The sequence below is a fragment of the Pimephales promelas genome, chromosome 10 (genome assembly GCF_988280905.1).
Source record: "Pimephales promelas chromosome 10, fPimPro1.hap1.1, whole genome shotgun sequence".
Taxonomy (NCBI): Eukaryota; Metazoa; Chordata; class Actinopteri; order Cypriniformes; family Leuciscidae; genus Pimephales; species Pimephales promelas.
Window position 1 is genome coordinate 13,414,363 of NC_142778.1, and position 144,179 is coordinate 13,558,541.

The 144,179-nt window shown below is 42.1% G+C and overlaps 1 protein-coding gene across 3 annotated transcripts; it reads right to left on the reverse strand.

Moving 5' to 3' along the window:
• Positions 1–1,847: 1,847 nt before the first annotated feature.
• mvda (mevalonate (diphospho) decarboxylase a) lies at positions 1,848–68,893 on the reverse strand. Of its 3 annotated transcripts, XM_089135405.1 has the most exons (10): positions 68,693–68,892; positions 67,495–67,565; positions 67,253–67,367; positions 67,016–67,162; positions 66,741–66,940; positions 58,082–58,156; positions 16,057–16,275; positions 2,499–2,614; positions 2,264–2,372; positions 1,848–2,075 (listed from the first exon to the last, which is right to left on the reverse strand). In XM_089135405.1, the coding sequence occupies exons 1-10, from the start codon at positions 68,766–68,768 to the stop codon at positions 1,986–1,988; spliced, it is 1,218 nt and encodes a 405-aa protein (XP_088991531.1). In that variant the 5' UTR covers positions 68,769–68,892; the 3' UTR covers positions 1,848–1,985. The 3 variants fall into 3 exon arrangements, with proteins under 3 accessions (XP_088991531.1, XP_088991529.1, XP_088991530.1); XM_089135403.1 differs by lacking the exon at positions 58,082–58,156 and having other exon boundaries at positions 68,693–68,893; XM_089135404.1 differs by lacking the exon at positions 16,057–16,275 and having other exon boundaries at positions 68,693–68,893.
• Between the last annotated feature and the right edge of the window lie 75,286 nt (positions 68,894–144,179).

Below are 144,179 nucleotides of genomic sequence, written 5' to 3' on the forward strand. Positions count from 1 at the left end.
GACCTCAATTTTCCAGTATTTTATTTATCAGGCAAAGCCCTAAGTAACTGTAAAAAAACCAAATATCTGGGGCACTTTCTCACAGATCAATTGTCTGATGATGATGACATGTATAGGCAGTGTCGTATGCTTTATGCTCAAGCTAACATGTTAGCAAGAAAATTCCATGTGTTCTGACTCTGTTAAGATAAGGCCTTTTCAAGCCTACTGTACTCCACTCTACACAGCCTCACTGTGGGTCAAGTTTAAAAAGGCCACCGAACATAAGCTTCAGGTGGCCTATAATGATTGTATGCGGATATTGCTTAAAAAACCCAGGTGGTGTAGTGCAAGTGACTTGTTCTGTAAGGCAAGAGTCGACACGTTCCAGGCTATAAAGCCAGGGAAACCTTTTGTAACGAGAAACCTGATGTACAAATTTATTGGTTGACTGGATAGCTCTCAGAATGGCATTATTAAGCTACTGACTAATCCTAGTATAAGTGTTGTGCGTTACCAGTTACCTCTGTGGAAGAACTGGTATAACTGTCTTTTATAATTCTGTTTTCTTTTTTTTTGTTGTTATTTTAATTTTAAGGTGTTTGGGTGTTTGTAGTGTGTGGTGTTCTAATGGACCTTGAGTCTGACAATAAAGATGAAATGAAATGAATTTTATAAGCTATGCTATTTTCTTGGCTGGACATTGTTGACTGGGAACACCACAGGTGTGACTTTGTACCATTTTGTACAAGATTGTACAAGCATTTAAAAAAACAAGCTTCCTAAACAACAAAGCACACTAGTGTGATACATTTTAAAATTTTATTCAATATTGCCAAATTACCCACAAATAATGTTTTTGTTTTAGTCAAAAATGTAGGTGCATAGGCTCAGATAAAGGACGCCTTTATGCTGATTCTTTTTCGAGATCTGAGTGTGTGCAAAGAATTGTGATGACTTGGCAGCTGAGATATGCAGCCTTACTAGGGCTACGTCCACATTAATCCGGATACATTTGAAAACGGGGTTTTCGTTTAAAAACGCTCTCCGTCCACACTAGCGTTTTCAGGTGTTTTCCGACGTTTCAGTGTGGATGAGAAACTTCTAAATTCACTTTACTGCGCATGCGTGAAACTTCACAAAAGCTCACCGAGATGATACAGATGGGAAAATAAATAATAATGTCATCGCACAATAACAGGATAATTTTATTTAGCAAAATATCTCACCATCACGGATGCGTCCAGGTCGCATTCAGTCACCATATGTTTGGTCTAAAACGCAACTGCTTTGCCGCAGGACAGCAAATGTGAGTAGACTACATAATCAGTTATCTTTGCAGTACTGTGCTATGAAGAATAGCACATATTAAGTAACATGGAAAGTAACATATTTTAGCAATAGTGTAAAAATAAATAATAGGCACAATACCGATAAACATAAATATATCTTTTGGTACTACATGGATCACATGACTAAACTTATGTCATCGTTTTGAAATACCTCCGGTTTCACTGTCCACACTACAACGCGAAAACGGCGTTTTCAAGTTTATCCACTTTGGAGAGCGTTTTCCAAACCATACGTTTTTGTTGACTTAAAACGGCGTCTCAGTGTGGACGGAAGGCCAAAACGGAGAGAAAAATATACGTTTTCAAACGAAAACGTATTAGTGTGGACATGGCCTAGGAAGCAGCCTTCCGATTGAAAAACACACTCATCAGCAATAAATGAAAGTTTACTTTTTTCCCCCCTTTTGTCGCATATATCCAAGTGAAACCATAGACATACATGTATTTATGGATGCTTCTAAATAGAAACAAAGACAAAAATCCCCTTTTGTAGACCATACAAAAAGACAAATCATGTCATCATTAAAAATCATTATTTTATTTAGAGCAAATGTTCTCTTTAGACAACAATTAATATTAAAACATATTTACAAAGTTTAGTATATATTTATGCAACATCTTTTTTTTTTTTTAGTTCTAAAAGGATCTTTAAGGTTAATCTGAAACTGCATTCTTGGGCAGCCCATCAACACCCAACAAATGATGGTTTGGATCATCCTCCACCACACATGGTCCAGGACCAGCCTTAAAACAGGTTATGCAGCAATTATGATAAATCAGGTCATGCATGCAACACCATTAAGGACTGACATAGAATTCAATAAGGGTTACATAAATATAGTGAGACAAACAAGGTATTTTATTTATTTTTAAAGAACTATTAGATTATAGATGAATGTGCCTTACAGTTAATGCAGTTTCCAGACACTTACCTTAGTGCTGATTATGTAGTGTATGCCCTTTGGAGTTGGCTCCATATTAAGGTCCCTCTTCAGCTCCTCCGAGAGGTCAGCTGAACATACAGGAAGACCTCTGACAAAGCTGCAAATTACTGCAAGTTACTGCGTTGAGTTATAACTTGATGTGCTTTGTTTTGTGAAGAGCTACAGTGTATGTTTTAATGTCAAAGTATAAATATTTACAGCATGCATGATTTTAGCAACTTACTCTGATCCATTGGTTTCTGAGGGAAAGAAATGACGAACCACCTGTACAAACTCTGATACATGCTCTTGCAAGGTGTAAATAACAGCATTAGGACCAGCATCAAAGGTATATGCCACCTGAAACAAGACAAAAAGTGCAAGTACATCAATCCACTTACATCAAAACAAAGGAGTATGCTGGGATTTAGAGAAAGAGACGTAGATTAGACATAGGGCCAGATTTACTAAACAGGGCAAATTAGTGTTACCTGACGACGTGCAAATGAAAAAAGACGGATCATATGAAGGTATTTTTAGTGCAAAACAACTGAATGCCTGTGACAGTGGAATTTGTAGTTGTAGAGAATAACCTCAAGTAAATATGAAGTCACAGAGAGAAATGTTTTAAGAGTTGCAAACTTGTAGACTTTTTTTTCTCTTCCACAAACACAACACAACAGTTACACCTTCTCAAATTCCTCATTGCAGGTGCACAAATCCTATTCTACAAATCACAAATTATGAATCTCGTATGCTCACATTTTTGCTACAGTTGCTGCTCATCCGCAAATCAGTATGTGAATTCATCCAATGAGAGTTGCACACTTGTAGAATATTTTCTCACAAACGTCTAGTACATTTTTCTAGCACAAACACTAGTACATAACTCCAGCTGCGGCAAAAGTGAGTTGTGCATCTGTAGAGGCAGTGGGCAGAGCATATTAATATTCATGAGTTTCCCGGGCATGCGCATGGAAGTGCTCATTTTAGTTCGTTTCTCAGCAGGTTTAATGGATTATTTCAAAAAAGGTAAATATAGTTTTAAGCGCAAACTTAAACTACCATTGTGTATCGTTTCATTAAAGGGTTAGTTCACCCAAAAATGAAAATTAAGTCATTAATTACTCACCCCCATGCTGTTCCAACCCCGTAAGACCTTCGTTCATCTTCGAAACACAAATAAAGATATTTTTGATTGAATCTGAGAGCTAGATCAGTCCTAGATAGACTGCCTAAGGGACTGGCTCTTGACGGCCCATAAAGTCATTAAAGAAAAGGTTTAAATATTCCATGTGCCTACAGCGGCTCAATTATAAGTTTATCAAGCGACGAGACTACTTTTTGTGCGAAAAAAACATAAATAACGACTTTATTCCACTATTCCATTACTTCCTTATGGGCGCATGCGCGAGAACTGAGACGAGGACGTTCTCATTCGTCTACTTCTTGTTACCGGCTGCTCACCGCTTAGGAGTTTTACCGCCACCTACCGTTTAAGATGATGTGCTGATATAGCTGGAAGCGCAAAACTTTCTGTTTACAAGCAGAGGAAGATGCGCGCTGTGCACTTAAAAGCCTTTAATCTTCTCAAAAAACGACAGTGTTCCTTATAATCCGGAGCGCCTTATATATGGATCATCATTTTATACGGTAGGTGGCGGTAAAACTCCTAAGCGGTGAGCAGCCGGTAACAAAAAGTAGACGAATGAGAACGTCCTCGTCTCAGTTCTCGCGCATGCGCCCATAAGGAAGTAATGGAATAGTGGAATAAAGTCGTTATTTATGTTTTTTTCGCACAAAAAGTAGTCTCGTCGCTTGATAAACTTATAATTGAGCTGCTGTAGGCACATGGAATATTTAAACATTTTCTTTAATGACTTTATGGGTCGTCAAGAGCCAGTCCCTTAGGCAGTCTATCTAGGACTGATCCAGCTCTCAGATTCAATCAAAAATATCTTTATTCGTGTTCCGAAGATGAACGAAGGTCTTACGGGGTTGGTACAGCATGGGGGTGAGTAATTAATGACTTAATTTTCATTTTTGGGTGAACTAACCCTTTAAGTTAATAATGTTTTTATTAATTCGTCACTGACTGAATGATTGCTGGCATTCACTTCGTGTTAGGGCTGAGCGATAACACGATAACGATATGTATCGCGATAAGACACGTGATCGACATCAATAAAAAATGTGTTCTATAAAACGTCAGATTTTTTTTTCTTCGTTGGAAGAAACCACAGGTTGCGAAGCAAGTTTGGTTGCATTAACAAAGGCACTCACTCTCTGGTAACCTAGCGTCGTAGGGAGTGACACGCTAACAGGCAATCATGTAACACCGTGTCCTAACTACACGCGACGCGATAAAATTCCAGCGACAGCAAGTGGGTCTGTCCACACTAGACGCGACGCGACTGTGAGATGCCACACATTCAGAACAGCGTGTGAGTGGAGTCTCTCTGTGAAAGCGCACTGTTGGCCCGCACTCGCATTGAATATGGGTAAGGACATAATCAAATCAAGAAATAACATTATTAAAAATCAAAACATTAACAAAATATACTCATTGACTAATTTTGTTATGAAGTACAGTCGTATTTGCATAGAATTCATTTTGAACGCTATATTACATGCTTTCAAAATCTGAGGTAAATTATCCGTTATCGCTTGTGGCACAGTGACCTATTTTTAACTAAAAATAAATAATGTGTATTCATAACCAGTGTAATTTCTTCATTCTGTCAGCCGCGTCGTCGCAGAAATAGGAACCGTTTCTAAATTAGAAACTTCGCGTGTCGCCGTCGTGTCTGGTTAGGACAAAAACTCTGATTAACATGGAAAAGATACCTTTTATCGCGTGTCGCGGCGCGTGTAGTTAGGACACGGTGTTAGTTAACGTGCAGTTTGGTTGCGCCATATCGTTGTCGTAGTGATGGGAAGTCCGGTTCTTTTCCGTGAACCGGTTCTTTCGGACAGTTCGTTTTAATGAACCGGTTCACCAGTTCTTTTACGTCATCACGTAATGACGTCAATTCTATCATCCCGGCGGATAAAAATACTTCAAATTAAAGGCATTTGTAATCATAACTTCAGTTAAATAATAGTACACATCGTCATAATCATCTTGGATAAGTTTCTTACATTTACATTTTGAAAACGAACCCTGCAGCAGCCTAGGCGATGTGCTAACGCGGATGTTTTACATGTTTTAAATATATAAAATGCATAAATGGTTCAAAGTTCTGTCAAAGCCAGTCTACGGAAAGCCTGTTCACTCCCTATTAAGCCCCATTGTAACGAATTTTTGGTTGTAGTTCCACCAAAATTCCACTGGGGGCAATAGTCGGAGTGCAAAATGAATGGGAGTCTATGGGGCTAAACAGCTAAATTTGTCTCTTTCACCCGATTGTCATTGAAAAATCTAAAATTTGAATGTAGGTTTTGCAAGTCCAACATGGGTTATAGGTCGAAAGTTGAATGAACGAGTACTTCTGTCATTTTGATTTCTTACAGGTTGAGTTGTTGTTGCCCATAACACGCTAGCATTCTGCTAATGGACGCTGATTGGTCAGTGAAGGACTGATTACGACCAGAGACACCGCTTGATGGCATCGTGGCATAGCGGGACCAATGTTAAGGCAGACTGAACTCTCACACATGTATTTACCTTACAGTCTATAGGATTTACCTGTCAGCGGTGTTGTCGATGCCTTGAGAGATAAGAAAGTGCAAAATGCAAAAGCATAGACATTGTAAATACATATTGGCCGCTTTTGAGCGTTGCTGCGATAGTTTTCTTGTTGTAGAGAAAGCATTTTCTGTGGTTGACCCGATTGATTTCAGCAATAACAAAGATAACTGATAGATCCTTTATCTATGGTAATATGATATGGTACAACTACAGTACAGTGCAAACAGTAAATATATGATACATTGAAAAGTAATAGTAAATAGTTTAGTCAATATATTAAACAAAACAGTATACAGCAAATAAAATAGTAATGAAAAGGCTATATAAAATATAGGGTAGGTATACAATAAATGACACAACCCTGTCTATTTTTATGTTTTATTGATTAGTAAGAGACATAACAGTATAAGTAGCCTAAAAGGTATAAGAAGAGTTATACAAGACAAGAAATAAAGTAAACGGTTCAGACACAGCAGGATACAACATTAAAATAGCCACAATATAAAGTTATGAAACTTCACTTTGCCGTCAGCCAAAACGATTTTCCAAGGAAAAAATGATCAATTAATGAGACCAAAGATCGCCCGTTAGATATACACAAGACGAATTACATGTCATGTTTAACCACAAGACGAGACTTCAGAGCCAGCAGCAAACGTCAAAAGCACTAACCGAGGTAAGGCTGATCCAGGCGGGGTGCAAAACGCTGAGACGCCGGTAAAGCCTTGGATGTCACACTCCGAAAACGTCAGATCAAATTTTTAAATAGGCGCTATTTTTATAAATAAACCACAGATTTGAGCTTTAAACAACTACATTGCCGACTGAAAAACTATGAAAACCACATTTCGTCACACAACAACAGTAGTATTTTTAAGTTTCGCGGCTTCTCTCATCTGTCAATGCGCGGAAGCACCAGTGACTGGAGGATTGCCGTAAAGCAAGCCTCTGGTCGTACGATGTGTATGACGTCATTGACATTTTTAAAAGACTTTTTAAAGCAAATAAGTGACTCTAAAAAATCTAACACCTAGTAATGTGTAATTTATTTGCATCTTCTTTCTAAAACAACATTCGAATTACTAGACAAAAAATTATATCATGAGAAAAGTGGATTTTTAGGGGTATTGCTCCATAGACCTCCATTCATTCTGCACTCCGCCTATGAGCGCCCTCATATGGAACCAGAGTGGAACTGCAACAGTTCAGAACCCGGAAGTTTAATGTGAGTGGGAGTTCTCGTCATATTAGACTTTCTCTGGTTCTGTTCAGAGACGGTGCTGTGCTATCACGTATGCACAGTATCTCCAGCTCATCGGTTCTCCGTATCGAACGTGTCCGAAATGTTTTATTTTATTACACTTACTGATGTTCAACTAAAGCCATGGGAACGTACATTTCGTCCCTCAGAAAAATAAATGCACGCATGCTCAGCTCATCAACTCAGTCAGCTCTCAGTATGTCGAACTTGTCTGAAAGAAACAGTTCTCGGTTCTGTACTGTTTATCCGACCGCTGTATCTGGACGTTCGGTAGTACACACATGCGCAATATCAGCTGCTCGTGCTCATCACTTCTCTCAGCACCAATATCTCCGTTCACTGAACTTTTTGAGGTACTGGAATAAAATGTACTTCTGGATATTGTCGATTCGGAGGGACTGTCAGGCATGTCTGAAAGTGAGTAACCTTAGTAACTTGTGGTTTAGCGCTGACGCAAGACGCGAACTGTTTCGAACGATTCAGTCCGATTTAGTGTACTGGTTCGACCGGTTCACTAAAAAGAACCGGTTCAAAAGAACGATTCGTTCACGAACCGGCCATCACTATTGTCTCGTGCTGCTGGATTCCTCTTCAGTAACCGGCGATTGAGAAGCAGAAAATGAGTGCCCTTCTCCAGTATGCCATGCAAGCTAGAATTGAAAAACATTATTGGATAGCATAATGAACAGGCTGCAATATCAAGATTGAAATGCTGGAGTGTGTGTGTGAAACGCACGAGAGAGAACTGTGTATGTGTGTGTGTAAAAGAGACAGAGAAGCCGCCTTTCCACTGCACACGACCGACGTCGGACCGGAAGTCATTCATTTCTAATGGAGAGTCGTACGGGAGCTGCGGGGAGTTCCGATCATATGCGTGTGCGGAAAATTCGGATCCGATTTGAGCTTTGGAAGTGATGTATTCTAATAAAAACTATGAGTGCGAGGCTAGAATTACAAATATTTTAACTAGAAAGAGTGTTTACAGAAAAACATTAAAGATGTTTTTCTGTAAACACTCTTTCTGTAAAATATTGGATATAATTAACTATAGCAGAAAAATATTTTATAATTATTAAATCAATATATTAATTAGCTCTATAAAATGTACTATGTTTTTATTTGAGATGTATTGAGGGTCATTTGTTTTGTGTAGATATTTATGCATGCATTACATTCATCATTTAAAAACACATTAAAATCATTAATTTTACCATTGTGAATATCCGAGGGTAACGGTTGCTTCACGACCAATTTCAAAGTTCCGTGCAACTGACACCAAGGGGCGAAATACGACAATCGTATGCGAATGTCGTGTGCAGTGGAAAGGCGGCTAGAGAGAGAGAGAGAGAGACACACGCGAGCGCGATTGAACAGTGGAGACATAAAAACTGTCATTTCATAAAGTTCATAGTACAGGAAATCTTTCAGTCTGCCAAGTGTTTACTTTGTGTAGGCCTATGCTCGCAATAAAACACAAGCATTGTGCTTTTGTCACACTGTATTTCTTGTCAAACTGTAACCTACAACTGTCACACACACACACACACACACACCGCAAAACATTTATCCAACCCCTTTTTAAAACAGTGTTTCATCTTTTGGTCATCATATCGCATTGGTTTTCATTTCTTGTCCTCAAAACAGAGCGCTAATCTGTTTGTTTTTAAGTTACACATTGATTAAAAAAAGAAAATGAAATGTGTTGGTAGAGTTATTTTATACGGAAATCAATTATTTATAATTCCGATGAGAATAAAGTTAGGGTTAATTCAAATTAAGGAAAACAAATATATTGATCTGAAATATAGCTAATTAATCCCGTCCCGCTGCACCGTGCCACTGTCACGTTTTTTACTCTGAGGAGTTTGCAGGTCTGATTGTGATTTTAGACTTATATTATGTTTACATTTTAAATATTTGAGTTTTCCATGGTTGTGTTCACATTTCTTGGGATGATATCAGAGGAAGGTTAAAGGTTCTCAAAGCGATCCTGGGTGTTGACGTTAGAATATTTTCAAACAAATCGGAGCTAGACCCTCCCTCCTCCGCATCTCATCTCCTCCCCCTCCCCTCCGTGCTTCCTGAAATAATTGTGAACGTGCATAGTTCTAGCTAATTATATCCTTGTGTGGGTTTGGCGAACATAAGCGTCAATTTAGAAGAAAAAAAAAACAATTTAACGTTACCCACCTGTCCAGCAAAAACAGAGCAACCTGAATGTCGGACTGGAAGCCCTTCTGCCGCCGGAGTTCTCGCCATCGTTCAAAAGCTTTCCCAGACAGCAAACTGACATTGAATCAACGTGGAAACGACGTCTCTCATGACATTGAAACAACGTTGATTTTGCTCATCGAATTAACGTTGAACCAACGTCAGACGCGGCATTCTTCAAAGCTAAATGAAAATCGAAAATTGGTTTGCTTTCATAACGTTGAAACAACGCGTTGATTTCAAGTTGATTTTCCGTTAGTTTTGAAAGAATGACGCGTCTGACGTTGGTTCAACGTTAATTCGATGAGCAAAACTATGTCAGATCAACGTTGTTTCAATGTCATATTTCCACGTTGATTCAATGTCAGTTTGCTATCTGGGTTGCTACCGATGTAAATTCGGAACTTCGCACGTTCTTTATCCGACTCCTTCTTCTTTTTAATTTGTTCCTCAGAACGACGTCTCTTTGGTCGTGTGTCGGTAATTTTTCAAACTTCCCTCTGATGCTTCGCTGCTCTCCTTCACACACACACACCCTTCATGTGCACGCGCACTAACCCCCCAGACCCACCCTCAAATACTTCTTGCCAGTGATTGGCTGGAACACTGTTTGTTAAGTTTCGTGGTCCGGGTAAGACATGATTGTTTTTGTTGCCGTTTGTGGAGCCTGTGGTGTCTACAGAGACCGTGTTTTTTTACAGTGTGTTTAGGGGACAGGCAGCTAGCCGATAGTGAGGAGATGTTTGATGTATGTGACAAAAAATGTTTTGGCCCAGCATCGCTTAGAGAACCTTTAAGTTTAAAATAAAAATGTTTAAAATGTAATATATTTTTATCCTGGTCCTTATTTTAAATGGGTCATAAAAAAAAATCACTAATTATCAATAGACCGATATGAAAAACTGATATCGTGATACAGTTTTCAGCCATATCGCCCAGCCCTACTTCGTGTAGGCCTATAAAAAGTACAGCAAACTTCAACTCGTAGTATAAATTGCACCTCTACGGTGGCCGAGAGGTGCAAAACAAATCACAATTATGAAAACAAAAAAACAAGTCAGAAAACACAACGACAATTCAGAAAACAAAATAACAATTCAGAAAACACAACAACAAATCTGAAAACAAATTAACAAATCACAAAAACAAATCTGAAAACAAATTAACAAGTCAGAAAACACAACGACAAATCTGATAACAAATTAACAAGTCAGAAAACACAACGACAAGTCAGACAAAACGGAAAAGGTAGGTATATGTGGCGAATGGAATACTGATCGCTGATTGGACGAGACATCTGTCAATCAAGACATACAGAAAGTAGCTACAGCAGACTGCGCCTGCGGCAGAAGAAAGATTGATTCGCATGTGTATGTGTAAATATTAGCTGTCTATTTAGCCGGCTAATTTAGTGATATTATGGAGAACAAAACTTTTCAAATTAAAATTTTCCTACCACTATTAGTAAACGCAACTCCTTTAAGCTTGCGTTCGGTTATCCACTGGACCGCGCTGCCTAGTTCAAAGTAAACTAGTGAAACAACTGAACCCAGCGCTATTTTGTTCTCTATTTGTTCTTACTGACCGAGAAACCGCTTCAGATGATTCAGTGACAGAACGGTCCGAACGAATCCGAATCGTTTCCTACTGTTATGCACGCGCGTTTGGCCAATTCGTGAAAAGGAGATAGGAATCGAACCAACGAATGATTAATATCGCTGGTTCAGTCGACAGAAATACGGGACACACATATTAACTGCTGAAATATTCGGACTGAAAACGTTTTTCTCAGGTCAGTCGGAGCGCTCGTGGTACACACACAGTGCGTATACAGCTGCACGCGCCACTGCGGCCACGCGCATATCAAACCAAATTTAGCCGCACCACCAGAAAATAGGAGGGGGAGGTTGGAGTGCTCTCGGGCCGCATGGAGATGATTGGCGGGCCGCACTTGGCCCGCGGGCCGCCAATTGAATAGCCCTAGCCTAGACGATACAGCTAATATTTACACATGCACACGCGAATCAATCTTTCTTCTGCCTGTATGTCTTGATTGACAGATGTCTCGTCCAATCAGCGATCAGTATTCCATTCGCCACATATACCTACCTTTTCCGTTTTGTCTGACTTGTCGTTGTGTTTTCTGACTTGTTAATTTGTTTTCAGATTTGTCGTTGTGTTTTCTGACTTGTTAATTTGTTTTCAGATTTTTTTTTGGTTTTCTGATTTGTTAATTTGTTTTCAGATTTGTTGTTGTGTTTTCTGAATTGTTATTTTGTTTTCTGAATTGTCGTTGTGTTTTCTGACTTGTTTTTTTGTTTTTATAATTGTGATTTGTTTTGCACCTCTCGGCCACCATACTTTTATAATTGTGATTTGTTTTGCACCTCTCGGCCACCGTACACCTCGCTAAGCTACTAACTGTTATCATTTGTTGATTGCAATAAATTAAAAAAACCCTCATAAATCTATCTGTGGGCTAACACTTTTTAAAATTATATATATATATATATACAGTATATATATATATGCACATTCTAGTTCACGCTTTTGTTTCTCAGGAGGTTTAATGGATTAATGGAAAAAAAAGGTAAATATAGTTTCAGCGCAAACTTAAAATATAATTGTGTATCCTTTCATAAAGTTCATAGTATGTTTTTATTAGTTTGCACATTATGTGCATTCATTAATGACTGAATGATTGCTGGCATTCACTTGTGTAGGCCTATCCACCTTTTTCTACTCTAAACAATGCGCGCTGCCATGACGACGACTCCGGTTGTCAACTTCCGGTTTGAGTCTGGTCTATGCTTTTTGGCCATTTGTTTTAGATTGTGTCATACCCACATTGCTAAACTAAATTGAAAAAAAAAAAAAAAATCAAATGTGATCTGATCACGTTATTTTTTATTACATCACAGATAAAAACAAAATTAACATTTTTCTTTGCTTCATAACTTCCAAAGGATAGCTGATGCATGACTGCACGATCTCCCTAATCCAGCAAACATCCGACCGTTTCTATCACTCCGACTGCTGCAGAATAACAGTACTATAAGTTTAGGCTGGTTAGCCCTTTGACTCCTGTCTACCTCTGCTTTCAAAGATGCATAGTCTATATATTTCTCAGGCCTGTGAGGTTAGGCATACGCCGAGTTTCATTCATGAGACCAAAGTCCAGTTTGCGCGCTGTCGCCTCCGTCATGATCATCTATTGTTTACCATATACTTCTTATTTATTAAAACCAGGGAATTGCTTGATGAAACATTGATTGAAATTAAGATACAATTAGTTAAAAACGAAATTCACTTTAAAGAAAGGTTTCTTTGTGGTCTTTCTTTAAGATCTCTGTAAAAGTTTTAAAGTCACTTTCAGAATGGTCATGTACGTGAATATAAAACTCATGTGTAGTCTACATTTTTGATATTTTTCTAATGTCTGGACCACTGATCTATATAATTTATCATTCTAGATGAGTGGTCTGGACTAGAGTGCTAGCATTCTATGTAAACAAATACTTCAACAGGAAGTAGAAAACCATCCAGTCAGTTGAACCCGCTATGAATCATGGAAGCGGGCGCAGAATCATTAGAACGGGCGCAAACTTGCTTGCTTTTATATCCAAAATTTACTGTTAGTCTTGCCAGTTTTTCTGTGTATGTGTGTGTGTTTGTGTGCGTGTGTGTGTGTGTGTGTGTGGGGTCTTATTTGCACTCTTGATATTTTAGAGCGTCACCCCTTCATTGCTGTACACTTTTTTTCTGCACAGTTGCTGATCTGTAGCTTGTACCACCAAAAGTTTCTCTGAGTTTTCCTGTTTTTTTGTATTTCCCATTCATTTCCTATGTCGGTCATTTTTGACCGGGAGGAAGCTAAGTGTGACTTTTTTACGACCCTTTAACAAATCAGAATCATCTCCTTTTTTTGTGTGTTCATATAGGTAATACAACAAAAGTCACCAAGTTTCAGCCCCATCCGATGTAGCAAAAAAATTAAACATTTCAAAACGTAACAGTTTTCTACGGAAGCCCTGAAGCGCAACCTAAAAAAAAGAAGAAGCTGCGCGTATGTGCTTTCCATTGTCTCACATTGCCGCACACACAGGCATTCATAATGGCCAATAGCAAGTTTCACACTGTGTGTGTCTGTGTGTATGTGTGTTTTGTTTCATCAAAGGAAATTCAACAGGTGCCAATCTACCAGCAGGCTACCATTATAGGACGTTATAAAATATACTGCGCCGGAATAGACTTTAGCCTATAGGAAAACCAACACGGAAAACACTTTTCAGTCTGGATGGAGAAATCCAGCTTTATGAATGAATGAATGAATGAATGAATGAATAGGGCATTTATATAGCGCTTTCATATATGCCTACACTCAAAGTGCTTTACAATCATATCAGAGAATCTCTCCTCAACCATAAGGGGTTATTAAATCTTAGGAAATCACAGGATCCGGCCAAATGATTGGATACAGAATGATGCACTTAAAATGCATCCAGAGCGTACGGTGAAGAGGGAGACCGAACAGTTACTGTTGTGTTCTCGACCCAGGTAGTGTTGACTAGACGAGCACGAAAACACCTCAGAAACACTGCCACTAGCACGTGTGACGTGTGTAGAATTTTGTTGAAAGCCCAGATAAAAGTAAAAAGCTACTATTTTGTGTTTATCCATGGCAGTTCGACTTCACACACACGCGCGCGCGCTCTCTGAGCCAGTGGACGCGCACTGTTATGAATGCACAATGTTTCGACTTTAATCTCGAAACATTTCGACTTTAATCTCGAAACATTCCGATTTTAATCTCGAAACATTCCGACTTTAATCTCGAAGCATTTCGACTTTAATCTCGAAACATTTCGACTTTAATCTCGAAACATTTCGACTTTAATCTCGAAACATTTCGACTTTAATCTCGAAATGCTAGATTTTTTTTTTTTTTACTGACTTTTTTTTTTTTAGGTCGCGGTTCAGGGCTTCCGTAGTTTTCGGTCATTTTTGAACGAAGAAGCCCAGAGGGTTTAGATATCATCATGAAAATCACTGAGTTGATTACTTACATCAAGAAAAACAAAAATGTATTACAAGATTTTTGAAATTGTTTGTTAACTTGGACAAACGGTGCATAATATAATTACGTATTAGCTAATTTGCATAATTACCCAAACAGATCTAAACATTGAGCATAGCAGGTAAAAATGTTTTTTTGAATCTTGTTGACATATAACATTAAAAGACTTGATGTTAAGGTCTGAATTGAATCCATTTAGGCTACCTATGAATATTAATACAGAAAGAAGTACTTTAGAAACCAGCCTTTATTAATTATTATTGCAGAGATGGGGTTTGGGCATTGAGTGCATTGTGTACGTAATTAGATTTTCTGATCCAGACACTTTTTATTTCACCTACCTTTTGTCTTCTGCACTTTCCTTACCCATGTCTCCTGTTCTTCCCTCAGACTCATCCCCCAGAAACAGTCCCACTGACCCAGCCCCAAACCCCATTTCTGCCATAATAATTAATAAAGGCTGGTTTCTAAAGTACTTCTTCCTGCATTAATGTTCATGGGTAGCCTAAATGGGTTCCATTCAGACTTTAATATTAAATAGTTTACTGTTATATGTTAACAAAATTCTACAAGACATTTTCACCCGCTATATACCCAATGATTTATATTCCAAACTGACTTGTATGCATTTAACGTCAAATAAAGTGTAGAAACTTAAACGTAGGCACTTCAAGGTTTCTATTTATATATATATACAAAAGTACAACGTTTTACTGTTATTTTGAAGGTTCACAAATGAAAGTAGACCCTTACCATTTTAAATGTCTTACTTTTATCAAACTATTTTAAGTTGTTTCCACTGATATACGGAATCCAAGTGATCGCGCTGGCATCTCACGCACACACAACAATATTAGTTCTTCTCACATTGCTAACTTGACGTTGCAGCCTCTTATATTAATGAACTAAACAAATCACTTTTTTACAACAAAATGTAACCATCACTGAACTTACTTAAGCTGGACTATGACGCTATTTTCTTCTAGAAACAAACTTTGTTGCATTATTTTCCTTTTATCACTGTAAAGCTGCTTATAAAGAATCTGTATTTGGATAGTTTGGATACTGTATATATAACTGGATTTAGGTATCAGACAAAAACATATCTTTTAATGAGATTTGGTAAAGAAACGGGATCCATTGACAGCATGATGACAGCATCTAACACTATACTATGACCTCCTCCTTACAATCAGTTTTAGACTAGATGAACTAGATGAACATCAGCTGTGTTTGGTCATTTGATGTCTTTACTAGAGGTTGCAAGACTCCTTAAGTAGACTCAACCTCAGATGTCATGTCCACAGTCCATTCACTGACCTTCTGATGCATATTGCAAACAGAAATACTTTCTAGTGAGCGTTGATCTGTTTGGCTCAACTTTCAAAAGTAAAGGGAATAGTGGTTTCATAATATGCCTGGAGTCAAAAGTTGTTTTTACATAGTACTAGGTTGACATCATGGGCTCTTTCAAGAATGAAATAATCACTGGATTTATCCAAGTTTGCAAGTTTGGCAAGATTAAGATTAAATATCTGAATATTGAGTTGTAATGTGCTTACCCTGGTCTCTCCATAGAACTGGTTGTAGCGGTGCACAAGGCTGATGATTCGGTGGGATACGTTGTTCAGGTAGAATATTGGTGGGTAGCTATCCAGGCAGGTGGCATGAAACTGATTACTGTCTTTCATGGTCAGCTCACCAAATGCTGGGAAGTCTCGTTGGCGAATAACCCTGATCATCTCCACCATACGACAGGGGACCACAACATCTGCTCGGTACTGTGGAAGAGTATAGTAGGTGAACTTATATACCTAACCTATTCAAATAAAACAAACCTAAATTACCTTAACTTGTAAATTAAAACAGATGTAAATATAGATTACAAACTAATTTAAAGGAGCTGTATGTAAGATTGTGGCCAAAACTGATACTGTAATCCAGTGGCGGGCCGTGCATTTCACACCTAGGCCTTCTGTGGTGTGTAACCCCCCCCCCCCCCATCTCCCCGCCCGAATTAATCCACCTCTTGATACCATCATTATGACGCCACGACTATAAACCATTAATATTCTACATAAACGCAGCACATCAGGCTGTTGTATTACAGACAGGTATCTCATGCAGTGAGAATGAGTGCCATTACTAAAGCAAGAAACCCTATAGAAGCCGTTCACATACCACGTCTAAACGCGCTGCTTTCTTAAAAAAGCACTTGCGCTCCCATATGTCGTTGCATCCATGAACCGCGCTTTCCATACAAAAATTTAACACGTCTCCTTTCACTGCTCCACAGCAGCGCCACATACATCATCAGAGGATCCGCTCTGTTTTCATTTTTTTTTTCTATTAAATTAAATTACATTTGAAATTAAAGCAAATTGTGTGTTTTTGTGCAAATTCTACAGGAAAGAAAACGCAAAAGCCTGAATGGTTCTTAAAAAAGTTTACCAAATGTTTTGAACAATCAAAATAGCTGCATTTCTTTCAGGTGATATGGCTACAAAGTGTTTTTCATTCAAAAAATATTTAAACCCATATTCATTTATTTTTAAAAAAATCTGATCTTAATAGTATGAAAATGTTTAAAATAATATAATTTATGAAAATAAAAATATATATATATTCGATCATAACAAACGGGGCAAAAAACATGGCCCGGGTTAGCCAGGGTTGACTCACTGTATGTAGGCTAAATAAAATGCATTATAGCCTAATCACCAAAACTGATTATCTGTACACAAAATCCATTCTCCTTTCTTTTCTCAAGAAGACTTCGAATACACTGTTGTACATGTTATCTGTACGTTTCAGTTCCAACAATAATTCCCTTTCTATCGCCATGGAGGCTAATGCTGAAAGTCGAGTCTGTCCAGTCTTATTTCTGGAATACGTTTTAATTCTCTTTAGGGCTGAGAATGTTCGCTCGACAGAAGCAGTGGACACAGGGACAGTCAGTGCCAAACATGCAAATGTGTGTAGCTGCCCCATGCTCTCACATAGATTTTTCTGCTGAAGGAAATGAAGGAGATCAGCTGGACTTTTGCATTCAAAGTCTGTCATGGCATACATTACAGTCAGTTCTGTTTTTAGCCGGGACAGATCGAACAGTGTTCCGTGACTCTGTGTTAAGCTGGTGAAGGCTGCATGCAGGAATTTTTCCGGTATGTCTGAAATTGCTGGGCATCGAGGAGGGAGAGAAACATTAATTTTTCGTGGTCTTGAAATCTATTCCGTATCTGGCAAAGAATGTTCTCCAGAACAGTGCTGTGGAGTTTGTGGTAGTGTGCACGAAGGTCTCCTTGTGCTGGGCCTCTCCGTGCGCTCGGAGCGCCTGCGATGCGCGCAGTGGCTTCATAGATCTGAACAAATTGGCCTCTCTCTCGCTCAATGGTGTCACAAAACTCATTTACCCTTGTCAGACAGAATTTTACATCCAATGTTTTGCTCTGTGGTATTGCAAAAAGCACATCTGAATACTCAAAAATCCCATTAAATGTGTGAAGCAAAAACCAAAACTCGAAATCATCCAGACGTGCATTAAATGGATCAGCACATCGCACAGAGTCCTCGTCATACTCATCATGATGTTGCAGTATGTGGTGAAACAGCTCCTTTAGGGCAACTCTCTTCTCAAAAACTGTACTGACCAATCTTGATGTGTATTGCCACCGTGTTGGTGCCACACGAGGAAGACGCCGCTGGCAAATATCATCCAGTAGTTGCATGCGCTTAGGGGATCTGGAGAAAAATGCAGCTTGGCCATTTAGGTGGGCAAAAAATATCTTGCATTCCTTAAGCTTTGAGGCCCCTTGAGTAAGTACTAAATTCAGTCGATGTGCATAGCAGTGTATGGATAAGGCCATAGGTGCCCTCTCTTTGACTTTAGCCTGCACCCCATTTACTCCAGATGACATGACCGGTGCGCCATCAAAACACTGTACCACAACTTTATCTATGCATTCAAATTCTTCCAAAAAACTGACAATTACAGCAGCAATGTCATCGGCTTGCTTGCCACTAGTGACATCTTCAAATCTGACAAAGCGCTCCTTGACACCGTGTCCGTCACATAACGCAGGACCAGTGCGAACTGCGCTGCATTGCTCACATCAGACGTCTCGTCCACCATGACAGCGACAAAGGGTGCTTTTTTGATCTCCCTTTTAATTTCGTCTACCATGACTTCAGCAATGGCATTAATCAGGTCGTTTTGTATTTTGCCTGACATTCCAGTAAAAACTTTGTTCGTGGACAGGTGGTAATGCAAGTCTGTGTTGTTTTCAGCGAGAAAAGAAAGAAGCTCTATATAGTTTCCTCTATTTGTGGATCCAGCACTTTCATCGTGTCCCCGAAACGAAAGTTCTTGTTTACCCAAAAATATCACACAATCTATCAGTCTTTTCAATATTTCCCTATTTTTCGTCACCTTTTCGCTGTGGAGCTCCGTTTCCCTGCGCATCTGTTCATTGAGCTGTAGATCCACTCGTGTGTTTCCCCAAAAGTTTTTAAAAGCACCGTTGCTTGTAAGTATCCAGCTGCGATCTGGTGTCGCGCAGCTGCTTTGGTTAGACAACTCAAGTTTGCAAACCCAGTGTGGCTCCAAACACCAAGTCGATCCACTGCAAATAACAGCAATACAATTTGGAGTGTTCCTCGGAGGCTGTGAGCTAAGGGTAACGCTCATAGTTATTGCAATGAAAGTGGCGGGTAAACCCTTTCCCCGTCTGGGACAGGCTTTCTAGTTTCGGGGTGGGCCGACCTTTTCCTTATGATGTCCCGCTTCTCTTGAAAAGTACGTCTTGAAAATGGCTTTGCAAGTAAATCTGCGAACAAGTTAATGTCTTCTCCTCTGTCAGCCATTGTGGTTTGTAAAATAAAAAAAAAAAACGTTATTTAATGATTAAAATCGCTACATTAATATTATTTTTAAATTTTACAGATGCTGTTTGCGGTTTGCTCTGACTGACTAGTAGTAATAGTACGGATTCTGGCCATCCAATCGAAGGACGTGAAAAGGCCGACGTTATTCTAAGCCTGCTAGATGGCCCCAGTGTCGCCATCTCGAAATCTGATTGGTTGATTAAATCTGCTTGAGTATCTGATTGGTTAAAGAGCCCAGTTACATTACCATTTGTTTTTATGCTACAGGAGCCCGCTCTATTGATTCTGAAGGCCTCCAGGCAGATTTATTTTATCGTGGTGGCTGAAATATGATTGGATAAAAGCTTAACATAAAATACACGCATGCACGACCAAGCAGCGCGACCAAGAAAAAAGCTATGAAATTAAAGGTTCTCTAAGCGATCCTGGGTGTTGACGTTCGGAATATTTTCAAACAAATCGGAGGCTAGCTAGACCCTCCCTCCTCCGCATCTCATCTCCTCCCCGTCCCTTCCGTGCTTCCTGAAATAATTGTGAACGTGCATAGTTCTAGCTAATTTTATCCTTGTGTGGGTTTGGCGAACATAAGCGTCAATTTAGAAGAAAAAAAAAACAAAACAATTTAACGTTACCCACCTGTCCAGCAAAAACAGAGCAACCTGAATGTCGGACTGGAAGCCCTTCTGCCGCCGGAGTTCTCGCCATCATTCAAAAGCTTTGCTACCGATGTAAATTCGGAACTTCGCACGTTCTTTATCCGACTCCTTCTTTTTAATTTGTTCTTCAGAACGACGTCTCTTTGGTCGTGTGTCGGTAATTTTTCAAACTTCCCTCTGATGCTTCGCTCTACTTCACACACACACCCCCTTCATGTGCACGCGCACTAACCCCCCAGACCCACCCTCAAATACTTCTTGCCAGTGATTGGCTGGAACACTGTTTGTTAGGTTTCGTGGTCCGGGTGAGACATGATTGTTTTTGTTGCCGTTTGTGGAGCCTGTGGTGTCTACAGAGACCGCGTTTTTTTACAGTGTGTTTAGGGGACAGGCAGCTAGCCGATAGTGAGGAGACGTTTGATGTATGTGACAAAAAATGGTTTGGCCTCACATCGCTTAGAGAACCTTTAAGAGAACAGACTATTGAGAATAATTTAATACACATTCATGTAAAAAAATATTACAATGCAAGCCAGTGATTCTGATAGTGTTTAGGCCAGCAGAGAAGGCCTTGCTGGCCCTGACGGCCCACCACTGCTGCAATCAGTTTCAAATTACTGTAGAGCGGATATCCCCTCCCCCAGAGCCATATATTGAGAGTTACGACAAGCTTTGATGTCGCCGCAAGGCTGTCACGTGGTTCATGGAAGCCCCAATAGTTCCAAATCAGATGCGGGCTGTCATGTTCTTCAATGGACCGACAGCAGCGATTGCATTATTAAACGGTAAATATAAAATAAAACACACACCAAAGTACTTTTTAAGCTTTTATTGCATTTGGTTAATGTCAGTGTTGCATTTTTTTGAGAGACAGGATGACAACTTAGATACGTTTTTTAGACTATATTTTTGGAAGGAAAAGCCTGTGTTCATGTTCGCATTGGTAGTTGGACGTCTCATGATATTTATTTTAGCACAACTGGGCTGTATTAGGTTATTGATTCCCGTGATCTTGCTTATAAATCCCGATTCAGCCATTAGCCTACCGTGATCACGCAAAGAGGTCTGCCGTGGTGGCCCGTTCAGGATTACAACCATGACAACCAACATAAAATATAAATAATACGCTGTGCAAGTACAATTGAATGATTAAGGGGGGAAATAGACTGCTCCCATAACGTAGCAATGACCATATTTACAGTAATGTTCGGTATATTTTAACTTTACAAAATGAAACCGGAGAGATAGTTATTTTTCTTATTATAGAGATGTAATTTTGACTGTGTAGTCATTTTTTTTTTTTTTTTTTACATTTTTTTTGTTGTTTTTTTTCTTCTTCTATTTTGAATGTACTTTATTTTGTATAGTGCTATGGACCATTTTATAAGTATGTCCTGAATAAAGATATGATGATGATGATGAGTTAATAAGTGAATTATTTATTCCTAAATACGATCCATAACTGTTGGGTTTCAATTCAGTATGGCTAATGTACCCCTTCATCCTACCCTAATCATAGACTAAACTATTTATCAGAAAACACACAAATACATTTATACGATGTACTGTGCATTTGCCTACACGTTTCAATCACACATAACACACATCACTGCTGCCCTATTGGTTATACTACAAGGGGGAGAATATTTTTACATAATTTTTATGATTTATATTTATGAAAAATATTCAATAACTTCAATAAAAAATTCAAAAAAAAAAAAAAAGAAATTACAGTGAAGTTATTGAATATTTTCATAAAATTATAAAAATTGTACATTTTCAATTGTATATTGTTGCCAAATTCAGTTTACACACCACACACTTATTTTGGGAGGAAAAAAAAGAAAATTTTAATTGTAAATACAATTGAAAATGTACAATTTTTATGACTTTTATGAAAAATATTAAATAACTTCACTGTAATACACTGCATTGTTGCCAAATTCAGTTCACACACCACTGTTGTCTTGATGGTTATACTACAACACTGATTTTGGGAAAAAAATAATTGTATACAATCAAAAATGATAATTTTTTTAATGATTTTTATGAAAGATATTCAATAACTTCACTGTAATTTCTATTGTTGCCAAATTCAGTTTACACATCACTGCTGTCCTTATGATTATACAACACTTATTTTGGGAGGAAAAAAATAATTTCAGTTTCAATAAAATTTCAATAACTTAACTGTAATTTACTGTATTGTTGCCAAATTCAGTTCACACATCAATGCTACCCTGTATAATTATTTATATATTTTTCAAAAATAAGTGTAGTATAACTGTAGTATAACAATCATCATAAATCATAAAAATTATGTAAAAATATTCTCCCCCAAAATTAAGTGTTGTAGTATAACAGGGGTTAAAGTGAAAACAATTCCTGAGCCTGAACTTTTTTTTTTTTGGGGGGGGGGGGGGGTGACGATGACGACTGATCTTCAATGGCAACATTTATTTTCAAGTATTACATCTTAAATGGCATCTTTTTAATGAAAGAAAGCCAGTATCACTAATATTATCCTGATATCTCGATGGAAATTATTTTGCTATATGAAAAGGGAACCGCATGAGATGAGTAAGATAGGATCAAAAGCTACCTAATATTTCGGAAAACATTTGGAGTGGGTCAGACATGATTTTGACCACTTATTAAGTTTTGTTTTGTAGAAAGCCTGTCTTTAAAGTGAATTTCGTTTTGTATAAATTGTATCTTCGTTTTAATAAATGTTTCATCAACAAATTAACTGGATTAATACATTAAATTATACAAGCAAATAAATCAGACAATAGCCTATAATCAGGACACAGAAGCGCGCGTGTGAACTTGAGCACGAACTTGATGCGATTAGACAAATGGCTTAAATTAACTACTACTAGTCGACTAGAAAACTAGGACTCATTTTGAGGAATGAATGAACATAAACAAACCTCTGTTCAGAGTGCCGTCGTGCTGGATTACGTATAGAACGCTCGTCGAATTCGAGGATTTATCGCGTTTAGGCTAAAAATAGGTTTAGTGCTTATCGTGGTTTGGAAAGAAACTGCATCTTGCAGCACATTTTAAACAAGGAAATATAGCGAGAGCAGTGAATGGGTTCTGTACACAGAAGAATGACACATTTTTTTTAAATGGCGTTTATCGCATTTTGGAAAAGAGCTCTTCATTTCTTCAACATCTGTATCTATTGTATGTATAAATAAAAATATGAGGTCATGATCCGAGCATGCTAAGTGGTCGTAAAAAAAATAGTCACACTCGTGGTCTTTGGTCAAAAATGACCGACCCATAGGAAATGAATGGGAAATTTACAAAAACACAAAAATTCTCTGAATTTTTGATCCATGCTTTTGTCTGTACAATCTACAAATCGGCCACGATTCTAAAAGAAAGTACACCGCAGTGAAGGGGTGACACTCTACAACATCAAGAGTGAAAAAAATTCACACCCACCCACACACATACAAACACACTTTTATACACATGCACACCAATAAATTCAGATTACAAAAAAATCTGTTTTGAATTTTTAAAAATCACAGCTTCATCTGAATGTTACGAAACTTGGTGACATTTCCGGCATTAGGGATGTGAACACAAAAAAATTAGTTCATGATCCGAGCATGCTAAGTGGTCATAAAAAAAATAGTCACAATTTTGGTCTGACCCCCAGACCCCCATAAAATGACCCCCATAGGAAATGAATGGGAAACACTTTTTTTTATCACTATTAAAAAAAAAAATCTAAAAGAAATCGTTTTTGAGATTGTTTCAAATATACATTCAAATCCACCAGAAAAAAAGTTAAATGTGTTCATAAACAGCTGGGGAATTCACATGCCTTTCCATAGAGAGCTGTACATGCCATCTAGTGGTTACACCATGGTTCTATGCTTTTTCTCTATACTGTAACCAGATGGTGCTAATTTTCTTCAAAAATATTTTTTTTCTAAAGGCCTAGACTCTATATTAAATTAAAATACTGCATTTATATATTTTACATAATATATATATATATATATATATATATATATATATATATATATATATATATATATATATATTATATATATTTTTTATATTATAAATATAATAAAATATATTATAAAATATATTATATATATTTTTTTTTCCCATGGCATAAACAGACCATACATATTGCATAAATATTAATAAATTCAATCAAATAGTCTCTAAAAACTAAATTAAAAAGTATAAATATTAGAGAACAAAAATAAATTGCATTGGTTTTTACTGGGATGGAGGAAGTTTCATTTTTAGGTGTCCGGTCACTTCTGACCGGGAAGGCTCACGACATGACTCCTAAACTAAGACCATTAGAGGGTTAATGCATATTGTACTGTGTGTAATTGTGTGCACATTAGATGTGTAAATCTATGTACAGTGTTTCCCCTACCATTGTTTTAGTGGGGCGGCCCACCACCCCCAAAACGACCCCTGTGCCCTCTAAAATGCTGACGAAATCCTGTCATAAAAAAAGGAATTTACAGTATATTTTCGAGGAATAAATAGAAAGCAGTTCAGTACACTTGAAATCAAATCGCGATGTAGACTAGTGTGTGTGAATATTAAACCACAAAGACTATTTAAAATACGAATCCTGCTTGCCTTGTTCCGTTTGAACGAATAGTTCAGCCAACGCGCAGTTTCATTTACCACACACACACACACTGAAGCACGTGTGACGCTTGCGCTGTTTTTTGACTTCCTTGATCCACTCAAAAAGTCAGCCATGTCAGCGTTGGTTTTCAGTCCCAAATCACCCTGAAGCTTCCTCCAACGGTGGACCCTATATTTATCCTACTAGAGTCCGGCGTTACTTTTTTTTTTTTTTTTTAAATCTCTGCTCTTTCCTCTACAGACTTTCTCTTTCGTCCAAACTTTACAGTAGGGGCAAGCAGGGGCCGCTTGCTGCTGTCGTTTATATTTTTAAAGCCCTTAGAGCAGGGGTCGGCAACAGGCGTCCCGTGGGCCAAAACTGGCCCGCCAGTAATAATATGGCGCAGCAGACTGAAAAGTTCTGAAAGACATTCAAAAGAGTCTGTGGATCGCTAGACCCACCTCTAAAATAACCGACATGAAATGTCTAATATTATTCAGGGTTCGTACACCTTTTCCAAAGTCAAATTCAAGCACTTTTCAAGCACTTTCAAGGTCCATTTTAAAGCTTTTTCCAGCAGCTTATCCACTAGGGCTGGGTATTGAGACAAATTTCACAATTCGATTCGATTTCGATTCACAAGCTTGCAATTCGATTCGATTTTGATTCGATATTGATTATTTTGGATATCTGTTACAATAAATGGCAATTTTTCTCAAGGGAATCAAATCTCTTAAATGCTGTAAACAATGGGAGTCTAGTTGTAGCCTACTAGGCTTCATTAGCCTAATATGAAGGTAATAATGAATTCTATAGCTATTTTGTAGCTATAGAAAAACTTAAATTACACTTTTATTTATTTTTATAATAAGAAGATTATATGAAATATAAACATCTAAATGGTGGCTGTCATAAAAACTTGCCAGATTTATTCAAACTAGTGCAAAGAGCCCGTGCAAAATCAGTTTTTGTGTGTTTTTAGTAATTGTTGGTTTGGTGTGTTTGAGTGCTCATTGTTACAATTACACAGCAAAAGTTCAGAGACATTTTTATTTGTGCCTAGCTAATCCAAACAACGTCAAACTCGGCACTGCACCCGTAGCAAGACACCCGTCAAGTCTGACGTTCCTGTAATGTATAGACAGATAGTGCAAAATACCCGTGCAAAATAATGCCCGTGTGCCCATGTGTTTTTAGCAATTGTTGGTTTGGTGTGTGTGAGTGCTCAAATGAATAAGCGCGACGATTCAGGGAGCAAATCTGCTTTCTTCGTCCCTCTGTCTCTGGTCCTGCGCTCGCTGTGCTCACTCAATTTGCAGTGTGAGAGGGGGAGTGGCCAGCGGCTAGAGCGACAAAAGCCAATGTGTGCTTCTTTTAGCGATATGTTTAGCGATATCTTTTGCATTTCTAATCCAAACAACGTCAAATTCGGCACTGCACTTACTCGTGCCCGCAGCAAGACACTTGTCAAGTTTGAGATCCATCGGACTAACGGTTCGAGAGATATGCGATTAACAGACAGACACACACACACACACACACAGACAGACAGACAGACAGACAGACGTTCCTGTTATTTATAGATAGAAGATAGATATGCATTAAATATTGAAGAACATCAAGATTATAATACATATGTAATATGGTGTTTATATTTAGCAAAATGCTCCTCTCTGGAGTTATTTTTTTCTAGCTGACTAACGAGTTTATGTGGGTTTTCTGAGGTAAATATGACGATACATGACATTGATTACAAGCTGTTTAACTGACGTCTTTCCATGGTTGAAACGCTGATTGAGTGAATCAATGTGACATGATACGGATTTAGATAAGTTGTACTCTATCTTTTAACACACTTTCAGATGCTCATTCATGTTTATTTCACGCTGTAACTGGTATTATTAACCCGGAAGAGAGATCAGCACTGCTGCTTCTCTTGAGCTGCGCCAGAGCGATCTCACGCCACAGCGCCAAAACGTTATTTATGTTTTTGAATTTCTAAAGAAAATTGACGTAATTTGAAAATTGAGACTTTGTTTCATATCAATAGTAGCAAAGGACAAAGATTATTGCGATTTTTTGCGCGCAGCCACGATACAATGTCCCATTCATTCAAATGAAACAGGATGACTAATCGATTCTTGAGATTTAAGAATCGATATCGGTTCGTAAAAATGAGAATCGATTAATATCGAGAAATCGATATTTATTACCCAGCCCTATTATCCACCGTAAATTACAAACCAATACATAGTAAAAAATTAAATATTTAGTGGTTTTTCCACATTAAAAGAGATAATATGAAATAAACAGCCAAAATTGTGTTTCGTAATAGCAGAAGGATCAGATATTGAAGCAAAACACAGGTTTTATTTTTCAAAATGTTGTTAGAGGACTTGATCCAAATGACATGCAGTACAGGTGGGCGGTATGACCAAAATTCTGTTTCATGGTATGAATAATTTTATTTCCCGGTAACGAGTTATTTATACATGTAGTTATTCTCGAAAAATCATCATAAAGGGCTTTGTATAGTAAATAAACTCAAATACTTCAGAAATGAAAAGTTCTTCTCCTTGTTTGACTTTTTTTTGGCAAATCATGTATTTAGTAAACTATTTTGATAGCTAAATATAGTGAACAAAACACATCAACTTTTATAAGAACTTCACCCAACTGACTGATATTAAATACAACTCATAGGTGCAATTAAACTTTAAATAAAGTGTTCCTGAATAATTTTTAAATCTCATGTTATTGCTTTACCTTATCAATCAGTTTATAATATCTAAATATTTTATTTTGAACTATTCTATTCATAATAAATTAGTAGCTTCCTTTTAATTTGGTAGGATAATATTAGCAATACTATTATGTTTAAATGTGTTCCCCGGTACATTTTTTGCCATGTCTGCTTATTATACTGCGTTTTTTTAAGGGGGTTGTTTTGCTCTTTCTGTGATATCTGGCAACCCGAAACCTGGAGCTTTAAATCAAGAGACGTTCGGTTGTGTCAAGTTCAGAAGTGACTATAAGGAGAGCAGCAGTATGAAAACCAAAACTAAGCAGTTTATATTATGCACACCTTGTAACTGCGTCATTATTTAATATGTTACCACAACCGGCCCGGTACACACTGACACGCCAAGCTCCCTCTCAGTGTGCGCGTGTCAGTAAAATGCGATCGGTTCATTTAAGTGTCAGGTAAGGTTGTAATCACGGATCGAATCAAATGAAGATTTTATCAGCTGGTTCAGTGGCTCAACTGTTTGGAGTTAGAAATATATAATTCGCTTTGCATAGGCTATTTAGTTATTTTTCCACAGGTACCGAATCCGAGACTACCTGGAGGAGGTGCTCTGAGTTTATGGAGCGAAGTATGTGCCTAAACCTCACACACAAACAAAACGTGTTTTACTCACACCCAATGATTCACAAACAAACTCAGTGTGGTTTGTAAATACAAAACATCACTCACAAACTAATGCATATTGTTCTGCAAATAAAAAACGTACCTATCAAACAAATACAGTTTGTTTTACATATACATAGAAACGTATTTCTTCAATGACCAAAATATCCTGCAAGTACAAACTAAAATCTTTGAAAGTACAAAGCAAAATTCTACAAGTACAAAGCAAAATTCTACAAGTACAAAGCAAAATTCTACAAGTACAAAACAAAATTCTACAACTACAAAACAGAATTCTACAAGTACGAAAAACTGTCACGTGACTTTTGGCACTATTTTTCCGCGTCCAGGCAGAATCAGATTTTCTCACAAATACAGTGGAACAACTTCCTCTTCTAGAACAGTAGATGGCGCTAAGATAAGGGATCAATTTGCTCGCCTTTGCCCATGGGAAAATGAGCGGTGAACAGGTGTGTTTCTGTCTAACTTTATCTATAATTAACCTTATTGAGGTTTTGGAAAATGTTTATTATATAGACAGAAATCCACATTAGCACTTAGTAGTAACGTACTCCACTCTAGGATAAGGGAATCTATAAGCTGAAAGCTGCCATCATGTTGCTTTTACTTTTTGTAAAAATGTTTCATTTACTGAATGACTATTTCTTTCGTTCTCCATAAATTAATGAGAACATTTCATTTAATTGAAAGGGTCCCACTTATTCATTAATTTTGTTGGAATTCAGTCAGCGTAACTGTTAATGTAATAAAATAATGAATGAACAAATCAAACAATATACAGTTGTTTCTTCCCTGTGATGTATTGTCCAAATTATTATTTTGGACAGACAAATGAAACCCTCCTTTCAATTAAATTAAATGTTTTCATTATTAAGAACGAAACGAAAGTAATAGATTCGTTCAGTGTATACATAATCACTACTTTAGTCATTTCACACGCGTCTTGTAGGCTAGATTATTAATCCTGGTGCGTTCACGGCGAAGATCGCGAGTCAGCATTGTCAACTTCATGTTTTCAGCCGACACACTGACAAAGATACACTTGTTTATTAATAAACAATTAAAATATCTTCTTGCTATATTTTACATATCTATTCATAATCTTTTGCCGGTTCTTTGTGACAGCTTTAAGGTGCTTTATTGGCAGTGCCACCCTACATGTTACACGCGTCACCACCGCATCACCGCACCCACCAGAATAGCCCAGTTTAGTAAACAGAATTAGATGGCCACAATTCTTACACTTCTAAAAGGCAATTCAATGCGGATGTAATCCCTCAGATTGAGTAGCTAATGTAATGGAATACGTTACAAATGACATTTTGGGGCATTTATTCTGTAACGAAATACGTTTTCCCAACACTGCCTACTACAGCTGAGGAAAGTGAGCGGTGAACGGTGTGTTTCTGTATTACTTTATTTAATTAACCTTATTGAGGTTTTCTTTTGCAAAATGTTAATTATTTCTTGACAAAAATCCATATTACCGCTATTAGCACTTCACTCTATCTAGGCTGAAATCTATGTCATATGTTGCTTTAAAAAATAATATTAATAATCTACATAAGACGCGTGTGAAATGACTAAATTAGTGATTATGTTCACTGAACGAATCTATTACTTTCGTTCTCCATACATTAATGAGACCATTTAATTTAATTGAAAGGAGGGTTTCATTTGTCTGTCCAAAATAATAATTTGGACAATACATCACAAGGAAGAAACAACTGTAGGCCTATATTGTTTTGTTCATTCATTTTTTTATTACATTAACAGTTACGCTGACTGAATTCCAACTAAATTAATGAATAAGTGGGACCCTTTCAATTAAATGAAATTAATTCTCATTAATTTACGGAGAACGAAAGAAATAGAGTCATTCAGTAAATGAAACATTTTTACAAAAAGTAAAAGCAACATGATGGCAGCTTTCAGCTTATAGATTCCCTTATCCTAGAGTGGAGTACGTTACTACTAAGTGCTAATGTGGATTTCTGTCTATATAATAAACATTTTCCAAAACCTCAATAAGGTTAATTATAGATAAAGTTAGACAGAAACACACCTGTTCACCGCTCATTTTCCCATGGGCAAAGGCGAGCAAATTGATCCCTTATCTTAGCGCCATCTACTGTTCTAGAAGAGGAAGAATGAATGTGAATGTGAAAGAATCACGGACTTGGGTGAGCACTTAGTAAAGTGACCTGTGCATGCATTTTAGCTGATTATGATGTATTTAGTTAAATAAAACACATGTAATGGATGATAGTGTTGATGATTTACCTTGAATACGAGCGAGAGTGAGTCTGCAGTGTATTCGCACACACATATAGTGCATGGACCAAATTAATAAAAAACACAATATATTGACCCGTATAAATTGCACGATAAACACAATGCGTGCTATAAAGGAGCATTTATTGTGATCAGGTTGTCGTTGCAGATAAGACTTTTTTTTTTAGCTTTGCATTTACAAAACTAGGAACACATAGTTGTCTTTTCATTATTCTTTGGATAGCTATTTTCGCTGTCAACTTTCCTCTTTAGACTCTTTGATAGTGCCATTTTCTCTATCCAGCTTAAATGTTAACATCCCTCTACACACGACATAATAGCATACCTCCAGCACGCAAACAATAAAAAAAATGCAGTTTAGTATGCAAGGATACCAAGGAATAATTCTAAGTTTAAAAGTAGTCTACATCAAATAATTATTACAATAAGTTAGACTCCATTGTGTAACAAGCAAATTAAAATTATACACATTTATTATTCACAATATGGAAAGAGGAAATAAAACATAGTTTGTTAAGAGCATGACTCCAAAATGCCATTAATGGGCTTATTTCAAGTCCTCTTTTATTCTTTGAGTTATGTTTATCCATTCCGCATCTCCCACATGTTTGTTTTGGCTAGGCAGGATGTGTTGCAAGATGCCGCAATATATCGGGAGACATGGAGTGGGTCAGACACGATTTTGACCACTTCATTAAGTTTTGTTTTGTAGAAAGCCTTTCTAAAAATTTTATTTTGTATCATTTGTATCTTATTTTTAATAAATGTTTTATCAACTAATTGCCTGGATTTAATAAATAAGAAACAAATATAGCAGACAATATAATATAATCATGCGAGCATAAAAACTTTTTTACGATGAAGGAGAGTTTTTGCGAAATAGACGTGCTTCCATTGTGTGTGTATTCAATTTGTAATATGCGCAATTTGAAGGGTAATGGGAACGTGGATATGTGACTCCATTATATGAGAACTTAGCTGGACGAAGACATCAGAATGGCTATAGATTAAAGGGTTAGTTCACCCAAAAATGAAAATTAAGTCATTAATTACTCACCCCCATGCTGTACCAACCCCGTAAGACCTTCATTCATCTTCGGAACACAAATGAAGATATTTTTGATTAAATCTGAGAGGTGGATCACTCCTCCATAGGCTGCCTAAGGGACTGGCACTTGACGGCCCATAAAGTCATTAACTCTTTCCCCGCCAAACACGGAATTTTCCGGGTTTAATGAAAAAACGCATCTGCGCCAAACACGGAATTTTCCGGGTATCCGTGTTTTAGGTGGTATACGGTAAGGAAGACCCGCGCGCATGTCCTGAATGAGTGCGCAACTCTTTGATCAGAGAAACAGATTGCAATCGTCTCAAACAGTGGAGTAGTGAGAATGCATCAGACAGACAATGCAGAGGTATATGGCTGAAGTACTGGAGGTTAATGGACTCGGAGTCCGATCACTCTTTATTTGATAATTCTGAATCTGATCGGGACGAAATAGTCAGTGAGAGAGATGCACATGTTGTCACAGAAAGTTCTAGCCATGGACGTGCCGCAGATAGATCGTATAATATTATGACACTATAATATGTATGTGTGTGTGCAGGCATTTATGTGTGGCTGTCTAAATATGAAGGTGTAATTGTCAAATTATTTCTCTCTTTGTGCACATTTACCACATTGTAATATGTATTTGTGTGTGTGTGTGTGTGTGTGTCTAGGCCTGTTTATTGTAATTCCAATTATTCATTATTCACAGATAGAACACAGAGAGGTAGAGGCAGAAGTTTTATTGCAAAAGTTACATTTCCCTTACATCCTGGGAAATTTGATATATTTTACATTTATTTTATGTTTTTAATTTATTTTGGAAAGTTTTATATATGAAGGAAACAGCATCTGAATGTATTCTGCTTTTAAATGCACTTGTTTGATAAAAATACCTTTTTCTCAGTTTTTTGTCCAAAATGTTGTGTTTTTGACAAAACCTACCTCTGTTCAAGAGGCAATAAAAAAAGAACAGATGAAGATAAAATAAAAACGTTTTTTTTGCCTAAAAGCAGAGGCTCAGATCTTTATTTTTATATATATCATCTTCATATATTCATGGAAGAAAATATTCAGCGGGGCATTCAAATTTAGCGAAAATCGTCAAAAACCCTGGCGGTGGCTGGCAACTTTTTTTTAAAACGCTGGCGGGGAAAGAGTTAAAGAAAATGTTTAAATATTCCATGTGCCTACAGTGGCTCAATTATAAGTTTATCAAGCGACGAAACTACTTTTTGTGCGAAAAAAAACATAAATAACGACTTTATTCGACTATTCCATTACTTCCTTGTGGGCCTTGAGACGAGATTTCCAGAACGCATGCGCGAGAACTGAGATGAAGATGAGGTTCTTCTTTGACTACCGGCTGCTCACCGCTATATAAGGCGCTCCGGATTATTGTTACGGTCGTGTGGTGCCCAGGAAGCACAAGGAGACAAGGAGAACCGGTCAACAGGAATTTAATCAAATAATCCAGGGAACCAGTAACCACACTATACATCAACGAGAACGGACCAGGAGTGAGGAGAACACAGGGTTTAAATACACTAGAACAGACTAGGGGAACAAGGCACAGCTGGGGCAAATTAACCAAACACAGGTGAAGGGACTGAATACAAACGAGGAGCGGGAAACTAGAATCAGGACTGTACCAAATACACAAAGAATGGGGGACCACAGGACACACGTGACCACAGGACACACATGTAACATTACGCCCCCTCCCGAAAAGGCGCGACCTCGCGCCGTAGAACTTCAATAGGGTGGGGGGGTGGGCGCCCTGGAGGCTGACCAGGGCGAGGCCTATCCAAAGCAGGAAGCCTCCAGGGCGGAGCAGGACGTGGACGTGGCCAGGGCGGAGCAGGACGTGGACGTGGCCCGGGCGGAGCAGGACGTGGACGTGGCCAGGGCGGAGCAGGACGTGGACGTGGCCCGGGCGGAGCAGGACGTGGACGTGGCCAGGGCGGAGCAGGCTGAGGGCGTGGCCAGGGCGGAGCAGGCTGAGGGCGTGGCCAGGGCGGAGCAGGCTGAGGGCGTGGCCAGGGCGGAGCTGGTAGCGCAGGGGCCCAGGGTGGATTATTTTTTCCAGGTGGCCATGGCGGAGTTCTATATCCCCCCCCCAAAATTTTCTTGGGGAGAGTAACCGGCTCAGGAACATGCTCAGGGATAGGCTCGGGACTGGACGGGACCAGCGGAGTAGGCTCGGGATCGGTGCTGGACGGGACCAGCGGAGTGGGCTCGGGATCGGTGCTGGACGGGACCAGCGGAGTAGGCTCGGGATCGCTGGCGTGGAGCTCAGGCTCGGCAGGGCTGGCGTGGAGCTCAGGCGCTGGCGGGCAGGCGAAGGGCTCAGGCGCAGGCGGGCAGGCGACGGGCTCAGGCGCTGGCGGGCAGGCGACGGGCTCAGGCGCTGGCGGGCAGGCGACGGGCTCAGGCGCTGGCGGGCAGAGGGCTCAGGCGCTGGCGGGCAGGCGACGGGCTCAGGCGCTGGCGGGCAGGCGACGGGCTCAGGCGCTGGCGGGCAGGCGACGGGCTCAGGCGCTGGCGGGCAGGCGACGGGCTCAGGCGCTGGCGGGCAGGCGACGGGCTCAGGCGCTGGCGGGCAGGCGACGGGCTCAGGCTGGACGCTCACAGGCTGGACGGTCTCTGCAGGATGAGGCTCTGGACCCTGGGCGGTCTCGGTGGGGCTGAAGTGGATTACGGACTGGGTTGGACTCGCCAGATCTTCCCCTGAGACCATCTCGGATGAGCCGGAGGACTTCGAACCCTTGGAGAGGTATGTGAAAGGTGCTGGTTCAGGATGAACTGGGGCATCCACATGCTTGTGGGTAGGGACTGGATGATTTTGATTGTTTTCTACTATATCAACAAAGAAATTAGAACCATGTAATTCTAGGATATAGTTAATGAAGTCAGGGATTGACCTGTAACAATCATCAGGGGAGATAAATCTGAATAATTTACCATCATCCAGTCCCATCCGGAAGCAGGCATTAATAGTAGAGTTACCCCAGCTCACCTGATGATAAAGACTCAGGAACTTATCCACATACCCCTCCAACGATCGCCCATTCTGGGAAATGAAGAGGAGTTTGTCTTCTGCCATAAAGTTCTTCACCTTCTTCTTCTTTTTTAAGGTCCGTTCTTCTGTTACGGTCGTGTGGTGCCCAGGAAGCACACGGAGACAAGGAGAACCGGTCAACAGGAATTTAATCAAATAATCCAGGGAACCAGTAACATCACTATACATCAACGAGAACGGACCAGGAGTGAGGAGAACACAGGGTTTAAATACACTAGAACAGACTAGGGGAACAAGGCACAGCTGGGGCAAATTAACCAAACACAGGTGAAGGGACTGAATACAAACGAGGAGCGGGAAACTAGAATCAGGACTGTACCAAATACACAAAGAATGGGGGACCACAGGACACACATGTGACCACAGGACACACATGTAACAATTATAAGGCGCACTGTCGTTTTTTTGAGAAGATTAAAGGCTTTAAGTGCGCCTTATAGTGCGGAAAATACGGTAATTGAAAAGCGTATGTACAGCGCGCATCTTCCTCTGCTTGTAAACAGAAAGTTTTGCGCTTCCAGCTATATCAGCAAATCATCTTATACGGTAGGTGGCGGACGGTAATACTCCTAAGTGGTGAGCAGCCGGTAACAAGAAGTAGTCAAAGAAGAACGTCCTCATCTCAGTTCTCGCGCATGAGTTCTGAAAATCTCTTCAAGTCTCGTCTCAAGGCCCACAAGGAAGTAATGGAATAGTCGAATAAAGTCGTTATTTATGTTTGGTTTTTTTTCGCACAAAAAGTAGTCCCGTCGCTTGATAAACTTATAATTGAGCCACTGTAGGCACATGGAATATTTAAACATTTTCTTTAATGACTTTATAGGCCGTCAAGTGCCAGTCCCTTAGGCAGCCTATGGAGGAGTGATCCACCTCTCAGATTTAATCAAAAATATCTTAATTTGTGTTCCGAAGATGAACGAAGGTCTTACGGGGTTGGTACAGCATGGGGGTGAGCAATTAATGACTTAATTTTCATTTTTGGGTGAACTAACCCTTTAATTAACTGAAATAACTTTTTTACAACAGAAATTAATCAACACTGAAATTACTTTGATTATGACACTATTTTTGTTCTAGATCTGCAGAGACAAACTTTGTTGAATTATTTTCCTATCCCTGTTAACTTGCTTTGAAAACATCTGTATTGTAAAAAGTACTATAATAAATCTGACTATGTGAGAATTGTGACGAAGGCACTTGATCATGTAGGCCTATATTGTTGTTTCACAGTTGGATTGTATCACTTTGTTAGGTTACATCATGGTTTGTGATTTAAGTTGTTGTTGGCATAGTATCATACAGTATTTGTTAAATTTTCTGACCATGATAATTGAAACATAAATTTCTCCTATATATAGGAGCACACAACGATCTTTTGATAATTCAGAGGGGGAAAAACTCATTTTATTTAAATGAATCATTTTTTTTTCAATCTATCATATAATTGTTGTGTATGGTCTATGAAAAAAAATGTTGGTGGAGTATTAAAAATTATTTTCAATTAATTCAATTGAAATGCTCAAGCTTCGTTTTCCTTGTTTTTTAAGCTGTTCAATTTATATTGTTAATCTTTTAACTCAACAAACCAAATGGATATAGAATCATTTTAACTTTTGAAAAAACTATTAAAGTCCCTGTAAAGTCAAAATTAAGTATGTGTTCTGAGTTTGTCACACCACAGAAAAATGTGTAATTAGCCACCCAGCCAAATTTGAATGATAAAAAAAAGCCGGGAAGTACATAAAATAAGCTATCAAAATCATGAAAAAATGAGCAGATTCTCTGTTCTCAAACGCTGGGGGCATGTTCGCTGGCTGCGCTGAAACCACGCCCACTCATGGGAAAGCTGTTGACGGTGATATTAGCTGATTAGCTTTTGGAGACGGGAGGATGAACACTGAGGCGGGAGATCGTCGTTTCGGCCCCGTTCACCAGTAACAGCGGATAAATCAGTGAATTATCAGTGAATCCAAGTTCTCTCTGAGGAAAGTTTATAAAACGATCCAGTGAAAAACGATCACTACAGAGGCGGGTGTTTGCGGTGATCCTCAACTCTTCATCAAGGTATAGGCTCTCTAAAAACCTCTTCTTGATGTGATCGTTTTTAAGGGAATTTAAATGAAGATACCGATCTGTTTTGTACATGATCGCATCCAGGTAGTAGCCCATGCATGTCCGTGTCGAAGGCATAGCTAGCTAGAAAACTGTAGGCTCAGCTGTAGTAATTAATAGTACTGACAGTCATTAGCGATTGAGTGGTGAATGCGAATGTGTTCGGGGAGTGTTTGTGGAGAGAGGGAGATCAGACTCTGTGCGTCATCAAATAGGGGGGTGTCCAGCAGCTCATGGGTTCCAGTGCGTCACGGAGCCCTGTTTTAGCCCCGCCCAATTAATCCGTAAAATTGCAATGGTGAAAAACTGTTTAACGGTCTAATTTCACATTTCAGTACTTCACAGTTCACAGACTTTGTAATATGTTTTAGCAATACATATGTAACATTTATAATGTGTTTAGAACTTTTTTGTAGAATTGCCTTTACAGGGACTTTAACATTTGTTAATATTAATATTGTCTTTTGTTAATAGGACAATTCATAATTCTTGTCTTTTATAGCCTACTATTTAATTATATATAAATATAGCTTTTCAATTAAATCGTTTAAAAAAGTCTTTATAATAACGTTGTTTTAAACTTTAAAACAGTAGCGGAGTGGCAATCGGGAGAGTTGGGAGTTTTCCCGGTGGGCCGGTAGTGTTACGAGGCCGCGAGGGCCGGCCCGGTCTGATAAAATGTATTTATTGGAAGTTCGCCATGGCCCAAGCTAAGGGATGAAAACAATTTTTATTTTTATTTTTTACATTTTTTATAACGGAGCATATATTTGCACTAAATGCCTGTCTTTACAGCAAAACGACACCCGTCATAGAACAGCCTCAGTGGCGTAGGTCGTAGAGCGTGAAGTGTTTGAATGCAGCTTTTTGATGAGCTGCTGAACGCGAGTTCGAATCCGCCTTGCCGAACTCTCTCTTCTCCCTTTTCCCAACACAGATATGTAAAGATGTAAAATGTAAAACCTAACATTAAGGTCTCTAGCGTTATATTTTGCCAACGAACTAAAATTGAAACCATATGGTGTTGCCCAATTATAATAACTGACATTAGAATAGCATCCAGTTTGTTCTGCGTGACTACTTTGCTCTCGCGATAATCTGGTGTTTTCTCCTAAATAAAAGCTAAAGGGTTTATTTCTTGCAAGTGAAGAAATTAGGACAAAAGTATTTTAATTTTCCTATATTATAGTGTAATGTAGGTTAAAATATACTTTTGAAATACTCATTTTCATTTACACATTTAGGCTATAAATGGATTTTACAGTACGTCATAGGAATAATTATAAATCATTATTACATTATTATAATAATTGTTTGGCATCCTAAGACACCATTGATAATGTAATGCAAACTGAGACTCTCATAACTAAAAAAATATTTGAGCCCTCTTTATTGTCCTGGTACAAATTAATGTTTTTTCTTTGTTCAACGAGCAGTTCATGGGTTGAAGCTCTTAATTTCGATCTCTCAGAGAGCATGAGATTGATGCATTATAACCTTAAAATGTCCAAAATTTTCTTGCGGGGGAGCATGCCCCCGAACCCCCCTAGAGGCACAGAGTCCACCCAACTAGTTTTAGAAAGTACTATGGGAAAGAATGACCATTTATGAACTTTACTCCAGCATACTAGGACAACAAAGTTCCCTTTAAATCAGTAAAACTGTAAATGCTATTGGCTAATCGTGCCGGCGACGAGGGCCGGTGGTCTACGAAATTTCCCGGTAGATTTTTTGGTCCCACTCCGCCCCTGCTTTAAAACATTACAAAACATGGAAGTAGCGCAATGCCTTGCCGCGCCCACTCCCGGCATCAGGCTGTTAGCCTGGCGCTGTCGTCCTCACACTACTATGACGTATGGTTCTACGGTTCTGCAGTTAGACCTATCTCAGTTATGTAACTCAGTTATGTAACTGTGACTGAGTTTTTGAGCATGCAGAAAAAAAAAAAAATTAAACTGCAAGCAGCGATGGGCGGGCCCTCGCACCTGTAGCACGTCGGGGTGTGAGGCGGCCGCGTTGCACATTCTGGAGCTCAGTCGGTGCGGCTGTGAATTGGCAACGCATCCAAATCACCCAAAAATTGATGTAAAATTCAAAATGGTCACTTCCTCTTGCCAGCAGGTGGCACTATGACTGTGGTCTAATTTCGGCATGTAAATGTGTTCAGGGCAGGACTGTACTATAACGTATAAAATTTCGCGCAGGTCTGAGGATGTACACTGAAGTTACAACAACTTCCTGTTTCATGGCGAATCATCGACGCCATCGACATGCCCATCGATGTGGCGGGGGCTGCTTCGTTAAAGGTCACTTCCTGTTGCCAGCAGGTGGCGCTATGACTGTTAATGAATGTCGGCATGTAGATTTGTTCAGGGCGGGACTCTTTGTCAAATGTGTAAAATTTCATGCAGATCTGGGCATTTACTAGCCTGGTTCTACCAGACTCTCGTACATACATTTCATTTGTACAGAGAGTCTGGCCTCCCTCAATTGAGAAACGTTTCCTTCCTTGTAGGCGGGTTCACTATTAAAGTTCAAATCTATTGGATCTGCCCAGAGTCACTCACGATCTGCCATAGCCAATCGCTAATGTGTGGTCGTGAGTGACGTATGTCATGCGCCGAAACGGCTGGAAACAACCATAGACAGTAAAAGAAACAACAAGTCCGAACTCCGAATGATCAGAGGATTAAATTTACAATAGGATTTCAGTCAACGAGAGCTGCAGGTTTTGTTAATCTAGGAACAATTATTAATTCGAAATGTATATTTGACATGAAGGACAGTGATTATTCAGTCAATGCTGTAAGTTACAGTGAATGATCAGTCTGTCTGCAGCATAGACTGTAAAAAAATATGGACGTAGTGTCCGTGACGTCACCCATAGGTTTCTGAAGAGCGATTTTGAGGCCTAAAGTGGGCGGGGCCGACCGTCGCCATCTTGGCAGTGCGTCACCTCTCGTCACTACCGGATAAATTAAAATGGGCAAAGAGGCGGGACGCGGGTGGAGCTGAGGTGCTAATGCTATGCTACTGCCGCTGAATTGACAGCTGATTGAAAAAGTAAAGCCAATGGTTAAAGTTCATGTTTTGCCCTTCGAAATATTATAATAGTTAAGACGTAGCTAAAAGTGAGACTACTTAACTTTATCAACTTTATTTATCTCACAAGGGGCAATTAGTTAAGAGCATATATACAAGTACATTAACACAGATCACACACATTTCTCACAACATACAAGCAGTCAACTATGTGCATTGTGATGCATTATTATTCTGCTAGTTAAAATGTATAAGTTACTTACAATATTGCTCTAAGCTTGCATGCGACAGTGATTCAAGGCAAGCACACATATGCCAGTCGGCATCTCACGTCAAGTTCGTTAGAGCTTTAATTCAGTCCATTTTACAATCTGATTTTGGCCGCCTCTTAGTTTCTCAGATGGGTCAAACCAAATATTACCTCAGAACTTCAAGTAAATGAACTAGAAATCCGCGCTCATTCAAGGGTGTGCATCTATTGCATGGACGGAGAGAACGCGCTGAAATCATCAGACATCCATTAGTGCATGCGAGGGAAACAGCTGGAAACACGGCGCTGGTTGTTCTCTCCATACTCAACACGACGGAATCCAACGGCGTGCACGGGCGAAGGTATAATACATGTATTAAACTGTATGAAATAATCCCAGTAAAGCACAAACACAGCTGACGGTGACGCTAACAGACAGCCGACAAACGACAGTGAGTGAACGCGGCAGCAAGAATCCACCTGTCACTCAAGTGGCCACGCCCTTAATTATGCAGAACTTTAAGGCTTAAATATAATTTAAACAGATGAGTTGTAAAAAAATTCACCCCCCTCACAGTTGTCATGAAGGGAAAAATGAGGTCTATAGACCAAAGCCACTTTTTGCTCCAGGCTGTAAACATGTTTTTTTCTGCTGTAAAGTTGGGCATTTTAACATGGGGGAGATACAGATTTGACTCGCTTCTGCAGCCTGCCTCAAGCGGCCACTCGATAAATTGCAGTTTAATTCACTTCCGTGTTGGCTTCAAGAGAGAGACGGGGAGGTTGCCGCTTGGTCTGCAGATGTGTAATAAACAACATTTTTTCATATTACGTATTTTTGTTTCTTAATTACCTTAATTATGGTCTTCAAAGTATGTGTTTGTACATTTTTATATGGCATTTAGTTGTTTTTTTTATTAAAACAAATTAACCATTGACATCTAAAACTGAAAATCAAATATAGTCTCCAAAGTATGGGTTTTCAAATTTTTATTTATGACAATTTTTTTTTTTAAATCACAACCAATTTGTATGATTTACAACATGTAAAACTGACACACCAACTTCCTGTACGAGTGCACAAAGGGGCTCAAAATGTTCTATTCATCACAAGAATCAGTAAATTTACTGTTGGGAATCTGAGCGACTGACATGACTCCTGAGCGGATCTTCAACAATAGTTTAGCAGCCAGGACTCGGGGCTTCCGAACACCGCGAACACCAGGCTAAAGTCCAAAATGTCACGGTCATTGTGCACGAGCTGCCCAGCACAAACTTCCAACCTTTCTGCCTCCTTCACATGGTCCTCCGTTGTGCAACAAGAGGTGAGACGACAACAATCTGGCTTTAAATTCTGTATATTCGGCAGTTTCTTTTCCAACAACGGACCGAATAGCTTTTCTAACGTCTTTCTCCGCTGCCATTACTGCACTCAAACTGACGCACTACATCAACGTCATCGTTCTCAGCCACTCCCTCTATTCGCTGATTGGTCCTACAAAAAATTGATTTCTGGAAACCTAAGGATATGGAGCGGTCCCAGACGCAGTACTGAAAGAAAATGAAATTGAGCGGAAGTGCGTAGGCGGGCGCAGCCAGGCTAGGCATTTACAGCCAAGTTACTACAACTTCCTGTTTCATGGCGAATCATTGACGCCAGAGCCATGTATTCTGAGAGTTGCGACACGCTTTGATGTCGCCGCAAGGCTGTCACGTGGTTCATGGAAGCCGCAATAGTTCCAAAACAGACGCGGGTTGTCATGTTCTTCAATGGACAGACAGCAGCGATTGCATTATTAAACGGTAAATATAAAATGAAACGGACACCAAAGTACTTTTTAAGCTTTTATTGCGTTTGATTAATGTCAGTGTTGCATTTGGAGAGGCAGGGTGACAACTTAGATGTTTTCAGGCTATATTTTTGGAGGGAAAAGCTTGTGTTCATGTTCGCATTGGTAGTTGCACTGGCTTTAGCGGCTCTAACTTAACTTTTCCATGTCATTCATCTGATGATGGACGTCTCATGATATTTATTTTAGCACAAATGGGATGTAGGTTATTGATTCCCGTGATCTTGCTTATAAATTCCGATTCAGCCATTAGCCTACCGTGATCATGCAAAGACCCGTGGACCGGTGGCCCGTTCAGGATTACAATCACGACAACCAACGTAAAATATAAATAATTACGCTGTGCATGTACAAATGAATGATTTAGGAGGGATATAGACTGCTCCCATGACGTAGCAATGACCATATTTACAGTAATGTTCGGTAAATTTTGACTGTTAGGTATCTTTTCTATTTTGAATGTACTTTATTTTGTATAGTGCTATGGACCATTTAATATGTATGTCCTGAAAAAAGATATGATATTAGATATACAATATACAGTATATATATATATATATATATATATATATAATATATATATATATTGTATATTTAATATTATATATATATATATATATATATATATATATATATATATATATAATATTTTATATATTTTTTAAATAATATAATATGTTATATATTTATATGATGTTATAAAAAAATATTATATACATCAGGTTACCATAAGTAAGCTAACAACGTTAGAGAAGTGTTGGTCACGTAAGCTTTCGCTGCAATTAACCTATTATCTTCCAATAAACATTTACTAGATCTGGCTACATAACATATAACTGCAGACTAGATTCACGAGAGGTCGGCTAATGTGTGTAAAAGTAAAAAATACAGTAATTTCATTAATTTACCAGCGAGAGGACATCGGAAGCACTGAAAGTGAATGGGTTTCAATGCTGGAACTATCAGTGGTTGGAACTAATGGGCGGGTCCATGACACGCGTTACTTCCGCATTCCCGAGTTACAATGGCGGTCTATGGGACTGTCAGAACTCTCTGAATACATGGCTCTGATTGACGCCACGGACACGCCCATCGACGAAAAAGCGCAGATAGCACAACTTTACATCGTCAATGCCTTTAGAAGGCACAGCAGAAATGTGAAGTCGATCCGACTAAATTCCTAGGAGGAGTTTGTTAAAGTACGTAATGAGTAAATCATCCAAAAATGGCGGTAAAATTAGAAATGACCGACTTCCTGTTGAGATTAGAGCATCGCTCCAAGAGACTTTTTTGTGCGTCTGGACATGGTAGATGTACCACAGAAATTTCGTACATGTCGGTCAAACATGAGGCGGGGGCTGCTTCATTTGCAAAAAAAAGAAAAATAATCCTGACAGCATCAATAGGGTCCTCGCACTGTTAGTGCTCGGGCCCTAAATAAAGCTGCAAGCAGCGATAGGCGGGCCCTCGCACCTGTAGCGTGTCGGGGTGTTAGTTGCATATTCTGCAGCTCAGCCAGTGGGGCTGTGCATTTGCTACGCTGCTTCGTTAAAGGTCACTTCCTGTTGCCAGCATGTGGCGCTATGCCTGTAGGTGAATGTCGGCATGTAGATTTGTTCAGGGCGGGACTCTTGTCAAATGTGTAAAATTTCGTGCAGATCTGGGCATTTACAGCGAAGTTAGTACAACTTCCTGTTTCATGGCGAATCATCGACGCCACGCACATCGACGAAAACACGCAGATAGCACAAATTTACATCGTCAATGCCTTTAGAAGGCACAGCAGAAATTTGAAGTCGATCTGACTAAATCCCTAGGAGGAGTTCGTTAAAGTACGGAGTGTGTAAATCGTCCAAAAATGGCCGCCAAATTCAAAATGGCGGACTTCCTGTCGAGTTTAGGGTATGGGTTCTTGAGGCTTTTTTGTGCGTCTTGATATGATACATGTCCCCACCAAATTTCGTACATGTAGGTTGAACGTGGACGAGGGGCTAATTTTTTCCAATTTTCTAGGTGGCGCTAGCGTGCCATTTTGCCACGCCCATCCGCGAAACCCACAAAATACGAAATGTTTCACCAGTCCTGACATGTGTGCCAAATTTGGTAAGTTTTTGAGCATGTTGCAGCCCCGAAAATGGCACTTACTTTGCAGAAAAAAAAGAAAAAGCTTTAAAAAAAAAAAAATTAAAGCTGCAAGCAGCGATGGGCGGGCCCTCGCACCTGTAGCGCGTCGGGTTGTGAGGTGGCCGCGTTGCATATTCTGAAGCTCAGCCGGTGTGGCTGTGAATTTGCTACGCTTCATTAAAGGTCACTTCCTGTTGCCAGCAGGTGGCGCTATGACTGTTGGTGAATGTCGGCATGTAGATTTGTTCAGGGCGGGACTCTTGTCAAATGTGTAAAATTTGGTGCAGATCTGGGCATTTACAGCCAAGTTACTACTACAACGTCCTTTTTCATGGCGAATCATCGACGCCACGGACACGCCCATCGACGAAAATGCGCAGATAGCACAACTTTACATCTTTAATGCCTTTAGAAGGCACAGCAGAAATTTGAAGTCAATCTGACAAAATCCCTAGGAGGAGTTCGTTAAAGTACAGAGTGTGTAAATCATCCAAAAATGGCGGTAAAATTAGAAATGGCCGACTTCCTGTCGAGTTTAGGGCATTGCTCCAAAAAGCTTTTCTGTGCGTCTGGACATGGTAGATGTACCACAGAAATTTCGTGCATGTCGGTCAAACATGCGGTGGGGGATGCTTCGTTAAAAGTCACTTCCTGTTGTCACTAGGTGGCGCTATGACTGTGGGTGAATGTCGGCATGTAGATTTGTTCAGGGCGGGACTCTTGTCAAATGTGTAAAATTTGGTGCAGATCTGGGCATTTACAGCCAAGTTACTACAACTTCCTTTTTCATGGCGAATCATCGACGCCACGGACACGCCCATCGACGAAAATGCGCAGATAGCACAACTTTACATCGTCAATGCCTTTAGAAGGCACAGCAGAAATTTGAAGTCGATCCGACTAAATTCCTAGGAGGAGTTTGTTAAAGTACGTAATGAGTAAATCATCCAAAAATGGCGGTAAAATTAGAAATGACCGACTTCCTGTTGAGATTAGAGCATCGCTCCAAGAGACTTTTTTGTGCGTCTGGACATGGTAGATGTACCACAGAAATTTCGTACATGTCGGTCAAACATGAGGCGGGGGCTGCTTCATTTGCAAAAAAAAGAAAAATAATCCTGACAGCATCAATAGGGTCCTCGCACTGTTAGTGCTCGGGCCCTAAATAAAGCTGCAAGCAGCGATAGGCGGGCCCTCGCACCTGTAGCGTGTCGGGGTGTTAGTTGCATATTCTGCAGCTCAGCCAGTGGGGCTGTGCATTTGCTACGCTGCTTCGTTAAAGGTCACTTCCTGTTGCCAGCATGTGGCGCTATGCCTGTAGGTGAATGTCGGCATGTAGATTTGTTCAGGGCGGGACTCTTGTCAAATGTGTAAAATTTCGTGCAGATCTGGGCATTTACAGCGAAGTTAGTACAACTTCCTGTTTCATGGCGAATCATCGACGCCACGCACATCGACGAAAACACGCAGATAGCACAAATTTACATCGTCAATGCCTTTAGAAGGCACAGCAGAAATTTGAAGTCGATCTGACTAAATCCCTAGGAGGAGTTCGTTAAAGTACGGAGTGTGTAAATCGTCCAAAAATGGCCGCCAAATTCAAAATGGCGGACTTCCTGTCGAGTTTAGGGTATGGGTTCTTGAGGCTTTTTTGTGCGTCTTGATATGATACATGTCCCCACCAAATTTCGTGCATGTAGGTTGAACGTGGACGAGGGGCTAATTTTTTCCAATTTTCTAGTGGGCGCTAGCGTGCCATTTTGCCACGCCCATCCGCAAAACCCACAAAATACGAAATTTTTCACCAGTCCTGACATGTGTGCCAAATTTGGTAAGTTTTTGAGCATGTTGCAGCCCCGAAAATGGCACTTACTTTGCAGAAAAAAAAGAAAAAAAATTAAAGCTGCAAGCAGCGATGGGCGGGCCCTCGCACCTGTAGCGCGTCGGGTTGTGAGGTGGCCGCGTTGCATATTCTGGAGCACAGCCGGTGTGGCTATGAATTTGCTACGCTTCATTAAAGGTCACTTCCTGTTGCCAGCAGGTGGCGCTATGACTGTTGGTGAATGTCGGCATGTAGATTTGTTCAGGGCGGGACTCTTGTCAAATGTGTAAAATTTGGTGCAGATCTGGGCATTTACAGCCAAGTTACTACAACGTCCTTTTTCATGGCGAATCATCGACGCCACGGACACGCCCATCGACGAAAATGCGCACATAGCACAACTTTACATCTTTAATGCCTTTAGAAGGCACAGCAGAAATTTGAAGTCAATCCGACTAAATCCCTAGGAGGAGTTCGTTAAAGTACTGAGTGTGTAAATCGTCCCAAAATGGGCGCCAAATTCAAAATGGCCGACTTCCTGTTGAGTTTAGGGTATGGGTTCTTGAGGCTTTTTTGTGCGTCTTGATATGATACACGTCCCCACCAAATTTCGTGTTTGTAGGTTGAACGTGGACGAGGGGCTAATTTTTTCCAATTTTCTAGGTGGCGCTAGGGAGCCATTTTGCCACGCCCATCCGCGAAACCCACAAAATACGAAATTTTTCACCAGTCCTGACATGCGTGCCAAATTTGGTGAGTTTTTGAGCATGTAGAGGCCCCGAAAATGGCACTTACTTTGCAGAAAAAAAAAATAAAATAAAAAAAAAAAAATAAAAAAATAACCCAAACAGTTTCAAGAGGGTCCTCGCACTGTTAGTGCTCGGGCCCTAAAAATAACCCTAACAGTTTCAATAGGGTCCTCGCACTGTTAGTGCTCGGGCCCTAATAAATAACCCTAACAGTTTCAAGAGGGTCCTCGCACTGTTAGTGCTCGGGCCCTAATTAAAGCTGCAAGCAGCGATGGGCGGACCCTCGCACCTGTAGCGCGTCGGGGTGTGAGGCGGCTTCGTGGCTGCTTCGTTAAAGGTCACTTCCTGTTGCCAGCAGGTGGCGCTATGACTGTGGGCTAATTTTGGCATGTACACATGTTCAGGGCGGGACTATTGTATAACGTATAAAATTTCGTGCAGGTCTGAGGATGTACACTGAAGTTACAACAACTTCCTGTTTCATGGCGAATCATCGACGCCTTGGACACGCCCATTGAGGAAAACGCGCAGATAGCACAACTTTTCATCGTAAATGCCTTTAGAAGGCACAACAGAAATTTGAAGTCGATCCGACTAAATCCTTAGGAGGAGTTAAAGTACGTAATGAGTAAATCATCCAAAAATGGCGGTGAAATTAGAAATGGCCGACTTCCTGTTGAGTTTAGGGCATTGCTCCAAGAGACTTTTCTGTGCGTCCTGACATGGTAGATGTACCACAGAAATTTCGAACATGTCGTTCAAACATGCGACGGGGGCTGCTTCGTTAAAAGTCACTTCCTGTTGCCAGCAGGTGGTGCTATGACTGTGGGTGAATGTCGGCATGTAGATTTGCTCAGGGCGGGACTATTGTATAACGTATAAAATTTCGTGCAGGTCTGAGGATGTACACTAAGATTCTCAAAAGCATAAAAAAAAAGAATTTTCAAGTTTGATGCATTGCCATGGCAACAGTATCAAAGATATCAAGAATCCATTCACAGGTCTTCATCTGCTATGTATTTACATTATACAGATGAAGTTTGAAGCAAATTGGGTAAAAATAAGAGGGTGATTTCAAAGCATTTTCAAAGTGACACATTTCCTGCTTCCAGTTGGTGGCGCTATAAATTTGACTCACAATAGTCACATCCATGTGATCGGCCTCTTACAGCGAACACACTGCTGAAGTTTCATCAAGATCAGTTAATGTATGCTGAAGTTATAATACACTTCCTGTTTCACGTTTCTCGCCATAATTTCGTTTCCTCGCCACGGCCAAACCGTTCGAGATATCAACAATCCCCTGGCAATTTTTTATCCTCAATGTCTTGACTTCACGCTGATCGAGTTTTGTGGCATTTCTTTGAATTCTCTAGAGAAGTACTTTAAATTATTCCATTGCATTTTTCTTTTACAAACAACCCTAAATAGCCAACTTCCTGTTGGGCTGGGGTAAAAAGTAAGAGTGTGAAGTATACATGAACCGATGAGATCCATATGTTTACCGAGTTTCATATTATTACATGCAAGTGTGTTTGATTTATGGACCAAATTTTCAGACCAAGTTTATTGACCAAGTTAATCTGATTAATAAACTAATTATATAAAACTATTGTCAATGCACTACAATTAAACTAGTTATGTGCCTTTACTTATAAAAAATAAAAATAAAAACTTATTTAAAAAATACCAGGCTTAAGAAATGTATTTTCTTTATGCAGGTCATAGACACAGCAGTGAAATGGTTAAGCCCCCTCCCCCTGCACACACACACAAAGACAGGCACACACACACACAGACAGCCAAAGACACAGAGACATGTAGGCTCAGAGTGAGCATGAGAATATTCAAACAAAAATATCTGACTTTCTGTGGGTCCTAGCTAATAAGTGTAAATTAGAAAGTTGTCCGGCTCGAGGAGTACAATATACAGACCAATTTTTGTAACTCTAGTTAAAACTAACAACCCCACTTTTGTCAAAAGGTGGCGATACTGAGCCCTCACCACGCCCGTTTCTGAAACTTTGCACGTGTCTACTGGCTAATAAATGTGATGTGTCTGTCGAGTTTCATGCAATTTCAAGCATGCTAAGGGTCTCAAAAGCATCCTAAAAGAATGGTAAAGTTTGATGCGTTGCCACGGCAACAGTTTAAAATATATCAAGAATCCATTCTCAGGTCTTCATCTGCCGTGTATTTACATTATACAGATGAAGTTTGAAGCAAATCGGGTTAAAATAAGAGGGTGATTTCAAATCATTTTGAAAGTGACACACTTCCTGCTGCCAGTTGGTGGCGCTATAACTTTGACTCACAATAGTCACATCCATGTGATCGTCCTCTTACAACAAACACACTGCTGAAGTTTCATCAAGATCAGTTAGTGTATGCTGAAGTTATGATACACTTCCTGTTTCACGTTTCTCGCCATAGTTTCATTTCCTCGCCACAGCCAAACCGTTCGAGATATCAAAAATCCCCTCGCAAACTTTCATCCTCAATGTCTTGACTTCATGCTGACTGAGTTTCGTCGAATTTGGATCAAAGCTCTAGGAGGAGTATTTCACATTCCATTGCGTGCATTTTACAAACAAACCTCAATAGCCGACTTCCTGTTGGGCTGGGGTAAAAAGTAAGAGTGTGAGGTATAGATGAAACGATGAGATCGACATGTGTACCGAGTTTCATATTATTACATACAAGCGTGTTTGAGTTATGGACCAAGTGTTCGGACCCCGTTCCAGGGGGCGCTGACGAGCCGCCCTGCCACGCCCAGGTACCAGCTTCAGCCCGGCTCTGATGGCCGCGGGTTCTGACCCGTGTGCAAAGTTTCAAGAGTTTTCGAGCATGTTAAGGGCCCCAAAAATGCCCAAAAGGTAGCAGAAAAATAATAAAGAAGAAGAATAATAAAATATAGCTGCGAGCAGCGATGGCGGGCCCAAGCCGGTGGCACCGCAACCCCGGTTCCTTTAGTTACCTAAAGGCACCCGGGTGGCGGTGCCGAAGGCTTTGGCCCTTTCATGATTAAATGTTAAAACGGCTTGCCATACTCTGTCATTTCGACTAGTCAAAATTATGTTACAGATATCTTAAATGATAATACAAACTATCCAAAATGTAATTACGACTAGACAGAAAGACGTTGTTGATATCTACAATGTTAATTCCGGATAGGCAAACTTAGCTTTTAAATGTTAAAAGGGCTTGCCATACAGGGACGTAGGCTCAGAGAGAGGCTCACCATATTCAAACCAAAATATCGGACTTCCTCTTGGTCCGAGCTAATGACTATGTAATAGAAAGTTGTCCGGCTTGAGGAGTAAAATGTATATACCGATTTTTGTAACTGTAGATAAAACTAACAACCCCACTTTTGTCAAAAGGTGGCGCTATTTAGTCCTTGCACCATGCCCGTTTCTGAAACTTTGCACGTCTACTGGCTAATAAATGTGATGTATCTGTTGAGTTTCAAGCAATTTCAATTTCAATTTGACTGTTGAAAAGAAGTGCGCCGATTAGATACTCAGGATCGGTATCGGCTCTGACACTGCCATCTTTGACGAGGCTGATTCAAATTCTATATTGTGCATATACTATTCTATGTAAGGCACAAAGGCACAAAAACTTTCTAAAGTACCATAAAGTTTTTGTGTACTGTATTATAAGTGTTCTGAAGCTATTATGTGATATAGAAATTAATATTTAAGTCATTAAATTCAAGAACACGTAAACTTTTCCCTCTCTGCGCCTGTCAGTCATTCTCCATTGAGCATTCAAACAGCACGTCGCATTCGGTTACAGTCAATGATGAAACGATCTTCAAGATGATTCAATGTTAATCCTATTATACTGAGTCTTTAAGATAAAGGTCTAAAGGTCTATATTTTCGAATGAAGAAACTTTTTCTTGCTGGACTTTATTGCTGTAACTTAATCGTGTTACTTTCTACCGGGTGTCAGACGCTGTCGGTTAGATCACAACACTAGAGTCAGAGCACTATAATTGTTCTTCACGCACACAGTAACTGAAATTTAAAACCTTTAAAAGAAAAGGCTCAATAAACTATTGCATAGATAGATAATGTATAATACACTGTTCATAAATATGTATTTCCTTTGTGCTTTGAACTTTTCAATACGGACTCAATGCGCTGTAACTTCATGTGGCTTCAAGCACATCATTCTCCGCTCGGGATGCACATAAGTGCTTTGTGCTGCACCGTATTAGAGCCGTAATATCATAATGCAGTGACGTAATAACAGATTATTAATTGCCTTTCAATTATATGTTGCTGCGTCATTAAACATCTGTCCTATGCATTTCAAACATTTATAGCAGCCATGGCTATATCTTTTTATGATTTTTGTTATCTTGTTTTTCATGAATGTATTTTTTAAAAATAAGAGCAATGTGTATTATCTATTATTAATATAGTTTATAATAGCATTTTTGTCATAGATTATGACAAAGTAATCATATGATCCACCAGCGAGGAACCAGCAGAACAGAGAGAACATTCTTTCTGTTTAGTTCAATCCTACTTAATAGGAATTTATTTAAAATGCTCGCTCTACTCCACACCATTAATGTCTTGTGCGGACATCCGTATTTTGACTTTCGGTTTTAAGTAAGCGATTTAAAAGCTCCCAAGTCCCAGCGGAGTCACACGTTGATTAACCGGTGGGAATATACACAATAGGCCTACCTGATATTGAACACAAGAGGGAAGTATAGCACTACATATGACTCAGATTATTATTTTTTTCTGAATTTTACAACAATTCTGGCTGTTTTTGAACGTAAACATAATTCTTAAATGAAAAAAGGGAAAAATTGGGGAAGTTATAATATTTGTATAATTTAATTTAGAAACAAATGATGTATAATTACATTTTTAGAAGATATGAGGCTTTTAGTGTTTACTTTTTTGACATTACTTTAATCTTTTGCCATAGTTGCACATGTCTACTGGCTAATAAATGTGATGTATCTGTTGAGTTTCAAGCAATTTCAAGCATGCTAAGAGTCCCAAAAGCATCAAAAAAGAATTTTAAAGTTTGTTTCGTTGCCACGGCAACAGTATCAAAGATATCAAAAATTAATTCACAGGTCTACATCTGCCGTGTATTTACATTATACAGATGAAGTTTGAAGAAAATCGGTTAAAAATAAGAGAGTGATTTCAAAGCATTTTGAAAGTGACACACTTCCTGCTGCCAGTTGGTGGCGCTATAACTTTGACTCACAATAGTCACATCCATGTGATCGGTCTCTTACAGCAAAAACACTGCTGAAGTTTCATCAAGATCAGTTAATGTATGCTGAAGTTATAACACACATCCTGTTTCATGTTTCTCGCCATAATTTCGTTTCCTCGCCAGGGCCAAACCGTTCGAGATATCAAAAATCCCGTGGCACTTTTCATCCTTAATGTCTTGACTTCACGCTGATCGAGTTTCGTCGAATTTGGTTCAGTGCTCTAGGAGCAATAATTTAAATTCCATTGCATGTGTTTTAAACACAACCCTAAATAGCCGACTTCCTGTTGGGCTGGGGTAAAAAGTAAGAGTGTGAAGTATATATGAAACGATGAGATCTATATGTGTACCAAGTTTCATATTATTACATGCAAGTGTGTTTGATTTATGGACCAAATTTTCAGACCAAGTTTATTGACCAAGTTAATCTGATTAATAAACTAATTATATAAAACTATTGTCAATTCACTACAATTAAACTAGTTATATGCCTTTACTTATAAAAAATAAAAATAAAAACTTATTTAAAAAATACCAGGCTTGAGAAATTTATTTTCTTTATGCAGGTCATACACACAGCAGTGAAATGGTTAAGCCCCCTCCCCCTGCACACACACACACACAGACAGCCAGCCAGTCAGCCAGCCAGCCAAAGACACAGAGACACAGAGACATGTAGGCTCAGAGTGGCCATATTCAAACAAAAATATCTGACTTTCTGTGGGTCCTAGCTAATAAGTGTCAATTAGAAAGTTGTCCGGCTCGAGGAGTACAATATACATACCAATTTTTGTAAGTCTAGTTAAAACTAACCACCCCACTTTTGTCAAAAGGTGGCGCTACTGAGCCCTCACCACGCCCGTTTCTGCAACTTTGCACATGTCTACTGGCTAATAAATGTGATGTGTCTGTCGAGTTTCATGCAATTTGAAGCATGCTAAGGGTCTCAAAAGCATCCTAAAAGCATCCTAAAAGAAGGGTAAAGTTTGATGCGTCGCCACGGCAACAGTTTCAAAGATATCAAGAATCCATTCACAGGTCTTCATCTGCCGTATGTTTACATTATACATATGAAGTTTGAAGCAAATCGGGTAAAAATAAAAGGGTGATATCTAAGCATTTTGAAAGTGACACACTTCCTGCTGCCAGTTGGTGGCGCTATAACTGTGACTCACAATAGTCACATCTATGTGATCGTCCTCTTACAGCGAACACACTGCTGAAGTTTCATCAAGATCAGTTAATGTATGCTGAAGTTATAACACACTTCCTGTTTCACGTTTCTCGCCATGATTTCGTTTCCTCGCCACGGACAAACCGTTTGAGATATCAAAAATCCCCTCGCAAACTTTCATCGTCAATGCCTTGACTTCACGCTGACCGAGTTTCGTGCCGTGTGTTTGAATTCTCTAGGAGGAGTACTTCAAATTCCATTGCGAGTGTTTTATGAACAACTATAAATAACCGACTTCCTGTTGGGCTGGGGTAAAAAGTAATAGTTTGAGGTATATATGAACGATGAGATCTATATGTGCACCAAGTTTCATATTATTACATGCAAGCGTGTTTGATTTATGGACCAAGTTTTCGGACCCCGTTCCAGGGGGCGCTGTCTAGCCCCCCTGCCACGCCCGGGTACCATCTTCAGCCCGGCCCTGATGGCCGCGGATTCTGACCCGTGTGCAAAGTTTCAAGAGTTTTTGAGCATGTTAAGGGCCCCAAAAGTGCCCAAATAGTCGTATAAATAATAATAATAAATATAGCTGCGAGCAGCGATGGCGGGCCCAAGCCGGTGGCACCGCAACCCCGGATCCTTTAGTTACCTAAATGCACCCGGGTGGCGGTGCCGAAGGCTTTGGCCCTTTTATGATTAAATGTTAAAACGGCTTGCCATACTCTGTCATTTCGACTAGTCACAATTATGTTACAGATATCTTAAATGATAATACAAACTATCCAAAATGTAATTACGAATAGACAGAAAGACGTTGTTGATATCTACAATGTTAATTCCGGACAGGCAAACTTAGCTTTTAAATGTTAAAAGGGCTTGCCATACAGGGACGTAGGCTCAGAGAGAGGCTCACCATATTCAAACCAAAATATCTGACTTCCTCTTGGTCCGAGCTAATGACTATGTATTAGAAAGTTGTCCGGCTTGAGGAGTACAATGTATATAGCGATTTTTGTAACTGTAGATAAAACTAACAACCCCACTTTTGTCAAAAGGTGGCGCTATTTAGTCCTTGCACTATGCCCGTTTCTGAAACTTTGCACATGTCTACTGGCTAATAAATGTGATGTATCTGTTGAGTTTCAAGCAATTTCAATTTCAATTTCAATTTGACTGTTGAAAAGAAGTGCGCCGATTAGATACTCAGGATCGGTATCGGCTCTGACACTGCCATCTTTGACGAGGCTGATTCAAATTCTATATTGTGCATATATACTATTCTATGTTAGGCACAAAGGCACAAAAACTTTCTAAAGTACCATAAAGTTTTTGTGTACTGTATTATTAGTGTTCTGAAGCTATTATGTGATATAGAAATTAATATTTAAGTCATTAAATTCAAGAACACAAACTTTTCCCTCTCTGCGCCTGTCAGTCATTCACCATTCAGCATTCAAACAGCACGTCACATTCGGTTACAGTCAATGATGAAACGATCTTCAAGATGATTGAATGTTAATCCTATTATACTGGACCTTTAAGATAAAGGTCTAAAGGTCTATATTTTCGAATGAAGAAACTTTTTCTTGCTGGACTTTATTGCTGTAACTTAACCGTGTTACTTTCTACCGGGTGTCGGACGCTGTCGGTTAGATCACAACACTACAGTCAGAGCACTATAATTGTTCTTCACGCACACAGTAACTGAAATTTAAAACCTTTAAAAGAAAAGGCTCAATAAACTATTGCATAGATAGATAATGTATAATACACTGTTCATAAATATGTATTTCCTTTGTGCTTTGAACTTTTCAATACGGACTCACTGCGCTGTAACTTCATGTGGCTTCAAGCACATCATTCTCCGCTCGGGATGCACATAAGTGCTTTGTGCTGCACCGTATTGGAGCCGTAATATCATAATGCAGTGATGTAATGACAGATTATTAATTGCCTTTCAATTATATGTTGCTGCGTCATTAAACATCTGTCCTATGCATTTCAAACATTTATAGCAGCCATGGCTATATTTTTTTATGATTTTTGTTATCTTGTTTTTCATGAATGTATTTTTCAAAAATAAGAGCAATGTGTATTATCTATTATTAATATGGTTTATAATAGCATTTTTGTCATAGATTATGACAAAGTAATCATATGATCCACCAGCGAGGAACCAGCAGAACAGAGTGAACATTCATTCTGTTTAGTTCAATCCTACTTAATAGGAATTTATTTAAAATGCTCGCTCTACTCCACACCATTAATGTCTTGTGCGGACATCCGTATTTCGACTTTCGGTTTTAAGTAAGCGATTTAAAAGCTCCCAAGTCCCAGCGGAGTCACACGTTGATTAACCGGTGGGAATATACACAATAGGCCTACCTGATATTGAACACAAGAGGGCAGTATAGCACTACGTATGACTCAGATTATTATTTTTTTTATGAATTTTACAACAATTCTGGCTGTTTTTGAACGTAAACATAATTCTTAAATGAAAAAAAGGAAAAATTGGGGAAGTTATAATATTTGTATAATTTAATTTAGAAACAAATGATGTATAATTACATTTTTAGAAGATTTGAGGCTTTTAGTGTTTACTTTTTTGACATTACTTTAATCTTTTGCCATAGTTGCACATGTCTACTGGCTAATAAATGTGATGTATCTGTTGAGTTTCAAGCAATTTCAAGCATGCTAAGAGTCCCAAAAGCATCAAAAAAGAATGTTAAAGTTTGATTCGTTGCCACGGCAACAGTATCAAAGATATCAAAAATTCATTCACAGGTCTACATCTGCCGTGTATTTACATTATACAGATGAAGTTTGAAGCAAATCGGTTAAAAATAAGAGAGTGGTTTCAAAGCATTTTGAAAGTGACACACTTCCTGCTGCCAGTTGGTGGCGCTATAATTTTGACTCACAATAGTCACATCCATGTGATCGGTCTCTTACAGCGAAAACACTGCTGAAGTTTCATCAAGATCAGTTAATGTATGCTGAAGTTATAACACACATCCTGTTTCATGTTTTTCGCCATAATTTCGTTTCCTCGCCACGGCCAAACCGTTCGAGATATAAAAAATCCCTTGGCACCTTTTCATCCTTAATGTCTTGACTTCACGCTGATCGAGTTTTGTCGAATTTGGTTCAGTGCTCTAGGAGCAATACTTTAAATTCCATTGCATGTGTTTTAAACACAACCCTAAATAGCCATCTTCCTGTTGGGCTGGGGTAAAAAGTAAGAGTGTGAAGTAGGCTATATATGAAACGATGAGATCTATATGTGTACCAAGTTTCATATTATTACATGCAAGTGTGTTTGATTTATGGACCAAATTTTCAGACCAAGTTTATTGACCAAGTTAATCTGATTAATAAACTAATTATATAAAACTATTGTCAATGCACTACAATTAAACTAGTTATTTGTCTTTACTTATAAAAAATAAAAATAAAAACTTATTTAAAAAATACCAGGCTTGAGAAATGTATTTTCTTTATGCAGGCCATACACACAGCAGTGAAATGGTTAAGCCCCCTCCCCCTGCACACTCACACACACACAGACAGGCAAAGACAGAGATGTAGGCTCAGATTAAGCAAGACCACATTCAAACAAACACATCTGACTTTCTGTGGGTCCTAGCTAATAAGTTTAAATTAGAAAGTTGTCCGGCTCGAGGAGTACAATATACATACCAATTTTTGTAACTCTAGTTAAAACTAACAACCCCACTTTTGTCAAAAGGTGGCGCTACTGAGCCCTCACCACGCCCGTTTCTGAAACTTTGCACATGTCTACTGGCTAATAAATGTGATGTGTCTGTCGAGTTTCATGCATTTTGAAGCATGCTAAGGGTCTCAAAAGCATCCTAAAAGCATCCTAAAAGAAGGGTAAAGTTTGATGCGTCGCCACGGCAACAGTTTCAAAGATATCAAGAATCCATTCACAGGTCTACATCTGCCGTATGTTTACATTATACATATGAAGTTTGAAGCAAATCGGGTAAAAATAAAAGGGTGATATCAAAGCATTTTGAAAGTGACACACTTCCTGCTGCCAGTTGGTGGCGCTATAACTTTGACTCACAATAGTCACATCCATGTGATCGTCCTTCTACAGCGAACACACTGCTGAAGTTTCATCAAGATCAGTTAATGTATGCTGAAGTTATAACACACTTCCTGTTTCACGTTTCTCGCCATGATTTCGTTTCCTCGCCACGGACAAACCGTTCGAGATATAAAAAATCCCCTCGCAAACTTTCATCCTCAATGTCTTGACTTCACGCTGACCGAGTTTCGTCGAATTTGGATCAAAGCTCTAGGAGGAGTATTTGACATTCCATTGCGAGCGTTTTACAAACAAACCTCAATAGCCGACTTCCTGTTGGGCTGGGGTAAAAAGTAAGAGTGTGAGGTATAGATGAAACGATGAGATCAACATGTCTACCGAGTTTCATATTATTACATACAATCGTGTTTGAGTTATGGACCAAGTGTTCGGACCCCGTTCCAGGGGGCGCTGACGAGCCGCCCTACCACGCCCGGGTACCAGCTTCAGCCCGGCTCTGATGGCCGCGGGTTCTGACCCGTGTGCAAAGTTTCAAGAGTTTTCGAGCACGTTAAGGGCCCCAAAAGTGCCCAAAAGGTAGTAAAATAATAATTATTATAATAATAGTGAAGAAAAATAATCCCAAGGAAAACAATAGGGCCTTCGCCCTTTCAGGGCTTGGGCCCTAACAATAGGGCCTTCGCCCTTTCAGGGCTTAAACCCTAATAATCCCAAGGAAAACAATAGGGCCTTCGCCCTTTCAGGGCTTGGGCCCTAATAACCCTAACAGTTTCAATAGGGTCCTCGCACTGTTAGTGCTTGGGCCCTAAAAAAATAACCCTAACAGTTTCAATAGGGTCCTCGCACTGTTAGTGCTCGGGCTCTAAAAATAACCCTAACAGTTTCAATAGGGTCCTCGCACTGTTAATGCTCGGGCCCTAATAATAATCCTAACAGTTTCAATAGGGGCCTCGCACCGTTAGTGCTCGGGCCCTAAAAATAATCCCAACAGTTTCATTAGGGGCCTCGCACCGTTAGTGCTCGGGCCCTAAAAATAATCCTAACAGTTTCAATAGGGCCTCGCACAGTTAGTGCTCGGGCCCTAATGATTAATCATTTTGTACCTTCAGAAGTTGACTTGTTTCCACACTAGTGTGCATTCCAGACGTGCTCCCAACAGACTTCTGCTCAGCACTCACCTGAGAGAAAACATTTATATCAGATACAAAAATGAGTAGCTGACAAATAGACATTTTCAAAGATCTCAGAGTAAATTATTTACATGTGTTGAGGGAAAATGTGTTTTAAAATGCTTTAATCAAAATGCGGTGAGCTTTTTACTACATTCGGAGTTTGGTGTGAGTCCCCTCGAATGTATCTTGCAGAGCATTTATGTCTTTTCGTGATCTGACCAGTAAAAACAAGTGAGTTGAGCAAGTGTAAATACACTTAGAAATGCAAGGGATTCCATCACATTTATAGTGTAAATGCTAATGATTTTTTTTATTTGTCCCAGACAGCAAAACTGCCTGCTTAACTGTGAATTGCACAAATACAAACTCAATGGGAACAAATTGTCTGACATTCAAGTAAAGGAGTAGTTTACTTTAAAAAAAACTTTTGCTGATAATTTACTCACCCCCATGTCATCCAAGATGTCCATGTCTTTCTTTCTTCAGTCGAAAAGAAATGAAGGTTTTTGATGAAAACATTCCAGGATTTTCTCCATATAAGCCGCTTTCCGACCAAGTAGTTACAGGTAGTTATAGGAACTGTCCACTTCTAAACAGTTCTAAGAACTACTCTCCCCCAAACTCGGTTTTGCTGCTTGCGTTCGCACTGGCCAAGTGGCCATAGGAACTGGTGGGAGGGGTAACGCAAGCACGGCGACAGGCTTTATAGCATCATCACTAGACGTAGCGCGGCTATTGCAATGTTCCTGTTCTGCCTTGCCGGGACATTAATAACGGAGAACGAACGGCGGCGTTTAAAGATTATGCTTGAGTTCTGTACAGAAAAACACAGAAGACGAAGGCTCCAGCGTAATATGATATTAAGTAATATTGGAAGAAGATAAAAGAGCAGAGCGCAGGAGGCAAACAATACGACGGGTAAGTTTAGCTAGCATTAGCAATTAGCTGGTTGAATGCGTTATGTTTGTCTTAATCCTTAGTAGTAATGTTTTGCAAAAACACACCGCGTATGGCAGACAGCGCGCTACAAGTTCCGTGTTGACAGTGGGCATGACTTATAAGTTCAACCAATCAACATAGACCTAGGGAAAGGGAACTAATAAAAAGTCCTCGCTCTAGACTAGGTACTGAAAGAGTTATAGGAACTACGGTCTGAGGAACTAAAAAAAATCCCCAATTTAGTCCGGTCGGAACACGAGAAAAAAAGGGTTATAGGAACGTTAGGTTCTAGGAACTGCAAAAGTCCCTCCGGTCGGAAAGTGGCTATGATGGACTTCAATGGGAACCAAACGGTTCAAGGTCCAAATTAGTGTTTCATTGCAGCTTCAAAGGGCTTTAAACGACACCAGACGATGAATAAGGGTCTTATCTAGCGAAACGATCTACCATTTCAAAAATAAATAAAAACGTTTAAAGGACAACTCCGGCGCAAAATGAACTTTTGGTCTAATTTCACATTGTTACCTAGTCAACCGTTATCTGAGATTTGTTTTCATGATTGCTGAATGTAAATAGTTGTATCTCTAAAAACAGTTCAACAGTTGAAGAGAAGAAAACGGTTTGTGTTTTGTTTCTTCCGGAAACAATGGACCACATGAGATTCTGCACAGTTCAGCGCACTTGGATCGGCGTTCGTAGATCGACTGGTATAGAGACTATTTTTCAAAGATGGCTTCTTCCTGTATTCGCGAAGTTGACTGTGTGTATAAACTATCTTCTTATTAAACTGTTTGGACACTGACAAAGTTCTCAATGCTTCGGTTTGTATGTAGGGACCCTTATTAGTGTTAGTGTGAGGCTATTCTTGTGGTATTTTTTTATGCTATCGTGTTAGTGTGGGGCTATTTTTTCCTTGTTAGTGGTAATAACAAGCGATTTTTCTATCGATTATTCTATCATTACGATTTATTTGTCATTACTCTATGCCCTATATACTAGCATTATATAGCGTTATAGGCTAAACTGTTTTTAGAGATAAAACTATTTACATTCAGCAATCATGAAAACAAATCTCAGATAACGGTTGAATAGGTAACAATGTGTAATTAGACCAAAGGTTCAATTTGCGCCGGAGTTGTCCTTTAAGTTTTAAAACCACAAATGCTCACCTTGCTCTGTTCTGTGATGAACGTTCGTGACTCTCCTGTTCAAACTCGTTCATCAAAATGAACAAATCTTTTTTCGAGTCATGACTTAAAGGGTCCTAGATAAGACCCTTATTCATCGTCTGGTGTCGTTTAAAGCCCTTTGAAGCTGCACTGAAACTCTCTTTTGGACCTTGAACCGTTTGGTTCCCATTGAAGTCCATTATATGGAGAAAATCCTGTAATGTTTTCATCAAAAATCTTAATTTCTTTTTGACGGAAGAAAGAAATATGTGGACATCTTGGATGTCATGGGGGTGAGTAAATTATCAGCATTTTTTTTTAAAGTGAACGACTCGGTTGCCTAACGTAACCTCGGTTCTCTCTAGATGAGGGAACGAGTATTGCGTAAGCTAGCTTACGCTACGGGAAAGACTAATCTTTTCTGAGAAGTTGAAGCCAAAAAATTATCCTTTAATTTTGTATCCATTGTCAACGCAGTTCACTGCAGCAGACCATGAGCGGGCCAGCTAGCAGCTCATAGGTTTGCTCAGGGAGAACTGCTACAGCCTATGAGGGAACTCGGTTGAACTCGTGGCCAATGAGAAGCAGACACGCTCTCATTACGTCAAAGCCCGCCAAACAGCGTGGCCCGAGTCTATAAATAGGCGAGTTTCCCGCTGTTTTCCGGTTTTCATTGAATGAAGCGAGAACACTAGTAGCGCAAGCACAGCTGGGAACGCAATACTCGTTCCCTCATCTAGAGAGAAGCGAGGTTACGTTAGGTATCCGATTCGTTCTCTTACGAGAGGTTCTCTTGTATTGCGTAAGCTAGCTTACACTACGGGAACACCTGGTCAACGCCGTGCGCGCTAGGCATCTACAATGAGTCCCGGGGGACCGATCCCGGGGGACCCTTGTAAGTGGCAAAATAATGTACGTGAAATAAAAGGGCCAGCAAGCGGGCCGGTGATTGTGTAGTACATGAGCACATGAGGGAAGAACAAGCGGCACGCCGGTTGTATGAGTATGACTCCCAATAGTGCAGCTCCACATAGGAGCTGAAACATACTAGGCTGCTAGTAGCTTTGCCTGCAGGGCGGGTACTTCCAGATTGTAAAATCTGACAAAGGTGGAAGGGGAAGCCCATCCCGCTGCCACGCATATGTCTTGAATGGAAATGCCGCTGGACCATGCCCACGATGAGGCCATGCCTCTTGTGGAATGAGCCCTGATGTCCAGAGGGCATGGCAGGTCTTTTGATGCATAAGCAGAAGCAATAGCATCCACAATCCATCTGGATAGTGTCTGTTTCGAGGCGGCCAGACCCTTGGTGTGCCTACCGAACGAAACAAAAAACTGCTCAGAGCGTCTGAACGCGGCAGCGCGTGTAGTGTACAATCTCAGAGCCCGAACCGGAAAAAGGAGATTGGCGTCACATTCGTTATCGGTTGCGGGTAGAGCCGATAGGGAAATAACCTGAGCCCTGAACGGGGTACCAATCGCTTTGGGGACATAGCCATGTCTAGGTTTGAGGATGACTATGGAGTCATTAGGTCCAAACTCGAGACAAGCTGTGCTAGAAGAGAGTGCGTGAAGGTCTCCCACTCGTTTTACTGATGACGGGGCAATCAGAAAAACGTTTTTTAACGAGAGGTATTTTAGGGGTTCAGCGAACGCCGCGACAGCTGCCAAGTAAACCTTGAGAGTGGATGGGGACCTGCCCTTATCCAGCATCTCCTGAAGGAAGACAAGCAAAGACGACACGTCGCACCGCTGAGGGTCTAGGTTTTTGTCGGTGCACCATTTAGAGAACACAGACCATTTTGACACACACAGCTTCCTAGTAGAAGCCGCTCTGGCATTCATGATCGTGTTTAACACTCCCTCTGCCAAAGCAACGGATAGTTGTTGATCATCCATGCATGAAGCGCCCAGCACTGAGGGTGGGGATGCCAGATCGTGCCGCGAGCTTGAGAGAGGAGATCTGCTCTGACTGGAATGGGCCACGGGGCTGTCTGCGACAGCTGAGTGAGCTCCGGGAACCAAGTCTGACTCTCCCAACACAGGGCTATGAGGAGCACCAAGTGGCGTGTTTCCCTGATTATCTGTAAAACCTGTGGTAACAGGGAGACCGGAGGGAATGCCTAAAGCGGACGGCTGGGCCACTCCTGGGCAAGCGTCCTCGCTCTTTGAGAAAAATATTGGGCAGTTTGCGTTCTCCTCTGACGCGAAGAGATCCACCTCTGCTCTGCCGAATATTTGCCACAGTTTCTGGACTGTTTGAACGTGCAGGGACCATTCTCCCGAAAGGATGAGGTTCCTGGTCAGTTGTTCAGATGGCCCGACACACGCATCACTCTTAGCGAGAGCAGGTGGCTCTAGGACCAAACTAAAATGCATTTCGTCAGCAAGAAGAGGTTCCTGGATCTGACACCGCCCTGACGGTTGAGATAGGAGACTATGGCCGCATTGTCCGAGCGGATCAATACGTGGTGACCCCGAATGCGCGGGAGGAAAAACACGAGCGCGTTCTCAACTGCAATCATCTCCAGACAGTTTATGTGTAGGGAGCTCTCTTGAACTGACCAGTGGCCAGAGGCGGGTGAGCCCTCGCAGACCGCACCCCAACCTGAGTTGGATGCGTCTGTCGAAATTACTTTTCGGCGAGAGACGGTCCCCATGGTAACGCCCCACTGAAACCATTCTGCCACTGTCCATGGCTGCAGAGCTGAGATACAGGTCTGCGTAACTTTGATCAGCTGGCGGCCCGTGGTCCACGCACGGTGAGACACACGGCTCTTTAACCAAAGCTGAAGGGGGCGCATGCGCAGTAGACCCAGCTGAAGCACTGCGGAGGCTGAGGCCATGTAACCCAGCGCCTTCTGAAAAGTTTTCAGAGGCGTGAGGGTGTCCATCTGACAGGATGCGGGGAGACGCTGAACACGGCGCGCGCGCTGTGTAGATAAGCGAGCCGTCATAGCCACTGAGTCTAGATCTATTCCCAGGAAGGAAATAGTCTGACTGGGCTGAAGCGAGCGAGCGGCTCGTCCCTCATACAGCGCGGGACTCTGGCGCTGAGAGGGGAGGTGTGCGAGGCATCTTTAAAAACACGCTCGCTGCTCTTTTGTGAAGTTACACAAGCAAAATACAAATGTAAGGATACGTCGCCGGATGACGTTAGCTCACAGGATGGCTGAAGGTAGCGAAGACGGCCGGCTTCCTCAGACTCTGTACAAGCTCGCTAAGAGATGCCTTCTCCTCGGCGACGCGGCTTCCTCTCGGAGATCAGCAGGTGCATAGCCTCGCTGAATTGATGAAAATCGGAAAACAGCGGGAAACTCGCCTATTTATAGACTCGGGCCACGCCGTTTGGCGGGCTTTGACGTAATGAGAGCGTGTCTGCTTCTCATTGGCCACGAGTTCAACCGAGTTCCCTCATAGGCTGTAGCAGTTCTCCCTGAGCGAACCTATGAGCTGCTAGCTAGCCCGCTCATGGTCTGCTGCAGTGAACTGCGTTGACAATGGATAATTTTTTGGCTTCAACTTCTCAGAAAAGATTAATCTCTCCCGTAGCGTAAGCTAGCAACCTCTCGTAAGAGAACTACTCCTTTAAGACTATAAGAAGAGACTTTTGAAAAACACTGGGGAAAATGGACTACACATACAGTATATCGAAACAGAGAGAAGGGAGATACATGTATTCATATAAACACATACTATGGTAGTCAATGGGGAATGAGATCTGTTTGATTAAAACATTCTTCCAAATATCTTCCTTTGTGTTCAACAGAACAAATAAACACATAGAGGTTTGGAACAACATGAGGGTGAGTAAATACTGACAGAATTTTCATTTTTGGGTGAACTAACCCTTTAAGAGCAGAGGGTTCAAATCTTTAATAAAATATTATTATTTTTATTATTATCATTTTTTTTACTTTTAACCCCAGTTGATATGCATCCTAGTAGATAATAATAATAAAAAAAAAAACTTTTATCCACATTATATGTATGCTGCTGCAACTCTAAAGCCCGGAAAACACCAAGCCGACGCCGACGAACTAGCGCTGATGAAAGCTGACCGTGTTGTCGCCTCTCGTCGGGGTAAAAATCTGCACTTGAACACACCAACAGAACTACAGGCGACTGTCAGCTATAATATGCATTCTGCGCCTGTGTGTTATGAGCCAATTGTCTGTCTATTTCTGCAGATATATTAGTCTATATTCGTCATTCAAAAAGGAAAACCGATGCTGCCGGCTGCAGATAAACATAACGTAAACAAAGCAGCGCGTGCCGCGTGCTTACCGTTTTGAATATCAGTCCTGCTAAACACTTTCTTTATTCCACCCCGCTCATGTTAATATTGAAATATTCGCCAAGGAACATTCAGGTTTGATGACGTAACATAAGAACAGCCTTATATCTTTAACGTTTTGACTTCTTTGCTTGCTGTTTTGCTTTTATTCTTGTGCACTGACTGTTTCACTAAGCTAAACAGCCAATAGCCGCGTTTCCACTGCCGGGCCAGGGCCGGGCCGTGCTAGTGCGTGCCAGGGCCAGTCGCGTTTCCACTGTCACTTCCGGGGCTTGATTGGGGCTTCCTCAGGGCCAACGGCCAGGATTTCTGGCCCGTCGAATACCTTGGGCCAGAGGGGGCCAGCTCGGGCTAGAGGCGTGCTCAAGGTAAAAGGCGGAGTTTATCGGTGTTATGGAAATTATGATCTGAAGCAAGATGCACATAGGGCTGTCCATGTTTAACCGATTAACCGTTTAAAATTGCATAACATTTTAATTTGAACTGTAGGCCTATGCCAAATGCTGCGCAAAAATATATAGGCTATATAGTATAGGCTACATATCGACGAATTTTCAGATATTTGTTTGATTTTTTTTTTGCCCCAAACATTTAAAATATTTGACAAATTAATATGAAAAATATATATATTTTTCTGGTTTTCTGAGGCCAAATTAGAACCTGGAAATGATATTTTCCCCGCAGTGCTGAATGAGAAGGGCCGTACAGCCTACAGAAAGGTGATTTATAGGCTATAATAAATGGGTCTGATAATAAAATAATATACAATAACGAGGCATTAATTGTTTATTAATAAACTATTGTTTTCTAAATCATTTTCGGCTAAAAATCTCCATCTCCGGATGCACATTTAGAGAGAAATTAATTAGCTACATAATTACATAGTCAGAAGATATTGGCTTTCGATTCGAATTTGTTCGTTTTAAATTGGACATTTAAAGCTTTAATCTACAAAGGATATAACCCCTGTGGACTAAAGCTTTAAATGTCCAATTTAAAACGAACAAATTCGAATGCGGTGGCTGTTTCAGGTCTCGCGCTTCAGTTCACGGAGATCATGAAGCGCGCCTTGATTAATTGTTAAAGCACAACGTTTTCTTGTTATTGTGAGTTTACGCAAATAAATGTATTTGCGAATAATGTATTATTATTTTCTGTATGACCAGAAATGAAAGAGTATTTTAAGTTGTTTCCACTGAAAGAAATGCAATGAAACTGCAAGTATTCACATGGGCGTCTCGCAGCCATCAGTGCGTGCTCCACACACACTGGATATGCGTCAAAAATATTGTGTTTATTTGTGCTCTATCTTTTTTGGATAAAGGCGTCTTCTACATATGCAGCCTAATAAAATGTTACAATAATGATGATGGTTATTATATTATTTTTATTATTTGCAGACAAGGAGTTTTTGACGTGAAATGGACGTTTTGCTTATTTTCAATTGGCAATTTCAGTTTGAAGGGTGATGGAAATGCGGCTTTAACTGCTCCGTACTTGCGTTTTATTTCTATAAATTAATTTCGTTTCAAATGGGGTCCAATCAGTTATTAAAGGTGTTAAAAATTAACTCTGTATCTCGAGGTTGCGGCGCGCACACTAACCGAGTATTAACCGATGGGCCTCGGTTAACGGTTAGCCTAATGATAACTTGTTATATCGTGCAAAAAAAATCGCTGCTTGAAATAGAGAATCGCCTGTACTGGTCTCGGGACACTATTGCAGCCACCACGGCAGGTGAGTTAATATACATGCTATCTTCCTAATTTAAAAAATAAATTAATTCATAATACCCGCTGAAAGGGGTTGGGTTTTATGACGTTTGATCCAGAAAGGCGTGTTAGGGGTGGGGTTTGGGGCAGCGCTGTGGGGCTACTGGCCCGGCAGTGGAAACGCAAGCCCGGTGCTTGAGGCCGGAGGCCACTAGCTCGGCTCGGCTCGCTGTTAGCTCTGGCCCAGCCCTAGCCCGGCAGTGGAAACGCGGCTAATCAGAGTTCTCTCTTTCCGCGACGGCCCGAAGCCGATTCAACATGTCGAATCGGGTGAAACAAAGCCGACAAAGACTATTTTCAGCCGACGGCACGGAACCGTGCGGAATCTTAGTCGGTCGACGCACAAAAACTGCCCGACGGCCGACCGTCGGCTTGGTGTGTTCTGGGCTTAAGAGTTAAATCCACACACTCACCACTAGAATCAATACTCTGAGCTCCGGCCAGTACGATTCAGATTCCACTTGTTCAGCGATACTGTCTTCCCCATCTGACCGTTCCCCCATCTTCCACTGGACAAAGCCACCGTACAAACTCCTGCATGCACTGCCAGAGCCCAATCGTGCCACTGTAGACAGCTCACCCTCCACATTGAACAACTTTGAAAGTGTGTACACTAAAACAACGCAAGTTTTCACATCAACATCAGGAGCACAGAATCTAATTTTATGCAATTTATTTTTTTACTTACCCAGACAGGCGTAGCCTGCTGCAGAGGATGCCAAGCCAGCAGCAGTGGGGAAATTATTCACAGAGCAGATATGGACCTTATGGGACATTACGCTGATATCAGAAGTTGGACCACCAGTATTCCGTCTCTTGCGAGCTAACCTTCGAACTGGTGAATTAAAATGAGTTTAATATCACGATGACAGCTCCTGTCATACAGTGCTTAGTAATGTTAATGTTCTGAAAGTCAGGGACGTACTTTCCTGCAGACATAACTGCAACCTAGGGCAGCTGATATCCTCCTCCTTGCCATTCAGCCAGATGCGGTCTTGCTGGAAACTTCTGCTGCATGCAATTGTTGTAGTAGTTTTGAGCTAAGAAAGAATTATAGTACATAATTGGCAACCTTGCTGTTACAGCTAAAAATCTGGAGCTCTTAAAATGCATTGTGGTAAAGCGACCAATACTGACAGAGCTAATAATATGGGGACTACCAGTCACCTGTTCCTGATGCAGTGTCACACTGAGGGATGAATTGATTGGCAGAATGAGATCTTCATTGCGTTTCCCCCCTGATTCAATGGCAATAAGTAATAACTCTGTAAAAAAACTCTGAGTAGAACATGTCCAATATTACAAAAGATATTAACAATATTTACAGAAGATGTACAGTTTCCCCAAAAAGTATTTGGTCACTTAATTCACACTTACAAATGTGCGACTGTCACTGCATAGTATTATGTATCAATTTTTCTCTTCATTTTTTTTTTCTTAATTTTTACTCAATGCCTTCTAATCAGCTGGAACTTTGGACATTTATGGTTTCCTCACCACTGTCGCCTTTGGCTTGCTTAGTTGGGGACACTGACAAGTGTCACAGACAAGGCTTAAAGGGATACTCCACGTTTTTTGGAAATAGGCTCATTTTACAACTCCCCCACAGTTAAACAGTTGAGTTTCACCGTTTTCAAATGCATTCAGCCGATTTTCTGATATTTAGAAGAATATCAGTAACCAAACAGTATGGAAGTCAATGAGACCAGAAACTGTCTGATTACTGATATTCTTCTAAATATCAGAAAATCATCTGAATGAATTCAAAAACGGTAAAACTCAACTGTTTAACTCTGGGGGAGTTGTAAAATGAGCCCATTTCCCAAAAAAAAGTGGAGTATCCCTTTAACTAGTCCCAGACTAAAATGCATGTTTGATGTGTTTTAAATTAAAGCAACTTGCACTGCCATTTCTTAAAATATGTCAGTGCCAATGTCTCTCAATGTTTTGTCTCAAAATGCACACCAGTAATGCATATTTCTAAAAAAACATTTATTAAAGATACTTAAATTACCTGGTTTTAATATCCAGCAATATTACTTTGACTTGACTGCATTGACACTATCGGATGAGATCTAAACTTAAACTGAATTGAGCTGAATAACGATTCTATTATCTTGCTTTAGCTTTAAAGCAAAAACTGAAACTTGTCTTATATTTGATGTTTGCATAATTAATTCTGTTATCTTCTGTTATTGTAAAACTGCTGCTTTGAATTATTATTGTGAGTTCTTTGCAGCCACTGTGTATAACAAATATGAAAAAAGAACATTGTAAGTATAGAAAAAAACTTTAGAACATCTTATAATAATCACAAATGAATCAATTAACGTTAACGTTACGTTTGAAAGACATGCACACTTACAGTATTTGACGACCGCAATGTTCACTGGTGCCGTGCAGGTGACAATAGCAAGATTTTGATCACTGTTTTCCAGCATATTTATAAATTGATAAAAATAGACAAACAGATGATTTAACAAAAGTGAATTTTTTACACATACAACGTGCACTGGATACCGGATAATGTTACTGCTTGGCAGTTTAAAATAGAAAGCAAATGAAACACAACAGTGGATTTGGATTGGGTCACACTGAACACGAGAATTCGTATTTGACCAATTAGAGAGATCACCGTACAACCCCATTTCAAGTGAACCAATGATTGGGATCGGAACATGATTTCACGCAGAGATAGTCACCGGATTTGTCGAATAGAAAGCCAGATCATCCGCGCATGCTCAGTGTCACCGGTGCTCAAAAACGGATCAGAGCTGTCTTTTTTTTTTTTTTTTTATTGAACAATAAGAACAAAACAAAAATAGAATAGAATATACATCTACAGTGGCATTGACAAATACAGGTAAATGAGTATTAAGCAAGGCACATATCACTTAAGGTAAAAGTAAATAAATAAAAATAATTACAATGAAGAGAACAAACATAAAAAATAAAAAAATAAATAAATAATAAAAAATAAATTACAAATTACAAAGGGGTCACTTTATTCCTCTTCTAAAAGCTCAAGGTCTCTTATAATTCCAGTCAATTTCTGGGCCTTTTTACTTTTCATACATTCCAAAGCTGGAAAAAAATTACAAATCAATTCTTTTTTAAATACAGAAAAATAAGGTTTAGTTTTCATACATTTGGATTTATGAATAAAAATTTTTCCCAGTATCAACATTACATTAACAAGAAATTCGTTTCTTTTCTCGTTCAATAGTATTCCAAACATAATATGTTTTCTGGCAAAAGTAGGCAGTGATTGAATCTTTGATTCCAACCAATAAGACATATTCTCCCAAAAAATATTTGAAGAAACACAAGAAAAAAAAAGATGATCAGTTGTCTCTATGTCAACTTGACAAAAAGTACAGGCATTTTCTTCAAAATTAAACCGTTGTCTTAAGAATTCACTAGATGGGTATACTCCATTGAATATTTTAAAATGAGTTTCTTTAGCTTTAGGAGCCACTGGAAAACTAATGTACTGTGTTCTCAATTTTTTAACAGCTTGTTTATCATAAGATTGCAAAACACAGTTTTTATATCGAAGTGTCGGATATAATATAGAATTGAAACAAGAGCGGATAAGCTTGTTGGGAATCATTGCTCTGAGGTCATTACCATTGAAGAGAAGGGATGGAAGTTCAAAAGGTCCATCAGGTATGTTGGCAGAAGCATTTTGTACAAAATGTATAAAACTTTTTGGAATGGCATTTAAAACACGCTCAAAAAGTTTGCGATCACATTGTAAATTATATTTAGTACAAAAGTCTTTAAAAGTTAACAATCTCCCATCTTCATCCATCAAATGAAGAACTGACCAGATACCCTTTTCTAGCCACTCAAGAACACATAGAGACTTATATTTAGAAACAATAAATCTATTGTTCCATATTGGGATTTTATGTGGAGAAAAGTTATGGTTATATAATAATTTCCAATATAACAAAATCTGTTGGTGAAAAGACGATAATTTAATTGGCAGTCTGGAAACAGTATAATCGCATCTCAAAAGGAAATCAATTCCACCCAATTTTCTAAATATACCTCTGGGAATGCAAAACCAAAAACTATTCTCATTTGTTATAAAATGTTTAAGCCATTTGATCTTCAACATGCCATTCATACAATAAAAGTCAAAGGCTTGTAATCCACCATTTTCATAATCTTGTACAAGTTGAGCTCTCTTTATATAGTGCACACGTTTTCTCCAAATATAATTGAAATTAATTTGATTAATGGTCTTAATAGCTCTGTTAGAAATAGAGAGACAAGATGCAGGGTAGATACACCTAGAGAGACTCTCCATTTTAGTTAGATAAATCCTTCCAAAGATAGACAAATCCCTCTGCATCCATGCATCAAGCCTGCCTTTGCACTCATCCCATCTATTCCAGACATTTTGCTTTTCCATCATGACTTCATCCTTAGAGATGCTTATGCCTAAATATTTGACAGTCGACTTGATTGGAATATTATATGCAATTTTAAGAGGGCATTCATGTATGGTAATAATTTCACATTTAGCAATATTAAGCTTTAAACCTGAGAATTTAGAAAAATAGTTAACTATCTCAATTACTTTAGGAACCTGGTCAAGACCTTTTAAAAATAGAGTTGTATCGTCAGCCAATTGACTAAGTATGATTTCCTGTCCGAATACATTTAATTTTTCAATACTTGAGTTCTTAATTAAGAGAGCCAACATCTCTGTAGCCAGAATAAACAATGAGGGTGAGATGGGGCAGCCTTGTTTAACTCCTCTCTTGATATCAAATCTGGGTGAAGTACCTGTTGGTAGGGCCACTGAACTATTGGTATTTGTGTAAAATAACTGAATAATGTTACAAAAAACTTCACCAAACCCATACATTTTCAGACATTTAAAAATAAACGAATGTTCTAACATATCGAAGGCTTTGTAAAAGTCTAAAAATAAAATAACCCCATCATCCACTATTTCCTGATTATATTCCAGCAAGTCGGATCAGAGCTGTCTAACGGAGAGCCTTGGCACTTCCTATTAGCCCCACTGTGTATCATCCTGGTTGCAGTTCCATTAGAATTCCACTGGAGGTGATCGCGGGCGAGAGCAGAATGAATGGGAGTCTATGGGGCTAAACGGCTAAAAGTGTCTCTTTCACCTGCTTGTCGTTAAATTAACATAGATTTTATTGTTGATTCCCAAATTCAATATAGATTATAGGCCAAAAGTCGACTGAACGAGTACTTATGTCCTTTTGATCTCCTACAGGTTAGGCTGTTGTTGGTTGGAACACGCTAGCATTCTGCTATTGTGTGATGTCATCACATTTTTTAACGGATTTTTAGAACAGATAAGTGAACTTAAAAATGCAATTTTCAGCTGAGTGTATTATCTTAGCCCTCCCTTTTGAATGCAACTTTCAAATTACTTGACAAAAAATTACATCCTGAGAAAAGTGGATTTATGGGGGTGAAACCCCATTGACTCCAATTCATTCTGCACTCGACCGCGAGCGCCCCCGCATGGACAGAGACGTGTTACTGCAGCCAGTCTAGAACCCGGAAGTAACCAGCCACTGCCAATAGGCTTTATGCACAACTTACTTCCGCATTCTCGCATTCTCTGTAAAACAGGTCGCATCGCTTCCGGTCCAGGTCTTTTGTATGTGCTTCATGAAATTTTTTGTGGTTTTACTCAAGATAACTTAAAAGGAGCGAGCAAAGATTAGCATAAACAATATCCCTCACATGTGCAGATTAATATTTAAACGTTTTATATTTTTTTATTCTTCACAGTAACGTTTAGATATTTAAATGGAATAAAACGCCAATAACAAAGTGAACTAGTTAGGTTAGCTGATTACCTTAAATTTCCATAGATATCGTTGTCAGTTCTTACGGCCGTTAACACTTTCTCTGACAAGCGGATGCGATGAGACCCGTTTTCCGGTTTGGCCACGTGACGCACGGCATAAAGCCTATTCTCTTCATTTAGCGATTTGCTAAGTCCTCCCCCTCATGGTCTGCATTTAAATACGAACTTTTGCTGTTTCAAAACTGTCTCATTAAGGTAGAGAATGCCCAGGCTAAGAAATTGTATAACCGTTTAGTGACACTTCAAATGAGTTGAGTCCCTCTATTTTCTTTTTTTTTCTTTTTATTTATTTATTTATTTATTTATTTTTAGTGTTTTGAGCTCCTTAAGTCTGTTCTCCCTTGTCATGTGATCAGTGCAGAGGATGTCTTTTTGGATGATGTGCGGGAGGTGTGAATCTTGGTTTGTAATACATTAGTATTTGTATTGTACATTTTGAGATTGTCATACGCTCTTTCTTTGTTGGATTTCTTTATTGTTTGTTGTAATAAGTAAAAGTTAAAAAAAAAAATTCTCTTCATTTAGACATTAGCCGTTTCTCAATATGCGTACTTGTCTGTACTTGTGTTCTTGTGGACTTGTGAAACGTCATCAGTCGCTGCCGAAGTAGTTCGCATCTAGCCAAGTCCACTTCAAATCCCCGGATGTGTTCTTGATCCGCCCCGTTTACCGAGGATGCATCGAGAGGTGACTTGTGTGGACTTGAGATAGCCAGGTAACCCAGAATGCACCTCGCACCAACCAGCAAGCGTCAATAGGAGAGGAGAAAATCCGCGAAATATCAAAATACTACTGTTATTGAGTCATGAAATGTAATTTTAAGAGTGTTTCAGGCGAGAATGTGGTTGTTTAAATTTCAAATCTGTAGTTTATTTATAAAGATAGCGCCTATCTGTAAAATGCATCTGACGTTTTCGGAGTTCTGACATCCAAGCCTTCAGCGGACACTCAGCGAGATCAACCCCGACTGGAACAGCTTAAGGCCAATAGGCTTTATGCACAACTTACTTCCACATTCTCTGTAAAACAGGTCGCATCGCTTCCGGTCCAGGTCTTTTGTATGTGCGTCATGAAATTTTTTGCGGTTTTACTTAAGATAACTTAAAAGGAGCGAGCAAAGATTAGCATAAACAATATCCCTCACATGTGCAGATTGATATTTAAACGTTTTATATTCTTTATTCTTCACAGCAACGTTAAGATATTTAAATGGAATAAAACGCCAAGAACTCGTTAGGTTAGCTGATTACCTTAAATATCCATAGATATCGTAGTCAGTTCTTACGGCCGTTAACACTTTCTCTGACAAGCGGATGCGATGAGACCCGTTTTCCGGTTTGGTCACGTGACGCACGGCATAAAGCCTATTTATACTTCTGCGTAGGGTGCGCGCAGTAGGGACGGCGTAGCATACGCACAGACGCGTCCCATACCGCGTACCCTTCGCCGTCGCCTGACGCGCACCTCTTCAAAAATGTAACTACACGTCGCGACGACGCGGACCGCAAGATCGGTGATTGGTCGGCTTGGTAGCATCGCATTTCCTCCTACGCATTTCCGCACGTACCTTCTCACGCATTTCCACCACTGTCTATGATTTCCACACGTACCATCTCCTCCGACGTCTTCTGTCATTTCTGCCTTTCAGTTTTAGTAATTTCACTAAAGTGAACTGTTTTTCCACCTCAATAAGCTCCAACTCCAACAAGATCAGCTCTCTTTCAGTCGATATTGCTTGTAGTAACCTAGCCGTGAGGAATCTTCTTCTTCTTCTTCTTCTTCTTCTTTGGGGTTTTACGGCAGCCGGCATCCAATAAGTTGCATTGCTGCCATCTCTGGTACTAGCACCTAATGCCTAGTTCACACTACATGATTTTAAAATGTCGGGCTGAACTGTGCAGTTCACACTACATGACTTGCTCTCAGTGAAATCATGAGTGTTCAAGTTGTTTAGCTGTTCACACCACACAACACAACGTGATTGATCCACAACAGGAGGTAACTCACTACACGAGTTAACAACGCACTACATAGAGATACAACCACGATCGGATGATAAGAGCATATCATTTGTGACTCAATGAGAGCTGTTTCAGTACTATAATACGGTCTAAATCCTGAAAATAATCAAACAAATAATCGAGTTGACAACAACACGATTCTATCTGGTCTAGAAACCATGTTTTGTAACGAAAAACCACGCAATAAAACGAACCAGAAATGACGCGAAACTGCAGAGAAGAACACAACACGCGAATATGGACGTCAGACAGAAACTAGTGCTGCACACTGTTTGCTCGACCCAGATAGCAAACTGACATTGAATCAACGTGGAAATATGACATCGAAACAACGTTGATCTGACATTTTTTTGCTCATCGAATTAACGTTGAACCAACGTCAGACGCGTCATTCTTTCAAAACTAACGGAAAATCAACATAAAATCAACGCGTTGTTTCAACGTTATGAAAATAAACCAATTTTCGATTTTATTTAGCTTTGAAGAATGCCGCGTCTGACGTTGGTTCAACGTTAATTCGATGAGCAAATCAACGTTGTTTCAATGTCATGAGAGACGTCGTTTCCACGTTGATTCAATGTCAGTTTGCTGTCTGGGGACGATATGCTCTGAGAAAAAAAAATGCAAAAAAGAAAAAGTAAGATTTACCTGGTGTCCTCAACCCATGCGTTGCTATGATTGGCTGTACTCATGACATCACTGAGATTGAGTCGCGCGACTGCGCGAGATATCTAGCATGCTAGATATTTTTCTGAGCTCGGTGACCTGTCTGCGAGCTGTCTGCGAGCTGTCTTTGATGCGTTGTTGGCTCTTTCACACTAACTGATTGGCGAGCGTTAATCGTCCGCTAATCGCCCGCGATTTGCACGCGATAACACCCTGACTTGTCGGCGACTCAACGATTTGCAAATCGGGCTTAAATCGGGCTTAAAATCACGTAGTGTGAACTAGGCTTAAGTGCACTATATCCGCTTATACAATCCAGTGTCTTTTAAAAAATTAAAAAGATACTGCTTTCCCCTTGAGCTTGCAAAATATTTGTAAAATATTTTTAAGAGATACTTCTTCCAAGCCGATTACTCGCATTTCTCTGAGTAGATCTTGTATTTGGCGGTCATATTTTCTACAAGAAATCAAAACATGTTCCACTGTTTCAGGTTCTTGACATGAACACAAACCACTCTGGTACTTTCCTACAATAAATAAAGTGCTGTTCAGTAACGTGTGACCAATCCTCATTCTAGAAAAAATAACCTCTTCCTTACGTCTCATCTCTCCCCTACAAACATTAACTGAGTTAGTTACCCTACTAGAAATAGAGAACAGGTGCCTCCCTTTATTTTCTTGCTCCCAGAGCTGTTGCCATTTCAGAATTATTCCCTGCCACACAATACTTTTACCTTCTGCTTTAGACAGATTTAAGTTTACATCTATTGTTTCCTTTTGAGCAGCTTCCTTGGCCAATTTATCAACCTTTTCATTTGTTGCAATACCTACATGAGCTGAGACCCATATAAATGATATTTCTACTCCTTTTCTTTTCACATCTCTAATTGACAGAAGAATATCATATACAAGATCTTGTCGACTCTTTGAAGTCCCTTTCCCCATACTATTGATAGCTGACACAGAGTCACTACATATCAATACTTTGCAGTTCTGCATCTGCTCAGTCCATTGCACTGCGATCAGGATTGCATATAATTCCACTGAAAACACACGTAGGAAATTTGCGGTTCTCTTACAAACGTCGGTATTCCACTTCTGAACAACAAAAGCTGCTCCTGTAGCACCTGTTTCCTGATCTTTTGACCCATCAGTAAAAATTAATATGTGTTCCTGATACCTCTCTATTATATGACAGTGAAATGCATACACCAAATCTGATTCAGGATTTCCTAACTTAATCCCAAGTATATCTAAGTCAATCTTTGGGACCTCCAATTGCCACACAGGAACTGATGGCCACAGTACTCCTGGACAAAAGTTCTTATCATGTATTGCCATTTCCTGGGCCAATGCCTTCCCTGTCCAGCCAAAACTTTGAAAACTTGCCATCTCTCTCTCCCAGCTTACCTGAATTGTTGCTTTAACTGGGTGATCACACCTTTGACCCATCAAGTTAACCCAATAGTTAGCCTGAAGTTGCTGCCTTCTCAAAAAGAGTGGCATTTCTCCTGTTTCTACCTGCAAAGAACACACTGGGGAAGATCGCACAGCTCCTGTACATATTCTCAGTGCCTTAGCTTGAACTATATCTAATCCAGCTAAAACTGACTTGGCTGCAGATCCATAAACTAAACACCCATATTTAATTCTTGCTCTAATTAAATATACATAGATTTGTTTCAAAGAGGCAACATCTGCCCCCCATTCTGTTCCAGCAAGACATCTCATTAAATTCATTACCCTTTTACACTTGTCTATTATTTTTGAAACATGCTCTCTCCATGTAAGTCTTGTGTCAAAAAACACCCCAAGAAATTAAAAACTGTTCACTCTTTCCAAATTTCTACCATATAACTTTAATTTAACACTTTCATCTATTTTCCTCCTAGTAAAAAACATAGTCTTAGTCTTCTCAATAGAGAATCTAAACCCCCATTTCCTTCCCCAATCCTCCACTAGGGTTAGAGCTTCCTGCACCTTCTTTAGTGCATACTTTAAATTTCCCCCCCTTTTCCATAGGCTACCATCGTCTGCAAATAATGACTTTCCAATTCCCGGCTGAACATTAGAAAAAACATCATTAATCATTATATTGAACAGCAATGGACTAATAACACTACCTTGTGGTGTACCATTCTCACAAAGCAGCTTCTAGATTTTTCCGACCCTATTTTCACCTGAATACTTCTATTATTTAAAAAATCCATTACCCAGTTAAACATATTTCCCCCAATTCCCAACATATGCATCTTGATTAAAAGACTCTACCCATAGCATGTCATATGCCTTTTCCACATCTAAGAATACTGCCACAACAGTCTCTTTCTTTATCTGTGCTTTCCTTATTTCATCCTCAAGGCATATGAGTGCATCAACAGTACTTCTCCTCTTTCTAAAACCATTCTGATAACTAGCCATCAATCCCCTTTTTTCAATAAAGTGCATTAGCCTTCCATTCACCACCCTTTCCATTAACTTACCTAAGTGAGAGGTTAAAGCTATTGGCCTATAATTTACTGGATTACTTGCGTCTTTTCCTGGTTTTCTTATTAGAACAATAACTGCCTCCTTCCACCCTACAGGAATTTTTCCTTCCTCCCAGACTCTATTAAATACATTTAAAACCTTATTCATTCCATTATCACTTAAATGTCTTAGCATACTATAACAAATTTCATCTTTACCAGGAGCTGAATTCTTACACTCATCCAATGCATTTCTTAATTCTCTCAGTGTGAGAGGAACATTATATTTATCCTCTAATTTTCCTTTCTTTTGAATAACCTCAACATACTGATTCTTTGTTTCTTCCCTAGCCCTCCTTTCTTCTTGTGAAAGATTACTGGAGCTATGTACCTTACTCAGTGTGTTCACCATCATTTCTGCTTTCTCTAGACTTGATATAGCCAACTGCTCTCCATCTGAAAGGATTGGATAATTCCACTCTCTTCTGTTACCTTCCATTTTTTTAATCATTCCCCATACATCATTTATATTAATAGTACTTCCAATTGAGCTACAATAATCCCTCCAGTATGTTCTTTTCCCTTCCCTTATACTCCTTCTCACTACTGCCTGTGCTTTCTTGTATTCAATCAAATGTTGAAAGTTATGAGTTCTTTTTAATTTTCTAAAAGCTCGGTTTCTTTCCTTAACTACCTTCTCACATTCAACACTCCACCACGGAACCGCTTTTTTAACTAGTTTTCCTGAACTTTTTGGTATTGTATCCATTGCAGCCATATAAATACTCTGTCGCAACTCAACTTCATTTCTTTCAACATCATTCGTTTCTTGGACTGAACTAATATACAAATCACTTATTTTCATAAATCTCTTCCAATCTGCCTTTTTGAAAATCCACCTTCCATGACTATCTTCTATGCTCAACCTTACATCCACACTCAGTTTACATATAATTGGGTAGTGGTCACTTCCAATAGTGCTTTCTCCATGTACTTCCCATGTGATGATGTGAGACAGAAAGAGGACCCAAACGCGTCTGCAGCAATGAATCAGTTTAATGAACGGAAAGAAGTCCACTGGTAAGGACTGTTCACAAATAATATAATGTTCAACAAAGGATGACCCGCCGGGTAACAGGCGTGACTCTCTTCTCAGGCTGACCAGCGGAGGCGGCAGGTGAAAGCAGACACCGGAGGACCACTACTGCCCTGGCGAGCAAGGGAGGAAGATCCCTCTGAGTAGCACAGTGCTGGACAGGAAAGGACTGGACAGGACTTCGCAAGAGAGGTGACAAACACGTCTTGGCACAGAATAATCTGGCAAATAGGTAGAGAAAAGCAGGGGTAAAAGAAGCCGACAGAATTAGAGAAAAGGGAGAGCAGGTGTGAAAGAATGATTGGATAACGAGCATAAGGCAGCCGCAGCTGTAGATAATGAAACAGCGGAGAAGCGAGAACAGAAGCGAGAACACATGATAACCAACAGGGGGAGACAAAGAACCGAGAAAGGGACCAGATTCATGACAGTACCCCCTCCTCAACGAGCGCCTCCTGGCGCTCCCGAGGAGGAGGATTGCCGAGACCGGAGGAAATCATTGATGAGCGAGGGATGCAGGATGTCCCGGGATGAGACCCAACTCCTCTCCTCAGGACCGTATCCCTCCCAATCAACTAAAAATTGATGCCCACGACCGCGACGGCGCATATCTAAGAGACGACGAACCTTGTAAACCGGGGAGCCCTCCACGCGAAGAGGGGGAACGGACGGACGAGCGGGGCGCGCACCGCCGGCTTGACATACGAAACATGGAATACTGGGTGGACACGACGGAAATTGGGAGGAAGCGAAAGCTTAACCGCCACGGGGCTGATGATCTTAATGATGCGAAACGGACCGACAAAACGAGGAGCCAGTTTACGAGACTCAGACTGGAGGGGTAAATTGGAGGTGGACAACCATACTTTCTGACCACAGGCGTAGCGCGGACTTTTAACGCGACGCTTATTAGCGGAGATGCTCATGCGTCTCCTCGAGCGACACAGAGCTGATCTCACCCCTCTCCAAGTGCGCTTACAGCGATCGATAAACGCTTGGACCGAAGGTACATTAGACTCCGACTCCTGCGAGGGGAATAACGGAGGCTGATAACCCAGGCAACAATGAAACGGGGATAACCCGGTGGCTGAAGAAGGCAGCGAGTTATGTGCGTACTCAGCCCACACGAGTTGCTCGGACCACGATGAAGGATTACGGTGAGCGAGACTGCGAAGCATGCGGGCGACGATCTGATTGGCTCGTTCTGCCTGTCCATGGGTCTGGGGATGAAAGCCGGACGAGAGGCTAACAGAAGCTCCGATTAGATGACAGAACTCCTTCCAAAACTGAGAGGAGAACTGTGGTCCCCTATCAGAAACCACGTCGGTAGGAAGACCGTGAATTCTAAAAACCTGATCGAGCATGACCTGGGCTGTCTCCTTGGCCGACGGAAGCTTGGTGAGCGGGATAAAATGCGCAGATTTAGAGAAGCGATCAACAACCGTTAAAATGACCGTGTTACCCGCAGAAGGGGGAAGCCCAGTGATAAAGTCGAGTCCAATATGGGACCAAGGACGCGACGGAACCGGTAGCGGGCGAAGTAACCCAGCAGGGGGCGAATTACCAGTCTTAGTCTGGGCACAAATCCCACAAGCAGCTACAAATCGACGCACGTGTTGGATGTGCACTTGGAGAGAGGGCGAAAAAATCAAAATGTCGTCGAGGTAGACGAATACAAAGATATTCAGCATGTCCCGAAGGACGTCGTTTACGAGGGCTTGAAACACGGCAGGTGCGTTGACCAATCCGAACGGGAGGACGCGATATTCAAAGTGCCCAAGGGGCGTGTTAAACGCGGTCTTCCACTCGTCCCCTTCCTTTATACGCACGAGATGGTAGGCGTTACGAAGGTCGAGTTTAGTAAACACCCTTGCTCCCTGCAAGAGTTCAAAGGCCGAGGACATCAGCGGCAAGGGATAACGGTTCTTGACGGTGATCTCGTTCAGCCCCCTATAGTCTATGCAGGGACGCAAGGAACCGTCCTTCTTTTTTTGACAAAGAAAAACCCCGCGCCAGCGGGCGACGAAGAGGGAACGATGGTACCGTTACGTAGTGACTCGGAGAGATAATTCTCTAATGCCTCGCGTTCGGGAGCCGACAAGGAATAAAGTCGTCCCCGAGGCGGCATAGACCCTGAGAGGAGATCGATACTGCAATCGTACGGTCTATGAGGGGGAAGGGAAGTCGCCCGGGACCGACTGAACACCTCCCGTAAGTCGTGATACTCCTCCGGTACCCCCGTCAAATCACCCGGCCCCTCCTGGGAGATAGAGACAGAAGACACAGGAGGGATAGCAGAGGTTAAACACTTAGTGTGACATGACAATTTCCACGACAAAACAGAACAATTAGACCAGTTGATCTGCGGGTTATGCTGAACCAGCCAAGGGTGACCTAAGACAACTGGACAAAAGGGCGAACAAAAAACTAAAAAAGAAATAGTCTCTCTATGATTCCCCGAGACGGTGAGTGAGAGGGGAATAGTCTTTCTCTGAACTTTAGGAAGAGAACTTCCATCTAAGGCAAAGAGAGGGGTGGAGTCTCTTAAGTCTATTAGGGGAATGCCCTGGTCCATGGCCCACGCCTCATCGACGAAGTTTCCCTCCGCCCCCGAGTCCACCAGGGCGGAACAGGTGATAGAGGAACTAGACCATTGGAGAGAGACGGGCAGAGTAGTACACGACCTCGACGGAGAGTCCTTGAAAGATGCGCTCGCCAGTAGCCCTCCTCTTACTGGCGAGCGTTGGCTTTTACCGGGCACGTGTTGACGAAATGGTTGGGCACTGCGCAATACATGCACAGACGGTTGATTATCCTCCGCTCCCGTTCCTTGGCCGAGACGCGTAACCCACCCAGCTGCATTGCCTCCTGCTCCAGACCAGCGGGAGGCGGCAAAGTGACGGTGGGTGACGAGGACCGCCGAGGGGGCTCCGGACCACGAGCACGGCGGTGCAGGTCGAAGCGCTTCTCCAAGCGGATAGCCAGATCAACGAGAGGATCCAGGCGAGTGGGTGCTTCGCGAGCGTATATCTCCTCCCTTAACTCAGAGTTGAGCCCCTCCAGGAAGCGGGCTACTAGCGCCGGCTCGTTCCAACCACAGGTAGTCGCTAGAGTACGAAACTCGATAGCAAAATCCGCAGCAGAGCGTCTGCCCTGACGTAGAGAGGCTAGAATGTGGGATGCCTCAACCCCGTGGATAGAGCGATCAAAGACACGGATCATCTCAGTCTTGAACAGGATGAAGTCGTTCACACAGTCCGCCTCTGCCTCCCAGTTGGCGGTACCCCACTCCCGGGCTCGTCCGGCCAGCAGAGAGATGACGTAGGCGACTCGGGCTCGTTCAGAAGCATAAGTCGAAGGCTAAAAGGAGAAGACTACTTCGCACTGGGTCAGGAAGGCGCGACACTACACGGGCTCACCCGAGTAGCAGGGGGGATTGTTGACCCGGGGTTCCGGTGACTCGCGCTGGTCTCGAGGCGCGGGACTCTCATGACGTAACTGGCGAAGCTGGGTAGAGAGCGATGAAACAGCGATGAAACTTGAGAGGCGAGGGATTCGACGGCCTGTCTCGCGGCTGAGAGCTCTTCCTCATGCCGTCCCAGCATGGTTCCCTGGAACTTCACCGCCGATTGAAAGTGGTTGCTGCTCGCTGAGTCCATCATGGCCAGATTATTCTGTGATGATGTGAGACAGAAAGAGGACCCAAACGCGTCTGCAGCAATGAATCAGTTTAATGAACGGAAAGAAGTCCACTGGTAAGGACTGTTCACAAATAATATAATGTTCAACAAAGGATGACCCGCCGAGCGGGTAACAGGCGTGACTCTCTTCTCAGGCTGACCAGCGGAGGCGGCAGGTGAAAGCAGACACCGGAGGACCACTACTGCCCTGGCGAGCAAGGGAGGAAGATCCCTCCGAGTAGCACAGTGCTGGACAGGAAAGGACTGGACAGGACTTCGCACGAGAGGTGACAAACACGTCTTGGCACTGAATAATCTGGCAAAGAGGTAGAGAAAAGCAGGGGTAAAAGAAGCCGACAGAATTAGAGAAAAGGGAGAGCAGGTGTGAAAGAATGATTGGATAACGAGCATAAGGCAGCCGCAGCTGTAGATAATGAAACAGCGGAGAAGCGAGAACAGAAGCGAGAACACATGATAACCAACAGGGGGAGACAAAGAACCGAGAAAGGGACCAGATTCATGACATCCCACTTACACTTTGAAGCCATTCTACTAGACAAGATTGTGAGGTCTAATACTGACTCTTTTCCAGTTCTAATATCAATCCTAGTCCGTCTACCATCATTCAAACACACTAAATTCCTATCATTCATCACCTCCTCAATCACCTGTCCATTGTTGTCTGTCTTTTCTGCTCCCCACAGTGTATTGTGAGCATTAAAATCTCCACACATTACAACATTATTTCTATCCTGACCTTCTATTTCATCTAGTTTATTTACCTCTAACTGTTTACAGGGGTTATAATAATTTATTATTACTACTTTCTTTTTATCTGCCCACACTTCCACTACCACGTATTCTTGCTCCTTCCCTATACCCAACACCCTGTATGGTACCCCCTTCCTTACAAAGGTAGCACACCCCCCACCACTTCCTTGCTCTCTATCTCGTCTGATGGTGATATAATTAGATACAACAAAATCAAATCTAGGTTTTAACCATGTTTCCTGAATACACATTACATCAGGTTTTTCACTTCTACTATCTATAAACTGTTTAAAATCTTGACCATTTGCCAACAGACGCCTTGCATTCCATTGGAAAATGATCATAATAAATATTATCATCCCTTACCTCCTTCCTGACTGGAGTGTACAGCAAGACATTCCCTTATTTCTTCTCATTTTAAGTCTGGCATGCCCAAATGCTGAATTGCTGCCTTTGCTATGATTTGAATCCTTTCAATTTTGGACTTAACCTCAGCTGTTGCATTAATTACTCCTCAGACATCCCAACCTGCAAGAATTCATTTCCGGGAGGTATATTTCGGTAACAGGATCTTGGGTGGGAGGGAGGGCTAACTTTCGCGTCTGCGAGGCACACTCGGTCTCTCCCTCTGTACAGTGCACGCGCAGCGCGCTATGTATGTTATGCGCGCAGTATGTCTCGCTCTAGATTCCGGGAGATTTGAACTAATTTGCGGGCATCAGGGAGACGCTATCAATATGCGGGAGACTCCCGGGACTTCCGGGAGACTTGGGATGTCTGACTCCTGCAATAAAGATAACCAAGTTCCTCTTTTCACCCCACTCCTTTTTCTCCTTTTCCTTCTCTCTAACATGATCTTGTAGCTAAGTCCATGCATTACCTGTTACTATTTCCTGTCTAACACTTCCTCCCTTGACCCTCTTTGTTTGCTCCATTCTTTTAACTGCTTCTGCATAAGGAACTCTATTCTTCCTTTTCACACTCTGAATCTCAGTCTCCCTTCTCATTACTTCGCAACCCCAGTAGGCCGCACTGTGTTCCCCTCCACAATTGCAGCATTTAGGTCTTACTCCCTTTCCACAGTCCCCATAGTCATGCTCCCCACCACATTTAGCACACCTTTTAGTCCCTTTACACATCTTTGCTACATGACCAAACCTCTGACACTTGTAGCATCTTATTGGCTTATGAGTGAACTCTCTTACCCTATATCTCATATATCCAAAGTATAGCTCTGTAGGCAACTCTTTTGAGCTAAATTGAACCAAGACTGATTCAGTTTCTTTTTTCTCTACCCCGCTTCGCACTCTGAACAGACTCACACTTTTCTTTTAGATTTTTAACCAGCTCCTTCATCTCAGTTGCTAAAGGAATCCCATAAATCACTCCTTTACTTCCTTGTTCACCTACTTTCGCCACTTTTACCACCATGGTCTTCCCAACAACTTGTAGTTTTAAAGCTTTTCCAATCTGTTCTTCAGAGCTACACCCAATCAATAAATTGCCATCATTTAAAATCCTAGCATATTTAACCTCACCAACCTGATTCTTAATTATTTTCGTCAATTTTAATGGATCCAAACCCTTCACTCCTGGTTCTTCAAACCTTACAACAACAGTCCATTTCTCCTCACTCTCTTTCATTCCTCAAATCCGCTTTGCTTTATTAACCCTCCTGGTCTGCCAGTTCCCATCTTCTTGATCCAATTCATCCATACTACAACAACTATCTTCCTGATTGTCTGCCATGATAGAGAATACGTGCAATTATATCGTATACCGGACCTATACAGGCCGTCGGCCGATATTTTCGCAAAATACTCTCTCCACAGCCTATCCTACTTCTAACAATCCCTATGAATTTTGTTTTGTTTTCAGGACTGGAACCACAGCGCACCCTCCACTGAACCGGTTCACGGCTCGCGTGTTTGCTTTCCTGCTCCTCAAAAACCTCGGCCGTTCCCGTGAGGAATCTAAACACAGTGGAACATTAAAACCCTCCGCCGCCAACTAGCGTTTCGGAGCAGTACTGCAGAGCAACCAAGACCTGAACGCAGAAGTATAAATGCTCACAACGGCGTCGCCTACGTGCGTAGCCAACGCCGTGCACTACGGCGTACCCTCGACGCAGAAGTATAAATTGTGATTAAACTATAGTTTGTTCCATGGCGCAAAAAAAAAAAAAGAAAAAAAGTTTTTAAGGTTTCATGGCTATTTAACTTCAACAACTTATATTATCTTCACTATATGAACAATAAAATAAAATGACATAACCCTGTCTCTGTTTGATAAATGTCAATAAAAATCCAATGTTTCATATTTTTAAAATTAAAACAAAAAGATCATGTTCATTTTGTTATAAATATATGCAGTGAAGAGAATCGCGTTGCCTGAACCACATGGCCATTAGGCTAATAGGCTATGTTGTTTTTTGTTAATGAAAAGAGTCAGAGGGGTGTTTTATAACATATTTCGTTTTATTGTTGACGAAAAGATGCAGAGTTGTAGCAAATTTCGTTTTATTGTTGCCTAAAATATAGAGTAGAGCGTGCTGAGTGACGCGATCAAGTACGCTCTGTTCCATTTGCAGAAGAACCGGACTTGAATCCTCGGGAGTTCGTTCTCCGGAGTCGAACTTGCAAGTCTGAACTACCAAGGACGCAAGTCCGAAGTCTGCGTACTTGGTATTGAGAAACGGCTATTCTCTGGAGAAGCCCATGGAGACATGGGAGAAATGAAGCTTTTCAAAACTTTGAATCAATTGATTATGATTCACTGGTTCGAAGATCTCAAAACGTTACACGCTGGTGCCGTGCCGCCTGCTGGTCAAAACTGTGTAAATACAAAGAAAATTCAGCCATATTCAGCCAAAACATACGAGAAGGACTTTGCTGCAGCTTGCATATCGAGGAGGGTCTGCACCCGGGGCGGGTATGTCACCCTGATTGGTTCCGTGTTTCAACGGCTCTGGTTCCGTGGTCTTTCATGGGCATACATGATAGAAAATGTGTTTGTAGTTGGTCTAGGAAGTAGTATGTCATTTAAAAGACTGGAATGGCTGTGCAGTTTCACAAAGCCTTCATTTTAATGCACAGGAGGGAAAAAAAACATTAGCCTGTACCTCGCAATGTCCCTGAAATTATTGTTTTGATAAGCTATTCTTTAGGCTAATGCATGAATGACCCCTCAACATTTCAAAAATGATTTGGTTGATCCACAGCAGGAGGGTCAGGTTTTCATAGGTAGACGAATGAATTATAAAATAGGCTAAATGATTTATGACATATTGATTATTTCATATCACAATATATGAGAAAGGAAATTCTAAAGATGTATCAGTATTGTAACCGAGCTTTTGTATTGGGTTCGCCTAAACACTTTTAACTAATAAAATAATGAAAACGGGAGACAGAAGTTCCATGAACGATGCAAACTCTTTATTTATTCTTTTTCTTCACTCTCTCAAACACATGTGCTCCTCATCTGTCTAATAGGTAGTTTGCAGTCACGTGATTGTGTTGACGTGCGGAATGCAGATGGAGGGCAAGGAGCGAAGAGCGCAATGGACGAGATGGAGGAAAATCCGTACTGTACTTCTTTAGACGCTATTACAAGAGAAATATATAAACAGAAAATCGAAACATATGTTGGACGTGATCCTTACGTTATGAAGAGGACCGATTTTCAACTGAATTGAGAGATTTGCCTGCCATCGAGGCTATATCAGCAACTAACTCGTCTTACAGACATAGCCTACTTTGACTTTACAAAGTTCGGAAACTGGTACGTTACACAAACAGCCTCATAAGTGTATTTAAACACCCGAATAATGTAATTATAAGCCACATAAATAATGTATTAATCAATTCAGCAATTAATGTATTATCATTTGACGAAGTAATCACTGCACACACACAGGCCTTTTCCCATTCGGCTCCTCCCGACCGCAATCGTAGGTTTGCAAGGCATTTTTTCCTGTGTTTTTCTGTCAATTTCTTGTACTTCTCCCCCTTATGAACAACAACTTTTGTCACACGATAAACACTCCTCGTGGTTTGATCGATTTGAGCAACCATAAACGACGCAAAACATAGGCATTTGGAGTGTGTGTTATAGTGCTTCCTAAATATATCACTTCCTGCCCTCCATCTGCGGTTCGCGCCATGGCAACGCAGTGGCGTGACGTCACGTGAAAACAAGCTATTGAAGAGAGTTGGCACTGGCTGGTTACTTCCGGGTTCTGGACTGGCTGCAGTAACACGTCTCTGTCCATGCGGGGGCGCTCGCGGTTGAGTGCAGAATGAATGGGAGTCAATGGGGTTTCACCCCCATAAATCCACTTTTCTCAGGATGTAATTTTTTGTCAAGTAATTTGAAAGTTGCATTCAAAAGCGAGGGCTAAGATAATACACTCAGCTGAAAATTGCATTTTTAAGTTCATTTATCTGTTCTAAAAATCCGTTCAAAAATGTGATGACGTCACACAATAGCAGAATGCTAGCGTGTTCCAGCCAACAACAGCCTAACCTGTAAGAAATCAAAAGGACATGTACTCGTTCATTCGACTTTTGGCCTATAATCTACAGTATATTGAACTTGCGGAATCAACAATAAAATCTCTGTTAATTTAACGACAAGCAGGTGAAAATCAATCATTTATCAAATCATTTATCGCTGTGTGTGGGGTCTCTCAGGTTTGGAAAATCGGCCGACAATTTTAAAATCGTCCCGTGTGATTGACCAGCCTTTAGACGGGCTCTGTCCTCATCCACTTATATACACAAGATTAGATGATGATCTGTCACAAAGTCCTTTCAGGCAAGTCATGCCACTCGCCGCCATCTTTGGTGTTACGGGTTTTCCCCATACATTTGTATTAAGGATTGAGGAAGTGACATGTCTCTATATAAATAGTCTCTGTCTGTCATCACTCTGCTGCAGAATTTATAGTTTATAGTTTAGAATGTCTAAATGCCAATCCCAATGTGTCTTTTTCATTACAAGGACATTAAAATCACCATGCAAGTGTAGCTTGTTTATTTGTGAATTCCACCCAAAAATATTTATTTTTGTATTACTCGGAGTGTTTGTTTTGTTTTTGTTTTTCCTGCGCGTCGGGTTAGTGCAGTGTGTGTGTGTGTGTGTGTGTGTGACGTCATCAGAGCAGCGAATCGCATCGCGAAAGTTTGACCTCAGTCAGAACCATAGGGTGCTTCTCATTTCATTAGAATTCCATTAAGACTTTTTTTTATTTTTTTTTTATTGCAATTTCAAGATTTACAAACAAACATGGCTGCATAACTTTCTTTTCTTATATAGAGTACAAAGAAAATATAGCCAGAGGGAGCAGCACTTAATACAACAAGAAAATAAATGAAGTCCAAGTCCAAAAAAGGATATTTGTAAGGAAAATAAACATATAAAAAAAAAAATGGTAGGAATTATGATATAACATACATGACAAATAAGGGGTGAATGCAGTCTTTGTTCATCCATTAATCTCGGTTGGCAAGAGTTTTAGGGTATCATATATTTTTTGTGCCTTAGGTGTCATGGTGCAATATATCACAGGAAGCAGTTGCGAGTGAACAGTGATTTATTATAACTCAGTCCAATGCAGTAAGCTAGAAACACGGTGACGCAGGGACTTCGATGGTCAACCAGATGATGTGAAGACAGACGGTGAAAGTCCACAGGAAACGAAGAACAAACTCAGAGCACGATCGACACTTCACAGAGGACGAGACGATCAGGAATACAGGAACCAGGAACCAGGACAAGGACACACCAACACCAAACAACGATCTGACAAAGATGAGAGAACAGTGGTGAGTATATATGCATGGTGGTGATCGACTGCAGCTGGTGATGATTGATGATGAGCAGCTGGAGTGGATCAGGTAATGCCACACAGACACGCCCCTCACACACGTGCATTCATACAACAACATAAACACGAGACTAGAAGGAAACAGAGGAACTGTCCACCGTAACAGTACACCTCTCCCTAAGAACGCCTCCTGGCGTTCTCAGACTCCCTTACCTGTCGATTGTAAGCATCGATAAGAGAGTGATCCAGAATGTCTCTAGCAGGAACCCAACTTCTCTCCTCCGGACCGTAACCTTCCCAGTCCACCAAGTACTGGAATCCGCGTCCCCTCCGTCTAGAATCCAGAATGCGATTGACCGAATAGGATGGTTCCCCATCTACGAGTCGCGGCGGTGGGGGGACCGGGACTGGCGGATTAATGCGAGCATAAAACACGGGCTTGACTTTGGAAACATGGAACACGGGATGAATTCTCTTGTACGCAAGAGGAAGTTGAAGGCGGACTGCCACCGGACTAACGATCTTGGTGACAGCAAATGGGCCAATAAATTTGGGAGCAAGTTTATTCGAGACGGATCGGAGAGGAATGTTCTTGGTAGAAAGCCACACTTTGGAACCGACGACGTATACGGGAGGCTTCCGCCGGTGGCGATCGGCTTTGGCCTTGGTGCGCGCTCCCACTTGGAGTAGAGTCTCACGGGCTCTAGTCCAAGTGCGATGACACCTCTGGATGAAGGCGTGGGCGGAGGGGACCGCGACTTCGGATTTCAGACTGGGAAAGATTGGTGGCTGGTAACCTACACTACACTCAAACGGAGATAGGCCCGTAGATGACACTGGTAACGTATTGTGGGCGTACTCCACCATTGACAGTTGCTGACTCCAAGAGGAAGGGTTCTTGGAAACCATACATCGCAACGTTCTTTCCACATCTTGGTTGGCTCTCTCAGTTTGACCATTGCTCTGAGGGTGAAACCCAGAGGACAGACTAACAGTCGCCCCCAGTAATTTACAAAATTCTCGCCAAAATTTGGACACAAATTGGGGACCCCTGTCGGAAACCACGTCCATCGGGAGGCCATGTAACCGAAAGACGTGATCTACGATCGTAACCGCTGTCTCCTTAGCTGAAGGTAATTTGGGTAAGGGGATGAAATGTGCTGCCTTCGAGAATCGGTCCACCACAGTTAAAATCACTGTTACCCTGAGAGGGTGGGAGGGCGGTAATGAAATCTAGAGCGATATGGGACCAGGGTCTCGAAGGCACCGGCAGCGGCTGAAGTAACCCATCTGGAGGTTGATTGGAAGACTTACCAATAGCACAAACTGAACAAGCCAAAACAAAATCGTGAATGTCGCGAGCCATACGTGGCCACCAAAACCGTTGCTTGACTGAAAAACCAGTGCGAGTAACTCCTGGATGACAGGCTACGTTGGAACTGTGACCCCACTGGATAACGTCAGACTGTAATCCCTCCGGCACAAACAAACGATTCGGTGGGCAACCGGGCGGAGGCGTTACCCTTTCTAAGGCTCTCTTGACCTTCGCTTCGATCTCCCATGTGAGTGTTGAAACAAATATGGTTTCGGGTAAAATACAATTGGGGAGTAGACGGGCGATCGGAAAAATCAAATATGCGAGATAATGCGTCCGGTTTGATGTTCTTGGAACCCGGACGGTAGGAGAGAGTGAAATCAAAACAACTGAAAAAAAGTGCCCACCGAGCCTGCCTGGAGTTCAATCTTTTGCCAGTTCTAATGTATTCAAGGTTCTTGTGATCGGTCCAGACGATAAAAGGTACCCCCGACCCTTCTAACCAGTGGCGCCACTCTTACAACGCCAACTTGATTGCCAACAACTCTCTGTTACCAATGTCATAATTGCGTTCGGCTGGAGATAAACGATGTGAAAAAAACGCGCAAGGATGCATCTTGTCGTCCACAGGTGAACGCTGGGATAACACCGCTCCTACTCCCACCTCTGATGCGTCGACCTCCACCACGAACTGACGTGATGAATCAGGGGTTATCAAGATTGGAGCTGAAACAAAGCGGCTTTTCAGTTTAGCGAACACAGCCTCGGCTGAGTCGGACCACCTGAACGCAGTTCGGGGGGAGGTCAAGGCAGTCAGAGGCGCGACTAGCTGGCTGAAATTGCGAATGAAACGCCGGTAAAAATTGGCGAACCCCAGAAACCTCAACAGGGCCTTGCGTGAATCTGGGCTTGGCCAATCCACCACAGCCTTGATCTTCTCAGGGTCCATCCGCATCCCCTCGGACGACACGATGTATCCTAGAAAGGGAACAGACTGTGCATGAAAAACGCATTTCTCCGCCTTGACTAAAAGCCCATTCTCTAACAGCCTCTGAAGCACTCGACGGACGTGCTGCACATGCTCCTGGAGAGACGAAGAAAAAATCAATATGTCGTCCAGGTAGACATATATGAACTGGTCGATCATGTCTCGCAGCACGTCATTGACCAATGCCTGGAAAACTGCTGGGGAGTTGGACAATCCGAACGGCATGACCAAATATTCAAAGTGCCCCCTAGGGGTGTTAAAAGCAGTTTTCCATTCATCACCCTCCCTAATGCGAACCAAATGATATGCGTTACGCAAGACCAATTTCGTGAAGATGGATGCTCCCTGCAACCTCTCGAAGGCTGAAGACATCAACGGCAAAGGATAAGTATTCTTTACCGTGATGTTATTCAACCCTCAGTAATCAATGCAAGATCGCAGCGATCCATCCTTTTTCCCCACAAAAAAGAACCCCGCCCCCGCTGGAGAAGAGGAAGGGCGAATGAACTTGGCTGCTAGAGAATCAGAAATATATTTCTCCATAGCCTCTCTTTCAGGAATCGAAAGTGAATATAACTTGCCTTTAGGCGGAGACTTACCTGGCAGTAAATCTATCGCACAGTCATAGGGACGGTGCGGAGGGAGAGAAGCAGCACGAGACTTACTGAACACTTCCTTCAGGTCCAGATACTCCGCGGGCACGTTAGACAAATCCCCCGCCTCCTCCTGTAACACAGAAACAGGTACAGACGAACAGGCAGACACAAGACAAGACTTATGACATTCCTTATTCCACTCCAGCACAGCTTTATGAATCCAGTCCACACAGGGGTTGTGTTTGATAAGCCAAGGATGTCCAAGAACAACGGGTGCCAGGGGTGAGTCCAAAATAAGAAAAGAAATAGTCTCGGTGTGGTTGCCAGAGGTGATGAGAGTGATGTCTTCGGTTCTGTGTGAGATGGTGGGGAGTTCTTGGCCATTTAATGCGTGAACAGAAATCCAGTGATCGAGGGAACGGAGGGGAATTTGAAACGTGCGTGCAAAATTAAAATCCATAAAATTACCTTCCGCCCCGGAGTCCAGTAGTGCAAGACAGTCGTGTTGGTTAGTTGACCATCTCAGTCTTACCGAGAGGAGAGTGGAAGTAGATGTTGCTGATGAGGTCTTCTTGGCGGAGATCCCACCCGACATTAGCCTCACGTTTACTATCGGGCTTGGCCTTTTACCGGGCAGTTGTAAGCATAATGACCAGTCCCTCCGCAATACAGGCAAAGGCCCTGGGACCTCCGCCTCTCCCTCTCCTCCCAGGAAAGCCGAGCTCGACCCACCTGCATAGGCTCGTGATCGTTGACGGGACTGACCACGTCCCTGCCGCTGGATCGCTGGACGTCCATCTCTCCGAACGTACGGGTGGAAGTTGTTCTGCGCTCGACTCTGGACAGTCGAGCGTCCACCCGTAAGGCAAGATCAATCAGGCCGTTGAGACTAGTGGGGAGATCCAGGGCATAGATCTCCTTCTGGACGTGGTCAGCCAGCCCATGCAGGAACATGTCCCACTGCGCCTCCTCGTTCCAGCCACACTCCGCCGCCAGGGTCCTGAACTCGATTGAGAACTCTGATACCGAACGTCTTCCTTGGCGAAGTTCCGCCAACGTTCTGGCCGCCTCTCTTCCTGAGACTGACCTGTCGAACACCTTTTTCATTTCGTCCGACAGGTCCTGGAACGAGGAACGCAACCTTGGTCTGTTCATTGTAAAAAGTGCGTGGCTGCAAGGCAAAATGCATAGAACACCGGGTTAGGAATGCTCTGCAATATGAAGGCTCACCCGAATAGGCTTCTGGTACCGGCAAACGGGGTTCCGACTGGGAGGGGCTTCCCGATGGTGCGAGAGGAACGGCAGGTGTGGGGGGCACAGCGGGAACACGTAGGCGCTGGATCTGCTGGGTGAGCTCGGACACCTGCGTCACCAAGGCTTGAACTGCGCGACCCGTGTCGCCGATCTCCTTCTCCTGAGAATTCATTCTCTGAATGCTGTGATGAACGAACTCCTCGAGGGATGTGGCTGATGCACTCGCTGCTCCCATTTGAAGGTCAGATCGTTCTGTCATGGTGCAATATATCACAGGAAGCAGTTGCGAGTGAACAGTGATTTATTATAACTCAGTCCAATGCAGTAAGCTAGAAACACGGTGACGCAGGGACTTCGATGGTCAACCAGATGATGTGAAGACAGACGGTGAAAGTCCACAGGAAACGAAGAACAAACTCAGAGCACGATCGACACTTCACAGAGGACGAGACGATCAGGAATACAGGAACCAGGAACCAGGAACCAGGACAAGGACACACCAACACCAAACAACGATCTGACAAAGATGAGAGAACAGTGGTGAGTATATATGCATGGTGGTGATCGACTGCAGCTGGTGATGATTGATGATGAGCAGCTGGAGTGGATCAGGTAATGCCACACAGACACGCCCCTCACACACGTGCATTCATACAACAACATAAACACGAGACTAGAAGGAAACAGAGGAACTGTCCACCGTGACATTAGGACCTTTCAAAGTTTTTAAGGATTTTATATACAGTTTAAATTCCTTCAAGAAAACTACAAATTTGGGAGATGATTTCACAATTCTACACTTATGAATCAAGAATTTGGCTAGACATACAATTGTATTAATACATAGCTCATCACCCTTGCTTTGCAATATCAACCCAAATGTAACATCGTCTCTGGATATAGAGGTTGGGAATGAAGATATCTGCTGCTTAACCCATTTATGTACATCACACCAAAATATCTGAATCACATTACATGAGAAAAACACATGGTCCGTAGTTTCAACATCATTTTCACAGAATGTACATGTGTTATCATCTATGCCAAAGCGAAGTCTCAGTAATTCTTTAGAGGGATAAATGTCGTTCATTACTTTAAAGTGAGTTTCTTTCACTTTGGGAGGTATAGGGAGTGTTAGATACATTGTTCTTAGTTTAGTAATTGTCGCTTTATCAAATTTTTGTATAATATTATTTTTATTTTGCCTTTCAGGGAAAAGGTATTCAGTAAAACAATTTCTAATAAAATGGTTAGTGCATTTCATCTAGAACAGAGATCCCTTGAATTGATAGTGGGGCCAATTGTGGTTGTATTGGATAATATGCCAAAGTGTTTCTTATTAGAAAGACAAATTGTTGGGGTAACGATCTGTGTAATTTAGTGAAGTCTGATTTTAAGGGTTGGAAATTATGTTTGATGCAAAATTGATCATAATTTAAGAAATTACCATTGGCATCCATTAAGTCAGCTATGGACCATATATTTCTCTCATACCAGTCTTCAAAGAACAGAGGTCTGTTACGGTACAGAACATATCTGTTGTTCCAGAGTACAGATGTGTGGGGTGAGAAGTTATGAACGTACAACATTTTACAATACAAAAGTATTTGTCTGTGAAACTCTGACAAGGATATAGGTAATTTGTCAACATTAAAGTCCACTCTAAGAAGAAATTCTAATCCTCCTATTTTCTTGAATAAACTATTTGGAATACAATACCAACAAGAGTTGTTGTGTTTGATCCAAGATTTTAACCAATTTATTTTTAAGGTTCCATTAAGGCAGTCAAAATCAATAACTTTTAGTCCTCCATCCTTTGTGTCTTTAACCATATTGCTTTTCTTCATATAATGTGGTCTATTTTTCCAAACGAAGTTTAGGTTGATTTGGTTGATAGATTTAATTAATTTGTTTGGAATGGCATTGGAGTAGGCTGGGTAAATACATCTCGATAAGCATTCCATCTTAGTTAAGTAAATTCGTCCTAGAATTGAAATGTCCCTCTGTAACCATATATTTAGTCTTGATTTACATTCCTTAATTTTATTTTCTACATTCAGAAGTTGGCTTTGTTTTTGGTCCTTGGATAGGTAAATCCCCAGGTATTTAATTTCCGATTTAATAGGAATATTACAAATGTCTTCCAGTTCAGTGTCATGTATTGCCAGCAATTCACACTTTTTTAAATTTAATGTTAGGCCTGAGGCTTTGGAAAAGTTTTCAATTTTGGCAATAGTTGTTGAAATTTGGTATCTACCTTTTAATAATATTGTTGTGTCATCTGCTAGTTGGCTGATTATTATGTCTGTGCCAAGTACATTGAGTTTTTTAATATCATAACAGTTTTTAATATAGATTGCTAGCACTTCTGTGGCTAATATGAACAGGTATGGTGAGATGGGGCAACCTTGAGGAATACCCACATTAATCTTGAAGCTTGGGGTGGTACCACTAGGTAATAGAACACAGCTACTAATATCTCTATATAATCCACCTACAAATTCTCTGAACTTGACTCCAAAACCAAGGTGTTCTAGCGCTGAAAGTATAAATGGATGTTCCACAGAGTCAAACGCTTTATAGAAGTCTAGAAAGAGAAGGAAACCATCATGCTCTATTTGGCCTCTATACTCAATTATGTCCATTACCAGTCTTATATTATTATGGATTGACCTCCCTTTTAAGAACCCTGACTGTGTGTCTGCAATAAGATTCGAAATACCCTTTCGAAGACGAAGAGTGAAGATATAAGTTAGAAGTTTGTAGTCTGAATTTCTAAGTGTAATGGGTCTTCTGTTATCTATAATTCTGGGATCTTTCCCAGGTTTTGGAATTGAGATGATAACCCCATGTCTCATTGTTGGTGGAAGCACACATGTTTCAAAAATTTCAGTAAAAACTTGTAGCAGTAGGTCTCTTAATTCTACATAAAAATGTCTGTAAAAGTCACCTGTGAGACCATCGGAGCCAGGGGCTTTGTTATAATAATAATAAATAATAATTCGTTACATTTATATAGCGCTTTTCTGGACACTCAAAGCGCTTCACATAGAGGGGGGGGGGATCTCCTCAACCACCACCAATGTGCAGCATCCACCTGGATGATGCGACGGCAGCCATATTGCGCCAGAACGCTCACCACACACCAGCTTTCTGGTGGAGAACAGTGATGAAGCCAATTGGTGTATATGGGGATGATTAGGAGGCAATGATGGACAGAGGCCACTGGGCAAATTTGTTAAGAGAGAGCCGACCAATTACTGCGTCAAGTTCTGTAATTGTTATTTGATTGTCACATGTCTGTTTGAAGACATCCTCTACTCTGGGAATATGTTGTGCTATTTCCTGAAAGAATTTTTTACAGTCCACATTAGAAAATTTAGAGCTATAAAGCTGGCTATAAAATTTCCAGATTTCTGAAGAGATCAATTTTTCATTTGCGACTTCATCATTATCAACAATCAAGGATTTGATGCTATTTTTTTCCTGTCTTCTTTTTTCCAGACCACAGAAATACGCTGTATTCCTTTCTCCCTCCTCAATCCACTTTGCCCTGGATCTAATGAAGGCTCCTAGAGCCTTACGACTGTAAATTTCATCCAGTTTAGGCTGGAGGCTTAATATCTTCTGTCTATCATCTTCAGTTGGGTTTGGCCTATTGCAATAAAAAATTAACTGATTAATAATGTCTACTTCTTGTTTTTCACTATCTTTTTAAATTATTTTACTGAATGAAATGGTAAATTGGCGTATTTTATATTTTAGGAATTCCCACTTTTTGGTAGCAGTTGTTAGCTCCTTACCGTACGTTCACACCGCCGCCGGCGAGAGCGGCAAAATTCGCTCTTGCCGCTCTGTTAACGACGCCGTGGAAAGATTCGTGGATGCTCTGATTCTCTGACGTAGATCGAATGCGTGGGGGAGAAAAAAACGGTATTTAAAGGGGCCACAAAGCAAACAAGCATGTCAGTCGTTATTTTTGCAGAAAATTGATCGATGGAAAAAACTTTAAAATTATAGTGACATGTTTGCTAACGAAATAAACAAATTAAAAGCCATACGTGTGTGGTGTGGCTTGTGTGTTCATGGTTAAGTGCTATTATAATTTGCATTCTCGCTAAAAAAAGTGTTCTATGTTACGAACGAAACTGTGTATTTACATGCATCACATTATTGTGCAGTGTGCCCTTTAAGAGTATGATCGCGTCATGCATTACGTGCGCTATGCGTAATGACGCTGTTGAGTTGAGTTTGTGAGATCCACCGTAGATGCTAGCGTGCTCTACCTCTTTATATACTTTTGTTTTCACCAGTTTTATTTTGTGACGCTGAAAGAGTAATCTCTCATGTGTGAGAGGATTGCGTTGCCTGGGTAACCTGCCATTAAATGTGCGTGATACAGCCTTTACGCCTAAACTCTTTCTTCTATTGAATTTGTGAGAGCTATCCTGGTCAAAGCGTTACAATTGGCGCCCGAACAACTTGAAGCTGGATCCGTCATCTACGTGGAACCTGATTTTCATCATCTCCTGTCGAATGTGGAGGTCGTTGGAACGATCCGACTGGTACGACCGAGACTGGTGTGATTAGCTTGCTAATGCTGGACGACACGTGCGCGGACCACATGCTGTGCTGAGTGAGCGGTACATTTTCCACTTCAGTTTGATTGTTTTGTTTCTTCGTCGAAATAACAGCGTGCTTCGTCATTTTTTTCCCTATATCGATTGTTTGTCGATTTGAAACGGAGATTTCTTTTCCCCATCGTCTCTACTGAGAGTGCTACGTTTTTTTTTCTTCCTTCAGAACTGTTTTCAAACGAAGATTGACGTTTTTGCTCGTTATTTTTGTGGAAATTTCAGCAGAAATATATATATTTTTTCTTTTCCTCTTTTTTTTTTGCTTGGGGTGTGGAGACATGGACTATGTTTCGTGCACAAATGGACAGTGCAGCCTATTCACTTTCAACTGAACTGTATTTGTAGCATGGATGAGACGGACAATTGTTGAACTTTTTTCACGTTTTTTTCTCCAAATTCATCGTGAACTGAACTTGCTTGTGCGAACTGGGCGATTTCTAACTTTTTGGACTCTTTTACATGGTAAGGTGACTTTGTGAACTTTCTATTCACTTTGAAGCAGCGTGTTCCTTTGCCCTGTGTATGCTGATGGACAATGTAATAACTGAACTCACATAAAAGGGAGTCAATTTTTATGTTTTTGGGTGACGTTTGCTATTTCACAGTTAAGTGAAGGATTATTGATTTTTTTTTCTAAGTTTCATCTGATGGTGTGTGAATTTTAACGCCAATTTATTTTTCTGGGTTACATTGTGAATTTTACAGTTGTTGTACCGCTGTTTATGTGAATGCACAGTTACTGTGATGGCTTACTACCCAGACTTTAAGACTGACTTGACCAACTCATTGCCAGACTCTGTTCCCAGGCGGAGACAAAAGTCAGCGCAGCCTGCTGCAGTGAGTCTGGAAACTCAAGTGGAACTTCTACAAGCGGAAGTATCGGTGCTACAACAGTGTCTCAATGACTCTCTCCAGTTGCAGCAGAGCATATTAAGAAGGTTTGGACCTCAGAATGTGGACACCCTTGCAGCGCCACACGACCAGCCGCCTCCTGTAGCCAGTTCTACGCCACACATCCGTGTTTCACCAAGCCAGGTGCCACTACAAGGTACATCTACTGATAATGTTTCCCTAAGAAATGTGACATTCTCACCACAGGCTAATTATTCTGACGTGAGTAATACTAGTAGAATCCTTGCATCCGTGCTGCACCAGTCAAGGCTTGAGCCACCTGTATTTGCAGGAGATGGACGTGTTAGCCCAGAGGACTGGCTTCAATCAGTCAATGTTTATAGGACCTCACTTGACTTGACCGATGCCCAAATTCTCCTCGAGCTGCCTCGTTTTTTGGCAAAGGAACCAAAAAAATGGTTCACAGTCCTTGACTCTCATGTCGGCACATGGGCCCAGTTCTGTGATTTCTTCAGGACAGTCTTCCTTCCCTCCAATAGTCAAGAACAAATAATGAGGGGAATCCTAGACCGTATACAGGGTCCCGAAGAGCCCCTCCCTACTTTTGTGGCCCACATGCTAAGTGAGTTCAGGAAGCTGAAACCCCCCCCACCCGAGCAAGAACAAATTGACCTCATTTCTAAACATGCTCTTGAGAAATACAGAGTTGCACTCTATGGAACCTCTGTTTCCTCAGTCATGGATCTCCTCCTGAGGGCTCATGAGCTCTATGCGGTTCTTGGACCAAGTAATTGTTTCCCAACTTCAGGGCAGAGTAAAGCTAAAAGTGACAAAGGAACTTACTTTTACAAGTGCTCACGTCCTGACTTCACTTCTCGCACATGCCCAGATTGCAACCCAATTCCCAGAAGGAGCTCACAATGAAGCGAGTCCCCTGATGTGCGTTCAGGACAGAATCCTGATACAAAGGATACAAACAACGGCGAAAGCAGTAATGGAGGGGAAAACATTCCTTTTGTTGAACAGAGGGGAAACTACAGAGGGGGGAGGATGATTCGCAGAGGCAATCCTCCCTCCAGAAGATGAATTCGCCTCAACTGACTGTTCCTGCACAACCTGTCCTTTGTCATGTGGAAGATCCCACATCCCCATCCTGTTGGAACACCCCATTAAGAGTTAAAATTAACCTATGTGGCCAGGTGGTGGAAGCTACACTTGACACTGGCGCATCACTTTCTGCAGTGCAGGCAGACATCGTTCAAAATCATGACCGACTGAAGGCTAAGATTCAACCATGGACCTCTTCTCCTATACAACTGGCAGACGGTGGAGCATGCCTGCCCGTGGGGCTTACGTGGCTGGCTTTTGGCTTTATGGAAAAGCGTTTTTACCACCGTTTTGCTATTGTTCCACGCCTTCCCTCAACAGTAGTCTTGGGAATTGACTTAATGTTGCGTGCGACCATTACGATTCATGTCCCATCTAGAACTGTCGTCATGGGTGAAAATCCTTTGTTCATGGAGAAATTGGATGGCGGAGCAGGGCTTGAGTTGGATAACAGTTTGTTGTTCATGGAAACTCCATCGTCAGCGCTTAAAGAAAAAATTGAAGAGGCATGTCTGAGTGTTGCCGAAAAGGAACAGTTGTCAGAACTACTTGAAAGCTTCCCGGACCTTTTTGATGGTCACCTGGGCCGTACTACTCTAGCCGAGCATTCCATAGACACTGGAAATGGCAAACCAGTTCACCTTCCTCCTTATCGAACCTCTCCAGCTAAAAAGCGAGTGATCGAGGACCAGATAGGAAAAATGTTAAACGAAGGCATTATTGAACCAGCTACAGGTCCTTGGGCTGCCCCGGTTGTGATTGTGCAGAAACCGTGTGGTAAACCACGTTTTTGCGTGGACTATCGTGGGTTAAACCAGCTCACCACAAAGGACTCTTACCCATTGCCGAGAGTCGATGAGTCCCTTGACTTCCTTTCCCGAGGAAAATTTTTAACCACAATTGACCTTGCTCGGGGATACTGGCAAGTCTCCATGGCAGAAAGCTCAAAACCGAAGACTGCTTTTGTTTCACATTGTGGGCTGTTTCAGTTCCGAGTGCTCCCATTTGGTCTGTGCAATGCACCGGCGACCTTTCAAAGGCTTATGAACAGCGTCTTGGCTGGGCTTGTATATAAGTCCTGTGCGGTCTACCTGGACGACATTGTTGTGGCTTCGCCCACCTTCAAACAACATCTTGATGATCTCAAGGAAGTGTTTTCAAGGCTTCAGTCCGCCGGGTTGACCATTAAACTAGCCAAATGCCAGTTCTGTCGCAAAGAGCTTACCTTCTTGGGGTATCGGGTTTGTCCAAGTGGAATCCTGCCGGAACAAGACAAAGTAAAGGCTGTGACGGACTTTAACCCCCCTGTCATTGTGAAGCAAGTGAGGCAGTTCCTAGGCTTGACAGGCTATTATCGTCGTTTTATACAAGACTATGCACGCCTTGCTGAGCCACTCTTCAACCTCACTAAAAACGACGTTCCTTTTGTCTGGGACACGGCTTGCCAGGAGGCTATGGACCTGCTTAAGGGAAAGTTAACTTCAGCACCTGTGTTGAGCTTCCCCGACTTTACTCTCCCGTTCTTTATTCATGCCGACGCCTGTGATGCAGGTCTTGGAGCTGCGTTGATGCAGAGAGATCAGAATGGTAGAGATGTGGCTGTGGCATATGCAAGTCGGGCCCTGCATAAAGCTGAGAAGCCTTATTCCACGCCCGAGAAAGAGTGCCTTGCTGTCATCTGGGCCCTGGAGCACTTTCGGCCTTATGTTGAGGGTCTCCACGTCACGATCTTCACTGACCACAGTGGACTTAAGTGGTTGATGTCCCGCCCGAATCCCACTGGCCGTCTCGCGCGATGGTCTCTTCAGGACTTTGATTTCGACATTGTCCACAAGCCTGGTGTTCGAAACACGGTGCCTGATGCGCTGTCGAGGAATCCTCTAACAGTTGAGTCACCGCCAATGGACATACTTCCTGAGTACGCTGTGATTGGTGGTCTTGACCTCCGTACGCTTTCTTCTGTGACTCTCACGGACCGTTCTCATGTCAGACAACTACAGCTCGATGATCCAGTTACAGGTGACCTTCTCCGTAAAATGGAGGCCGCACTCCGACAGGAGGATGAAGTTGATGGATGCTCTCAGTATAGCATTCAAGATGGTCTTTTGTACTTCAATGACCCCAAACCTGCTTGCGGTATTCATCCTTTGAAAGGATTAAAGCTGTATGTTCCTGAGTCTCTCAAAGGTACCTTGCTGAGGTATTATCACGATCATCCAACTGCAGGTCACCTGGGAATAACTAAGACCTTAGCCCAACTGAAACTCAGGTTTTTCTGGCCTAAAATGGCATCTGAGACAAAGAAATACGTGACCTCTTGCACAGTTTGCCAACTGACAAAACCAAGCCAAAGGAAGCCTGCCGGTCTAATGGTCCCGATTTGGCCTCAGAAACCTTGGGAATATGTTGGTGTTGATTTTGTGGGCCCTTTGCCTCGTACCTCCAGGGGAAATGCTTACATCTTGGTATTTGTCGATTACTTTTCTAAGTGGGTTGAGATCGTGGCAGTGAGAGAAGCAACAGCTCATGTGGCAGCCGGCAAACTGCTGAGTGAAGTTTTTCCCGTCATGGGGCCCCCACTTACTTAATATCAGACAGAGGTTCCCCTTTTGTGAGTGAGCTGTTTGGACAGATGCTTACGGCCCTGGGAACTGAACATCGATTAACAACTGCATATCACCCGCAGACTAATGCAACAGAGAGGGTGAACCGTACTCTCAAGACGGCCATTCGAGCGTATGTGGATGAAAAACACACCTCCTGGGACCGGTATATCCCACAAATCTGCTTTGCATTACGGACCGCACCACATGAAAGCACGGGTCAAACACCGTCCATGATGTTGTATGGGAGGGAGTTGGACACTTCATTGGATCTGGTCACTCAGCCTGTCTGGGATGGGATGGAGGAGACTGAAGTCCCATACTCTGAGTGCTTAAGGTTGTCACTGCGAGAGGCGCATGATCATGCCAGGGCAGCTCTGGAAGCCAGTCATGACAAAAGAAAGCTGCACTATGATAAAAGACGCCGATCTGTTTCTTATGTCATTGGTGACCTTGTCAGAGTGAGAACTCATCCTAAATCAGATGCTTTGGCCAACTTTACAGCTAAACTAGCGCCTCTGTACTCTGGTCCATACCGTGTCACTCAAGTTTTGTCTACTGTGAACTATAGACTTGCAAAGTTGGACACTGGTGAGGATGCTGGAGTCTTTCATGTGGTCAATATGCAGCCTTTCCACACTTGGGACTCGTGCGGCAGCAATATGATGAGTGTGCCTCAGGATGCGTCCGAAACGCCCTATGATGCATTTGAGGACTTTCAGCAAACAACACAGTTGAATGGAGATGTTTCTCAGGAGACATGCGCTGCTCTACCTGATGTGACTATCGGTGATTTTGATGTCTTCACTGAAAATGCTCATGATGTGACCAGAGAACACCCAAGTCGTTCTCACATCTCTGACACTGACATTAGAGAGTCAACAGGTATACAACCTTCCCTGACTTTGAATCTGTCCCGCAGGGCCCTCGTTACAATCTCAGACCTAGGTTGGCCCCTAGAATCACTTCAGGTTGGTCAGATAGTAGATGGACTAATGAGTATCATACTGACAGACTGGACCTAAAGTAATGTTGGGTTTGATGGTTTGAATGTATTATAGGTTTGAATGTTTCTTCTGAAATAGCCTTTTCTGACAAGGGAACAGAGACATGTACGTTTGGTTTTGGTTCTTAAGTTTTCATGTGTTATGTAAAAAAAAAAAAAAATTGTATTTTGTACACATGGTATGGTTTTCGCAGACTTTTGTTTTCTATGAGATGTTTTCGAAGTGCATTCTGTGTAATGTGTAGCTCATACTGACATGTATGCCAGTTATTGGCTTCTGTATGTGAAACACAGGTTGGTTAATGGGTTTTCCATGTTTCCATGTATGGGGCTGGATGTGTATGTTGTCCTTATGTTGTGTACGGCTGGGGACAGCCTTTTTCTTTCCGGGGGGAATCTGTAATGAACGAAACTGTGTATTTACATGCATCACATTATTTTGCAGTGTGCCCTTTAAGAGTATGATCGCGTCATGCATTACGTGCGCTATGTGTAATGACGCTGTTGAGTTGAGTTTGTGAGATCCACCGTAGATGCTAGCGTGCTCTACCTCTTTATATACTTTTGTTTTCACCAGTTTTATTTTGTGACGCTGAAAGAGTAATCTCTCATGTGTGAGAGGATTGCGTTGCCTGTGTAACCTGCCATTAAATGTGCGTGATACAGCCTTTACGCCTAAACTCTTTCTTCTATTGAATTTGTGAGAGCTATCCTGGTCAAAGCGTTACATCTAGCACGTAAATCTTGCCTATAAATAGTGTTGCGCACCCTTTTATCAAATTCAAATTATCAACCTCCTCTATTTTGCTTGGGAACTAATGCGGCCGGAACCAAAGTTTACAGGACTGCGTTCTCTGGGATTCTCTCAAACGGAGCACTTCTACATTCCGATTGGTTGCCGCCGGTTGCCGCCGAACCGCGTCATTGCTTATTACCATAAAGTTGAACTGATTTCAACTCTGCTCGTCGCTCTCGCCGTCCGAAACGCGCCGCGCCGCTCTCGCCGGAACTCGCCGCCGGCTCTCAATGAAAATGAATGACTTCCGGCCACTTTGACGCTTTCGCCGGTGTGAACGTACAGTTAGAATTGGCAAATTCTTTAATTAACAATTTGTTTATTATTTTTGAGCAGACTGGAATTGAACTTTCAATAAGTGTGTGAGTGGATATTGTTATCATTGGGTTTGATCTGTAGTAAAATAACACTATGATCGGTTAGTGGTGTAGCAGAAATATCAGAGATAATATTATAAAGCAGTAAATTATTTGTAATTAACCAATGGTCAATTCTGGATTCAAAACTGTGACTTGAACTAAACCATGAGTATTTAAATATTCCTTGGTTAAAATGTCTCCAAGTTTCAACCAAGTTCACAAAAGTTTGTGAATATGGTGTTTGGGTGGCTAGCAGAGTGTCTGCAAGGGTATTTATCAAACAATTCATCATGAACTAGGTTAAGATCACCTCCAATTATGATGTTATCAGTTGAGTGAGTTGATTTAAGATTATCTAAATGTAAGCCAATTTGTTCAAGTAGGTTTCGGTTTTCTCTTCTAATATTATAGCCATAAAGGTTGACTAAGATGAATTTCAGACCATCAATGTTTATGATAAGAATCAGCCAGTGACCAAACTCCACTGCCTTATGGGACACAATTTGCTATTGAGACGATTGAAGCCCGTTTTTGGCGATTTTTTAGCACTTCCGTCCCTGACGCGCAGACTCAAACAGAGCTTGACTACGTAGTGGGACGTGAGTGACCCGTCTGTCTTCTAGTGCTGTGGCATGAGAAATCTGAATCATTCCCTTCCGAAACATGCAGAGGCGGAGAGTGTGAATAGGAGCTGTCCATGAGCTAGGAGAAGGAGACAATTTTGCTAGGTATTCTGATTAATTATTTTGTCATTTTGCCTCCATGTTTCCCTGATTGCGTGCGAGCTTCTTCTCATGTCCATACGGTAATCTCTCTACGTGCGACAGAGAGTCGCGTGGGTATGACGCAATCGTTAGCCTACTTTCACTAAAACTGCTTCTACGGGGCCATAACATAAGCTACAAGGTAATGGAGCTATTTATACATTGTCGTGTTTCTTTAGAAATAAATAAAGGACAAATGGGGTCTTCAAACGCCTGAGATGTAAAGTTATTCGCTGTCAAAGTGACGCCAAAATGAATGGGAGTCAATGGGAATGCTAACGCAAGTGAAGTTCTGCTACAAGATGTCGGTAGGAGATTTTTTTTTTTTCTCAGTGGCAGTAAGAAACATTGGATACTAAGATACTAGATACTAGGCTACTTATATAAACATAACACTAAACCGCCAATAACACTAAACATTTGGTAACATTTTGGAAACCAGTATTGATCCTTCAGGACACTTCTTGCTAATGGTTGTGTCACAGTCCGTCGTCTGCACCAGTCTGTCTTGTCATCAGTACTACACTCCCCAGGATCCTCTTTGTCTCCTCTCCTGAACTCACTCCCTCATTAGCCACCTGTTCCTCGTATTGTTTCATCTGTTTCACCTGTTTTAACCCCATTTAGCTTAATTCCTCTGTGTATTTAGTTCAGTTCAGTTCCATTCAGTCTTTGTCGGTCGATGTTAATGTTTTGCAGTGTTTTGTGGATTCTCTACCCGTCTACCTGTCTGTACCAGTTCCTTGGAGTTTCATTATTAAATGTTTGAATTGGAGCCTTCTCTCTTGGATTCCTTCTTCAACCCGCACAACACCGTGACAGATCGACCGACCACAAACTAAAGTAAGATGGACCTTACAGCAGTGGCCCTCCTCTGTTTGGACCAGGAAAACCGCTCCCTGGAGTCCCATACCAGGGATTTTCTGGAGTTGGCGTGCCTCCCAGGGAGCGGTCCCGACGAGAATTTCGCCGCCTGTTTGGAGTGGGTGCTGGTGTGCTGTGAGTCTCCATTCACCGTGGAGGAAGTCACCAGCACCACTCCAAAGCTCGAATTCTCCTCATCGCTGGTTCCGTCCAGCCCCGCTAGGCCCGAACCCTCCTCATCGCTGGTCCCGTCCAGCCCTGCCGAGCCTGCACTCACCGTCAGCCCTCCCGAGCCTGCGCTCACCGTCAGCCCTGCTGAGCCTGCGCGCACCGTCAGCCCTGCCGAGCCTGCGCTCCACGTCAGCCCTGCCGAGCCTGAGCTTTCATCAACGCTGGTCCCGTCCAGCCTCGTCGAGCCTGATCCCCCCTCACCACTGGTTTCGTCCAACCCCACTCCAATGCCCGAACTCTCCTCATCGCTGGTTCCGTCCAGCCTCGTTAAACCTGAATTCTCCTCTCCGCTGGTCCCGTCCAGCCCTCCCGAGCCTGAACTCTCCTCATCGCTGGTTCTGTCCAGCCCTCCCGAGCCTGAACTCTCCTCATCGCTGGTTCCGTCCAGCCCTCCCGAGCCTGAACTCTCCTCTCCGCTGATTCCGTCCAGCCCCGTCCAGCCAGCGCAGAGACCGTCCAGCCAGCGCCAGAGCCCGTCCAGCCCGCGCCAGAGCCCGTCCGCCAGAGCCTGTCCAGCCCGCGCCAGAGCCCGTCCGCCAGAGCCCGTCCAGCCCGCGCCAGAGCCCGTCCGCCAGAGCCCGTCCAGCCCGCGCCAGAGCCCGTCCAGCCCGCGCCAGAGCAGCCAGAGCCCGTCCAGCCCGAGACCGTCCCTTCTTTCCAGCGAGACGGTCCACTCCCCGTCTGCCCCTAATCCGGGGACTCAGCCCAAATATTTTTTTGGGGGGGGCCCAGTGTCCCAGCCACGGCCGCCCGAAGGGTCCTCACCGCCGTGGCCACCCGAAGGGTCCTCACCGCCGCGGCCGCCCAAAGGGTCCTCACAGCCTGCTCCGCCCTGGCCACGCCTTCAGCCTGCTCCACCATGTCCTACTCCGCCCTGACCACACCCTCATCCTGCTCCGCCCTGGGGGCTTCCTCCTCCAGATCACGCCCTCCACAGCCTCCAGGGCGCCCACCCCCCCTCCCCATTGATGTTACGGCGTGAGGTCACGCCTACCGGGAGGGGGGAGTGATGTCACAGTCCGTCGTCTGCACCAGTCTGTCTTGTCATCAGCACTACACTCCCCAGGATCCTCTTGTCTCCTCTCCTGAACTCACTCCCTCATTAGCCACCTGTTCCTCGTATTGTTTAATCTGTTTCACCTGTTTTCACCCCATTTAGCTTAATTCCTCTGTGTATTTAGTTCAGTTCAGTTCCATTCAGTCTTTGTCGGTCGATGTTAATGTTTTGCAGTGTTTTGTGGATTCTCTACCCTTCTACCTGTCTGTACCAGTTTCTTGGAGTTTCATTATTAAATGTTTGAATTGGAGCCTTCTCTCTTGGATTCCTTCTTCAACCCGCACAACACCGTGACAGGTTGTTGTTATCAATCATTTTATGTTGATTATTGTCAACATCTATGGTTACAATTCTGTTTCAGAAAACCATGCTTTCTTTAACATTCTAGATCAAAAACTTTCATGCAAAGAATGAAAGTGCAAAGAAAGTGATATTAGAAAAAAACATAAGGGCTAAAAGAAACACAGAATAAGACTTCTACTCATGCCCTTGTTCTCGTTACACCAGGTTCTATATGATGTTGCAGAGTCAGGCGAACTACTGCGTTTTGTGGTATTCTAGTTTCTTATGTTCTAATTGATATACTGTTTCATTACCTAGTTCTTTAGGTATTATATACTTGTTTAATTTGTATGTCTTTGTCTTTATTTTCTTTAAATGGCTTTTCTGATTTTAGGTGGAGATTTTAACATAGCATTGAATAACATTTTAGATAGGCTCCCTCCTAGAAAAACAGTTTCCCCCAACTCAAATCTTGTAGCATTTATGGATAAGTTTGACTTAGTAGACATCTGGAGAGAAATGTATCCGGATGTAATACAGTACACCTGGAGTAACAAAGACTGTTCAAGGCAGTCCAGAATTGATTATTGGTTGATTTCTAAAACATTAAGTAGCAATAATATCTCTATTAATATCAGTAAGAGCCCACTAACTGACCATAATTCCATTTACATTTTAGTTAACTTATCGCAAAATATTGCAATTAATGCTTGTAAAACGTCACTCTGGAAGTTAAATCGCTCACTCCTGAAATATGAAGAGGCCAAACAACAGATTAGTGAACTAATTCAAATTTACTGGGAAAGGGCTAAATCACAAAAAGCTTATGGGCGTAATTGGGAGCTTTTAAAATATGAATTAGGGAAATTCTTTAGAAAATTTGGAAGTAATATTGCAAAGCAAAACAGATTAAAAGAGGATGAAATTCTTTCACAACTATCTACTATATCTTTTAAGGATCCTTTGACAGATATGCAAAGCATTGAATATTCCAAACTACAAAGTAAGTTAGATGACCTGTATAGATCCAAAGCTAAAGGAGCCTATGTTAGATCCAGGAGAAAGTGGCTGGAAGAAGGAGAGCAAAATTCAGCCTATTTCTTTAGGTTGGAAAGATCCAATGCTGTGAATGCTTCTATTGACCGTCTCCGTACAGATGATGGAGTTCTGGAGAATCCTAGGGAAATTGCTTCTTTTTGCTCCAAATTCTATAACAACTTGTATACATCAAGATATTGTGACAATTCAGCCAAACCTTTTTTTGAATCTACCAATCATAATAAAGTTATTCCCTTAGAAGATAAAGAAGCTTGTGATAATGACATATCCCAATCAGAAATTCTACTAGCTATTAAGAGTCTAAAAAATAATAAAAGTCCCGGCTCTGATGGTTTAACATCCGAGTTATATAAGATGTTTGCAGAGAGATTATCCCCTTTCTTACTGAAAGTGTTTGAGGAAAGTCTGGAGTCGGAAGCTCTTCCGGCGAGCATGACTCAAGGGGTCATGGCTCTGATACCCAAACCCAATAAAGACAAAGAGTGTTTAGAAAACTGGAGACCGATTACCCTCTTGAATAATGATTATAAAATTCTAGCTTTAATTTTAGCAAAAAGAAATAAAGATGTCCTTAACTTTATTATTGATGAATCTCAATCAGGTTTTATGGAAAAACGTCACATTACCAATAATATAAGATTAGTCCTAGATATTTTAGATTATGTTGATCTCATCCCTAATGAAAGTTATTTGCTTTTTCTAGACTTCTACAAAGCCTTTGACTCGCTTGAGCATAACTTCATATTTCAAGCCCTTACCAAATTCGGGTTTGGAGATTCGTTCTGTAGAGCAATTAGGACTTTGTATAAAAATAATAATAGTGTTATTAAATTAAATTTGGAACCTCACCAAGATTTGATCTGTCCCGTGGAGTAAGACAAGGCTGTCCTATATCTCTATATCTATTCTTGCTTGCCTCACAATTTTTAGCTCTGCATATTTCCAGTAGTAACTTAAAAGGTATAACAATTGTCGATAGACAAATTATCATTAGCCAGCTGGCTGACGACACCACTTTATTCCTGAATGACGCCTCTCAAATCCCTTTAGCTTTGAGTTTGATTGAGTCCTTTTCCAGAGCTTCGGGGCTGCATCTAAATATTAACAAATGCGAATTAATGTCAATTAAAAGCTGTAATGTTCCCTCTATATGCAATATCCCTGTGAAAGATCAAGTTACATACTTAGGAATTGTAATTAATAAAGACCAAAAAACAAGGTGTAAACTAAATTTTGATCCTCTAATAATGAAAACCCAAAGGAAATTGAACTCTTGTCTGCAGAGAGACTTGTCAATACGAGGAAGAGTTCTGCTCTCCAAAGCTGAAGGGTTGTCCAGACTAACGTACACCGCTCTCTCCTTGGAGGTTGATAAAGGAACTTTAAAAAAGGTTGATAGCATGTTAAATAATTTTGTTTGGAAAAATAAAACCCACTTCATTGGAAAATCATTACTGATGAATTCAGTAATAAAGGGGGGTTGGATTTTTTTAGATTTTACTTCCTTAAACAACACTTTTAAAATTAATTGGCTTAGAAATTTCCTTAATAATCCCTCATCACTTTGGAATATTATCCCCAATTATATTTTTTCAAAAGTTGGTGGCCTGAATTTTCTCTTACTTTGTAACTATAATGTTATGAAGATCCCGCTCAAACTCTCTAACTTTCATAAGCAGATGCTCTTGGCATGGTCCCTAATATACAAACACAACTTCTCCCCACACAGATATTACTTATGGAACAATAAGGATATTCTTCTCTGATGCAAGGTTCTTCATTTCCATGGCCATGTATACTCTTTGAGCCCAATTGACACAATGATAGGAAATGTGTGCTTTTCTGTAGAGCAACAAAAAAATAATTATAAAATCAGAGCTCTCTTCCAGAAGGAGATAATAACAATTCCTTATGTAATCCCATACTGGAATAACATTGTTGAGAATTTACCGTGGGAAAAAATATGGTCCATGTCTCATAAGTATCTGCTTACCAACAAAGTTAAAGAAATAACATTTATAACATAATATTTAAATTAAAGGGTTAGATCACCCAAAAATGAAAATTAAGTCATTAATTACTCACCCCCATGCTGTATCAACCCCGTAAGACCTTCGTTCATCTTCGGAACACAAATGATGATATTTTTGATTAAATTTGAGAGCTGGATGACTCCTCCATAGGCTTCCTAAGGGACTGGCTCTTGACGGCCCATAAAGTCATTAAAGAAAATGTTTAAATATTCCATGTGCCTACATCGGCTCAATTATAAGTTTATCAAGCGACGAGAATACTTTTTGTGCGAAAAAAAAACATAAATAATGACTTTATTCGACTATTCCATTACTTCCTTATGGACCTTGAGACGAGAATTGAAGAGATTTCCAGAATGCATGCGCGAGAACTGAGACAAGGACTTTCTTCTTCGCCTACTTTTTGTTACCGGCTGCTCACCGCTTAGGAGTATTACCGCCCCCTACCATATAAGATGATGTGCTGATATAGCTGGAAGCACAAAACTTTCTGTTTACAAGCAGAGGAAGACGCGCGCTGTACATACGCGTTTCAATTACCGTATTTTCCGCACTATAAGGCGCACTTAAAAGCCTTTAATCTTCTCAAATACGACAGTGCTGTGCGCCTTACAATCCGGAGCGCCTTATATATGGATAATCATCTTATACGGTAGGTGGCGGTAATACTCCTAAGCGGTGAGCACAAAGCAGCCGGTAACAAGTCGAAGAAGAACGTCCTCATCTCAGTTCTCGCGCATGCGTTCTGGAAATCTCTTCAATTCTCGTCTCAAGGCCCATAAGGAAGTAATGGAATAGTCGAATAAAGTCGTTATTTATGTTGAGCCACTGTAGGCACATGGAATATTTAAACATTTTCTTTAATGACTTTATGGGCCGTCAAGAGCCAGTCCCTTAGGCAGTCTATGGAGGAGTCATCCAGCTCTCAAATTTAATCAAAAATATCTTCATTTGTGTTCCAAAGATGAACGAAGGTTTGTTAACTTTTATCCAATCCTATTTTGTAAGTGACTTCTCTTTCTGTTTTAAAGATGTTTTCTTTGGTTTGTTTGACTACTCAAAGGAGAAAACAGGACAATATTACTGTCACTGCCGTTGTCACCTGTCTGTCCCGTCATCTGCACTACACTTCCCAGGATCCTCTTGTCTCCACACCTGAACTCACTCCCTCATCAGCCTCCCGTTCAGCGTCCTGTTTCATCTGTTTCACCTGTTTGCACCTCATTAGTCCTGATTCCTCTGTGTATTTAGTTCTCCCTCCTTCAGTCTGCCTTGTCGGTCAATGTTAATGTTACCCTGTGTTCCGCCTGCCTGTATCCTGTTTATTTGTTATTAAACCTTTTGCATTGGAGCTTTTTGGACTCTGCCTGTTCGTCTGCCTGCACCCACCCCGTGACAGATTGACCGAACCCCAAAGAATCATGGACGCTGTGACTTTTCTGGGGATCCTCCACCCAATTCGGCGGCCCCGTTTGGTTCTTGTCCCCAGAAAGCCAGCGCTCCACGTCAGCCCTGCAAAGCTCGAGCTCTCCTCTCCGCTGGTTCCGTCCAGCCCCGCCGAGCTCGAGCTCTCCTCTCCGCTGGTTCCGTCCCGCCTCGCCGTGCCCGAGCTCTCTTCTCCGCTGGTTCCGTCCAGCCTCGCCGAGCTCTCCTCTCCGCTGGTTCCGTCCAGCCTCGCCGTGCCCGAGCTCTCTTCTCCGCTGGTTCCGTCCAGCCTCGCCGAGCTCTCCTCTCCGCTGGTTCCGTCCAGCCTCGCCGAGCCCGAGCTCTACTCTCCGCTGGTTCCGTCCAGCCTCGCCGAGCCCGAGGTCTACTCTCCGCTGGTTCCGTCCAGCCCCGCCGAGCCCAAGCTCTCCTCTTCGCTGGTTCCGTCCAGCCCCGTCCAGCCCGCGCCAGAGACCGTCCAGACCGTCCAGCCAGAGACCGTCCAGACCGTCCAGCCAGAGACCGTCCAGACCGTCCAGCCGGAGACCGTCCCGACCGTCCAGCCAGAGACCGCCCAGACCGTCCAGCCAGAGACCGTCCAGCCAGAGACCGTCCAGCCAGAGACCAGGATCCCACCCAGCCTCCCTCGCCCACCTCCTCTCACCTGCCCTCCATTTACTCTTCTGCTCTCCAGTCCCCCGAAACCTGCCTGGCCATGGGATCCTCAGTTTTCGCCTCCTACCTCCTCCACAGAGACACTTCCTCGGCCCCCGGTCCCATCGGCTCCCCCGTGGCTTCTACCTCCCTCAGCTCCTCCATGGCCCCTCTGTCCACCAGCTCGTCCAGGCTCCCTCGCCCCTCTGGATTCCCTTCGGTCCCTCATCACCCATCCTTCACCTCTGGACTTCCATTTGTTTGCCTTGCCGCGTCATTTCACCCCCCCGCTTCAGTTGGATTCTTCACTCCCTCCAGTCACCCATCGGCCCTCACTCCCTCTGTCCTCACCGTGTCCCTCTGTACCCCTGTCATCACTTCAGTCACCAGAGCCTGCGGTGTCCCCATGTTCCCACAGTCCCTCATCAGCTCCTCACGTCGTCAGTCCCTCAGCTTCACCCTGGTCTCCTCTCCCATCTGCTCCGCCCCTGTCAGTCGGCCCCCTGGTGTTGTCAGCTCCGCTTCCATCGGCTCCACCAGGGGTCCTCCCTCCTTCTGCTCTGCCCTGGTCTCTCCCTCCATCTGCTCCGCCCTGGTCTCACCCTCCATCTGCTCCGCCCTTGTCTCGCCCTTAGCCTGCTCCGCCCTGGTCTCACCCTCATCCTGCTCCGCCCTGGTCTCGCCCTCAGCCTGCTCCGCCCTGGCCACGCCCTCATCCTGCTCCGCCCTGGCCACGCCCTCATCCTGCTCCGCCCTGGCCTCGCCCTCATCCTGCTCCGCCCTGGCCACGCCCTCATCCTGCTCCGCCCTGGCCACGCCCTCATCCTGCTCCGCCCTGGCCTCGCCCTCAGCCTGTTCCGCCCTGGCCTCGCCCTCAGCCTGCTCCGCCCCGGCCTCGCCCTCATCCTGCTCCGCCCAGGCCTCGCCCTCAGCCTGCTCCGCCCTGGGGGGGGCTTCTCCCTCCTGACCACGCCCTCCACAGCCTCCAGGGCGCCCACCCCCCCTCCCCATTGATGTTACGGCGTGAGGCCACGCCTACCGGGAGGGGGGAGTGATGTCACTGCCGTCGTCACCTGTCTGTCCCGTCATCTGCACTACACTTTCCAGGATCCTCTTGTCTCCACACCTGAACTTACTCCCTCATCAGCCTCCCGTTCAGCGTCCTGTTTCATCTGTTTCACCTGTTTGCACCTCATTAGTCCTGATTCCTCTGTGTATTTAGTTCTCCCTCCTTCAGTCTGTCTTTGTCGGTCAATGTTAATGTTACCCTGTGTTCTGCCTGCCTGTATCCTGTTTATTTGTTATTAAACCTTTTGCATTGGAGCTTTTTGGACTCTGCCTGTTCGTCTGCCTGCACCCACCCCGTGACAATTACATCATTAATTTGTGTTTCCTTCTAGCTAAATTTCATATACATAAGCAACAATTTACTGGTTCGAAACCTCTCTTTTCTTTATTCAAAGATGATCTAGACAGATACATGGAAACTATCCAAAGTTCTGTTAATCCCAAAGCAATGAAAAATGTATCTCTATATTCATCCTTTATGTCCTCTTAAGGTGAATGCACCGCATTCTTGTTTTTATGTTACCCTGGCAACTTATTTGTGTCTGTGTATTTGGCTGTATTTTTTTTTCTTTTATATATGTTTGTATGTATTGCTTTAATGTTTAATAAAAAAAAGAGTGTTCCTGTGAGATTCGCCGTCACTGCATGAAAAGTGGGATTTTCGTCAGTAAGCGGCACTGTACATTGTCGTCGAAGTTCAGGTTTACGACTGCACACGGCAATTTACAGGTAACACTCAAAACTGCCGTGAATTGACGGAAATTGACATGGGCCTTGCTTGGCAGTTGTCCCCCCTTCTCCTAAATCTAGAGGAGGCTTTGACATGTAAATGAAAATGCTGTGAGCTATACACATGCAAATAAGGGTAGGGGAGTTTCACCCCAGGTAACATTTTTCTGAAAGGTATAACTTCATTCTAAGACAATCTCTGGTAGAAATAGATCAGGCTCAGTATAACCTAATTGCCGTGATTTTTTTTTTTTTTTAACATTGCACATAATGCACAACAATTACAACAATAACATGACATCCAAAAAGATAACAATCAACAAATAATAATAATAAAGTATCTGTCTTTGTACCTGAAATGAAATAATGTAAAAATTGAAAACTATGTAAAATCAATTAGAGTGACATGCCATGCACACATCCACACATCCATTTGTGTCAGAATGCTCATTTCGGTTAATTTTAGACAGACAAAATTTAATTTACGAGTGTCTGTGACCCGTAAAAAATAAATAAAAAAAATCATTGGTTTGTGCAAACAGATCAACAACAGAATCTGGATTCATATAAAATGTTGCAGCATTTCTGACAGTGTCAACAGAGAAAAACAGAATAATATAAATAAAAAACATAAAATAGGCCTAAAATAAATATTGTTTTAAAGGTTCTATATGTAACTATTTTTATAAAATGAATCCTTTTTTTATTACCTGTGTTTGAAGGGGTTGTAATCACACATTGCAACGATCCACTTTTCTGGTTTTGCCATTACCTCTGAAGGCCAATATTCTTATTTATATGCGAGGTCTCCGGGTCGGATTTCCTGCGAAATCCATCAGAAGTGACGTGCATGCGCGCTCCCGAGTCCCTAGCCTCTCTATCCTACAGTCTATCATGCGAACAACGGCACTTCAGCTGACGACATGGAGTCTGATAACCCCCCAAAACGTCCGGCCTCCAGCACAACACAGACTCCAACACAAACTCCACATAAATATATATATATATAAAAAAAAAATCTGCTTAAGCTCGTCAGGCAAAACGTGAATCTGATCGACTCCGGATGAAAACGCGGATCAACATAGTAAACTCAAGTGAAATAACAAGGTACAACATTACATGAATACAAAATAATGTTCCAGGATAACATTAGTATAACATTTAGTATGTAACTTATTTTATTTACTAGATCTAATGTACTGACTAATGTCGTCATCCCACTACCATATTGTTTATACACATTTCCAGACACGTTCAGTACAGTAATGTTACTTCCTACGATCTTACTGAAACACTGAAACTGTTCAGTTTAGTTCACTAACCGTTTTCATTATCATATTATACATTCATGTTGACATTGCTGATTGTGAAAGATACACGAATAGTTAGAGAAATGGCTTATGCTATCAGATGTCGGCTAAATGCAGTTTATTGTAACATTATGATCATGGAACGAGCACAGAGCATTACTTCAACGTCAAGCTGATAAAAGTAGGCTATTATTGTACCTGCAGTGGGAGTTTACATTAGTTTCCAGCATGTGTGATAATTTCGCGTTGCGTTGAAAGTCTCCGTGTGGCTGGTAGTGAATGATCGCTCGCTCTTGAGATTGAGCACGAGCACGAGCACTCTTGTTGCATTCTGAAACATCACCGCTAGAGGTTGCTAAACGTCGCATACAGCACCTTTACCTTAAACAATTAAATTATGATGACAAAAAGAAAACACTAAATCTGTCAGGAGCCAATCAGAGTCCTCCCAAGTCACCACGCAACGATCACTGTCCCCAGATTACTAATCACCTGCACCTGTTTCCACTCAGCACGCCTTTCCCAGCCAGCACAAAAGCACCCAGTTCACGTTCACTCCTTGTCAAGCCTCCAACAGGAAAAAGACCCTAACCAGTCTCCACTTGCTTCTCCCCGAGTCATCCAACGAGCTGAAAAGTAATGTATACTTTTATACATTACCCAAACAAACAGATGAATTAGAGGAAATGACTAGCAGTTTAAGCACCATTCTTACTAGTACATTAGATATTGTTGCGCCAATTAGATTAAAAAAGGTTCGAGAGAAAATTAAAGCACCATGGTACAACAGTGCTACGCATGCTATCAAGAGAGAAACTCGCAACTTAGAGCGTAAATGGAAACAAACTAATTTAGAGGTCTTTAGAATCGCGTGGAAAGACAGTATGTCACGTTATAAAAAGACACTAAAAACAGCCAGGGCTGAGCATCTCCGCAAACTAATCGAAAATAACCAAAATAATCCAAGGTTTTTATTTAACACCGTGGCTAGACTAACAAATAAACAGACATCACCAGAGCAAAATATACCTTTACAGTTTAGTAGTAATGATTTTATGAATTACTTCAATGCGAAAATAGAAAGCATCCGAAACAAAATTATAAATGTACAATCCGCTATGGTGTCTTATGATTCAGCTTCAATTATGGACCCTCTAGAACAACTAAACCGCTTTACAACGATAGGACAGGAGGAGCTAAATAAACTTATCATTGCATCTAAACCAACAACTTGTTTATTAGATCCAATACCCACTAAACTACTGAAAGAACTATTACCTGTAGTGGAAGAGCCTCTCCTCAATATTATTAACTCGTCTTTATCTTTAGGTCATGTCCCAAAAATATACAAGCTGGCTGTAATAAAACCGCTCATTAAGAAACCGCAATTAGATCCAAATAACTTGGCAAATTACAGACCCATTTCAAATCTTCCATTTATGTCCAAAATACTTGAAAAAGTAGTGTCCGCTCAATTGTGCTCTTTTTTGCAAGAAAATGATATCTATGAAAAATTCCAGTCAGGATTCAGACCGCATCATAGTACAGAAACTGTGCTAGTTAAAATTACAAATGATTTACTTTTAGCTTCTGACCAAGGCTGTATCTCAATACTAGTCCTACTTGATCTTAGCGCTGCGTTCGACACTATAGATCATAAAATACTCTTGGATCGACTACAAAACTTCACCGGTGTCCAGGGACAGGCATTAAGCTGGTTTAGATCGTACTTATCGGACCGTTATCATTTTGTCTGTTTCACGAGTTCACATGTACATGAAATCAAATATAATTTTAATGCGTATTTGGCTTGCTGTTCGGGGGAGGGCTCCGAGCCCGGAATTTTTGCCCGAACCCAGAGTTCTCCCCCTATACTGGGGTAGACCCAGCCCAGAGTGAGGTGATGGGGTGGTGGAGGGATGCTGAGAGACTTGTCGTGAGACATGAGGTGAGAGAAGCTTTATTTATACCGGCTTCCTTTGAGTTGATTGGTTGATTACCTGAACATGCTCCTCCCGAACTTTGTTTACATAAAACTTCATTTCACGAGTTCACATGTACATGAAATCAAATATAATTTTAATGCGTATTTGGCTTGCTGTTCGGGGGAGGGCTCCGAGCCCGGAATTTTTGCCCGAACCCAGAGTTCTCCCCAAAAAGCAAGGTATGGGACAGCGAGCGTAAAAATATTCCCCCCAAAAAGTGAAGGGCATGAGAAGGTAATTACCAAAGAACGAGCTTGACCGTTCGACCATTGAGGGCTCTCGCGACGTCCGACGGGAACTTGGATGCTCACAGCATCGGACGGATAAGCCCCGCCAGCAGTTGAACTGACAGCTCGATGACGCCAGATTTAGACGAGCGGGATATTGGAACGAGTTAAGCCGTTCAACCGGGAGGGCTCTCGCGGCATCCGACGGGAACTTAAGTGCACACAGCGTCGGAAGGGTAAGCCTCGCCAGTTGAACGGGGGCGCCCGCTGTACTCGGTCGGGAGGGCTCGACCGGCGCTTCGAAGGGTGCTGGGGCACGGGAATAGACCTCTCGCGGCCCAACGAACGGGGAGCCCTTGCGGCGACACGAGCGCGGCCGTCCAACGATGATGAAAGTAGGCAGGCTCTCACTGCGATTCGGACGGGAGGGCTCGACCAGCGGCTCGGAAGGGGGACGAGCCCGACCCACGAGCGGGGAGCCGTCACTTCGTACGAACGGGGGAGCCTGCAATTTTAAAATGTTACGCCGTAATTTGGATATGCTTACGACGCGGGCGTGGAATACGGTGATGGTGTCGATGAACGGAGCGCAACAGGTGATGGAAATTAATTAATTAATTAATTAGTAAGGGTTTGGTGAGCGTTTCGGATGTGGAAGCGGCTGGATCTAATGTAAGTATTGAAAGCTTCAGATGACCAACGACCGAGGGTTTGGATTTGTTGTTGGGAAAGACCTTTTTGTGCGGCTGTGGTTGCTGCGCCGATGCGAAAAGAATGGCTTGAAAATTGGTTTGCAGAGATGCCGGATTTGATGAGGACTGCTTTGAGATGTTTTTGGAACCAGAATCTCGTGGCTGGATGATTGGAGTCGTCTGTGAAGAGTGGATCGAGAGGGGATTTTAGCGTGGAACGTTTATACTGAAGGTAATTTAGCAGGGAATGGAACGGTTGAATGGGAGTCGGCAGATTGAAAATATATACAAAATGACCTTTTTTAGCTCGATCTGTTTTGCTTTGTTTGATGAAGAAAGATATAGTTTCGTTATCCACGATCTGCAAATCTGAGATGGTAGGGTGAATGTTTGGATTGAAATTGGAAGTGATTGTCAATTCTGAGCAACGGAGAAAGCCGAAGAAAGCCAAAATAAACATAGCTTCTAGTGTGCGCGCTGTGTTGGTGGAGTGGTATCCTAGACGGAGTGATGTAATGCATTTGGCGAGTATATCAATTGTAATGGGTTGTCTGGTATCCAGGCGAGTGGGGTGAGTTCTTTGAATTCCTTTAATGAGAAGGGACGTTTGGGAGTTATTGATAGCGGGGGCGGGCTTACCATAAGTTAGTTTGTGAAAGAATTGAATGCCGCTTAAATAGCTTTTTATGGATCCGGCTTGGAGACCTTTAACTTGGTTGAGGTGAGATATGAAAGAAGTAACGGTTAGAAGAGAAAAATCAGGAAACGGTAAGTTATGCGAGAGGTGAAATAATTTGAAAGATTTCCACGCGGTGTAGTATGATTGGAGAGTTCTGGGAGAAACTGCTTGCAGGATAGAATCGATGGACGTGACCAGAAGGGATTTCAATGGATGGTTTATGGGAAGATTAGTTGAGAATAAGGAGGTACTGGGGTTGGAACGGGGTCCGCTTCTGGTGCCAGCATCCTGAATCTCTGAAAATAGAAACGGGAGAGAGAGTCAGCGATTTGGTTGAGAACACCTGGGACGTGTTTTGCATTAATGATGAACTGATCGCAGGCGGAGATCCAGATGAGGCGTCTGAGGAGTGGCATTATTGCAGGTGAGCGAGAACGACCTTTATTGATGCATTGAACGGTTGCTTCATTGTCGCAATGAATTTGAATGCTTTTAGATGACCATTCTTTCCCCCATAGGGAAGCTGCGACGACAATCGGGTAGAGCTCAAAAAGGGCCGAGGAGGCTGAGGACTCGGGAGTGTCTAGCAGCTGGGGGGGCCATGGAGATGCAAACCAGCGACCCTGGTAATAACCTCCGAAACCGACTGAGGGAGCTGCGTCTGTAAACAACTTGATGTCGAGGGGGAGAGAGATAAAATCGTCGTAAAAAAAAGTTAGACCGTTCCACTGATTAAGGAAAGTGATCCATAATTTTAGCTCCTTTTTGCACTCGCAAGAAAGGTTGACTTGGTCTTCCAGCGCGTGGACTGATGACGAGAGTGCGAGGAGATGCGTGATAAACGGGCGGCCTTGCGGGATGATACGCATTGCATAGTTTAAGTGACCAAGCAGCGAGAGGAGTTCGCGTTTGGAACATTTTGAGCGGTCCGTAAAATTGGCGGCGATTAAAATGATTCGATCTATTTTTTCCTTTGGCAGTGAAGCCTGGAAATTAACGGAATCCAGATTGATGCCCAGAAATTCTATGGATGTGGTTGGCCCTGTTGTTTTTTCCTGAGCAAACGGAATCCCTAGCTCGGCGAAGACTTTTTGCACCCTGACGAGGTGAGCCGCGGGGATGGCGTCGTGAGGTGAAATGATTAAGAAATCATCGAGCAGATGGAGGAGGTGAGGAATTGCGTAATTATTGGAAAGGATCCAACATATGGCTTCTGATAGGGTGTCAAAGATTTTGGGGCTGCTTTTGCAACCGAAAGTTAGGCGTACCGAAAAATAAAATTTTCCCCGCCAGTTCACGCCGAATAAATGCCACGAATCTGGATGGATAGGCATTACTTTGAAAGCAGAAGTGATATCTACTTTCGCCATCCACGCGCCGCGACCTGCTATTTTGATCATGGTTATAGCTTGATCAACGTCGTGATATTTAATTGAGAACTCTTCGAGGGGAATGAGACTGTTGATGCTTGGATATGGAGAGTTGTGAGGAGCTGAGAGGTCGATAATCAAGCGCTTTTTTCCTGAAAATTTTCTTGTAGCCACGCCTATGGGGCTAATGCGGAATTTGACGAACGGGGGGGCTTCGAACGGACCGATCATGAAACCTGATTCTATTTCTTTTTTTTATTAGCTCGTCTACCACTTCGGGCTCTGCTAAGGAAGACTGAAGATTATTGCAGATGATGTTTTTGGTAGGCTGGCATTCCACGCCAGGTTTAAAACCTTGGCTGAGACCGGACAACAGGTAATTTGTAAAGTTGGCGTCTGGGTGATGGAATAATTCCTCAGCCAGGCGGGAAATATTCACTGGAGTCGAGAGATAGTTTTTCTCGCCTTTATTTACAGCTTTTTGTACAGGACATACAACACGGGCGTGGGCACCGCCACAATAATTGCAAATGTGGAGAAAACGACAGCGTTGTCTTTGGCATTTACCCTCGTTGAAATTATTGCAGACTTGTCTGTTAGACGCGACGTTTGGGGCTCTGCTCGGAAAGATGCTACCGGAAGAGAGGTCCTCTCTTGCCGGTCGCGGGACGTAGCTTGTGGGTTTGATGGGGATCTGCGCTGGGCCGGGAGGAATCGAGGGATTGATTTGCGGGCATGCTGTGGTGGCATGGTTTACGGACCTGCAAATTGCGCAAGAGATGTTTCGGCATCCGAGAAAGACGCGATTATGGAGATCAGAGTCCAACGCTCCCCAGTAAGGACACTGATTCCATTGAGAAATACGGACGGCGCATTTAGCAGAAAATAATTTGTGATAAGTGTAAAAATGACTACCCCCATACGACAGCGCAAGCTCCGCTATGATGGAAAGGTAATCGTTGAGCTCGCGCCGTCTATGGGGAAAAACGGAGCATATAACTTCGGTATAGCGGTTAAAGGAAATACAGAATTCGGCCAAAGACAATGTGCGAGATGAAGCTTGCGTGTTGTTTTTTAAAGTGACGGATATATCGCCGCAATCCACCTGGCGATTGGATTCCGGCATGGGGAACATCGAAAGTAGGGAGCCCAAGTCTACATCCGCACCTGCGAGGATTTGAGCTCTGATGCTGTTCGTCACTGGCGGAGGTTCTGCGGCGACGGCGTTTGGAGGGGCTGGTTGAGGAGTGGCTGAAAAGAGAGAGAAGGAAGATCGAGCGTGTAGAGGATTAGAAGTGGGGAGGACCGGAGCTGAGGTCGTTTGCGGAGGCATCCTCACGCCAGAGTCAGCCACTGCTCCGGGTGGAGGGGGGAAGAATTGAGGGTAGTAGTGAGGAAGAGGAAGAAAATGCGTCGGCGTCTGACCGGCTAACGGAGGCATCCTCGCGCTAGGGTCAGGGTGCGCACCTGGGGCTTGAAGGTAAGGAAAATTGAAAGAAGTAACAACGGGAGGGAGAGGAAGCGTTTGAGGAGCTGATGTAATGTTGGTGTTACAGAGATCCGGCGCGTTCGGTGCCACGGTGGGAGGGGCTGGAGGGAAAATTTGACCTGGAAGAGAAAGAACCCCTTCCGCGACTGGGTCTGGGGCGCGGCCCAGGCTGGCGGAAGGTCTGCGGCGACGTGGCGCGTGGGCGGAGCCCGGCACTGAAGGTGGATAGGCTGGAAGGCGAGCAATCCGGGTCCGGCAGGCTCTGCTCGTTCGAGCCGGTGAAATGGCATCTGGAACAGAAAGGTGAGTAGGTTGTAAAGACACGTACAAATTATATAAATCTACTTTTTTCGCTCTGCGAGAAAAGTTGACGTCTGAATTAATCAGGGCTTGTCTCAGCGCTTTAACGGTCCACTTCCCTATGGGAGGTATGTTTGGGTGTGTCAAAGAGTGCGAAGACGCAGAGGAAGATGGTGGGGTCCTCGCCGGTGGTGGTGAGGGGAGTCCTCGGCGTCTTGGCGTGCGTGGAGAGGATCGTGGAAGTTGGCGTCCCCGGTTTGAGGAGGCTGGAGATGGAACGATCCTTGGATCCGCGGGTTGTGAAGGAGTCTCATCAGTGACGAGAGAATCGTCATCGGATGGGAAAAGCTCTAGCTCGGACATGACGGCACAAGGGCGGAGTCAAATGCTGAGAGACTTGTCGTGAGACATGAGGTGAGAGAAGCTTTATTTATACCGGCTTCCTTTGAGTTGATTGGTTGATTACCTGAACATGCTCCTCCCGAACTTTGTTTACATAAAACTTCATTTAAATGGGGAAAAAATCAAAGATAACGTCAGTAGACTATGGAGTACCGCAAGGATCGGTTTTAGGCCCTCTGCTATTCTCAATATATATGCTGCCACTTGGTATTATTATAAGAAAACATGGAATTAATTTTCACTGTTACGCTGACGACACTCAATTATATATTTCATCACGACCAGATGAAAACACTAACTCATCTAAAATGACAGAGTGTCTCAAAGATATAAAATGCTGGATGACGCGTAATTTCCTGCTATTAAATTCAGATAAAACGGAGGTATTACTTATTGGTCCAAAAAACTACTCGCAAAACCTCTTACAATACAACTTTAATATAGACGGCTGTCCTGTTACTTTATCCACTACAGTAAAAGACCTAGGTGTTATACTAGACCGCAACTTGTCTTTCGAAAATCATATTTCATATGTTACAAGAACAGCCTTTTTCCACCTTAGAAACATTGCTAAGCTACGTAACATGCTATCTATTTCTGATGCAGAAAAATTAGTTCATGCATTCATGACCTCGAGACTAGATTACTGTAATGCTTTATTAGCCGGCTGCCCTGCATCCTCAATAAACAAGCTACAGTTAGTACAAAATGCAGCTGCTACAGTTCTTACTAGGTCAAGAAAACATGATCATATAACACCGATTTTATCATCTCTACACTGGTTACCTATTAAGTTCCGTATCAATTACAAAATACTACTACTAACCTATAAAGCCCTAAATGGTTTAGCTCCTATGTACTTAACGGACCTTCTTTCGCCCTACAATCCACCGCGTTCCTTAAGATCACTAAATTCAAGGCTTCTGGTCATTCCTAGGATATCGAAGTCCACTAAAGGAGGGAGGGCGTTCTCGCATTCAACTCCAAAACTCTGGAATAGCCTTCCAGATACGGTCCGAGGCTCTGACTCGCTAACACAGTTTAAAACTAGATTAAAGACGCATCTCTTTAGTCAAGCATTCACATAATGCTTACCTTTTAGTCCTCTGTTATGCCATACGGAACCGTTTGCCACTGAAACGCATTTCCGCGACAGTGGGGCTCGACAGCCTTAGTCAAATGGGTCGGCGCGTATGGTTGGGTTGCGGAGAGTTCAGGTTACGGAGAGTTTGTGAGATAGTGGTTTTCAAACACCGACTCCCGTATAATGGAAATCTTTATGAACATCGGCTATGCTAATTATTTCCCATCTGCCTTTCTGCTGTTATCTCGGGACGCTTGTCCCGAGAAAAATGGCGTTCATCAGGTCCAGTTTTGTATCCAGCCTCTCACGGGGATTTCGGATGCCCCAACGCCTGTGATGAGAAGACCAACGCCTGTGAAGAGACGACTCAACGCTGGCGATGTGTTATGGCGCCGTTTTATACATAAACAATATTATATTTAATATTTATATATAAACAATATGAATGTAAGCCAGAGGAGAACTGGCCCCCGACTGAGCCTGGGTTCTCCCAAGGTTTTTTCTCCATCCAATCTGATGGAGTTTTGGTTCCTTGCCACTGTCGCCTTGCTTTTGGCTTCTCGCGGCGCTAACTAATACTCACGTATTGCACAATCACTTTACATCACGAAAATATCACCTTTTCATCTCTAGATGAACGCATTTATCAAACATTATAAACTTACTAAACCTCATATTTAAGACAAATAATAACTTACAGCCTTATGCGAGCCACTACTTCACCGTACGAGCAGCTCTTCAGCCATGACACTTTACAATGAACTCAACTCGACGCCAATGGTAGTTAACATACACAATCTTCGACACAAGAGGGCGCTTAAAGGTTGACATTACTGAATTGAACCATTACACTCCCCGCCTGGTATAAATGCTTTTATACCACTATTTAACACTAATCAGTCTTTGTATCACTTTGGGGAAGCAGAAGAATAAGCTGCGTCACTGGACGCAAGTAGACACGAGAAATCCCTTGCTTCACAACTTTGACTTCCACTTTTCTGATCCTCTTGTCTTCACTTGAGATGCATTTAGTAATGAGTCCTATGGGCCATTCTTGCCTCCAGCGCTCCAGCCTCCAGACAGATATTCTTGCCTCCAGCGCTTCCAAAAGGTGTTTGCAAGACTTTGAACATGTTGCCATTGCTTTTTATACATGTCTTTTATGTCAAATGTCCCCTCAGGAGCGGGAGCAGCTCCTGCCTTTGGAGTTAGAAGCATAGACGGTGTCAGAATAGTTGGTGAATCTGCATCGGTACTTAAGGGAACCAATGGACGAGCATTAATTATTGCCATGACTTCCGCCATTAGCGTAGTGAGGACCTCATGGGTAAGGCGAGTTGGACCTGACTGCAGTAACATGGCATCTAGAATGCGGCGAGCGATGCCAATCATTCTTTCCCATGAGCCCCCCATATGGGATGAGTGTGGTGTGTTGAATGTCCATGTGCAGCCTTCATTGCTGAGGTAGTCTTGCATCTCAGGCTGATCGGTACTGATTTTTAGCTCCTTACAGGCTCCAATAAAGTTGGTGCCGCGGTCTGACCTGAGAACCTTGGCAGGTCCTCTGACTGCGAAAAACCTTCTCAGTGCATTAATAAAGCATGAGGTGGACATTGATTCAATTACTTCTATGTGAACTGCACAAGTCCCTAAGCAACTAAATAAAACTGCCCATCGTTTGCTTTCTGCGGCTCCACCCCTAGTCTTGCGAGTGACTACACTCCAGGGCCCAAAAACATCTAAGCCGACCCTAGAGAATGGGGGCTCTATGGTGAGTCGATCTTCTGGGAGGTTAGCCATTTTTTGCTCGACGGGTTTTCCTCTAAGCCTCCGACATGTGACACACTGGTAGATTACACTTGAGACTAGTTTCCTGCCTCCAATTATCCAAACACCAGCGGATCGCAACGCTCCCTCAGTGAGATGGCGACCTTGGTGGGCGACGCCTTGGTGATAATGTCTCACAAGCAGAGTTGACACATGATGTTTTTTAGGGAGAATCAGAGGGTGCCTTTCGTCATATGGAAGGTTGGCTAGAGACGTCTGACCCCCCACCCTTAAAAGCCCCTCTGAGTCTATGAAGGGGTCTAGAGTCCACAAAGGGCTTGTTTTGGGGATTCGTTCCCCTTTATGCAGTTTCTTAATGTCCTCTTTGAATGCATCTTGTTGGACGCATGAGATGACTGTAAGCTTAGCTTGAATTTGAGGATTTGTTGTGTTTTGATTGGAAGCTTTAGACTTGCTTCTGGCTAGAGTAATGAGTTTTGCCATACCTCGGATGAGATGTTTCCACGTTGAGAATCGTTCGAACCGTTGTGGTCTGAGGGGTTCGATGCTGGCTTTAGTTGCATAGACATTCACTTCTGGTCGAATCTCTGAATCATGCTCTGGTTCTATTAGCTCGAACTTGCTTGTATCTGCTGAATATGAACAGTGGGGCAGTTCCTTCGACAAGAATGGGGGTCCGGTGAACCAGTAAGTTTGTGGGAGTAAAAGTGTTGCTATTGGGCGAGTAGCGATGTCTGCTGAATTGTTTTCTGATGAGACATGATGCCACTGTGTTGGTACTGAAGACTTTCTGATTCTAGAAACTCTGTTCGATACATAGACATAAAATCTTCTTGACGTGTTGTAGATGTAACCTAGAACAATCTTACTATCCGTGTAGTATGTTACAGCATGAAGCTCCAGGTCGATTTCTTGGCATATAAGCTCTGCCATTTCTGTTGCAAGGACAGCAGCGCATAGTTCCAACCGTGGAATTGTGTGAGCTGGTTTTGGTGCTATTTTGGCCTTGCCCATGACGAATCCAGTGAGGTGTTGACCCTGCTCATTGACAACTCGCAAGTAGGCGACAGCTGCTATTACTGTGGATGAGGCGTCACTGAAAACACAAAGTTCTCTGTGTTGTGTTGAGGAAAGAGACAATGGTACATACGGCCTGGGAATGTGAAGGTGCTCTAACTCTAGAAGAGAGTCTCTCCAAACAGACCATAATCTTTCTTTGGCGGGCGATAGGGGGTCGTCCCAGTCTCAAGGTTCGGAGGTTAGTTCTCTTATGAGTGCTTTCCCCTGTACAGTTATAGGTGCAACAAAGCCCAAGGGGTCATACAAACTATTAACAGTGGACAGTACGCCTCTTTTGGTGAATGGTTTTGGTTCTTTAGAGACTTGAAATGTGAAAGTATCTGATTCGAGACTCCAGCTGATGCCTAAACTTCTTTGCACAGGTAATGGATCAGTGTCTAAGTCAAGGCTTTTGATGTCTTTTGCCAAGTCATTGACTGGGAATGCCTCCATGACCTGGCTGCTGTTTGAGGCAATTTTGTGTAAACGCAGATTCGACTCCGCAAACATTTTCTGTGTTTTTTGCAGGAGAGTGATTGCTTCCAATTTAGTTGGGAGTGAGGTTAGACCATCGTCTACGTAAAAGTTCCTGGTGACGAAATGCTCTGCATCCTTGCCATATTCCTTCAAACCGGCTTCAGCTGCCTTGCGGAGCCCAAAGATTGCAACAGAGGGAGACAGACGATTTCCAAAAACATGAACTTTCATGCGATATTCGATAATCTCTTTTGTGACGTCGTTGTCTTTAAACCAGAGAAATCGTAGGAAATTGCGATGGTCTTCTCTTACTGTGAAACAGTAGAACATTTGTTCCACATCTGCTGTTACTGCGATGGGCTCTCTGCGCAATCTGATTAGAACCCCAAGCAAAGCATTGTTGAGATCTGGGCCGCTTAAGAGGACATCGTTGAGCGCTACACCCTCATGTTTGGCGCTCGAGTCAAAAACTACACGGATTTGCTTGGGTTTCTGTGGGTGGTACACCCCAAACATGGGGAGATACCAACACTCCTCATTCAGCTGTAAAGGGGGGGCGACTTTTGCTTGCTTGTTGTCAATTACTTTTTGCATGAACTGTACGAAGTGCTCCCTCATCTCAGGTTTCCTGTCGAGGCTTCGTTTTAGTGTATCAAGTCTTTTTAAGGCTTGGTGTCGGTTATTCGGTAGACGTTGTCTGGGTGTAACGAAGGGAAGGGGAGCAACCCAACTGTTTGTCTCATCCTGATACATTTCATTCTGCATTATTGTCAGGAATTGCGCATCCTGTTGTGAAGGTGCTAACCTTTCATCATCCTCCTTCCTGATAAAGACAGTGTCCCCAAGATTGTCTGTTTGTCTTCCCTGGTAAGTATCTGTACAGCTCTGAATGCATTTTGGTTGATTTGCAGATTTATCTTTTATTTGCAGGAGATTGGTACATGGCCTGAGGTACGATGGACTGCCGTTGAGCAATGTGTTAGTTTTGTACGTTGCTACAGACTTTGGTTTGTGAGCACCATTCAAACAGACATCTCCCACAATTACCCAGCCGAGGTCAAGGCGTTGGGCGAATGGTGCATCATGGGGACCATTGCACTGCTGTCTTACTTTGTGCAAACTCAGGATGTCTCTACCCAAGAGCAACAGGATTTGTGCATTCTCGTCTATGGGATGTATCTTGTGTGCGAGCGCCTTTAGGTGCGGGTAGTATTGGGCGACTTCAGGGGAAGGGATCTCTGAGCGATCCTCTGGGATCATGTCACATTCTAGCAATGCAGGCAGTGGCACCTTTATTTGACCATCCATAGACTCGACAATAAAGTCTTTAGCCTTTCTTCCTCTCACTTCCATGATACCTCAACATGTCTTTAAAGTATACACCTCCGTGCCTCCTTTAACACTAAAGAGGTCGAAAAAGTCAGAGCGTGCAAGAGACTGATTACTTTGTTCGTCCATAACAGCATACAGATTTATTGCCTTGTTCCTCTGACCTAATGGATACACTTTGGCTAAGCATATTTTAGCACAAGATCTTGAGCCGTGCTGTTCACCACATACCTCTGTGCACATCGCTGTAGCTGAGACTGCTGGTGTGCTGCGCTCAGGCTCCCCGCCATGCTGTTTCACCTCTGTCGTTGGTGTGATACTGTTAGGAGGAGGTGGGCCTGGATGTAGCACAGTATTATGTCTTTCACTCCCACATTCTTTGCAGGTGGCTTTGATCTGACAGCTTCTGGCTTGGTGTTTGGTTGAAGCACAACACTTGAAGCATATGTTGTTATCCTTCAGATATGCTTTTCTCTCTTCTAGGGACTTACTACGGAAACTGCGACATTTTCTGAGGGGATGCGGCTTTTTGTGCAAAGGACATTGTTTGTCAGGATCCTCACTAATATCTGTTGTTTCATCACTCTGTGCTATTTCTGTCTTTTTCACTGAAATCGTAGGAAGAGTACTGTTTTTAACAGGTCTCTCAAACTTGGACTGTGCTGCTGATAGAAATGAGAAGCTAGGATCATTTCTTATGCGTGCTTGCTCCCGTACAAAGTTAGAAAAGGTAGAAAATGGTGGAAATGTGGCATTGTAATCTACTTTGTATTTGGATGCATGCGAGATCCATTTTTCTTGTAGGGCATAAGGGAGCTTTTCCACTATGGGATTAACCCCACGAGCTGTATCCAGAAAGGCTAACCCAGGTGAATAACCCTCTGCTTTAGCTAGTTGTAGTTCAAGTAAGAGGTCTCCTAGCTCTCTTAGTCTACTTGAGTCTCTAGCTGTAATCCTAGGGAAGTTTTCAACCTTTTGAAAGAGTGCATGTTCAATTACCTCAGGTGCTCCATAGGTTTCTTCCAAGCGCTGCCAGATCAGTTTTAGGGCTTCAGAGGCATCATTGATTTGAGCCGCACTGATTCTTTTAGCTTGCTGGTTCGACTTTGGTCCAAGCCATTTTACAAGTAGATCTAATTCTTCTCTAGGGGAAAGGGACACGTCTTTAGTAATATTCAAAAATGAGAATTTCCAGCTTCGATAGTTTTGTGGATCATCGTCAAAGGTTTGCAAAGTAGCTGACGCCAGTTCCCGTCTCATTAGATATTTAGCCATATCATTTACCGTAGCCGTCTGTTGAGGATTTGGGGGTGTTGAGAAGAATGACTGGTGACGGTGGGTCAGAACTGGATGTAATGTGTTAGGATGCGGTGTTGACGTGTATATGGACGGCCGTTGTTGTCTATGCTCCAGGGTTTCTTGCTTGGTTACAGGAGTATTGTAGGTGATTGGTGATGGTTCTGCAGCTGCGCCTGTATTATCATGTTGGTAGAAGGGATTTGTGATTGAGATTTGAGGCTGTGATGGCACTTGGTTGTTTTGCATGAATACTTGACTGTCAATGAAATTTTGCACCTTTTCCTTGGAATCCACAGGGTTGTCGCACAGATGTTCTTGGCTGTAAGGTTGTTGTTCATCAAACTGTACCGCTGCTTCTAGTATCTCTGCTTCTGCAGCTGCAGCTGCCGCTTCTTTCTTTATCTTTAAAATATGTAGCTGAGCCTGCATTTCAGCTTGTTGTTTCATTACTTCAGCTTCCTCTTCTGCATAGATCACCTGCGCTTGTACAGCCTCAGCTTTGGCTCGCGCTTTGAGAGCTGCTACGCTTGCAGATGACCTGGTAGACCGCGTTGAAGAAGCAGAGCACCGGGATCTCGTTTCCAGTGCCTCCTCTTGAACTTTCAGCATGTGGCTTCCTGACTGCTGTTGGCGATGCGGGTCTGATGGCTGCCACATGATGATTTGATGGCTGAAGTTAGCGTTTAAGGCGTTGTTTGCTGATAAAAGGCTTTTTACTGTTCTGTCCTCACTAGACGTGTCACTTCTCTATCTAGCTAGACAGACAGTGCACAGGCGAGTTGTTGATTCATGGCTTTTTAATCTTCCAATAGCTATATGAATCTTTTCTCTTTAAACTTTAACATTGTAAAACTGCAAACAAACAGAAAATACAGCAATTAGGCTTGTACATATTCAAAGTGCATATTTGACTAAACAGTATTTACTGTCTAAAAGAAGCACTTAGTTGACACATTAAATCAACATATTAAGCATTAAACATTACATTTTCATGTGCGTTTGGTAGTTATATTCGTAGTTTTAGGTAATAGCGTGTAATCACGGAAACCAAATTAGTCTAATTAGCATAACAAAAGATCGCTAGCACGCGGCGCTAACTAATACTCACGTATTGCACAATCACTTTACATCACGAAAATATCACCTTTTCATCTCTAGATGAATGCATTTATCAAACATTATAAACTTACTAAACCTCATATTTAAGACAAATAATAACTTACAGCCTTATGCGAGCCACTACTTCACCGTACGAGCAGCTCTTCAGCCATGACACTTTACAATGAACTCAACTCGACGCCAATGGTAGTTAACATACACAATCTTCGCCACAAGAGGGCGCTTAAAGGTTGACATTACTGAATTGAACCATTACATTTGGCTTGCTCAGTTGGGGTTATTTAGTGTTTAGCAATGTTGTTGATCTGTGTTGTACTATTTTCATGTTATCACTGTGAAGCTGCTTTGATACAATCTGTATTGTGAAAAGCGCTATATAAATAAATGTGACTTGACTTGACTAGATGTCATCCTGACTAGGCCAGTCAGCAAGTGCTGACCTTTTCTGCAGCAGTGTAAGACTTCCTTATCAGAAGCTAACTTGTACGACAAGAAACCTTGAGTTTGAGTATAAAAGCTGTGTGGAGGGGGCAGACTGTGTTTCACTCTCACCACAGCGTTACTTCTGCGTGTCAGACTGAACCTTCTTGCACGAATAAAGTACTTCTTATATTTCATTAATTTGACTCTGAGTGTCTCTTACGCAGTGATGATGTTGGAAAGGATTTTGCCGCAACAATCTTGGTGTCAAAAGAGGGGATTCCTTGGAAGTGCCTTCTGGACCCGAGAGCGGACTGTGTTTGGCCACCTGGACTGAGCAGTTCCAGCTCTACCTCGTAAGCTTGAGAGAGAGGGGCCAACCGCTATCGGGTCCGGGAGGGGCTCCACTGGAATTAAAAGAAAACGAACCCGTGGCAACCAACATATCTCTGGTAAGAGACGGCTAAAATATTTTATTTTGGGGAAAAGTATTTTGTTTGGGTTGACAAAGAGTGGCTGAACCATACCGAATGCGTCTCATCCCGGCTGGGGTGTGAGTTTATAACTTTATAGCGGAAGATCCAAGAGGGGTCTGTCTGGGTTTAAACTGTGACTTACAATTTAGTACTTGGTGCAACCTTTCTGGTCTTGGGTGAAGTGACCAGGTCTGTTGGAGACGTCCGACAGACCAACGCATTCTCATCCTTTAACGTCATATAGAACGCTATATGACAAAACGGCGCTATACTACGCACATGGCACCCGTTATCGTTAATATAACACGCGCTGTGAGGGCTAAGTTTAGGTGTGGGGTAGGGTGTGCGTGTCATATTAACGCTAAAGGATTTATAACGTCTTGGGTTCGCGTGTTATATTAACGGTAAAGGGTGCCGTGTGCGTAGTATAGCGCCGTTTTTGCATATAGCGTTCTATATGACGTTAAAGGATGAGAACGGGCTGGACAGACTATAGACGCGTCGAAAGAGAAAAACCTCGGGCCGGGCGGAACAATCAGTATGGGGAAAGCCCAGAGTGAGCATGCAAATTATGATACGCCAGTTTTCTGGCAAATGAAAAAGATATATGGGGGGAAAATATATGTTAGATTGAAAACCTGATCAAATATCATGACTTCCCTAGAGAGGGAACACTGAGCACTACTAGACCGGGAGTGGTGCAGGAGTCAGTGGAACAAAGCAGCGAGGCACAGAAAGGGTGCTGCGGCTGCGCTAGGCATGGATGTGGAATAATTTTATGTGAACAGACAGTGGATGTTTGGCTTGAGGAAGCTGATGGATAGAAAAGAAAGAATTCTGAGAGAATTCATGGAACTATTTATGAGTGACTGATAAGTCAGATTAAATTGAACTTGTATGAAAAATAAGTTTCAGATAAAACAATATGGCATTGAGTATGATTAACAGTTATATAAAGATAAGGAATGTTTCATTAAGCAGAATGGGGAACAATTTTATATTTTAGTGGTAAAATAATGATTGAAATTATGTTTAATTTTGGTTTGACAACCATTGTTTGAACCTAAAGGGTCTATAATGGGGGTAGTGAAAAGAATGGACTTACTATCCATCTTCATTTATTATAAAATGAATTGAAACTATAATTTTGTAAAAAACGAATGCATATATCTTGGTATTTATGATTGTAGACTATGTCTGTATTTAATATCTGAGGAGTGACTGAGGGTCCAGCTATGCTGGGAGTACAGTAACAGTGTTTGCTTATTCAGCCCGGCTTCCGGATGTTAGATATGTACTTGTTCTGTAATTAGTGTTGTTGATGGTAATACCAAATTAGTAAAATGTAAAGACCGCTATGTCCAAAGATTGTGGAAATCAGTAAGGTAGATTGACATTGAAATAAGATATTGTTTTATAAAATTTTGATAATTTTGAGTCAGGGATAATTTCCCAGGACAAGTGTGACCAAAGTAGTCAAGAAACTTCGTGAAAACAACTTCGAATATTTTGAGCATTTTGATGCAGCTTATGAAAATTAATGTTCTGTCAATAATAGTGATGAAGATTATGATTGTGATTATGATTATGCTATTGTGATTAAATCCGCCACTGGTGGACTGTAAAAGAATACAGAGAACCACTTATCAGTGGCTCTGTGTGCATTCCTGACTGGGACACCACTGCTTCAAGTGTGTGCAGTAAGTTGGAGCTGACAGAGAGTGTTTTAATTGTGGTCAGCAGGATCATTTAACGCGTAACTGTAAATGTCCACGAGAAAGGAAGTTTGAAAATGTGATAGAGACACATTTCTGGTAATAATGTGGGTTTGAAAGTAAATCAGTTTAAATGATGACATTAACATTTTTCGTCTGAGAAATAAGAGATAAAAAAACAAGGTCAAGAGATTGAAGCCTTAAAGTGAATCCTTTTGAAGAAAGGATCTATATTAGTAATTTTTATAAGTGAATTGAAGAAAACAGTTTGATGTAAAATTAATGACTCCAACAAATGTGAGTTGCAAAATACATATATACTGTATATAGGTAACTAAAAGGATGATTGTGTTGTAAGTAAATATTTTAAAAAGGTTTTAGATGATATAGAGAGAGTAATCTCACAGATGATTTACAATAACAGCAAGCATATCACAAGCAGAGAGTGCTAACCTTGTCAAAGTTAATGTAATTGAGAACTTGACAATTAAAATTGAGAGGAAATATGAAAAGTTATTGAGAACTAGAAACATGATTTGTATTTACGATCAAATAAGCAGAAGCAGCTAAATGCTGATTAAACAAACAGCTTGAAGAGTTGACCGTGAAAGAACTAGAAGCTGATGTTTTGCTTTCAAAAGATAAGTTTGAAATAGTTTGCTTATCTGAATCTGATGTGTACTGTGGCTGAAAACTGCCAGTGCAACAGACTCAATCTGAAAGGGAAATTAGTAATGCCTAAATTCCCTGTTGTGGGCAAAAGACAAATTTAAAAAACATGTTTATTTGAAACCGTATGTAATTTTTGGCAAAGATGCCTTAAGCTGGAATAGAGTATAAAGTTTGATGTTAGAAGTATGAGCGTGCAGTGCCAGTCCTGAATCCCTCAAGAGTCTCTCTCTCATTCAATGTCAGCTAGAAGCTGTTATCTGAGCCTGTGTCATAAATGATGATAAGCTATTTGTAGTAAAGCACAGTGTTTCAGTTGAAGATCATTGACACAGATATGTTAAAAGAAATCATTGCCATTCAGAGGGCAATTGGTATTTTAAAAGTTTTAAAAGTAAAACTGAATGACTTTAAAGAAGTATTTTAAATAATTATACAGGCCTTAAACGAAGTGGTCTGATTGCCTGATATTTGGTTCTGTGTCTGATCTTAGTCCCCACCATGCTTCGGCTACAGATGAAGTAAACTGAATGTACGGTTGTGATCTAAATTCACTGAGATGCTAGTTGCTGCCTTTTAAGACGGTTTATGAATTTAAGTGATTGAAAACTGTTGTTATTAACCTGTCTCCAACTATTAGGCAATCCGAATGGCCCTGGTGACTATCGAATGTTTTTCCTAAGCTCCAGAAACAACAGATTTTGTTGAAGAAAACGGTTTTGGAAAATGGCGAATACCATGTGTGCACGAGTGGTCATCTCGATGACGGGTAAGACCTTCTTTGCCCAAATAGGAGGCAACCTAAGGCAGGGGGATCACGCAGACACTGGGCATCTCCTGATGGAGGTGTTTATGTGAGGTTGGGTATGAGAGTGGACGGGTGTCTGCGAGGCCAACAGCATCCTGTATCGTTAGGGGGGATGGAGCTGTGAGGAGTCACGGCAGTCTGCCTCAGAAAACGTAAGTCCCTCTATCCCACCCACCAGAAACCGCATTTACAGCACGGCTTGTTTCTCATTGTGACAAGCTCTATGTATGCCAGGGGACCACACCCTGATGGAGATTATAGATAAAGAGCTAAGAGGAATTGGGCTTTCGGGGTTCAGTCAGGGCCATGAAGTGATTCCCATTAGTTGTTGATGAGACAGTACCAAAACCTTTTGATGTCGGTTGCCTTATGGGCGAGGGAAATTATAGTGTTGATTCTGAACTAATATATATGTCTAACATATTTTTAACTTCGTCTGTCAGGGGTTGTATATTAATGTATATTTTTAATGGCCGTCTGTCAGGGGTTGAGATAAATGAAAAGGGTGTAGATTTGACAGCAACAACAAAGAAAAAATTGGCTAAGTTAATATCGAATTATTAAGAGAGTCCTTAACAATTATGAACAGAGGGAGACATGTTTGACTGACATAGACCAAGTCTGTACAGCATGACCTGACCAGAAGAAACAATTGATGACTTTGGAAATGTTTGAGCTGGGTCATGCATCAAAAGGGGGATGGTAACAATTGCCAAATATGGTTTACTGAGGGGTTAAAATTTGCTGAAAGCCATTGCACATGTGGGGCAATGTTGCTGTCTGTAAGTGGGCTGCACACGCTGATAACGCAGTTGCAGGACTGTTTCAACAGGAGACGCCAGGGCAGATGCAGCGGCGAAGGCCATGGCAGCACAGCAGACAAAAGAAACTACGTGTACTTTACTATCTGAAAATAACCTCGGCATTTGTTTTCTCTACAGATCATGCAGACTTTTAAGACAGGACCAGAATGTGTCTAATAAAATAATGGCTATGGATGAATTTGGCTAACTACCCTGGCATGGGTTATTAGTGTGGTGGAATGGTGCCACACCTGCGCAGCGCATAACTAAGATTTTCCTTTTACAGAATGTCAGGATGAATTGCAGCAAACAGAACTGATTCTGTTCCAAATGTATAAACATTGTGTTGTGGACATGAGCAATATGGGTTGAATGTTTCCCAGAGGAAAATGACCCTAAATGATATTAAGTGCAAGAAATGATTTCTGGTTAGATTTGTTAAACAGCATTCAATAGAGCTTACTAAATTAAATGGTAATGGGCGTATTAAGATGTAGCGAATGTCTTGTTGTTTCAATATTCCAGATTACAGCGATAATATCACAAATTTGATTGAACACATGAGACAGATGGTAAAAGAGCCTTAACATGCTAATGGGGCATGGGTTGGGTGGTTCATGTCTATAAGCAAAGGATGGGTATACTGGACACTTCAAACAATATTTCCAAATTGGAGCAATAGGGCTGATGATATTGATTTGTCTACCATGTATTATGAGATTCATTTCCAGCTCAGTACAGAGACTGGTGAAAGCAGGAACATCAGCTACAATAATGACTTTGACAGTCTATCCAAATTGTGCCGACAGAAACAAGGAACTTGATGATGACACTAGTAGCGGAAGCTATAGCGAAATGGCTTAAATCTATGCATGTATGATTTTCATCCCTATCTTCTGGGTGATTTAGAGATAAGGGGTTTTGGTTCATTGTGTTTACTATGTTTGGAGTAATGACTTATGTTTTAAGTGATGATTTCGAGTTTTTTCTTGCTAATCTATAACCTTTATCTTATTCATGACGAGGTGACTGCGGGTCTGATTTTTATCAGGAGTGCAATAACAGTGATTATTCATTTAGCCCGGCTTCGGATGAATTGCTTTACTAGCTTGCTAATTATTAGGGGACTATCCCCCACAAAAACAGCTATAGCTTTTTCCTTTTCGGAACGCTGTCTTTTCGCAAATATTTTAAAAAGGGTGATCATTTATATGAAGATCAGAGATGAAGAGTATAAATGTGATGGTATGACTTAAAATTTTTCTCTGAAATGTTTATTATTATGATTTTGAGAATATGAATGATAAAAAGGAGGGATTGTTGTGGAAATTTTTTTTAATTTAGCCTGATTCTACAGTAATTATTAATAGTTAATCATTAGAAATTGATCAACAAATGATTATTAGAATGAGCTTGTGTTGAACAAAATGCATGAGTACAGCATGTGCTTTTTACGAGTCCTACGTGAGGAACATGCATAGGGAAACATATAGAAACAGGTGGAAAGAAGACCTTTGACCCCAGATGTCATCCTGACTAGGCCAGTCAGCAAGTGCTGACCTTTTCTGCAGTAGTGTAAGACTTCCTTATCAGGAGCTAACTTGTACGACAAGAAACCTTGAGTTTGAGTATAAAAGCTGTGTGGAGGGGGCAGACTGTGTGTCACTCTCACCACAGCGTTACTTCTGTGTGTCAGACTGAACCTTCTTGCACGAATAAAGTACTTCTTTTATTTCATTAATTTGACTCTGAGTGTCTCTTGCGCAGTGATGATGTTGGAAAGGATTTTGCCGCAACAAGTGGCACTTACATTAAATTTCCCATACAATTCAGTGCATTTACAGTACATCAAAAATACACACATTGGAATGCAACTTTACCCATTCAGGTAACACACACTGAAATGTAATTTTTTTTAACACAAGGTGTCACGGTAGATATGTTCTCTGCTTCCTTTTAGTCTCGTGTTTGTGTTGTTGTGTGAATGCACGTATGTAGTGGGCGTGAATGTATGTCATACCTAATCCACTCCAGCTGATCATCATTATCATCACCAGCTGCAATCCATTTCACCTCCCTATATATACTCACCACTGTTTCATATTCCTTGTCAGATCGTTGTTGGATGTACGTCTTGTGGCTCTGGATTCCTCTCCCTGCTGGTGTTCTGGTCTTCGTCTTCGTGTTGGATTATCGTTGTCGTGTTGGATTCTTGTCTTCACCTTTGTCACCGCTGCACTGTCGTCTGCACCGCATCTGATCATCTTGGCCCCTGCGTTACCAGTCTCCACATCCGCTTGTACTGTTATAGTTTCAAATAAACTGTGTTTACTCGCTATTGCTTCCTGTCTTTATAGCCGGAGTGACAGAACGATCTGACCACGAAAATGGAAGCAGCGAGCGGAGCTTCGTCATCGCTGGAGAATTTTATCCAACACAGCATACGTAGAATGGATTCACAGCAAAAGGACATCAGCGACACGGGAAGAGCAGTACAAGCCCTGGTGACGCAGGTGTCCGAGCTCACCCAGCAGATTCAACATCTCCGTGTTCCCGCTGTGCCACCCACACCTGCCGTTCCTCTTCCACCTGCTGAGAACCTCTCTCAGTCAGAACCACGCCCATTCCTGAGGCTTATTCTGGAGATCCTTCGCAATGTAGGTCATTCTTGACACGTTGTTCTATGCACTTTGCACTCCAACCACGCACATTTAATACGGAACAAGCGAAAGTGGCATTCGTCTTGACTTTGCTGACTGGGAGAGCGGCACTCTGGGGAACGGCGGTGTGGGAGAAGCAAGATCCCTGCTGCAATTCGTTTCTTCTGCTCTCCGCCGCGCTCAAGGAAGTATTTGATCGAGCCGTCTCTGGGAGAGAAGCAGCTAGAGCCCTGGCGGAACTGAAGCAAGGTAGAAAATCAGTCTCTGATTACTCTATTGAGTTTCGGACCCTGGCGGCGGAGTGCGGATGGAACGAGGAGGCACAGTGGGACATGTTCCTGCATGGGTTGGCCGATCACGTCCAAAAGGAGATCTACGCCCTGGATCTTCCCACCACCTTGACGGTACTTATCGATCTCGCTTTGCGGGTGGAGGCTCGAGTATCACGGGTCGAACGTCGAGCCGCGTCCGCCCGCACACTAGGAAGTGACAGTCCCCGATCCAGCGGCTGGGACGTGGTCGGTCCTGCCAACGATCACGAACCCATGCAGGTCGGTCATGCTCTGCTTTCCCGGGAGGAGAGGGAGAGGCGGAGGTCCCAGGGCCTTTGTCTCTACTGTGGAGGATCAGGACATTTTGCCCAGTAAAAGGCCCAGCCCGATAGTAAACTTGAGGCTACTATCGGGTGGGATCTCTGCCAGGAAAACCTCATCTATGTCAACATCTACATCCACGCTCCTCCCGGTAAGGCTAAGATGGTCAGTTCACCAGCACAACTGTTCGGCACTGTTGGATTCCGGGGCGGAAGGTAATTTTATGGATTATAATTTTGCACTCAAACTACAGATTCCACTCAAACCCCTCACCCACAACATTGCCGTTCACGCACTAAATGGTCAAGAACTTCCCACTATATCCTTTTCCACCGAAGACATCACCCTCATCACTTCCGGTAACCACTCAGAGACTCTTTCATTTTACATCTTGGACTCACCCTTGGCACCCATCGTCCTTGGACATCCGTGGCTCATCCGACACAACCCTCGTGTAGACTGGCATCAGAAGTCTGTGCTGGAGTGGAGCAAGGAATGTCATAAGTCTTGTCTCATGTCTGCTTATCCGTCTGTTCCTGTGTCTGTGTTTCATGAGGAGGTAGGGGATTTATCTAACGTGCCCGCAGAGTATCTGGATCTGAAGGAAGTGTTCAGTAAGTCTCGTGCAGCTTCTCTTCCTCCGCATCGTCCCTATGACTGTGCTATAGATTTACTACCAGGTAAGTCTCCGCCTAAAGGCAAGTTATATTCACTTTCTGTCCCAGAGAGGGAGGCTATGGAGAAATATATTTCTGATTCTCTAGCAACCAAGTTTATCCGCCCTTCCTCTTCTCCTGCGGGGGCGGGGTTCTTTTTTGTGGGGAAGAAGGACGGATCTCTGCGACCTTGTATAGACTACCGGGGGTTGAACAACATCACGGTAAAGAATACCTATCCTTTGCCGTTGATGTCTTCAGCGTTCGAGAGGTTACAGGGAGCGTCTATCTTCACAAAATTGGACTTGCGTAACGCTTATCATTTAGTTCGCATTAGGGAGGGGGATGAGTGGAAGACTGCTTTTAACACCCCTAGGGGGCACTTTGAATATTTGGTTATGCCTTTTGGTCTGTCCAACTCCCCAGCGGTCTTCCAGGCACTGGTCAATGACGTGTTGCGAGATATGATAGACCAATTCATATATGTTTACCTGGCGACATATTGATTTTTTCCTCCTCTCTCCAGGAACATGTGCAACACGTCCGACGAGTGCTTCAGAGGTTGCTAGAGATTGGGCTTTTTGTCAAGGCGGAGAAATGCGATTTTCATGCACAGTCTGTTCCTTTTCTAGGGCACATCATTTCGTCTGAGGGAGTGCGTATGGACCCTGAGAAGATTAAGGCTGTGGTGGAATGGCCAAGCCCAGATTCCCGTAAGGCCCTACAGAGGTTTCTGGGGTTCGCCAATTTCTACCAGCGTTTTATTCGCAACTTCAGCCAACTAGTCGCTCCTCTGACTGCCTTGACCTCCCCCAGAACGGCGTTCAGGTGGTCGGACACAGCGGAGGCTGTGTTCAACAAACTGAAAGGCCGCTTTGTTTCAGCCCCCATTCTCATCGCCCCTGTTCCATCACGTCAGTTTGTGGTGGAGGTCGACGCGTCAGAGGTGGGAGTAGGTGCAGTGTTGTCCCAACGCTCTTCTGTAGACGACAAGATGCATCCCTGCGCGTTTTTGTCTCATCGTTTGTCCCCAGCCGAACGTAATTACGACATTGGTAACAGAGAGTTGTTGGCAGTCAAGTTAGCCTTGGAGGAATGGCGCCACTGGTTAGAGGGATCAGGGGTTCCCTTTATCGTCTGGACCGATCACAAGAACTTAGAGTATATTAGAACCGTTAAAAGATTAAATTCCAGGCAGGCTCAGTGGGCACTTTTTTTTACTCTCTCGTACCGCCCGGGTTCCAAAAACATCAAACCCGACTCCTTATCTCGTATTTTTGACCAGTCCGAACGCCCGTCCACTCCCGAGTGTATTTTACCCGAGACATTAGTGGTCTCCACTCTCAGATGGGAGGTCGAATCGAAGGTCATGAGGGCCTTAGAAGGGGTAACGCCTCCGCCCGGTTGCCCACCGAGTCGGTTATTTGTGCCGGAGAATTTACGGTCGGAGGTCATCCAGTGGGGTCATTGTTCCAACGTGGCTTGCCATCCAGGAGTTAAACGAACTAGCTTTTTAGTCGAGCAACGATTCTGGTGGCCGTCTATAGCTCGTGACATTCACAATTTTGTTTTGGCTTGCTCAGTTTGTGCCATTGGTAAGACTTCCAATCGACCCCCTGATGGGTTACTTCAGCCGCTGTCTGTCCCTTCGAGACCCTGGTCCCATATCGCTCTAGATTTTATTACCGCCCTCCCACCCTCCCAGGGTAACACAGTCGTTTTGACTGTAGTGGACAGATTCTCGAAGGCGACACATTTCATTCCCTTACCCAAATTACCTTCAGTTAAGGAGACAGCGGTAACTGTCTTAGACCACGTCTTTCGCTTACATGGCCTCCCGATGGACGTGGTTTCCGACAGGGGTCCCCAATTCGTATCCAAATTTTGGCAAGAGTTTTGTAGATTACTGGGAGCTACTGTGAGTCTTTCTTCTGGGTTTCATCCCCAGAGTAATGGTCAGACTGAGAGAGCCAACCAGGATCTGGAAAGAGTGTTGCGATGTATGGTTTCCAAGAATCCTTCCTCTTGGAGTCAGCAGCTCTCTATGGTGGAGTACGCACACAATTCGTTGCCAGTGTCGGCCACGGGCCTATCTCCGTTTGAGTGTAGCGTAGGTTACCAGCCACCTATTTTTCCCAGTCTGGAATCCGAAGTTGCGGTCCCCTCCGCTCACGCCTTCGTCCAGAGGTGTCACCGCACATGGACTAGAGCCTGTGAGACTCTACTCCAGGTGGGGGCGCGCACCAAGGCCAAGGCCGATCGCCACATGTCAAGGCCTCCCGTATACGTCGTTGGTCAAAAAGTGTGGCTTTCTACTAAGAATATTCCTCTCCGCTCCGTGTCTAATAAACTTGCTCCTAAATTCATTGGCCCATTTACTGTCACCAAGATCATTAGTCCCGTGGCAGTCCGCCTCAAACTACCTCCTGCGTACAGGAGGATCCATCCCGCCTTCCATGTATCTAAAATCAAACCTGTGTTTCATGCTCAAATTAATCCGCCAGCCCCGGTTCCTTCCCCACCATGACTCGTAGATGGGGAGACCACTTATTCGGTTAATCGTATTCTGGACTCTAGACGGAGGGGACGCGGATTTCAGTACTTGGTGGACTGGGAAGGTTACGGTCCGGAGGAGAGAAGTTGGGTTCCTGCTAGGGACATCCTGGATCACTCCCTTATCGATGATTACAATCGACAGGTAAGGGAGTCTGAGAACGCCAGGAGGCGTTCTTAGGAGGAGGGGTACTGTCACGGTAGATATGTTCTCTGCTTCCTTTTAGTCTCGTGTTTGTGTTGTTGTGTGAATGCACGTGTGTAGTGGGCGTGAATGTATGTCATACCTAATCCACTCCAGCTGATCATCATTATCATCACCAGCTGCAATCCATTTCACCTTCCTATATATACTCACCACTGTTTCATATTCCTTGTCAGATCGTTGTTGGATGTACGTCTTGTGGCTCTGGATTCCTCTCCCTGCTGGTGTTCTGGTCTTCGTCTTCGTGTTGGATTATCGTTGTCGTGTTGGATTCTTGTCTTCACCTTTGTCACCGCTGCACTGTCGTCTGCACCGCATCTGATCATCTTGGCCCCTGCGTTACCAGTCTCCACATCCGCTTGTACTGTTATAGTTTCAAATAAACTGTGTTTACTCGCTATTGCTTCCTGTCTTTATAGCCGGAGTGACACAAGGATTTTCTTTTAACATACATTCAGTGGCATTTGGCCTACATTACACACTACAGTATATCACACTACAATTCACTGTTCAAATATTGAAACTTTCAGACAATGAATTAACTTTATGTAAAATAATTTGCATGTAGTCAGTTTTCTTGCATACACATGGCATGTTCACATTTACCCATTCAGGTAACACACACACACTGAAATGTAACTTTTTTAACACTAGGATTTTCTTTTAACATAAATTCATATACAGTGGCATTTGACCTACATTACACACTATATCACACTACAATTCACTGTTCAAACATTGAAACTTTCAGACAATGAATTAACTTTATGTAAAATAATTTGCATGTAGTCAGTTTTCTTGCATACACATGGCATGTTCACATTTACCCATTCAGGTAACACACACACACACACACACACACACACACACTGAAATGTAACTTTTTTAACACTAGGATTTTCTTTTAAAGGGCACCTATTATGCCCTTTTTACAAGATGTAATATTGGTCTCGGGTGTCCCCAGAATGTATTTGTGAAGTTTCAGCTCAAAATACCCCATAGTTAATTTATTATAACCATTTGAAAATGTCATTTTGGGTCCTGATTAAAAATGAGCTGTTATGGGTGTATGCCACCTTAATGCAAATGAGCTGCATCCCCGCCCTGCCTTTGGATGAGGGCGTAACATGAAACCTATGGCAGTCGGTAAGCAGAAGGGGAGAGTGAGAGACGCGCTGTTTTGAATGTCATTCAGCGTACGTTTGAATCGGAATATATAAATAGTACGAAGAGACTCAGGCAGAATAAACGGTCCCACTTTATATTAAGTGGCTTTAAGTACTATGTACTTACATTGAAATTAATAATTTGATACAATGGACTTATTGTGTACATACGTGTTTTTACATTGTACTTACATTTATAAAATTCCAGCATGTAATTACAGCAATAATTAATTTATGTAACTACATTTGTAATTACACAGTTGACCCTCCCCTCACACCTTAACCTACCCTTAAACCGACCCATACCACCACACCTGTCCCTAACCTTACCCGTATCACACCTCAATAGCAGCAAAAGTGTTTTATAATACAACAGGAACACAATAATACCATGTACTTATTGTTCAATGTAAGTACATAGTACTTAAAGCCACTTAAT

Coding starts and splice junctions, on each gene's coding strand:
- mvda (XM_089135405.1), bottom strand. CDS start 68,768: ATGCTGGAAAACAGTGATCAAAATCTTGCTATTGTCACCTGCACGGCA. Junction 67,566..68,692: donor CATTGCGGTCGTCAAATACT/GTAAGTGTGCAT, acceptor CCATTGAATCAG/GGGGGAAACGCAATGAAGAT. Junction 16,276..58,081: donor AAACAAGTCAACTTCTGAAG/GTACAAAATGAT, acceptor ACTCTTCCACAG/TACCGAGCAGATGTTGTGGT.